A 144,179-nucleotide genomic window follows, 5' to 3' on the forward strand; every position below is an offset into this window, starting at 1 on the left:
TATAGCTGTCAACATATTGTATAGGTTCACTTCCAAGGTAAATAGGGGACTCAAAAGAATTTGTCATGATTTTGGTTTTGCTGAGATTAAGCTCCAACCCAACGTCTCTACTTGCTAGTTGTAATGATTGTAGCATTAGATTGAGCTCTTTGCTGTTTTCTGAGAAGAACACTATATCGTCAGCAAATCTCAGATGGCTGAGGTATTTACCATTTATATTTAGTCCTAACTTTTGCCAATTCAGTTTCCGAAACACCATTTCGAGTACCGCTATAAAAATTCTAGGAGAGCACGGGTCGCCTTGTCTCGCGCCTCTTTTTATAGGAATGGGTGGCCCAGTTCGCTCCAGTTTTACTCTGCTAGTACAGTCTTTGTATAGATGCTTCAAAACATTGATGTATCTTCTCTCTACACCCTGTGATTGTAGAGCTTCCCATATCGACGAGTGACAGACGGTATCAAAAGCTTTTTTATAGTCTATAAAGACCATGTAGAGTGGTTTTCGGAATTCCTTTTACTTCTCTACTATCATCTCGACTGAGTGAATATGGTCCACAGTAGAAAAACCTTTTCTAAATCCGGCTTGTTCGATTGGTTGTTATTTTTCCAACGAAATCCTTTTCTCTAATATTGATGCAAAAACTTTGTAAAGAGAGGGAAGGAGACTTATTGGCCTGTAGTTGCTCATATTTTTAGGATCGCCTTTCTTGTATAGTAGAATAATGTTCGATTGCGACCATTGTTTAGGTGTATAACATAGTGTATTTAGTACAAACTCTTATGACCGTTTTCACTAACAATGCCTTAATAAGTAGCACCTAAATTTGACGGCCGACTCGCGCAGTGGGCAGCGACCCTGCTTTCTGAGTCCAAGGCCGTGGGTTCGATTCCCACAGCTGGAAAATGTTTGTGTGATGAGCATAAGTGTTTTTCAGTGTCTGGGTGTTTATATGTATTGTCTAAGTTTTTATGTATATAATTCATAAATATATTCATCAGTCATAACACAAGCTACGCTTACTTTGGGGCGAGATGGCGACGTGTGTATTGTCGTAGAAAAAACCTAATCTCTAATTCCTAGGCATACATCCGTCGTTTACTGATAGTTATCGCCTAAGAGTTGGTGAAATGTTTTTTTTTCTATACACATCGCCTAAATATTTATTTAGGCGATGTGTATAGAAAAAAAAACACATTCGATTTAAATGATGCCTAGGTTTAATGAAAACGGTTTTTTTCTATAACTCTCTAGTATATTAATATTAAATTTAACGTTCTTTTAAGGTTGCATCTGGCAACCCTTGATGCACCGGTTACCATAATGCAATGCACATAATAATGGCTGGAAACGCTACGCGATCAATCTGCCAGGAAATATACAGAGGGAGATTTAAGGCGAGCCAGTAAAAACTAAAACTGTACGTGCCGTTTAACAGAAACAAAAGGTTAATTAAAAATCATTGTGATTTGAAACTCGACAAAACGAGAACGATAAAGAAAAAAAACACATAAATGTATGGGGATGAGATAGATTATAATTATAACTACACATTGTTGTAATAATAACACATTAGTTTCCTATTTTTGTAGTAGGTAGTAGAGCGATTTGTGACAGAGCTCGCCCGGGTAAGTACTACTGCCATGCTTAAAAAAAAAAATTAAATCTGTTTATTATAAATAAAAAATACATGGTTGTTTAGATCTCAATTACATTACGCTAATCTTCATTATGGAAGATTTTTGCGCTTGAGAGAGTTGCACAAATATATATTGATTATTATATATTAATTAATGTATAATGTAAAAAACAAAAGAAATATTTCTATAGTGATAATTAATGGAATTTGTAGGAATGGTCTGGATGAACTTCCGCCTAGTAGTTTTTGCACGTACCCTGAATGTAATAACGTTTCAATTTGTTTTTGATTTGCTTCAGGTTTTTATTTTCAATTTCTTCTAGCAAAGGTCTAGGTAATTTTTCTAAAACACTAGGCAGGAGGTACTCCCATACCCTCTTTCCATAAACGTTATTAAATGTGGGTGTTCTAAACATAGGTAGGTAGGTTAAATGACGTAAGTGCATAGGTCTAGCATTCTTGTCTAATTTGCAAATGTTGTTATGATACTGGGTTATTATTGCTAAATCCACTTTGTCATAAACTGACATCACATTACAATATTTAAAAAGCCCTTCGTAATTATTCTGCCGCTAAGCAGCAAAGCTGTGTGCTGGTTAGCAGGGCGTGGTTGCCGGTGTTATTTTTTTTTTTTACCTTCCATGCCCTGTGAAGTTTTGCTCTGTTTACTGGCGATGGTTTTTCACTTACTTTTCCTTTTCATCAAGTGGGCTATCTGCTTGGTCTATCAATTATTGTTATAAAAAAAAGGTTAATATAAAAACGGAATAATATGTAATATTCAGTATTAAAGTCGTAATTTCCATACTATCCTTGTACTATATTCTGTGCTTTTTTATTCCACTACAAGTTAGCCCTTGACTGCAAAGTCTGGTGGTGAGTGATGATACAGTCGAAGATGGTAGCGGGCTAACCTGCTCAGCGACGGCTAAAGCCGCAAACCAGGCCGGACCAGACCAAGATTAAGCAATTATTGACTTCCAAATGGCTCCTGCCGGGAATCGAACCCCGGACCTCCTACTTAAATGCTTAGCGTAAATTGGTACAGAAGTTAATGTGACTTGAGGTAACAAACATTCACATAGGTTAGTAGTTTGATTGGTCACTGCTGTAACGTTTTGTAATATAATGCATTGCGCATTACGTTTCTAGGAGGTTTATAGTATTATTTATTTTTGTTTAAAAAGTAGTTAAGTTGTACATCTAAAAATATTTTTGTTTAGCACCTACCGTTTACGAAAAAGCTGTGATTTAAAATTATAAACAGACCTTTCCAATTTAATTGTCAAGAGTTGTACAACATTTAAAGAAAAAAACATAGTTACAAACCGATTATGTAGATATGATAAAGGAGAAGAAAAGAAAATATGCGATTCCCGATATTCCGGCATACGTGGCCTTTTCAATTCACGGAGAGAGAAAAAAGGGCAAACGGTTTCAACGTTATCTTAAATGTTAATCCACCATTTTACCTTTATAAGGATTCTTGTGCTTTGATATTACGTCTCATAAATGCGATGAGATACGAGCTTCCTTTGGGATCTCTCTTATGCGGTTACACCGACGTAACTCATAGAAGAAAACAGGTTTAAAGACATTTATTCTCAAAAGAAACAGATAACTTAATGAGAAATTAAAATTAACATAAAGAAGTGGTAATATATTATATAGTTAGTGTGATACAAAAACAAAACAAACACAAAAATACAAAAGGTGGCGCGTTTATAAAAAATTTAAACAATGCTTTTTTAGCTTGTTTTCTCGCAAGAAATCTCTTTGGGTAGACTATTGTATATGCTTTATCAAAGTTTCCTCTTTATGTATTATTGCGATTTTTCAGTCCAACCTCATTGGTTCCTATTAATTAATATTTTAAGCAGGGCTCATAATCTTAACTTTTAATTTATATTGTTTAGTGCAAAGTGTTTGTTGTTGCTGTGTCCATTAACTTGAGGCGTATGATAATAATTACTTAAAACACACATAACTTAGAAAGGATAGAGGTGCGTGCTAGATTCAGACTCGGCCCCCCGAAAGGGGAGTCGAGCTCTTACCCAGTCACCCAGTTATCACCGCTTCCGCTAAAAATTACCGCTCAAAATTATTTACATTCACTGATATTTACAATCAAAAATTAATAAAAAAAACTAAATTAAAAATACAAATACTTACCATAACCACACCCACGTGTTGAATGTATTAGAAATAAATATGACGCGTAACGAAAACTGTGACTCAGAAATGAAGATGGCGCGTAATAGAAAAAGGTGGCGCGTAACGGAAAAATGTGACGCGTAACGGAAAAATGTGACGGTAATTTTTTTTCCAACGCCGATGAAGAAGTGTCACTTATACACGATAATAATAGTTTTTTTTTTAATTTCAAGTGTTTTTTTAAATGAGCATTGTTAAGAATTAAAAAAAATGGAAATCAATAAATGATAGTACTTAGTAGATCAATACTTAATTGGTGTATGTGTTATTTTCTTTGTACTAATTTTAAGTATTAAGTATACTGTCTGGGCCTTTATAAATAAAATAAATAAATAAAATAAATAAATAAATAGAAAAATAATGATAAATTAGTTTATCGACCAGTGCGCCGTGCATTCATTGTTGACATTACTATTCCAATTGATGATAATTTGGTGGAAGCTAAAAAGGAAAACGTCTCAAAATACTTAGACCTTGCTCACGAGATTACTGCCATGTGGAGTGTTGAGTCAACAGTCATTGTTCCGATAGTTGTTTCAGTCAATGGTCTTCTCGCGCAAAGCCAAATCTTAAGAAGCTTTCGCTTGGTTGTTGGATCAACGGTCGTATACAGAAGGCAGTAGTCCTTAAAACGGCACGTATTGTAAGGAAGCTCCTCACTCTGGAGCGCCGGTTGCTTGGTACTCAAAAGCCCCGCAAGTGGAAAGAGGGATTTAAAAAAAAAAAAAAAGTATTTTTTATTTTTTTTTATATTTCGCAGTTGAAAATTAAAAAAATAATGTATGAAAATAATTAATAGGAGGTATATAATAATAATCATTTATTTGCAAGAATGTTTGTACAATATCAAGATGTTCGTAAACAATACACTTACAACTTATGTTGTAACTTTATAAACGTGTGCTCAAGAACGTAAAACACAGACACAGTTACGAATATTTAACGTCTTCGCTATAAGATCTAGATAAGTAGATTTTATAGAATCCTATCCGGCCGTAGGAGGAATTATTTATCAACCTCCAACTGAATACAGCTCGTGATACTTCAAGTTTAGAGTAAGTAAAAGTTTCGCGCAAAGCATAAAACTTTGATGCTTTTACGAAGCATCCTGATATAAGTGTAGTTTAAAGATGGATCTCCAAAACCTACTTTACATTAGGGGGAGGGGGTAAGTAGTTTTCTTAAATAGTTTTAAGGATTAGTGATAGGACATTGGTCTAAGTTAATATTGTTACCAACAAAATATGGAATTTTATTCTGAATTAATAATTATTATTATTTATGAGGTTTCGTACTAAAATGTTAAAATGCACAGTTCGACTGTTTTCTCTTGCCACAAAGTCATATTTCAATAACTCTCACTGACATGATACTGGCCAGCTCACGAGGCTGAACAAGACATTTGAGTTTCATCACAAGTGGTGAAAATTCTATCTCTTATTAAACTGACGTGGAAACGTACAAGCTGAGATAGAAATAGAACATTACTGCAGCGGCCAGCAGTAGATGGATTGGTGGACGAACGTTGAAATGTTGGCCAAGGCGAAGCCAACGCACCCATATATAAGTTTATCAACGCCTGTGGCCAAGGCTTGTATAGCACTTTTCTCAAACATCTGTCTGTACTTACATAAAGAGTTGTCTGGAAGAGATCGCTTAGGAATTCAAAATTCATTTATTTCAAGTAGGTCTAGTAGAATCACTTTTGAAACCTCAAGTCTGTCTGTTTATAGTGACGCTACAAACGGTACGGAAGGCAGATTCTACCGAGAAGAAGCCGGCAAGAAACTCAGCAGTTGCTCATTTGCAACATCGAGCCTAAAGCGATAAGCATTTTATATTTTTTTGACTTTTGTTATCTCTGGTTTTCTCTTTTGATTTGTGCAATAAAAGTTGATCTATCTATCTATCTACCTCTCCACTTCAACTCAACTCAACTCAACTCATGATCAAACACAAAACTCATCAAAATCTCATTTGCTTTTTAAATAACAACAGTTCATTTGCTTTTTAAATAAACATATTTTTATTTGCTATCCACTTCTACATAAAAAAAAAAATATCTTCGATAAGTTACCTAGTTGTTGAAGTACAAGATCGTTTAATTTTTTTATCACACAGCAGATACGAGTTAACTATGTAATTCATTTGTTCCCTAAATAACTACAGATCTATTTTTAACTTCATTCATCAAACATAATGGCTATTCGCACTGCCAAGGTACATCGCTAATGGCACGCAATTTTTCTATTTCAGTACGATTACACAATATTATCAGTGTGATTATCCATAAACTTCCAACAAAAAAGCATATAATACTATAACACTCGCTCTCCCTGTCCCCCCATTATCAAGAGACAATATTATACTTAATAAGGAGATTCATGTTATCAAAAGCACGAGGCTTTAACAAAGATCGTACGACCCTGATACTTTAAAAATTGAAATAAAATAGAAAATAACATACCGACCCAATTTACGCAACTATGACATTTTCAACATAATATTGCATATATTCGCGCGGCCACGCTACGTCGCTGACGGAATGCAATTTACTTATTTCCGTAGCGATGCCATAAATCGTAGATAGCCTTGTGGTTTGTGGTCTTTGGTCTCACTTTTGTGCGAACCGAGTCTAATCCCCGGCACGCACGTCTTCCTTTTCAGAGTTATTTGACTGCCGACTGGAGCAGTGGGCACCTTGCTTTATGAATCCTAGGCCGTGGGATCGATTCCCACAACTGGGAATATGTGATGAACATGACTGTTTTTTAGTGTCTGGGTGTTTATCTGTATATAATAAGTATCTATGTGTATTATATTCAACAGCTATCTTAGTACCCATACCCATACCCCCGAAGTAAAAACAATGAGAAAATCTGCCTTCCCAAGAGTTCTCCATAGAGTTATCCCCCAATCAGCACTGGGCCAGCGTGGTTGATTACGGCCTACATCCTTCTCATTCGGAAACTCTGCTCTGTAATTGGCTGAAAATGGGTTTCAGATAATAATAATTATTTATCTCACCAACTGTTTAACCCACTATATCTAAAAAAAATATGTGCGATAAGACTGTCCAAACTCAAAAGTTTCGACATTATCAAGCCGCGACATACTTTAAAAAATAGATCATACGATTGCAATTCAACCATCCACCCGCCACGTTATATTAAAGTGGCGGGTGGATGGTTGAACGTTTCTCATAAAATTTTAGCCACCCACCCGCCATTGAGCATAGAGGGTATGCATAGGGTATGCAGGTGTTATAAAATGAAGAAAACCTCCAGTACGAGTTATTAAAAAACTTAAGGATAGGCATTGGAAGCGTTATAAATAGCCTACCCATAATTATTTATAACTCGTATTGGAGATTTTCTTTCCACCCGCTGTTATATTATCTTAAAACTGCATACATATCATTTAACTATTTCATAATATAGAATAAAACGTATAGATTGTATAGTAAGTACTTGGGCACGAGGAATGGGAACTCACTGTGATAAAGTTTTAACTAGTAAAGGAATTGGCGTAACTAGAACCTGGTCTTAGAAACAATTCGTTCATTCCTATATATTTGTAGGTACTAACATTATTTATTAAGTAAACAGGTAATCATTAAATATGGTTTAAAGGTACCTGGTACCTATAAAACATTGAACCTAATTAAGGCGCCAGCAACCAAATCTTATGTTTTAAGAAATTTTGTTTATTGATCGATCTTTTTTATAATAAACTTTATTTAGGCCATAAAATATTTATTATATCATTTTCAATTCTTGTTTATGGCCATCTGTGCCAACTGGGCACAAGGTACTTCGCCAATGTCTTGTAGATGAAGAAGGCACGAAGGAGATTGATCGGTGAAACTAATGAAAAGTTAATTTTGAATATGTTGAACCAACCAAGAAATAGTTGTGATTAGCTAGTTAGTTCTTTAACCTAAGGCAGCACAGACAACACATGCATATATATCTAACACGGATATTTTTTATACATTATTCTTTAATTTTATTACTTACTATATATTTACATAAAAATCTACAATAAGGACTGAAAACAAACATTAAAAACCATCACACTCAAAGGACGGGGGACTTTGGGAGGAAGAACGTCATAGAGGGTAAGTTTGGGGCAGTTAAAAATAATGTGAGTTATAGTGCCCTCATCCAAGCCACACTCAGAGATAGAGTTGTCCATACCATTTTCAATGTATTGCCTACATTCGCACGGCTGTGCTTCGATGCTAACGTCATGCAATTTTCCCTTTTCCGATAAACGCCACTAATATTATCAACCTGTTAAACGATTTATTTCCAATACAGAGACAAATCTTTGTCGCACTTTCTCTTTGCAAGACTCATCCACAGTCCACTATATCTAGATGAAATCATATTTCTATAATATCACTATAATACTAATTATTCATAACTCAAACTCAAACTTTTCAAATCATAAAAATGGAAAAATTTAACTAAGATGAACAGTATCATCAATAGTTTTTTAACGCACGCGAAATGAAGAATTTTATAGGCAAAATTTTGCTACGTTGCGTTACATAATTGCAATTTTCTTATAGATCTCCATTTTTTGTTAAATAGGTTATTGCCATATACTTTGGGATAGGTAAGCTTTATTTTGGCGTAGGAATGGTTTGAACCTTTTCAGTACAGTATTTATACAACGGTAATAAACAGTTCATTGCAGTTATATGAGTAAAAATAAAATAGAAAAATAAAAAATAGGAAGCCATCCATTACACCTTATTGACGCATGCAATTGTCATATTTCCGCATCGATAGACAATTTCATCACCAAAACTATTTCCATCAAACAATTACACTTAGTCCTTGTTTCACGGAACATTCGATGTATTCCCCGCTCACCCGTTTTCGCAACTACCTTAATCCTTTTAAAATCTTGTAACGCATTTCGTTACATCGTGTAATTCCACTTCCATGATTTTTTTCTAACGCTAAAAAAGTATAACTTCACTAGGAAAATACAAAATAGAAAGCCGTTCATGACACCCGACGCAATTAGTTTCATGCCAATTTAAAGAATTCCATACCAGTTTCCCTATTGCATATGTTCGCGCGGTGACATGCAATTTTCCCATTTCCGCAGCAATGCTAAATATCATCAAAATTCTAAATTAAAAATTCATTTATCTCAAGTACTTTATAAGCACTTTTGAAACTTCAACTATGTATGCTTGTAGTGACTCTAACACCGGTTCGGAAAGCAGATTCAACCGACAAGAGCCGGCAAAAAACTTCGTAGTTACTCTTGTCCAACATCAACATTTACAATCACTTTTCTATCTTGCGGGAGATGAGAGCGAGGCTGGCTGCTTCCAATCTACCTTGTCATTAAGGAATTCATCAAATGTATAGAACTACCGCTGTATTAGATGTGTTATTACACATTTTTTAAATGTATGTATTGGTAGGTCAAGAATTGCCTTAGGAATCATGTTGTAAAAGCGTATACTCAACCCCACTAAGGAGTTCTGCACCTTTCGTAGACGATATGCAGATGTCACTAATTTATGTCCGTTTCTGGTAAGTCGATTGTTAACATAAGCTTTTTGTTTATAGTAATATTTTGTCTCACAAAGACTATATTATTATAAATATATTGCGAAGCTATTGTAATTGTACCTATTTGTTTAAATTTTTCACGAAGCGATTCGCGTGATCTAACTTTATATATTCATCGTACAGCTCTTTTCTGTAGTATAAATATACTTTCAATATCTGCAGCTTTTCCCCACAACAAAATCTCATAGGACATAATACTGTGAAAGTATGCGAAATAAACAAGCCTAGCTGTTTCAACATCGGTAAGCTGTCTAATTTTCCTAATTGCATATGCAGCTGAGCTGAGTTTACTCGCTATGCTTTCTATATATTGACGGCCGATTGGCGCAGTTTGCAGCGACCCTGCTTTCTGAGTCCAAGGCCGTGGGTTCGATTCCCACTACTGGAAAATGTTTGTGTGATGAGCATGAATGTGTGTCAGTTTCTGGGTGTTTATATGTATATTGCTATTATTTATGTATATTATTCATAAAAATATTCATCAGTCATCTTAGTACCCATAACACAAGCTATGCTTACTTTGGGGCTAGATGGCGATGTGTGTATTGTCGCAGTATATTTATTTATTTATTTATTTATTTATTTATATGGGTACCCCACTGTAGCTTACAATCTAAGGTAACTCCTAGAAAAACAGTCGAGTTTTCTATTTTAAGTGTTTCTCATCACCGGGAGTATCCTATTTACTTCTAACACATCCACAGCTCACCCACTGACACTGTCACATCACTCACCTGGTTTAGGTGCCCGCTGCCTCCACAATATCTAGATACAATCTTATTTGATAGAACTATTTAGTTCCATATAGTTAGTTTAGTTATCATATTGTTTTTGCACATATTGTTAGTACAGCAGGTGATAAATAAATAAATACTTCACACGTCTTTGGGGCCATTATGTTTACCTCACGATGTTTTACTTCACCGTTTAAGCAAGTGATGATTTAGCAGCCGAATACTATTAGCTATTTTGTAATAGCGCTCTTGCTCTAGAAGCGGTGGGGCGAGTTCGAATCCCAGCTCTAAGTTATGTGATGTGTTGTTTTGAGCAATTATAATATAACTTGCTCCGTGAGGAAACCTGCATACCTGAGAGTTCACCATAATGTTCTCAAAGGTGTGTGAAGTCCTAAGGTTGCCTGGCAGAGATCGCTTCTTAGCGATAAGGCCGCCTTTTGTATTCTACTCCAATCCTAGTATTTCTGTCTATTCGTCCTTTATATTCTTAACTGTGTAGTGGTGTAAAAAAAAAGAGTTTAAATAAAAATGTCCACCAGTCCGCACTGGGCCAGCGTCAGCCTTAACCCCTTCTCAGTGTAGGAGGAGACCCATGTCCTGTGGTAAGCGGGTAATGGGTTGATATGATGATGATGATGATAGAGCTCTTACTTGGAAGTACTACCTTACTTATTTTTGCCGCTAAGCAGCATTTCTGTGTGTCGGTCTGAAGGGCGTGGTAGCCGGTGTTATTACAGGTCCATGAGGCTTCTTCTTCTTCTTCTTTTGTTCCTGGGCCTTTTCCGCGCTTGGTTGGTCTGGGACCGTCCGTTGTACGTATGGCCACTGATGCGGCTCCCCACTGGATCACTCCAGCCAGCCGAGCTCGCTCCAGAAACTTAGCAGGCCGCCCGGGTCGCCGAGTGCTTCATGGAGTGTTGCTGAGGAGCCAAGGTGTGCTGCGCGTTGTTCTGCTACTCCATTGCATTGGAGCATTACGTGTATCGGTGTTTCTTCCGTCTCCATGCATGCTCTGCAGAGAGGGCTGTCAGTTATACCTAAAATGGAGAGGTGTTTGTTTAGTGGGCAGGGCCCTGTTATCATACCTACAACTGTCCTTAGTTTAGACCGATTTAGTTGCAGTAATTTTGTTGTTAATCGTGGGTTGAGATCTGGTACGGCCTCCTTCGTGTGTTTGCATTCTTTTGTTTTGGACCATAGCACCGAGTGTGATGATTGCGTCTGTATTCACTGAAGGGCTTCCATGAGGCTTAACACAAAGCCTCAGGTTCACAGGGCACGAACACAAGGCGGAACTTGTAGGATATGTTCCTTGCATGCCCTATGAAGTAATACTCTGATTATGTGATGGTTTACCACTTACCATCAGGTAAGCCATCAGCTTGGACCGTCAATTAATACTATATAAATAAATAAATAAATATACTACGACAATACACACATCGGTACCCAGCCCCAAAGTAACCGTAGCTTGTGTTATGGGTACTAAGATGACTGATCAATATTGTTATGAATTATATACATAAATACTTAGAATATATATATATAAACATCCAGACAATGAAAAACATTCATGCTCATCACACAAACATTTTCCAGTTGTGGGAATCGAACCCACGGCCTTGGACTCAGAAAACAGGGTCACTGCAAACTGCGCCAATCGGCCGTCAAATAATATTAAAAAAATAGCTCTGAAAACTTGGGGATCCCTCGACAGGGAGACTGAAGTATTAACAAGTACGCCATCAGTTCCATATCTCTATCGTACATCCAAATTCGTATCCATATTGCATATATTCGCGCGGCCGTGCTACGTCACTGACGGCATGCAATTTTCCTATTTCCGCAGCGATACACATCGTGTGAAATAAATTTTTGACACGAAACTCGCTCGTCACAAATTTAAATCGAATCGCTGGTGGACTTGCGACTCGTACAATCTGAATTAATGACCGAAACTTCGATTAAGGGCCCGTGGTGCCACCCATTTCACTACTATCGCTAATATATATTTATTTATTTTTTAATCCCTCAATCAACAACAGCCGTCTCAGTACATGACTCCAGGTTAGTATTGTTCAGCTAGGCAAACAATTTAACGTTTTTTAATTGAAACTTCTAATGCGACTTTCAACGAGGTTGCGTTAAACTTTTAACTAACATTGATGGAATATTATATTATCTGACAGATATGAAAATCTGTCATATAATATAATATTCCATGTGTAATTCATAGCAGCTCGTTCGATCACCGAAGTTAAGCACCGTCGGGCGTGGTCAGTACGTGGATAGGTGACCGACTGGGAACACCGCGTGATGTTGGCTTTTAGCTTTGTTTTGAATAGAATCAAAAATAAATAAGAAAGTCAATTTAATGGCTTTTTCACCTTGTTATAAATAAAATTATTAACGAAATAGAGAATCAACTTGATGCGTAGGTATTTATTGGAGAATATTTTGATTCTTGGTAAAAGATTTAGATAAGATTTAAATTTAATTTTAATTTTTATTATTTTTTAATAAAATAAAAAAAATATATTTGTCATAAAAAAGTTACACTTCTTACGTGTGTACACTAATACACAAGAATTTTCTCTCGCTTTAATCGTATACTAATATATTAAGCTGAAGAGATAACGTATAATAAGTAAAAAACATTTAATATGTAACCCTGTAGATAGTCTAGCTGTCCTTAATAAATAAATAAATATCTATTATTACATATAAACATTATTTTTTTAAATTATTATGTTACAGTAAAACCTATAACTAAACTGATTACTGTAAAGGTCATGTTCGCGTGGAATGGTGCAGAGAATGCTGGCTACAGCTCTGCGCTGAACAGCCAGGCTGATCCTTTGCGCAAATAATGAGCGAGCCCTTCTGTCACCGGATGAGGCAAGTTCCCGTAAGATTTTTTTGCTCTGAGACACAATTAGATAGTGGATAGAAGCAGGCGTTACTATGCGGAATTCCATGATAAATTATGAAAATTAAGCTTAATTTGCTATAAAAGAATACTCCATTAAATAGTTAAAATGTGGTCTGATTTTTTTTTAATATCAATTTTAAGAACCTACCTCCTTATTAATTTGTTGTACCTAAGCGGTATAGTAACAATATGTAAGCGATAAGGCCGCCTTTGCGCATATATTTATTAACTTGTGTTTTATAAAATTTGTGTTTTTTTCTGTGTGTGCAATAAAGACTTTCTATCTATCTTCTATGTCAGTAATGCTTTATTAGAATAGCAAAGACGATATCTAACAATTGATGTCGTTGCTGAATATGAATCATTAACTTATTATGAGGACTTCCGTCATACGGCAGCGTGGCCGAGCGGTCTAAGGCGCTGGTTTTAGGCACCAGTCCGAAAGGGCGTGGGTTCGAATCCCACCGCTGTCAAAAACTTTTTGCTTTTATTTGTCTTTTTATTTATGTTCCCGATATGCTAAGGCAATTGGGTGCAGCCTGGTGGGTTTTAGTTCCACGGAAGTCCTGTGGCAGCGTTTATTAAAAATTAATGGGCTAAAAACGATGATCATTTTTGTAAATAATGTGTTGTAAAGAAGGTAGACGCAGGTAGGTACAATCAGAAATTTAATTACGTAAATAATTATGTATTTACCATACCGTATTTAACTTTTTTTTTATTTGATTTCAATGTGTATTTCCTTTAATGTTTGCGAAATAAACTTGTGCGTTTTAAATAAGAAAAAAAAATATATATTTCCCGCACAGCCCTTCACCTTTGATACGTCTTTAATTTTCTATTTCGCCCTATTATAAACTTTTTGTAGCGATGGTAGCTCAGTGGTTAGGACTTCTGCTTCACTTTCGAGTGGCCGAGTTCGAATCTCCTCTAAATTTTCCAAGTTATTTGCGTTTAACGCAATTATCACTTGCTTCAACGGTGGAAGAAAACATCGTTCGGAAACCTGCTTGCCTAAGAGTTCTCCGTAGTTTTCTCAAAGGCGTGTGGAGTCCACCAATCCACACTGGGTCAGCGTGGTGGCGGCCTAAAACCTTCTAATTTTGAGAGAAGACCCATGCCATGTATTGGGCCGGTTATGGGTTGACGATGATGATGACATATCTAGTATTATTAATGGAAGTTCCCATCTATATCGCATACCATAAACAACGTAAAAGTGAGGCAAAAATGACAAAGGCTAGCCAGTATTTGAAGAGCTATAGGACTCGTTTAAAAAATTTAATTTAGAGCCGTAAAAATGAACGTAAAATCTGCGTTAAATGGCTTCAAAACTCTTTGTCCTCTGACAGCGACAGGTGCTAAGATATTGCTTCACGAGCAACGCTTCGGTTCGGGGAGAAGTAGGGGAGATGCGAATCGATCTAAGAGCCCCGTTTCATCTTTACTTGTAAAACCAACATTGACTTTTTCCCCCTCAATTTTTTATTTACAGTACCTGTGCCCGCGCTTACCTTGAGATTGCCGCACCCGAATAAAAGAAAATTGCAGGAAAACCACGTAGTATACGCTATACGTACACAATACATTATTTAATTGGTTCAATATTGTGGTGATCTTCTAATGACCCCAAAAGCTCCCCCTACTACTACTTTCCTGGTAGCGTACCGTATATGTCTATGTCTGTTTAGGTTGTCCGTCTGTGATTCGGTCTGAAGATCGCGATGCAATAAAGCTGCTAAATTGTATACGTTTTTTTGTTATGCTTTTCTTTCTTTTATACACTTTTGGTGGTGGGCAATAATCATTAATTCAGTTTTATTTACATAACTTCCAAGCGTCATCTCAAAATTAAAAAAAATAGATATATATATTCACACACTATTAGTAAGTACCTTCCTGCCCAACAGAATATTTATATTTTACCATTTACCTGTGTTACAAACGTACAAAAAAAAACGACTTCAATAGTAAATTTTGTAAGAACTAAACAGTAAACATTAGTAAACAGTAAACAGTAGACATTTTTCTATAAATCAAGCTTGAATACTATGTGCTACTTTCAGTCGCGACAAAATTTGCAACTGCTACTAACTTTGGAGTTCTAAGGTGCTGGAATGGCGACGCATAAGTTATCGCAGCGTTGGTCGGCTCCCAACGAGGTGGAAGGACGACATCAAACGAGTCGCTGGGAGCCGCTGGCACAAGCGTCCAAATTAATGGGCTAAAAACGATGATCATTTTTGTAAATAATGTGTTGTAGGTAAAGAAGGTAGACGCAGGTAGGTACAATAAGAAATTCACGTTTCTGATACGTACCGCTAGGTTTTGGAACGCCCTCTCGGCAACTGTGTTTCCTGCCACGTATAATTTGAGTATCTTCAAGGCGAAGAGTGAATAGGCTTTTTCTAGGCAAGCGTGCTCCAACCTAGACCGCATCATTGCTTTATAAAGGGCATGATTGTCTTCAAGCGCTGGCCTATCGTTAATAAAAAACTATCAAAAAAAGAAAATGAAAGCAGTTTATCCTTATGTACGAGAGTATATGATTTAATTATTTTGTAATACATTTAAAAATGATAGATACGTGTACAAGGTTTCTGTAGCTTCTTAATTCTGTGTAACCGGTAGCCTCGAGGCCCGTACCCAGACTTATGAGCACAACCATCACTGATGTCGATAGCATAAACATTTGGAGCACCAGTCGATGTACAACAGTACAGTGGCCAGAGCTGATGAGTTTAGATAGGCTATCTAACTTAGTTGATAGCATTCTAGGAACATATATACCATACCCCGGATTTGAATACATCAAGTCGGGTCAACGCACCGAATTTGCATGCGCTAACAACTTGTCTGCCTGAGCATACAAACTAAGTGACCACCACCAAAATAAATTAATTTAGATATATGAAGGGAATTTGTCCATTTTCGATGAATAGTGGTGTAAAGTTATAATGTGTATACAAAGGTGAGATTAACACCTTTTTTTTTAACAGCAGTGGTATTCGGCTACACGAGGGCCGAGTTCGAACCCCGGCACGCACCTAAATTTTTGTGAGTTATGTGCGTTTTAGCCACACACTTGATTTAACGGTGAAGGAAAAATCGCAAGGAAACCTGCATACCTGTGATATCTCTATAATATTCTCAAAGGCGCTTGAAATCCACCACTCCGCACTTGGCCAGAATGGTGGACTACGGTCTAAGTTATCACTGTTCAAATACTTTGATATTTAAATCTGTACTATATTATAAAGAGGACAGATTTTTTTTTTTGCTTGTTCATTTGTACCCAAGTGGCTACGAAATTCAAGACCGATTTTAACTATTTCTTAACCAAAATACAGCTAAACTATCGCGGAGTAACATCGGCTATAATATACTTTTTAAAAACTTGGAGATCCTTAAGAAAATTGCAATAATGTAACCCAAAATAGCAAAATTATGTCTAAATATTTCATTATTTGGCGTGCGCTGAGAAAACTATTGATGATACATAAAAGTTATGTTTTACATGACTAAAGTACACATTATTATCTACAAAAGTCCGCGAGGGAATAACAGAAAAAGTTAAATAACACAATATTTGGGATATCCAGAACACAATGAGGTATATGTTTTCCTCAATTTACCATTCCCCCGGCATTACTGCCCGATGTTACGTTAGATACGAAACCGGGAAATATGAACAAAATGGGAATTGTTTCCACTTATTAAATTCTTTGGTTACGGTAATATTCTAAGCAAAGATTATTTTTGTAGTTCACCCTACTAATATTGTAAACAAGCTATCGCTTTAGACCCCGGTTTCGGTTTTTTCGGTTATTCAAAAATCCCGGGGTAAAAGTTTTCAGTTTCCCTGTTGCAACGTCTCTATGTTAATAATTTCACCCATATCAGTTAAGCTATAAAGTCGTGCAAAGGTTATATTTTTAAATCCCCAGGAACGTTACCTATATTCTTTTCCAGGATAAAACTTATCCAAATCCATCTCTAGGATGCAAGCCATATATTTTGTGGCAAAAATCATCATCGTAATAGTAGTAGAGTCGAATATACGTAACAAACAAACAAACAGACATTTTTTCGTATTTATTTAGTATGCGTTATTATACAGCAAGCTTAGAGCAAATAATAAAAGTCCTATTATAGTTTATAGGACTACATAAGCGATAGGAAAGCTTATATTTAAATTATTACTCTTAAGTTGTTAATAAAAATAATAAATAAATCGCCGTCTGGCCCCAAAGTAAGCGTAGCTTGTGTTATAGGTACTGATATGACTGATGAATATGTTATGAAACACCCAGACACTGAAAAACATTCATGTTCATCAAAGTAACATTTTTCAGTTGTGAGAATCACACCCACGGCCTTGGACTCAGAAATCCGGGTCGCTGCCTAGCGCGCCAATCGGCGGTCAAATATAATAGTAATATATTTAATGTGAGATTATGATAGAAAAAAACATCAGGCCAAGTTTGTTGTAAGTTTATTTTTAGAACAGGGTGCCTTTGAAACCTTCGTTAATCCTGCATTTGTCAACGATCTGTTGGCTTGGTGATGACGATGATGAATTCAAATCTTTATTCACTAGTAAAGCAAATGTGTACCATTAATAATGGTCACTGTCTCATTATTCACAATCAAAACACAATGTAAAGGAGCATTATATATCGTTGTCATAGTATATTTATCACTGTTTACTTATTATAGATATATATTTATATTTATATTATATAAATATTTATTATATTATTTTTATGTATTTTGTATATATAGTATATTCAAATTTTATTGTATTAGTATGTAGAATTTTGTTGTTATTTAGATATATTAAATATACTTAGTAGTTATTATGAAGTGTATTGTACCTTTATTTGACCTATACCACAATTAAATCATCTTACTCACATCCCGGGGTAGCTGGAAGAGATCTCTTATAGAGATAACCTTTTTCTTTTATACACTTCATGTACCTATCTTATGTTCACAATCACAATTTATGGTACATAAATAATAAATAAATAAATAAATATTCTAGAGGTTTAATACGTTTAACAACAGTTCACGAGTCCTGGGTTCGGATCCCGGGTCTGAGAAATAATTATAAGGTATTGGGTCTGACAAATAATTAAAAGGTATTGTGTATTCTCCTCCTCTTACTATAACGGAAGATAGGCAGCAGCGTTCTCTGTGCCACTACTACCATCTACTGCGATCAGCAACCTGTCTGCCCAGCGAGGTGGGCAAACTCTCCCTTGGGTAGAAGATATAAAACTAATTTTCAGTACCAGCTTTGAGTTAGTAAATTATTGGTATAAACCCACGTGACAAACACACGAAGGAGGCCTTACCAGACCTCAACCCACGATTAACAACAAAATTACTGCAACTAAATCGGTTTAAACTAAGGACAGTTGTAGGTATGATAACAGGGCACTGCCCACTAAACAAACACCTCTCCATTTTAGGTATAACTGACAGTCCTCTCTGCAGAGCATGAATGGAGACGGAAGAAACACCGATACACGTAATGCTCCAATACAATGGAGTAGTAGAACAACAACACTCCAGGAAGCACTCGGCGACCTGGGCGGCCTGTTAAGCTTCTGGAGTGAGCTCGGCTGGCTGGAGTGGTCCAGCAAGGAGCCGCATCAGTGGCCATACGTACAACTGTCTGTTCCAGACCAACTAAGTGCGGAAAACGCCCAGGAACAGAAGAAGAAGAAACTCACGTGACTCGGAGAGCACAATAAGCCGTCGGTCTTGCTTATAATGTCTTATTTCTGGTAATAGCCCTGCAACCACATTGGAGATGCTTATCCACCCATCCCAGTGCGTTGGGTCTGTGCTCTTTAACCGTCTCTCCTATGAGAGACGAAGCCTTTGCCCAGCAGTGGGACGTTAATAGGCTGCGGACGATGAAGAGTGACGACACAAATACATTTTTCCGCTCGTTACAACGTGATACGTTACCTGCGTTCATACGTTGGCAGCGTCTCGCTAGCAGTTATCTACGTGCCTGGGACTGGTAAAGTTAATAATAGTGTATTTTTAAACTAGTTGTTCGCAACCTTTTCACATAAGGAATTTTATATGCAACATTTTGCTACTTTAGGTTACATTATTGCACTTTTCTTAAAGCAATTTTCTAAAAAAACTCAGCCTTTGTTTCTCTTACAAAAAAAAGTGTCAAAATCCTTGTTGTTCCAGAGCCTATTGGGTACAAACAAACAACCAAACATATTTTTTTGTTTTTTACAATATAACTAGATGTGGACCGCGTTTTTCATCTGCGATTATTACGGCTTTTTTACAAATCCTCTGGGAATCATCATATTATTCCTGGAATTAAAAGTAGCCCATGTTACGCTCTGTCCTTTCAACTTACTCTGTACCTAAAATCAAGGTTATTGGTTGTCTAGTTAGGGCGTAAAGCAAGGACAAACACACTTTTGCATTCCTTCTCCAAGATGCAATCCCTATGTCTGCACTTTACATTAATAATTGTAAACTATATTATGATTAGTTAAGCGTTTGAGCAAAACTTAGGTTAACATACAAAACAAATTTTACTATGGGCTATATATTTTTATTTAAATAGGCCAAAATATGACATATTTTACAGTGTTGACTGCAGCAGTCGTGTCGAATATAGGCAGCAAAAAACAAACAAACAGATAGACACGCTATCACATTATTATATTAGTAAAGATTGTAGTCGTTATAATCCAGAATTTATAATCCTTAGCTTTAGGATTTAGGTATATCGAATGAACTAGCATTTAAAAATAATACTGTTTTATACAAGAGTAGTTATGCCAAGTATTAATATTTTTTTTTTAACGTAAAATGGACCTAATTTCACTCGTTTAAGAATCTTAAATCTTTTACTTCTGACTTTTGCTTTACAAATTGCACCGTACTGGAAGATTACTACTATTGCATAAAGCAGTATTATTAAGTACAGATTTGTCTTTTCTTATCGCAAATCATAGTATATAGGTTATTCAGTTAGTTGAAAAACTAGTTAATTCTCGATCAAACTCCAAAAAATGTGAGCGTTTTACATACTCGTACTTTTGTGTTTCTAAGGGGCTTTATTTTTCAAGTGTTCTGAAAAAACCATCATTGTTTCAACTTTACTGAAAACTTCTTTAAAAAGCTTTGTTTCAAAATTTGTAAAATATTAAAAGTTATCAAGTTTTTAAAAAAAACGAATTGCTATATTTTTTTCATCTTAATTTTTTAATAACAATTCCATTTTTTTATGGTCTAATTACACTTTCAGTTTATTTTTCTAGATGGCATCCCAAAACCAATACGCAATCGTTCATATTTTTAGGAGCTTGATCAAGAATTATTACGTTTTCAAACATGTTGTCTAGCCTCACCTTAAGCTAATTGTTTTTTTAGAAAGGTACTTGTAGAAAATAAAACAAACAGATTAGTATAAATCAGATCGCTTTAATTTTAGTTTTATACAAATCGAATGCTACTTAGTCAATTTAACGAATAAACGTATTACTCGTTCAGTTTTAATATTCTTTACAAATTTACCTTTGTATTTTTATAATGACGACTATTATAAAAAACCTCCATAGGGGCTTTCTTTTTAAAAACTTACATTACACTCGGTAGTTATCTTACCTGCAGTCATATTTTAATTAATTTTAATTAATTATTTCTTTGACTATGGATAAGCCACAGGAACACAATGCGGAGTGAAGGCATACAAAAATAAATTATATCGTGAATGGTGATCATGCTTATCGATAAATAATTCCAAAACAGAATGCCATCGTGTTGTTATCCATCGTTTTTAAACTTATATGAGTCTATCAACATTAAGAACTTGGCTCACGCATACCGTGTGTTGTGGTTATTACATAGTTAGTTTAGTAGAGATATTTAAGTACATTGGAAACTCAAACAAAATTAAATCTTTACTTTGACTAAAATTGGTTTGTCTTCGATTTTTATTGGTTTAAGGTGACAAAAAAAACTTTATAACTTGTATGTGTAGTAAAAAAGCGAATACATAATTAAAAACACTTCTATTTCCGACATTAACGTGAATTTTTATTAATGTGTAAATTATGGGAAATATCTCAAAATAATACCCCGAACTAATACTAATAACTGTGATAATAACACCAATAATGAATATAATATAAACTCAAAATAGAGTACATCATATTTTAATAACCGTCATGTTTAATCATGAATATAAATAATAAAAACTGTTTTTTAAAGTTCATTATCTTAAAAATATGTTCGATGGATAATAACAATATGACATAATATAATTATTATTTTAATAGCGGTATATAATAATATAGCAGTGTATAAAAGAGAAATGTAAAATACAATTTAATGTATAGTTCAAATTATTTTATTTATTCTTATAAGTATAATAAGCAAGATATCATGTTTTTTTTTTAAATGAGCATTGACTTAAATTACAGTAACTTTGAAATCAAGGACTTTTTTACGACATTGATGGAATAAATTGACCTATAATACTTCTCGGATCTAAAAACTTTACTCTCCTTCTCAAAATTTATTGGCGGATATATATAATACATTCTTTACGTCTTGTATAGCTTTAAATTTCCAAATAAGCTTCATACAGTTGTGCAGGGAGAGAACGCTGTGAGGTTTTTTATTGTGTGATTTTTATTTCGAAATTGGTTCGCCAACTGAACTTGGCATAGATACGGAAACCAAATGGCCGATATCGGACAGTTTGTCCAATATCTTATCTCATTCCCATCGTAATTGCTTGTATGGATTTGTTACTGGTGCGGACGATATCTGTTTTAGAAAATCATTTGGCTCTGTATTAATATTTGTTCAAATAGACAAGTTATATACGCAAACGAAATTACATATAGGAACAGAAACAAAGAGACCTGTATAAGGTAGTGTTTTCTTATGACATAGTTTTCGTAAATAACTTGCACTAGTACGATTTATGACGTCAGATATAACCCCACTTTCTAACGAGGATCGTCATGTTTAGTTTCTAAATTGGAGTCGAAAAAGTATTAAGTGACATAAGTTATCACTCTTTTTTTCAATATAATTGATTAATGATATTTAAATTAAACCATTGATGTCTAAAATACCCTCCCGTGCTTTATAAAAACCTGGCATGTTGATGAACAGAACAGATAATCTTACTCAGTTCCACAGCATTCTAATAGTGAAAAGGCGTCGGTTAAAGGACAATGCAAACCAAGATAAGATCATAGATAAATTATCTTAAACTTCGTGGGATATTTATTTTATATCTCCAAGTATCACTCTGAGCTGATCTTACAATATCGAGAATACTAATCAGTCAATCAAGTGCAAGGTACCTTGGCACTTGATTGACTGATTTTTTTACGGACCAATCTTTGTTTATTGAAACATGTCTAATATTCGACGTTACAAATTTATCGCGACCCAAGTGATCAGATTTCACTGTCATAGGATACTTATTCGAGTACAGCTTTTCGCCCATGCAGAATGTTATGGATGTCATAGCAAGTGTGAAAACAATAACAAAGACCCTTGAATTTAAAGTTATTGTTTTAAAAGTAATTGATGTCTGTGGTAAAGTAAAAATAAGAAGCGAGAATAAAAGTTTGTCTTAAATTCAATACACACGAACGCCGCTTAAAAGTTTAAAAATAAGCTAATTTTGCTTTAATTATAATTTTTATAGTCAAATAAAAGAGCTGTTATGTAACGGCCTTAGTGCGATTTGATGTAAGGATACGCTTTGTAACACGGATGAATTGAACATAAAGGTTCGTAGGTATATAAGTCAAGATTAATTATTAGAATACGGGGTCCTGGGTTCGGTGCCCGATCCAAAAAAACATGTGAGTGCAAATAAATAAAGATGGATTTGGGAAATTCGCGTACTATTTGTTAATTTTTCCGTGCAGTTAACGTGTTTTGGTGTAAACTGTCGGTCCTGGATATTATCAGTAATCTGACTGTGGTAATAATTGTTCAAACCAAACCGCGTTGGATTGGGCAAGTAATGTAAAACCTCTATTTAAGTTTTGAACTCAGTCACCAAAGATGCTAATCAAACTTTCATCAAATTTTAATGGGACCTCTCTGAAACTTTTAAATAAATAACGAATAATTCACCCGATAAAAACTGATGCCCATAATAAAATACAACATTAAGATGGCAACGATTAATAAAACAAATTACTTAAGTTTGTGAAGGATTCGTTTGTTAAAAAGATAATTGTAAAGAAACAATAGATATAATTTTAAAGAAACATTCCAAATATAAAAATGTCTTTTCGAAAGTCATATCTTAAAACCAATCATTTTAGATTATCTCTCTTGAACAAAATCGTACAACGAACGATGCATCAGCGTGTACGTCACATCAAATCGCTTATAGAAGGCGAAGATTAGGGATAGTGTTCAAAACGTGTTAAAATCTTAGACTTAAATCATCGGAAGTACAGAATGTAAGTGATAAATGTACATGAAAGTCAAAAATACCTGTTTTATAATTAAAGCATTTAGTTTCTGTGTTGTGCAATACGCATGAATTCTTGTTTTGTTTGTGTCGTAAAGGTAAGGAGGTATGTAGTGATCATGTAATGATGATAAAAAAAATTAATATCTTTTATCTGTTAATATTTATATGCCTGGAGAGCTGGTAGTTACATCATAAGATATGAATTTGTCTTTGAAAATGTAATAAAGCGTTGAGTAAGCAAATATGAAATTCTCAGAAGTGAGATATTTGAAAAAAAAAAAAAAAAAAATAATACTTTATTAGTATCGTATCTGGCAGTGAGGCAGATTATATTAATTTAAGTAAATTCATATTTATTGCCAATTTCATGACAGATGATCAATTATTTGACTTTTTTAAATCCCCGTTTAGTTCAAATAATGCAAGAAAGACGAAATAGTACAAGTTGTTCAATATAACAGATAATTTAATCATAACTTTACTATTTTATTTTTCATTCTCCAGCTCCCTAGTTATTTGAAATATATATTATTTTTGTGAATAAAATTAAATCAGTGGTATTCATTTTGTTAGAAAAGTTTTAAAAATATCTTACAACCTACAAAATGTAAAATTGTATGTATTTCTAATTTTTATTAATTTAATGAACATAAGATTGAAAAAAATTAAGTAGCCAAATTAACTATATAATACAAAAGATTGGACGTTGCAGCTTTAAGCATATTGGATAATAGAGACAAATATTAAAAATATCAAAGATATTACATACATACATACAGTTGCTAAATATAGATTTTGAGTGCACGAATAATGTTAGAGATCTTGGAAAAGTTTCAACGTTTCAAATAGATATATTGCAGGATGAAGTAAAGCACGATTTCAACGCGATAGGTGTTTAGAGTATGTTCAATTCCAACGTATAATCGAGAATACAGGGTGGAAACGATACTTGCGAGTGATAATTTTAGTATTTATATAAAAAAGTACTAGCACGTGAACTAAGCTATCTAGTACACAAAATTACATAGTTAAATAATTAAAATATACAGTAATAACACATAAAATTTACTAATTGCTCACTCATATAAACCACCTACATTTTGTCGTTCCCATCCTGTCCACGTGGAAATCTTAGCTTATCAAAGGACATCTAAAACATCAGTATGCGTACAAAAACTTGAATGAAAAAAAAATAGGTAAATATGGCAGCTTTTTTTTCTTATTTTATCTATTCCTATCATCCACTGACACACCCACGTAATCATGTTTTGTTCATTTATAGATTTACTTTTCAAAACCTAGTCTACAGTACAGTTATTTTAATAGACCACTTTTAACACCTGTTACTGATATTGGGACTTCAATTAAAACGTGTACAATATTACAATTGTTTTTATAAAATATTAACAGATGTAGAAAACTTTGTTGAATGTAAAACTGGAGAGATTTGCACCCGATAGCACAGGATATAATCTTTTTATCGCGGCCAGAGTGCTTGAGATTTTTAAATTTCTTTGTGAAGATCATGTCAGTATTTAAACGTTAAAGATTTAGAAGTGTTTGTCCGTTCAAAATTATGACGTCAGTACTTATGAGGAATGTTAAAGTGGCCTCTTAAATAGGTTGACTGGAGCTATATGAAAATTAATACCGATTATAATAAATGATATGCCATTATGTTTGTTTGTTTGGCTTTTGATTTCGATTTCTGTTCCTGATTTTCAAGTGGCAATTAAACTATAGGAATCAGTATTTAAGCGCTACAGCGTAATGAGCTAATGTAAATTGCAAAGTTAAGTTAAGCACTGCAGATGAAATAGTGTTGTAATGCATCAGTTCTTTTGTACATTTATTTCTAACCCGGTCCCATGCAGGCGTTTTAGTTATTCCTTTATAAATTTATTTTAAACGTAGATCCATCTCTACGAGTTTTTATGTATAGTTTATGAAACATAGAATCGCAAACTACGGGTTTTTTAAAACCTTTTCACAACCTCTTTATTTATTCTTTAAAATAAACTAAGCTTTTAAAATTGGCTGAGTGAACCCGTACTTGCGGCCCAATGTTATTAGTTTAACATTAAAGTTAAGTTCACAAAGACACTATTTCGTTTTTTATAAGTTTTTACAATATTTTTTTTAACATTATCCTTTATAATTTATATCTCTATGAACAAACTTAATTTTATAAATCCTCAACTTTGGCACTAACTAATCTAACTTATTTTTCACCGCTTGCAAGAAGAATGGAAATAATTACAACAATAAATACATTTTTTTGTTTAGAATTAAACTCGTTAATAGTATTCCTCTCAATGAAACATACTCAACATATACGTACATACAAACCTGAAACTCGCGTTTTTATTTTTATCATATCATACAGACAAACATGAATATAGACAGGTTCGAAAATAGTCGGGCATGCTCCGACAAAAAATCCTTGATGTTAAACGGTGTTTATAATATTTGATTGAGATGAATACATACAATAATGATACTATAACTTATATCAATTTTTCATTCGATACAACTATAAAATTTAACAGTGCCCTTGGTATAAGATGTGCGTACTTTAAGTCGTAGTCCTTTTTGAGTTTTGTTCCTTAAAATGAACTTAATCTTCGTGTATTAAAGCTAAATTCATCCATCGTCTTCTACAGCCAGAATTTAGAGAATTTTAATTTTGTAAAAAAAAAAAACTTATTTTTTCAATGCAAAGTTGCAGTCAAGGGTGAACTACAAGTGATCTAATACTGAAAATGACTACGATGGCGAACATGCGAATCTTATACCAAGAAATACAGTTATTTAATACAAGTAATTATAATACAAAGAATTCTGCGATATTGCGATAATAAAGAGCACCATACAGTTTATTATAAAATAAATATTATGTATTAAAATATATTCTGTAGCATAATAAAAATGTAGTGAATCAAAACCGAATAAGCTTAAAATTTCGTGCCAAATATAATTTTGTTAAATCGTAAATAATACTCTTATTAAAATCTGTTTTATTTTAAATTAAACCAATATAAGTTAAATTTTCAAAACGATGTCCAAATCTTTAGCGCAATAAATTTGATAAAGATCATAGTATAATGTTCATTAATATGTATTATAATTGCTAAAATTAGTGAGCTTTCTTATTAGTACACGATCTGAGAGGGCGTAGACAATGTTTAAGGTGTGCTTGATTAAAGTTAAAAGTTTGTAACGTAGAAGCTCATGTTGCTCATGTTGCGCTCCACCCAATAATTGTAGGGAACTCTGCACTCGAAATTGTAGACGAGTATATATACCTAGGACACACGATCCAGTTAGGTAGGTCCAATTTCGAGAAAGAGGTAAACCGCCGAATCCAACTCGGATGGGCAGCGTTCGGGAAACTTCGTGACATCTTCTCGTCCAAAATCCCCCAGTGCCTGAAGACTAAAGTCTTCGAACAGTGCGTGTTGCCAGTGATGACTTACGGATCAGAGACATGGTCGCTAACTATGGGCCTCATAAGAAGGCTCAGAGTCACTCAGCGGGCGATGGAGAGAGCTATGTTAGGAGTATCTCTACGTGATCAAATCAGAAATGAGGAGATCCGTAGAAGAACTAGAGTTACCGACATAGCTCAGCGAGTTGCGAAGCTGAAGTGGCAATGGGCGGGGCACATAGCTCGGAGAACCGATGGACGTTGGGGTCTTAAGGTGCTGGAATGGCGACCCCGCACCGGTAAACGCAGCGTAGGTCGGCCCCAAACGAGGTGGACAGATGACATCAGGCGAGTAGCTGGGAGCCGTTGGAGGCAAGCGGCCCAGGACCGTGCATTGTGGAACTCCCTACAAAAGACCTATGTCCAGCAGTGGACGTCAATTGGTTGAGATGATGAACGTAGAAGAACTTTATTAGTTTTGAATTATATCTGCATATCAGGTTGAGGTTGGTTTGGTAATGATGAGAGTTTAAAAGATTTATTTCGATTAAAAATAGTTTAATATTGAATACTGAAAATATATTATTTTAATAAAGGTTTAAAAACTTGTATAATAAAAAAACTGGCAAGCTATTCTTCTGAGATAAAACAAGTTGAGAAGTAGTTATTACGTAGAGACGTAGGTAAATTACTTAATTTCAGAAATATACGCCATTTATAGAACTTTACAGCAACTAACTAGTATAACTAGAATAACACTACCTGAAATACCTGGTAATTGCACCAAAAATTTATGAGTTATTACATCCAGCTCCTAACTTCTTGATAGGTCTTGTAGACAGTCTTTATAAGGTCTACTTTTCCATGATAAAATAGCGACGTTGCAGCACTTTTAAGCTTATTTCAAGCACAACCTTAGAATTCTCCACACTCTCTCAGCATAGTAGTCTTATGATAAGAGACACGACATTCACTAGGCTATCACGACACCTATAAGAGCGAAATAGAGGAACGGACATAGATTAAGACGTGAATAAATGTTAACCTAAATTACACAGTTTATCTATGATACAATAATTATCTAACTCTACTATATGTGCTAAAGGATTCTTTTACCCAAACCTTCAATTGCAAAGCCACTTAATTTAATACTGCCAACAAAACTCCCGGTTTCTGAAAGACTCATCAAATCAATGGCCAAACAAGCAGTAAACGTTAACAATCACCATTAAATTCCATCGGACTGTGCAGACTCCCAATCTTTTCAATAATACTGTACGGCGTTTAAGCGTTTAACGCGCCTAAAATCAAACGCAGCCAATTAACCGATTTCGGATTATATAATTAAAACTATCGCCAGTGGTAATGATTTTTGGCAGGATTTTTTTTTTCAATTTCCTCAAAATACCTTGGTTATAAAATAAATTCAGATTAGTTGAATTAAATCTGGTATCAAATTTTGATGATTGGTGATTTATAAGCTAATTGAATTACTGACCATTGTTTGATCAACTGGTTTCGTAATTGGTCAATATTAAATTAATTTTGAGTGACTTCTAGGTTGTCTTTGGGTAATATCTACGTATTTAGAACGTTGCTTCTTAATTTCGATTTCTCGTTTCTAATAAAAAACTACGTCGCCGCCGTAATTATATACAAATACGTACTTTCGTATCAAATAATTGATAACAATAACGAATAATTGATTAGCGTGATTCAATCTGCGCTATAGTGAAAAGGAACTACTCGAACGAAAGAGCGACTATTTTCACCACATACATATATAATTTGTCCTAATATCCCAGAGAAATTAAGATCTCAGTTATTTCGCAAAAATCCTAAGGATATCACGAAGTTCCAAAGAAGATGTAAGTATATTCCATTGAGTGCCCGTACATAACCGAAAAGCATTGTGAAATTTCAAAATAAAAAAGTTTATTATATCATTAAAATGTTAGGCGAAGGATAAAGTGAAATAGATGTTTCAATCCAATCTAGCACAGAACGAAATTTTGTTAATCGTCTCCCATGTATGTTTAGTATTTGCGAAATCCGCAATAAACAGGAATTAAAAGATCGATTTGGTTAAGATGAATAAAGAGATCTAGAATATAATTCACACTTATTTCTACCACCAAGCGGCATTAGGTCTGATGGGTGGGATTGCAAGTGTAATTACACGCACACATGAGGCTCAACCCGAGGCTTAACTTATGAGAAACGGTTAAACTAACACATCGCAAAGATCTGGAATATTACTTCTCGGCTTTCGTTTGTCCGGCTACCTACAGTATGAGGTATGAGTACCCGCAAATTGAAAGGTTCAGGAAAAGGTTCTTGCTTGCGAACTACATCTTATTGATAAAGGTTGATAAGTGAAGATACCTACATCTTCACTTATCAACTTTTATAAACAGATTACCAGACCAGACCTAGGAGATAGGAGAATCTTTTTCCGCTATCGTGACACCCTTAAAAATTCGCGACATGACTTATCTTCGCCTCTCTGTGACATATCATACAAGAACATTTGGAAAATGGGGTAGTTACTACGACGATGGGAGATATCTGTATTTACGATACTGAAAAACTTTTGTTTCACTACTGTTTCCTAGAATCTATAATTTTGTTAATTTTTTAACAAAACAGGATACAGTAAAGACCATAATATTAGCTGTTTATATTTAATATTAAAATACCCACAGACTACTACAAAAAGAGCAAAAGAAAAGTTAAGGGCCTACATAATTTGTTAAAACAATAATACACTACATAAAGTAAATACGTATAAATATTTAAGTTTAAGCTTAAAAATATTTAAGATTTTTTAAGTTACTTTTATAATGAATACCGAAATATGCGTTACTGGGAGATATAATACTAAGTGATATTTTTAAAATGTACCCCACCCACTTTCCAAATGACGTTGTATGGAAATAGTAAGGTGAAATCAAATTAAATATCAGCATCGATTCACATTTCACTGCAACTTTTAGATTACAATTAAATCTTAAGCCTAAACCTTCCATAGCTTATCGTTTGCTTTGCTTTCGGCTTCAATAATATTATAGCGACATTAAACAACTTTTTTTGATCTAAAATGAAATTTGGTTTCCTTCTTTTATCTCTAAAAAATTACCTTTTTGACTGTATCAGTTTAAATCTATGTTTGCGATATTATGTGCTCTTTAATAAAGAGTAGGTACTTATATATTAATCAAAGGAGATCACAGAATAACCTTGGACCCAACCAAGCCATTCGGAGCTAAATAGTTGCAACCTTGTTTCTAATGAGCAGTTTTTTTTGCTCCTTTGGTTTTGACCGATACGTGCCTTAAAGTAGCCCAGGCCGTGCGCATCTCCATACAAAAGTAATCCGATGATCATTTTAATTATCAATTTTACATTATTACATTTAAAACTAGACACAGTTTCATCCCATTATTATTACCTCAATCCAAAAAAACACATTAAAATACGTTTATTTTGTATTGATTTGTATGATCATCGGTCATAAAATTCAGTTATTTCAATCTTAATGCAAAATTTATGGCAACTTGCACATTTATTTGTTTAGTTTTAGGTGTAGATAATAATAGATAAAGAGATGTCTAGCTTAGATAAAGTTTAGAACACTAGTAAAATTTAGATACCGATAAGTTTTTTTTATGGAGATGTGATTGGCTAACCTTAAGACATTCCAATACTTTGATTTTTTTTGATGATTTGACAACATCTATACTGTAAAATCATGGCTTAACGCAAGTAAGAGAATGCATAAGCTTCACACAGAATAGCTTGTTCCGTACCTACAAAAAGTTCGAATCGATACTAACATTAAAAGTGTTTTCACCTTCATAAAAATCTGATACTAAGTTTTCATTCAATCCTCACACGTCGCGTCGTCACAAACAGTAGTTATGAATGAACTTACATCATTCTGCTTATTTTCAACATTTTAGTTTATTTATTTCATCAATATTAATTAAATTATTTTTTATAAAATTTATTTTATACGCGTATCTACCCTCTATTCTACCGTTACTTTGGTTCCTTTTACTTATTTAAATCTGGCTCAATTCCAATATTGTGTTCAATAGCTTGTTCTGGACACACGAACGTGTCAACATCCAATTCCTGAAGGTATCAAATAAGGAGATGTTTAAAAATGTATGGACCCGGTCTTAGTACTCTACACTCGAAACCAACAAGAACAGCTTAGATAATGTAAAACCAATTCGCTTACTTTATAACAAAATTTAAACTTTAACACAAACTATTAAAACAGAGCCCTACAGGAGACTGTAGTTTTCTATCTGTATTATTTTCATTTGGTTCAATTACTCCAGCAATGAATATATTTAAATTACACTTAAATAATACGACATAAAAGGAGTAGATGAACAATTTTTATTTCTCTCGATATTTACAGATTTTTCGAAATTTCTTGAGGTAATGTAAAGGAAACGGTGATATTCCAGTTGGTAGAACTCCGACTTGACTTTCAGGGGGACCTGCATACCTGAGAGTTCACCATAATTTTCGCACTGGGCCAGCTTGGTGGAATACGGCCTTAACCCCTTGTCGTTGTGGGAGGAGACCCGTGCCCAGTAGTGGGCCGGTAATGGGTTGATACGATGATGATGAATGTAATATTTTCCTTATCATCATTGCCTAAAAGAAATTTTAATAAGCCATAGATAGACAAATTCGATGTTATCATTTCGAAACATCTCCTTTACCTTAAATGTGATCCAAAAGTCGTAATATTATGATAATAATAATATTAAATGTAATCCTTTATGTTTATGTACATTACTTAATATTCTACAGTAATGTCATCGATAGTGATCCCTCATTTACTTATAAAGGATTATTTTTCATTGCAGTTTAAATATCTTTTCAGCAATCAATACCTTACTGTGTTAAAATCTTACCGGAATCACCTTTAATTTGACAGTCTAAAGAAAAGCCAGCAAGACAAAATAAAGATGTCTACAAACTTTGACGTTCATAGCTTATGAGAGAAAGTTTTTCTTTCACTAACGATTTCAAAGTTTGCTTACATTGTTTATGCACTCTCACTAGCTTGGCTTTTCTAAAATTATTACATGTATCAAAATTACTTAAATATAGTAGATAATATATTTCTTGTGTATCAAAATACTTTAAATTATACGCGGTTTTTGAGTGTGAACCAAAGTAAACCCGATTCACGCTTGCCATGTGGTTCCCTTTAAATTATTTAACTAAACTTTAGTCATTACATTTAACCGTATCTATTAGAAATATAATTATATATTTAACAAATTATACGTCAACATTTATATGTATTACATCCTAATCAACATCACAATCGTTTTATAATATTAATGTTGGACTTAACTAATCTATATGTAACGTTTAATTTTTTTTTTACGTTTACCGTCTTTCGACTTAGTATAATAGAGACGTGTGCGTTTGAACCACGTACCGAAGTATATTATTAATAGTCTATACATACTTATCATTATGATTACAGCTATTATTAGTTCTCTCATGTATCAGACACGGGCTCGGTTTGTGATGGTCACTGCACAATTATATGCGGAGCCGACAGCAGCACCGCCACTGTCGCGATGATCGTGAATAAGGTGAACACGAACAAACAGAACCTGTGGACAAGGTATTTCATATATAATAACATAAAAGGGACCGAGTTCTATATCTGGCACACAGCTATAAATTATCGGAATTAAACATCACTTGCTTCAACTGTGATACAAACATCGTGAAGAAACCTCCATGCCTGAGAGTTCGCCATAATGTTCTAAAGGACGTGTGAAGACTACCAATCCGAACTTGGCCAGGGTTCAGGACTATGACCTATAAAACTCCTATTTCTGAGAGGGAGCCTATGAGGTAATGATTTGATGATGATGCTGTTGACGTAGAAGAATTAGAAAGTCAGAACTAAGCCAAGATAGATATTCGATAACAACAATTGTCTTAACAATTATTCATTGTAAAAGTCAACATCTGCTAAGGATGCTCCGGTGTCAGAGCGAAACATGCGTTTACATTTTACATTGCCGAAGATCCGTTTGGTGTGGAATATAAGGATTGAAAAAAATACAAATTACACTAACAGATTTTCTTGCTTTTTACAGAGTATATCAAAACAAGCTTTATTCTCATAAATTAACTGTAGGTATTCATAATTACGAAACACTTTTATAATCCCGAACTTTTTCCTTGTGAGTTATACTTTTAGAGAAATACCTAAGAAGAAAATATGCAGTGACAACCAAAACATTAGCTGTGTTATATACGTATTAATCGAGTATTAGTGATACTTTTTTACGGGTGATATCCTTGCAATATCCAATATTTAAAGAAGTACCCATTCCGTTTTCTAGGATTTATCTCATACGAAGGTTTAGTGGGGTGCTTTGACACTACCTGGGTAAAATCAGCTCAGCTGCCCACGAAGTCAGAAAAATTAACAGTAAAACGACATTGAAATTTGGTGCTTACTAGGCGGACTTTAAGAGAATAACTACAAAATATTCGGCATAGACATTATAAGAGCCATTCGATTCACTTAATAAAAGTAGACCTGAATCCTTTCGTAATAAGCGAAATCTGCATATGGCCAGCGAAAAAAAAGAATGGAAATCTTTATTGGGGTTCGCGATTCCGAAGATAATTTTGGATTAAAAAATTTGTTAAACCATATTAATTTAGACATTACAAGGTATAGCAGTCATGTTTTCTTACACCGACGAACAAAATATAATAATGAATAAGAACTAGAAAAAAGCAATTGAATTTTATGAAGGTTTCTTGGTGGATTTCGCTTTCCAAACCATTGGTAGAGTTAAAACTACAACCATAGACAAAAGTGCCTGTATAGTAGGCATACTTATACTTGAAATAAATAAGTTTTGATTATGAAATATTAGCTGCTATCGTTGATTATTTAAACCAGAACTATTAGTAATATCAGTATTTAATGTATGTTTAATGTAAACTGTTTATAATTTCATAATATTTTTTTAATTTAATACATACCTATCCACAACCATCGCTGCGAATTTCCAATCGCTAATTAGTTCGGCTTCTTCGTCAGCCTTCTTCATTCTCGCTGTGATGAATTGCAACTCCCTCAAGATCAACTGCAGCTCTCGCTGATGGCCCCCAAGACCACCGGCAACATCCTCCATCGTTGACGGACGGACGAACGATCGCCGAAAGTCCGTACGAAATATCGAACATCTGTCGCAAATAAATGATATATAAATAGAAATACACTATTGTTCACAAATTTGACACAAACAACACAAATTAGTTACTTAAATTAACACAAACGCAAGGCGATCTAATAACTACAGCTATTTCTTTCAGATAACCCTTTGGGAAAGTATTATATTTTGTATTTATTAAGTATATCTATATATGCACCACCTATCTATTTTCTAAATTTTTTTTAAGAATTTGCTATGAATTTGCTACGAATTTGCTATAAGGCTGCAGAATTGTATATGTTGTTTTGTTATATTTTCTTTTTTATGTACTGGTGTGCAATAAAAGTATATTCATTCATTCATATTTTAAGGTTCAAAAGATTGTAATGGGTAGTAAATGGTAACAACGTTTTTTATTTTTAAATGTAACTTGGTGCTATTGTTGCTATGTATGAAACTTCCTAAATTATCACCTTCTTTTGCATTTTAAGCTTTATGTCCTTATAACCGAAAAATCAAACTCAAGTAATCAGACATCTTATTTTATATCCTCATACGGCTGTTAAACGTTAATTTTAGTTTAACACAATCAATATAGGCATATCATAAAATGGACCTCACCTATAGACGAGAATATTTATATTCTGAAAATTCATTTAATTCGTAAATATTTAAAACCAATTACCCAGGTCCCAAATTTCCTGTAGATGCTGTATTATTAGGTGGAGGAGGCACGTGTCTAAAATCATCATCTATATCCAATACGTTGGCTAAAAGAGATTTGGACGAACGCTCTTTTAACTCCAATTCCCTCATTCTATTTGTCATCATTATTGTTTTTCTAGTTATCTTCTTCCCAGGCCTTGACATGCGTAGAATCCACGGCAACCATTGTAGGAACACTGTTTTTATCTGGATCAATAAAAAATAAACTATAATAACTTAAATATTTCAGATTATGCTCCATCAAACAATGATCTCAATTTAAAAAATATTATTCAACAAAAAACGAATTATAACACAGATTTTTTTTAACTAGATATAGCCATTTTTATAAATCTTAACATCGATGGAATTCCAATCATGTAAATCAAACTTTGACTTACCCACTGAGGCATCTCATGTATGTCTGCCGTCCTATGGTGGTAGTTTAATACCACGACCGTTAGCACCACAGACGAAGCCACCATAAACATGATGCAATTGAAGTAAGTGCCTGTTAGCCAGATTACAATATTCCATAACTACAATTGATTCGATATTTTTTTTAAACAATTTTTCTACTTTAAACATGACCTCAATTGCAATTATAACATATAATCTACCTACAAAATTATAGCCAAATTATGTGCTTAACTAAATTTCATAAAACAATACTTCGTTTAAGGAGAAAATTAAGTACTTCTTTCGGTTATTGATTTACTTAGGACTTTTAGTTTCTTTTTACAGATTAATTATATTTTTCTCTCAATTAGAATGTAATTAATGACAGCATTTAAAAATAATGTAAGAAAACATAACATGCATTCTAAGAAGATTAAGAAACTGATGATCACATAACATGAAAAGTAATAAAAACAATTTCATGCTGGAAATATACCATTTATGCAAATTTAAATAATGCAAAGCCTTTGAATATGAAAATAATTACCTAATCAATACCTAAATAGATAAATAGGAATACAAATAAACTATTAAATAAAATTAACAAAATATGAGTTAACAATGAAACTATGAATAATCAGTTTACAAATAATTCATAGTAATTAACGTATAATAGAATAGCAATATGAAAAATTATTTTAATAATAATAAGTTATTATAGTTGACAAATAAACGATAGTGATGAATATATGTGTAAAGATATTTTATGTAAATTACGAATAAGATACTTGGAGGCTGGATAAAACCTTCTAATAAATAACATAAAGCTTCAAGCATTTCAAAATTGAAGTCGTAAAATTAGAAAGAACTATACCTTAATTTAATACGTTTAAACTTGTTTGATTTTAAGGAAATTCATGCTAAGCAAAAGACATTAACTGTGATTAAAAATGTAAAATATTACAATAAAGATAAGAATGACTAGGTTATTTACTTAAAAGAAGTGTGATAGAAAATATAAATTGCAGATTGGTATTCTTTTCAATACATGACAAGAAAATCTAGATTGGAGGCCAGATTTGAAAGTACCTTGTTTCAGTTTAAAAGACATAGCTGTATTTTATCTAGAGCCGTGAAGTTGCAATACTCATTCGAATATTAACAACCCATAAAGCATAATTAGTCCAGAATCCTGAGTTTCTAAAATGCAAGTTAAAATTAAAAAAAGTTTAGGCACTATGCTGTTTAGATAGATTTCATTCAAGCATTCTATTTAGATCATTGTTAAAATGATTCTTTCGGCAATGAGCAGAGGAATATTTATCACGGTAATTTTGAACGTACGAAAATAAGACTTTTTTTTAATTCCTCACAACTCATTCCCACGTAAAATTTAGAAAATGATCTATTCATAATGTCAGATTATTTATACATATATTATTTTATATATTTTTTTTATTAAACTATTAGCAAACACGAATTTCTCACCTATTAGGGGGATCGCCTCAGAGGTTTTAGTGATGACGTGTCCCACCAATAGAGAGAAAACAGTTTGTGACAGGAGAATTGTAACACCTGCAAAGATTAATATACAGTTCTATGACAAACAAATTCTATTTACAACTGCTTCTATAGAACTTATTAAAGTTAGTAACAGACTTCGTATCGGTTTTTGATGTACATATTCCTGTTTGTGTGCTGAGTTGGTAAAAGGATCTCAAGTGAAATAATAAACAAAATAGAATGAAGTATTCATGCATAATATTGTTTTAGAATATATTTTAAATATTGTTTTATCAATTGTTTAAAGTTTAGATTTGGTAAAATATTAAATAAAGAAAATCCAATTATTTAAACTAATATTAAATATAGAATATTGCTTTCGTCATACCACCCTCCAAGTATCCAGAATATAGTCACAACAGTTTCTTAAATAATCTCTCTCAGATATAAGAACACCAAAACACAACACAAATACCACCACCATGGAATCGATTACGTTTATGGGTTCAACAAATAATTAGTATTGTTAAACAATAATAATTTATTAAAAGAACTTACCTTCGATGTCCGTTTACCAGAAAATAAAATATGAATCAACGCATGCAACTCGAATATTTCATAATATTAAAATAATACAGCTACAAAACACATATTTACTTACGTTACTTGATATTGAGGTAAGCTGATATTATCAACGTGAATATTAAATGCTACTTTATCTGATGTATCATATTTTATAAAATTCATTTGTGTTTCGGTTCACGCACTGTTTTAACCAATAAAAATCGAAATCGATTCCAAGATTTATTATTAATTGCTATAGGTACATGAAATGAATAAATGAGAAATTTTACTGCTACTATGATTATGAGTGGTGTTTAAAATTCGTTGTAACAGTAAAGTAAATGACTAGTAAACTAGTAGCTCTTTAGTTATTATTAGTCGATCAACATTAAACTTTTTTGTAACAAGAAAGTTAAGAATAATTTGCCTTGCCTAATTAAGATATAATACATTACATAAAAAAATCAGTACATAATTTACTCCTTGTAAAGTTTTAAATTAATGTTTAGTATTCATTTTTAAAGAGGATATAAATAATAAAGATAGCTTTTTGTGTAAAATAAAACAGACAGAGTGGAAACAATAAGAAAATAGTTTTGAATATGAAAATAAGTAAAATAGCTGGGACTTTGGGTTTGGACATTGGGGTTTTGGTCTGGACTGTGTACCTAACAGGGGGATAGCATCGGAGACCTGCGGCAGGGTCTCCGCGACCAGGTTGAGGAACACCGTCAGCGAAAGTAGAATAGTGACTCCTGTAACCAAAAACATTGTTAACCCTAAAGGAGACCATGCACGGTCGATAATGGCTACAGCCGTGCTAGCTAGCAGAAACAGACCCGTTAGACACAACAGAGTTGCATAGTACATCCGTAACGGCAATCCTGCTGTCTATCTCTGTACAATAAATGCTTCGTCATTGGATAGGACGACACTTTTTACACGCTATACAACAAAAATCTTCGCGACGCGTATCGCGTCAAATAAAATCAAATCGTATTCGCCTAAAACACACATTTACCATTTTATAAGAAACTTTTGTTCATAACAATATTTCAGGAGTTTTAAAAGATGTATGACTAAGCGTTTAATTATACGAAATCATTATCATCATCATCACATCAACCCATTACCGGTCAACTATAGAGTACGGGTCTCCTCCCACAGTGGGAAGGGGTTAAGGCCATATTCCGCCACGCTAGCCCGTGCGGTTTGGTGGACTCCACACACCTTTAAGAACATTATGTACATGATAGGCATGCAGGCACGACGTTTTCCTTCACCGTTGAAGCAAGTGATATTTTAATTACCTAAAACGCACATAACTTAGAAAAGTTACAGGTACGTGCAGGGATTCTAACTCGGCCCCCCGAAAGTGAAGTCGAAATTTTTTGGACCGTGAAATGGTGACAGAAACATTTTTATTCAAATAAACGCCTGGGATATATATGTTACAACATAGGTGTCATTTAATAAATTTGACAATGGCACTGTCACCGATGGATGTTGGGGTCCCAAGGTGCTAGATTAGCCCCCCATTACGGAAAGTGCAACACCGATATACCTATCTAATAGACATTAAAGGAGTCACAAAGAGTCGCTGGATACAAGCAACACAAGTTCGTTGAGTTACAAAATCCCTACAACAGACCATTGATCCCAATTCATTGATTTAAATGAGCACGATGATGATAATAAATCTGCGTTTATTGTCACGAGTTTCGATAACGCACAATCAGATGTATACTCAACACGAGCATTCCGAACCAAATATACTATGGTTCGATTTACACAAAGATAGTTAGTAAAGATAGTTTTTTGAATATTTGTTATATTCAAAAAACTATCAAAAACTTACCAAGAGTTAATTTTTCTCCGGAGTCAGGTGGCAGTGTGAACCCGAGGAGGGCCATTGAAGATATCAAAACACAAGGAACTATTAGGTTGAAAAAATAATATAGTGTTCTTCTTCTAATCATGATGGTAAACGTCACATCCACGTATGGTTCTGGACAGCAGGCGTATGTTATAGTGTTCTTTTTCCCTGGCATACCTGAGAAAATGTGTATGAAAAATGTATTTAAAATGTAATAAAAATGTACTACATTTTTTAGAACAACATCTAAGAAACAGCAGGTGTTTTTATCATTATACATGAATGCGTACATTTCACATGAAATGTACGCATCATAAGTGCCATCTATTACTACTTTAATAAAGATATTTTTGACTTTAACTTTTAACAATACAATTAATATTATTCGAAATATCAATCTATTTATCTAAAGTTAATTATCACTCGTGCAAATAATATGCAAACACTTTTTAAAAAAAAACTGAGAAATAACTTCTATTCATTGCTAATATTCAAGACACCGGCTGGGTCCCCTTTAACAACGAAAATAATTTAATTACATTTTTCACAGTATTCTACAATCTTTTTCTAAAGTGTAAGGTTATACTTAGTTGATTGGATACGATTTTTTTCACAGCAATTGAAATAATTTTAATAATTAATTTATAACAAAATATCTTACCTATTAGATACCACTCTCCATTTGTAATAAAATCTGAGAGATCGCCACCTGCTTCATCTTTTAGCACGAGATCCAACTGTACCGGTAAAGTTAGTTTAGTTTAAGAATTCAATAACTATTTTCTAGCTACAAGATGCGATAAGTGTGCATGACATAACTACACATGAGCATCAAAAAAAAATCTACAATGTGAGGATGTGTCTATGAAAAGAAAATGTAGAGAAAAGTGGAGAGAGATTACATAACAGCATCTAACAATAAGATCGGATTTAGAATGGAGCATGTATATTAAGGAATTATACATACAAAACATGGAATTAGTATTTTGTGAAAAAAACTAAAAATAACACCTAGATCTGAATTACTTTGTTGTGTCAAATACAAATAGTACCATGCACGTAAGGTAAAAGTGGAATCATTTCTAAATCAAACTTTTTGATGCAAATTGGATTTTAACAAAAAAAAAATAAGTACACATTCGGTTCACTAACAATACGAAAGTACACAGAAAGCTAAAGAAAATATTTATAAATAAAATATCAGACTTATTACTAATACAGTTATTCATAAGGCAGACAGTATATAAACTCATTTAAGAGCCAATAAATATATAATATCCAAAGGGTAAACAGGGTTTGAAAGTTTTTTGCACCATGCAAAATAGTACATACAAAACTTTTAGGATAGCGTTATCCTTTGGTTTCTCACATGGTTTCCTTAATGGTCAACTCTGCCCTATCTTATTTTCCCTAACTAATGGTTCTCTTATGAATTGATGCAAACTTAGCCCAGAAATAGTCACAAAGTTATTGAGCTGATTTGAAAGATAATATTAAAATGGTATTCTTCTAAAAGACATTTAAACTTTATAGAACAACATTCGTATAATCATTTCTCAAAACTGTTGAGTACCTTACAGCAATGAAAATATGGTACTTTGTTACGGCGCAGCCTACCGTAGTATATAATATAATATGCAAATAATGAAGAAAACTTCAAAAAGAATTTTAAAATTACAAAGCAAAATAATTTAGTTCTCATAGAACTAGGATAAAAAGAAATGAGCAAATTTATTGTCGTCCTGAATATAACTTGAGCCCTGGCCTTGCTTTTATTTTATTTTAATATAAGTAAAAGTCTAACTTCAACCTTTGTGAAATAACAGTTTACTTTATTAGATTTGGACAAATTGTTTGAACTAATTAAAATGGCAGTCGTCGAAAAAATTACGAAAACATTTATTAGATTAAAAGTTTACAAACTTTTTCGATAATGTTATTGTCAGGAAAATTAATTTCTTCGCCGTCTAAGTTTCTTAAATATATTTAAATCTCTATTATTATTATATCTGACGATTTTATCCATACTTCGAACTCTATCTTACTTTATTGGTTTTATAAACCCAAGGTCTTGTTAAGAAAAAAAAGTCCACGTATGCCCTGTACCTGATTGCCGTCGTATGTCCAGCTACCGAACTTCATGTCGCAATGTTGGTCATCGAAGGGAAACCAGGTGATGTCTATCTTGCATGTGCTCTTGAAAATGCCCGGGGGTACGTACAGGCAACTGCCGTTGTTTCTGACCACCACGTTGGTCTGGTACGTCCCGTCAAAACCCTCGTCAGCACTAGAAAATCGTTAAGTTTTAACCTAACATCCCACTACAGTAAACCTTTCTTTGGTGATCAAATTTAATACACAACAGCTTTGTTTGTGCTCACTCCATACAGTTAATTATATATTATATGATTCACGATTGCACAATCGCAATCGTAAGAAAATCTGACCACTGTACCAATACAACTTAAATAATATCCAACTCTGAGTAAACGAAACTACTGAGTCTCCACTCAAATAAATCCGCTGATCCAAATTGTTACACTAAAAAAGCTTTTAGTAGAAGAACGCATTTAATTTAACGTTCCGCTTGTTAGTCATTAAAAGTTTATATCCAATTCAGCATTTTGTAACTTGAGTAAATATATTACAGAGTATCATACAAATATAGACGATAAATTAAATTTCAACACTGGAAATTTAAATTTTAACATCAAAGCATACAAAAAAAATTGCAGCAGAGCAAGAATAAAATTGAGTTAAAACCAAAATATTAATTAATAGACAAAGCTTATTGTTAAAGAGTACAAAGAAAAATTTAAATTTATTTATTTACAAATTAAATTCTTTATTTATTTCAAGCTTAACGAAAGCGTGTATATTATTTTAGCTTTTCATTTAAATAAGTGCTAAGGTTTTATCTGGGACGGTTTTAATGCCGAGCTATCAATAGTAAAAGAACATCGATGTAAGGAAAAGTTCTTTTACCGTTGACATCATCCCATCGCTTATTCAGATAAAGCTAAATAAACTTTTTTTTTTCATTTGGGTAATGAAACAAGTTTATTTCATCATCATTAATAAAAGTTATATCTGATAAGCGAGACGATGATCGTGGTGCATCAAATCAACGCCAAGCTAGCCATGTAGGTACATTTATTTGATCATTTTCAAGTGTGGCAACCCGAGTAGGAACTGAGATTATCTCACGCATACGACTGTTACTTTTGTTAAGTACCATACGTAATATTTGCGTCCCACCTCCTACTGAATTGTCACTGTATCTGAAAAGAATTTCGTTATAATTATTATTTAAAAAAAAATATTATTCCGAAAACCAAAAATTTAGAGCAAGCTTTAAATTAACAACTTTAATTATGTTTACTAAAACAGTACTTATAAGACCATTACTACTTACCCTTTTATTTTAGGTATCTTAAATTTCAGTTCAAATAAATAAAATCGAATTAAACATTTATTTTGCAAAATAAAATCAGTCACTATAAAATTAAATAAACTTATTATTTAATTTTATCTTAACTAAGGATGTCATTACCCGTAGGTACTTAAGTTATCTTAAAATCTATTTTTAAAGCGGTTACGTTTTTGCGAACCAAACTTTAATTAAGGGTTGGTGCAGTATTTTTTAAAGAGCCTAACACACTCGCTACTTTAGCATCAGTGATTGGCGATTTAATTGCTTTTGGACGCTTTATTCGACGAATGAACTTCTTCCCTCTGAATACACTTAACAGTTTGTAAAACTATGGAACTTTTGGATCATCACACTGCTAAAACACAGAATTTTCATTCTGATGATTACTAAGTTGCAAGATTTATATACAATGCGTGTTCTGGATTGAAGGCAGGAAAGACAGAAAGTGACAGTTAGAGATAAAGAGAGGGGATACTATATTGGGTGGCAAGTTCCTTGTATCACACAGCTGCATCAAAATAAAAATTTAAATCCACGTCAATAATAGCTTAAATCCTCTATTAAAAAAACTCCAGTAATGAGGATTATGATGTACGATGAAACACAAAATCGCAGGTCGCTGTTGTTAGAAGCGTCAAGTCAGTGGCGTGGACTTCATACATGCACAAAAGCACTGCATACAATAAAATTTTTGTATAACTCATAAATGCGAAGGATTTTTCCAATTTAATGGCACCTTCCTTCATTATGCATACCCTGGTCAAAAACCCTGTGCACGTCACTGCGTCAAGTGTGCTACTGCTCTAAGAGCAATAATCTTAGCAATTTTCAGCGACCTAAAATATAAACTGGGTACACAAAAACTATTCAGAGTACGGTTAAACTATTATTTGTCTGAAACGTCGTCTGGGGAGCGTCTGAGTTCAGTTGAAGCCAAGATTATATTGTGGTGACTGCAACTGGGCAGTACTGGATGTAGTTCTATTATTTAAACTGGATATTTGAATGGGTGACTATGCTGCATAATTTATTTTTTTTGTTATAAAATTTTATTTGATTGATAACTCGGGCGCTTTTTCAAAATATGTGCAGATTTTACTGGAATTACGAGCTGATACCCGCGACTTCTTTCCCGTGGATTAAGGTTTTTTATTCCCGCGGGAACTCTCTTGTTTCCCGGGATAACACGTAGCCTATGTGCTATTCCAGACTACAATCTAGCTCTTATGCTTTTCAAACGAGAACTTTTTGAGAGATCGGTTTAGAAAGTACATATACATGGAAAAGGTTCCATAGCATAGATGACAAACAAATTTTAAAGCTGTCTGCCCGCGGCTAGCTCATAAACTATTTTCAATTTTCCCTCGGAAACTACTTAAGGAATCGGGATAAAAGGTAGCCTATGTTCTTTTCCATGTCAAAGGCAACATGCATGCCAAATCTCATCCAAATCCGTTTAGCCATTTTTGCGTGATTGAGTAACATACATCCACACTTTTAAATTTATAATATTATATATAAATTATTATATATAGTAGAATTTGTAAGCGTTAGCGACTCGTAAAGGTAATCGTCCATTTTTACCTAATTTTCTTTTATCCTTCGCCATCAGAGTAGGTCGTTTGATCGATGTTAGAAACATGCATGTTTCTTACAAGCATTATATAATGGCCTTTAATAACACCTATAATATAAATAAAACATAGAAGTTAGATAGATAGATGTCTTAATGGTATTATCACTCTGCTATCTTAACAATGTAGTGTTAACTAAGCTGCAAAAAACGTCGATAAATGTCTAGAAACTTTACTGAAACCCAAGTCGGAGCGTTCTACACAATCGATCATTCGGTAACTTGAATCCAACTTCCTCGCAGCGCCACTTGAAATTAAAAGATACTCGAGAGAAAAGTAATTACTTTCTTTGCATTCAGCTGGAGCCGGAACGAATTTCTTGTTAAATCTATTTCCTATTAAAAAGTAAACAAGATAGAATTTGAAACTGTTGTTTACTTAAACTTGATTGAACTCTGATTCAAAGCGTCGAGTGTAAGTTATCATAGAGGTATGGAATCGGAGGGTTTTAAAGTGAAAACTTCTTTCGGCGCACCGCACACAGATTTTACCGTAGGTAGTAAGTAAGCCTAAACCGTCACGCTTTGAGGTGAAAGGCTCGACCGCGTGAACTCAGGAACGCCGTGTATATCCCAGCTAAAAATATACAGTCAACTGCTCTGTGCTTTTGTGTCGCTGTGTTAGTATATTCAATTCATAACTTATAAATATCTTTGTTAATTTAATAGTTATTATTTAGAAAACTTTGATATTAGTTTCATTTTTGTGCCTTATGGAGTGGACACTTTAGGACAGTGGGTACCGGGGGCACGAGCTCTTTTTAAAGAATTTTCGATCCTACTAGTGATCCTAGAGCTGGCAGTTACCTTGTTCAAAGAATTAGTTTGGCCATTCGAAGGAGCAGTGCTGCCAGCATCTTGGGTACTATGACTCGCTGCCTTTTATAGTTATTTAGTTTTTTTCAGTATATAGGTTATTTTTATTTATATATTTGGTAATTAGTTATATAACTATATTCTATGTATATGTATAATATTATATTATATGTATATATGTTTATTTTATTATATATTTATTTTATTAATTCTTATATGTGTATGTTATATAGTATGTAGTATATATTTATTTTTAATTTTTTAATTTATTTTTTTCTTGCCTGTGTATGTTTCATTGTTTGCACTGTATCTCTTGTTTTCTATTATTACTTTCACCAAGGGTTGTCTGTAAGAGATTGCTTTTGCAATAAGGCCGCCTTTGCACACAAATGTATTTAACTATTTTATTATTTTTAATTTTTTAATTATTTTTAATTTTACTTTTTTTTTTTGTTTTCTTGTGTATTTCTTGTATTGTTTCTAAGTTTGTGCAATAAAGTATTCTAAATAAAAATAAATAAAATAAATAACTTATGGGTACTATAGTACCCATAAGTTATTTATTTTATATTAATAAAAATACAAAAATTTAATACAAAATACTAAGCAAACTCTGCTAAAATTTTTGTTTTAAGTGAGTTGAGTGTCCTAACTGTCAAACCTGTAAACTAAGCCAAATACATCTTATATATGAAAATCTCGTGGTTCTGGTCGCACTTGTCCGTACTAGCGCGAACGATCTTTTGGAGTTTTGTTATGTGTTTTTGATAGGTTATACCTAAAGGTAAAGATAGAACAGATCGGAAAGTATAATTCATATTGGTAGGTGATTTGTTTTGATTTTTTTGTATTTTTTTTTTAATTTGTTAGCATAAAATATTATCATTTTATTTGGCGCTGCTTTGTGGGCATAATGGGCATGGAGTCCGCTAGTTGATAAAAATATTTTTACATTTATAATAAACTAGCTCTCCCGGCGAACTTCGTACCGCGGATATTTTTATTCCAGCGTGGTGGACAACGGCCTAAACCCCTTCTTATTCTAAGGCTGAAGTGTAGTGGGCTGGTAACGGGTCGATTATGAGGATGCTGATACATAACTTAGGAAATAATTGCAATGCGTGCTTGCAATGTTACTTGTGATAAATAAGCCCACACAGTGTAATTGAACATAGATATTGAATCTGTTAACACAAAATGAAATTGAAGTAAATGTACATGAAACATTTGGCCGTGATCCAAAGTGGCTGTACAGTGGCATTTGATAAGGCAGGCTTTTAAATCACTTACAGGTTTCAGTAATAAAGGCTGTGTTTACTGTCGCTGTGGTGTTTTGCCGTCGTCGGGCTTAAATGCGCTTGTCACACCGAAGCGTAATATAAATATGACTACCACTCGTATCGAACTTGCACTGTTAAAAAATATACTTCCACTAAGCATCTTGCCAATCTTAAAAACCTTAAACTTTCAATATCGTGTAGCCATTGGTGTTCTACCATTGATTTTTTTCATAATGTATTGATTATTCTACTATAGTATTTGATATCCATATTGAGAGACTTGGGTGGGAAATATGTTATACGTTGTTTTATGGCGGCGGCCACCTCGGAACAATTTTCAACAAGCATAGAAAACTCTCGGAAAAACAAAATCAAAATCGTCTCATCCGTTCACACAACACACCCACGCACACAAATACGACAAACTTATAACATGCCATCGTTTTTGCGTCGGGGTTAATACCACGTACCGATCAAAAAAACTAGTAGAGAACCTGTAAAGAGCCCAATTATTTTTAGTAGTTCCATTTTTTTACATTTACTCAAAACAAACAAACCTATATTTATTTAAGTTTATTGGTGAAAGAACAGACCCTTTTATATGAACAAAAACTTGACAAACAAAAACATTTGGCAGTAAATTTTCTATTCAGACAACATGTTATTCGAGTCACTATTCGAAAATAAAATAGAGACGGTAATAAATTCAAAGTACTAGTATCTATGCCCGGAGGCGAGACTCTGAGAAAAATATTTATCCCCAAAAGGTGTATGACCTCATAAAGTATTTGGTCCCAGCACTGTCCGGTGTGATAGTATGACCACCTTAATACGGATTTGTTGGCGGCCTGCCAGCTTAGCATGGTATACGCAGCGGTCCCACGTTCATGCTGGATTTTGGACCTTATTTTTAAACTCATAAAAGTCAATCGGCTTAAAAAAAAATTTACTTCACTGACCGTACAACTCATGAATTCTACATCCGCCACTAGAGATTTCTGTTGTCACGAATTTGCACCGATTTTGGGTTCTCTCACATTGATAATGCATTTAGTTCTTTTATAAGCTTCTGTTTGGACGTTGGCTTTAGCTACCAATTTGTACATTCTTAAATGAAAGCTAAATCAGGCCGAGTTTATCACAACGTTGCAATTAAGTAAGTTTTTATTTCAACTGCGAAACTTAAATCGCTATCCTATTACAGAAGATCTGAGCCTGGGCTCATAAAAAGATTAATTTATTAGGCTCATCATGAATGGAAATTTTTTATAGATCGTGATGGTAATGATGCCATGCCGTGACTGGAGATCATAACACAATTGTGAACATCCCTCCTCTTCCCGCAAGGTCGTACGGAGCAATTAAGGGAATATACCATCGTACGGGAAGCAGCGTCCTCAACTGCCAACTACTGCGTTCACCAAACCATCTGCCTATGTGATTATGGGCAAACCAACTTGTTAGCAGATGCCATTAGTCTAGCAGACGACTGTTATGGATTATGACGGTAGTGAACTTTAATAATGTTTAATAATTATTTGCAGGTTAGTACTTCTTCTTTCTTCTTACCAACCAAATTTCAAAACCTTTATATCAAAATCCTGTCAATTTCCTATTCGATAAGGCCGTCAAATTGTACACTATGTGTTGTGTTGCTATTCAAATTCATTTTGGTTTGGTGTGCAAGCAAAGTGTATTCATTCATTCATCAAAGTTAAGGAATATTGCGTCGAAGTTCGGCAAAAAATTTAAGCTTCAACTCTAGAAGGTACACAAAGTTTCGAAGAATTTAATCGCGATACTGCATAACTGAGTTATTGCAAGAATAAACGTATTTACGTCAAACAAATTGTCCCATTGAGGTCCTTTTTCATTCTAGAACTAAATATCCACTTTTATCCACTTGGTTATCAACATAATGTTAAAACAAAATAGAATATAGCTGTCAGTTTAAGTGTTTCAAAACTCTTTGTATGGCCCTAAGAGTATAGAGGGAAACAAACTGGGAGTATGCAAGCTGCAACAATGTTGAATATATGTTGCATAATTCTTGTTCTTTTTCTTCTGCACGTCAAAGGAATAAGGTAAAGTGTCCTTAACCCGCTGGTGTTCTTAACGACCCAGAGAAGGTTATTTTTTTATACTAAAGTGTAAATTCGACACGTTGCGTAACATGAGTGAAATTGGATTTTGTACGTCTGTACGTCTGTTTGAGCCCCAAGTTTATTTACTTCTGACTTGGAGGAACCCAGTATCTCCAAAGTTACGAATATTATTCAAATCAGTCGCCTTAAGCAAATTCAACTAACTAAAAGGTTTAAGTTGAGAATTAAACTAATGTAAATAAAAATATAATTTGAGGAGGCTCGCATAGAAGCTCATTCTATAAATTTATGGTTATTGCTTCTTCTTAGACCAGGGCGCGTTTGAAACCCTCGTAGCTTTAGTTTTAAGTTGACGAATTTAGTTATCGCCATCAACTCACTCCTTTTATAATAGTGTTGTTCGATTTGCGTTGAAATTTAAAAAAAAAAACGTACACACTGTACTTATATACACCCTAAAAATCGCATTAAAATGAACATCAATAAGTTAAAATTATATCTGTGGGTCTACACTAAACTAGCGGTACAGATCTCAAACCCACACATAACATTATCTTTGTGTGCCCAAGTGTTTGAAATTCTGCCAAGTTAAATAACATTTGAAATATGAACGCTTAACCTATGATTTGTGAGCTATTACTGGCGTAATATATCAGGTAATAAAATATATTGTAAAAAGGATACTATAAACTTTATAGATCGAATATCGTTGTTAATCTTAAAAATATCAAGGGGGAGAAAGGGGTCGAGGCCGTAGTCCACCTTGCTGGCACAGTGCGGATTGGTGGACTCAACATCATGTTTTTCATCACCGTTGAAGCAAGTGATATTTTAATTAGTTAAAACGCACATAACTTGGAAAATTAGAGGTGCGTGCTCAGATGTGAACTCGGTCCACCGAAAATTAAGTCGAGCTCCTACCCCCTGGGTTATAACAACTTTAGGGGTAGCTTCCAAGAATAAAAAGTAGCATTTATCAATCACTGACCAATTCTCTGCTATCAAAACCGGTGTTGCTAATTCAAAGCTAATCTTCAGATGACCGAACTGGGACAAACAGATGATTAACCAATTTTTTTTTTCAATTAATGCCAACCCTTACTATAGCGACTCAAAGCCAATTGGATACAAGTTTTAATAAAAAGTATTAAAATGTGAGCTTTATGCGATGATAAATAAAGTGTTATTTGAATTGTGACACATAACATATAGCTCACTTTGCAATGCTTTAGTTTCGGTCGAGTCAATGTTGAGTCGATATTGTGTGAAGATCATTATGCTATCAATCAACTAATTATAATAAATATTAATTTAAATAAAAGGCAGTTATTTCAAAATCAAAGGCAGAGCATTTAATTTTTTTTTACGGTACTGTTCTTTTTTTTTGTAGCTGTACTTCACATTAACATTTCATATTTATATTATTGACCTATTATTTGTTGTATCGCACACCTACTTCAAAACTGTTTAAACCCTTAAACCTAGTCTTTTCTGTTCCCTGATTTGTTAATAATAATGTAAAACTTGTCTTACAATAAATTGTCCATAGTGTCATTCCCAATATCCTGATAAATATCATTTTAAAGTTGTATTTTTTTACTTTGTTAAAAAAGTATTGGTCCAAGTTTTTTTTTGTTTTTATTTTATTGTTCAATTTTAAATTAGCACAAACGTTTAATTATACCATCAGCCATCTTCTTAGAAATTTTGCGATGTGAGATTTTATACAGGGGTGCAGTATTGTTTTCTTTAAACCGCAAATTTACTTATATCTATTGTATCTGCAACAGGAACGTCTATTATCTTAGTGTTAATAGCGACACAAACTTCACTTGTTTCTATTCCGAGTGGCACTTTATAGGGAATTCGTATCCTCAAACCATCCTCCAGTAACCACGTTGCATTTTCTGGTTTCACCATACTAGGCAATTTCTTCAAGTCCTCGAGTACTAAAGCATTCGAATTAGCCATTTTAACCGTGGTTTCCATAAGACGATGGAATATTTTCACTGTTACATTCAAATTTAGTGTTTCATCCAATTCATATTTCAGTGTGTACGTATCATCATCATAGATTTCTGTTGAAACAACGTGTTTGTTTTTGGTGCAAACCTCTTGCAGTTTAATTTCTGTGTCCATGAGATTATTTTGGACACTTTCTATATCTGTTTCGGATTCGAGATGATTATCTTTATTGAAATTAGTTTTATGTGTTTTCATCCAAGGACAAATTCGCTTCTTGTGTTCCCAATGGCAGCAACTGACGAGCATTAATAATGCGAATAGGGAAAATATTCGATACATTCTGGTGCAGCGTTATTATTACCGATACGTCCACACGGCTATCTTGCGTCAATGCTGTAGAGATAACTGGCGAATAAACTCATTATTCAGTATGTTATTATGATAATGTGCACGTATATGTGTGTAGCTTCGAGATATCTACTTCCGTTCTGAACCATGATCAATATTGCGTTGGACTTGAAATGTTTAAACGTTTTAAAATATATACAACATTATTATATGTATTTATAAGTTCTAAAATATATTTAATTAGAATTTAAAAAATAACTAAATTTTTTTTTTTTTGTAAATAACTATTGATCTGTATCATCTTTATTATTATTATACCAATTTTATGCTCTACTGCAGGGAACAAGCCTTATCTTCGATGGGAGATGGAGCAGAAACTCTCCATGCTTTTTATGCTTTTGGTTGATGGGCTTACATATTAGTGACTAGCTTTTGCCCGCGTTTTTCACCCGTGTTATTACGGTTTTTCTACAAATCTCGTGGGAACCGTTTGTTTTCATGGGATAAAAAGTGGGATTAACATAGGCTATGTTAATCTTTCAAATTACAAATTACATGTTAAAAAAATTAAGTTGATTGGTCGCTTGGTTAGGACATGAAGGAAGGAAAAACAAACAAATACACTTTCGAATTTGTGTCTTAAACTATGAAAATGATACTTAATTAGCTACAATTTGCGAAAAGAGGAGAATCTGTACGGTGTGATTTATTATTTCTTCAATCTTTGTACACCAAACAGACAATAATCGGCAATGTACTATCTACACACGTTTCGGTCCGACACCGGAGCATCCGCAAGAAATGAATAATAATATGTTAAGAATGAATATTGTTAAGTCAACAAGAGAGAGATTTAGAGATCTACTCTTGAGGATGTTCGTGCTTCATAGTATATCATGGAATTCCGCAGGTTAACGCCTGCTTCCATCCAGTACGATGGCGTAATTTAATATTGTATCACGGCGTAAAAGAGCTAGCCTCTTAACTTACTCCTTAACAATAAGGTAGACAATCCAATGCGGTACGAATGCCTGAAAAGACGGCTCGAACTTGAAGGGAAGAATATTTTTAGCTTATAGAAAAATCCTATATATTAAGGATTACATTGATAAAAAAGCTTCGGTATCCATAGCTCTAACTTCATAGCTTAAAATAAATAAAAAGACCCCGGCTAAGATTTTTGTTAACCAGGGCGCGTTTGGAACCCTTTGGGCTTTAGTTTTAAGTTAACGACTGTAGTTAATACCATCACCTAACATCGGTAACATATTATATGTATGAACGCTTCTTAAGTGTCTGGTGATAGGTCTACATCGATAAAATATTTTTGAATTTAAACTTGAATTCGAAAACTTTTAAAACCTTTACCTTGAGTTTTTAGTTTACGAATATACTTATCACCGTCTACACATGTACGCATTTTTTTATGTAATGTACGTATCACAAATGCTATGTATGGGCCTATTAGAATAAAGCAATACTAGCTGACCCGTGCAACTTAAATAACTTAAATATATATATATATATATATATATTTATACAAGAATTGATCGTTTAAAGATATAAGATTTAACTTTGACGTTGACTACTACTAATAAAACTAACTTTAAAATTTTCGCTTGACAAAGAAATTAAAACCAGGACTACGTTATCTACTAGATAACCGACAAACCCTCCACCACAGCCGTAGAGAGTTCGTCACGGTTCATAAAGAAAAAATATTTTACTTTCATAACGCAAGCAAGCTATGAGAATCTGATTACATTTGTTACATACGTTCATTCCCCTAACCTGAACATTTCCATTCCCGTCACGTAGTTGTAATTCTACCCTGAAGGTATCGACCGGCCCGGGCCTTGTAAAGGTTAAGGGCCTACCTTTGAAGCACATTTTTTATTTATTCACTAGAAATTAAATAAACACTTTCAAATCTATTTAAACACTTTAAAATTTTTCATCAAAGTTATTTTAGATTAGATATGCATAATATTTATCTATTTGAACTTTATTTTTTTGTGTTCGTGTGTTTAATTTCATTACGTTTCCTCATAGATATTTTTCTTTTGTTTTTTTTTTAAATATTACAAAACATTTTTTTCGTTCATTTTATTTTTAAGGCTTTTCTATCGACGCACAATAAGTGAAACCCTGACCATTATACTAAATGTTAGACTGGTGGAGAATGCCTTAAGGCATTAAGTTTTGTTTTTGTACTTACTATTAGCTTTTAGTTGGGCAAAAAATAATTAAAAAAAAACAATCAATCTTGACTGCAATCTCGCATGGTCACAGTTATATTCAATTCAAACTCCTAATCGGTTTCTATGCGGCATCGTACTGGAACGCCATGGCGGCAGGTCCTAACAGATACCTACCGTGGTAACTAGTTACAGCCAAACGAAATATGGATAACTTCATTCGCTTTGTATACCAACAAGAAATAATGAGAGCAAATACTTAGTAAGAATATATCAAAGTATACAGTTTTAATATTCCAGATACTAAATAAAAACTTCTCAAAGTTATTTTAAAAATTGTATGATCTTTAGTTCCTTAGTATTTTGGGGAACACAAATTGAAAAAAAAACAACGTTCGAGCTTATAATTAAAACAAGGCCCATTAAGATACTGAATAATGGCATTTTGGTTAAGTTAAATCATGTAGATAATACCATTACATTTAATAGGTAATGGAAAATATAATGTATGATAGCAAGAGTCTATAAATACAACACAGGCATATTTAAATAAAGAAGTTTTGTGTTTTATGAGTTTAAAGCACTAAGAAGGCCCCTTAAAACGTGTGTGAACCGAAACTTTGCTTGATTTAAGTGAAAAAGTTCACGAGATTGGGTTATTGGGAGAATTTATAGCGAGCATGTGACTTCGACTGTTTAGAATCTTCAAATCGCATAAACAAGTCTAGTACATTTATCTACTTGTTAAGCAGTTTCTTTTGATACCCATATTTAGGTAGTAATTCGCTATATTATTGAGTTGGTGGCCATCTTGGATTTGAGATTTAGAAGAGTACGTAAAGTATTCTAATGGTCAAGCCCTTTCATTAAAGATCCATATTGTAATTGGAATTTAAAACATATGTAATCCGCAATTAAGTGGCAGCTGCCATCTTGGAACTAAACATCGGTCCAAGATGGCAGCTGCCAAACATACGAGTAGCTAAGAACACTCCCTACTAATTCACCCTTCAAACTACAAAATACAAAATATTATGAAAACTAAGCTTAATTTGCTATACTCCGCGAAAATCAGAAGAATCTGTAAAGTGTTATTCATAATTTCTTCAATCCTTATACTCCACACCAAATAGATCTTCAGAAATGTACCCTCTACGCACGTTTCGCTCCGAAACTGGAGCATTCTCAGGAGATGTTCACTTTACAATGAATAGTTGATAACAATATAATATATCATGGAATTCCGCAACGTAACGCCTGCTTCTATCCAATATTCACAACACAAAACACACACACACGTTTTTGTGTCCGGGGTTATACAGTGTTTACAAATAAAATATTTGACTTAACTGCAGTCCCACCAAGACGGTAGAGGCCTGTTTGGGGTTTCGAGGTTTTAAAGACAAACTCAAGTAGTAGTATTTCTTTATTCACATAAGCTCATAGATGAGTACCTACAAAAAAAGTGTGCATTTTAAATATATGACGATGATGGCGATAACTAAATTCGTAAGCTTGAAACCGAAGCTACCAAAGTTCTAAACGACCCTGGTCTATGAAGAAGCCCACAACAAACATAGCCGGCTGTTACACCATTACCCCATATCCTGTCATCAATGTAATTATTTTATACATATTTTATATATGTATACATATATATTAAAAAGAATATTTATATATATTTTTTTAATTCAAATTGCTGCACCAACCCTTTCCGTCGTCTTTCCTAACGTCAATAAGACCGCCTTAGCACGCTCCATTTTATTTTCTTAGTTTATTTTGTGTTCGTGTTTACTTTGTATATAATGTGTGTGTGTGTGTGCAATAAAGTTTTAAAACAAACAAACAGTATCAAACACAGCGCTCTCCACTGTGCCGGAGACTCCAGGGACATTGTCAAAAATCATATCTTAATTAAATTTATATTTAAATAGTTAATATTATTAATACGTAAATGTGTCTGTTTGTCTCTTTGTTTGTCCTTAATCAACTAAGCAACAAAATGACTTGATTTTTGGCATAGAGTTAGTTAAAAGGACGGAGAGCATCCCGGGCTTTCTATCCCAGGAAAACAAACAGTTCCCACAAGATTGTCGTAAACGCGGGAAATAACGCGGGCAACAGTTAGTAATCTTATATTTCAAAGAACTCAGACACTGGAAATTAAATTTAACTGAAATATAGGGATATTTGTGCGAAATTTCCAAAGTTTTCATAGCCATAACAATATCTCTTGCGTTTAATGATATTTTGTTACTTGGCGAATGTTCAAACGCATTAGCGAAAGTGGGGGGGAGGTCCCATACATATTCGCAAATTTAATGATTAAAGTTTTACTTTAGATGAAAACTCGCCGTGGGAAATTATATAAACTGTCTTTAATGAAACGAGTAGTGGAAATAGTGATAACTTAGTATGGAATGAAATCTCCTTTGAGAATTTACTTTGCGCCGACTAAACATCTTCTGCCCTCCCGACCCCCAAAGCCCCTCTGTCGCCTTACCGGTGCTGACAGAAATGTTACCTATTTCCATTAACGTAAACTTGCCGAGCCCAGGCTCCCTCTCTCATAAGTCAGAGTGATTTAGACCATAACAGCTACCTGGTGCTATAATCGTGGCTCTCTTTTTTCTATGCTTAATATTGGACGGTGCCCACAACTCACGAGATTACCGCCATGTGGAGTGTTGAGTCGACAGTCATTGTTCCGATAGAAGCATTCGCTTGGTTGTTGGATCAAGGGTCGTATACAGAAGGCAGTAATTCTTGTAACGGCACGTGTTTTGAGGAGGTTCCTCACTCTGGAGCCCCGACCGCCGGTTGCTTGAGTACTCAAAAGCCCCCCCAGCGGAGGAATGGTTTTTTTTATAATTTTTAATAGTGTTTTTTATTTTGCTTTTATAATTTCGCTGAAGAAAATTTAAAAAAAAGTATATGAATAAATGATCAATCGATCAGTGCGCCGTGCAATCATTGTTGACATTAATATTCCACATGATCATAATTTGGTGAAAGCTAAAACGGAAAAGTCTCGAAATACTTAGACCTTGCTCACGAGATTACTGCCATGTGGAGTGTTGAGTCAACAGTCATTGTTCCGATAATTGTTTCAGTCAACGGTCTTCTCGCGCAAAGCTCTTACCAATATCTTAAGAAGCTTTCGCTTGGTTGTTGGATCAAGGGTTGTATATAGAAGGCAGTCGTCCTTGAAACGACGCGGATTGTTTATTAGTTGGAAGCCATTTTTTTTATAATTTTATAATAGTGTTGATCGATTTGCGTTGAAATTAAAAAAAAAAAAAACGTACACACTGTACTTATATACACGCGTTAGGAGTTATACTTCTTTGGCGAAAAAATCTGTTCAAAAGATAAACTTACGCCTTATTCTACGTTTGTAGAAAAAACGACACTAACAATAGAAAAAATCATCTTCTCCTAACCTAAAGGTTGCCTGGCAGAGATCGCTACTAAGCGATAAGGCCGCCTTTGGTATTCTACTTCTGTCTTTGTATTTCTATTGTTTTTTTTTCCTAACTTCATAGTGGTGTACAAATAAAGAGTGTAATAATAATAATAATAATAAAAAAGGTGTTCTTTGAATTGTTAAAAACTTTTTTACAAAAACTGAAATGTTGACTATAGCTAACTTCATGGTGTCGGTTTCTTGTGACGGTGTGCGCCCGTATCGTAAAAATTTACTCTCACAATTTTTGCCTAACGCGCCAAAAGAAGTATAACTTCAAAAAATGTGTTTGAAAAAATGGTATTTATAATATATAATGGGCAAAGTAGGTGTTGTCCTATGTCCATCAACCTAAGGGGTAGTTGTTAAGCCTCGTGCGCCTTACCGGCTTAACACCGGCAACCGAGCAACCGAGCCCTTTATACCGGAACACAACTTGCAACAATGCTGCTTAGCGGCAGAAATAAGCATGCTGATACTTCCCCGGACGAGCTCCGTCACAAAAAAGCTTTGAAAAATATCTCCTAAGATGATGCAGTCTTAGATAGTAGTAAGATCACCTGTTAAACTCATACTCCTAACAGGTTTCTATGCGGTGTCGCATCTCAACGCCAAATCGCTTTTTCTTATATTACAAGTAACTTCCTAGATGAGACACATAGTTTATCACAAACTTTTAGAGGAGGAAGTTTAATCATTATATTTAATACAAAAAGATTGCGTGCATTCTTTAAATATTAGTGAAGCCAATTATGCATATAACGTTAAAAACACAAATCTCTAACAACTTTTCCATCACAGAATCAAGAACATACAGAAACTCGACTAATATTGAAACAAAAACCACTCCACTTTAGAATAGTTTCTCGAACAAACGGTTAGTCACTTAATATCATTTAGCAGATGACAGTAATTAATTTACCTCAAATATTCTTAGCATTCACCAAAAAATGTGAAAATGGGAAAAGTTTGTGAGGTAGCAACTTTCCGCGGGTGTTGTAAAGTGACACGTGCGCGGGGCGTTTTCACTGTTTTAAGACACACAATAATGGCTGACTGAGGATTCTGCATGTTCCTTATTCAATGTTTCCCATCTATCAATTCAATTTATATTAGAGATTTGTTAATCTTGATCACCATTATTTATTTTCTAAGCTTTAATCCACAGATGACAAAAAGAATAAACCATTACCCGTCCCTCCATGTTTCCAGTCGCTGAAAAAAGTAAGGTTAGATATGAAATTCCATTCCAAATCATGCAATTCATCTCACCTATTGTACATAAGAACGTCCGGTTTCCATAATTTGTTCGGTGTGATGCGTAGATCTTTGACGCCTCCATAGTCACTGTCATTCCACCTTAGGTTGTAATCATTCCATTCCTGTCGCACACAGAGAAACATATATGAGCGAAAGAGACAACATTATTTTATAACTCATCTCATAAGCGTATGGTAAGTTGTATAGCAGAATTGCTCATTGCCTCAGCAGACATCCAGCCTAACTGTTGAGAAAGAGCAATTGTTTTGCAACTGGCTTGTAACAGTGAAACATAGACTACGTAAGTCTATTAACGCTATATTAAGGCTTTATCACAAACTACAAGCTTTTTTTACAGTAGTTAGTGTTTTAACTTTTATTTGTTCATCGGTTGATTGCTATCAACAATTAGACTGGATGTCACAATATCCATTTATATTAATTTTAACTTAGCAATAATATAAAATAATAATAACTAGATAACTAATTAGGATGCACACTTGGGTGAGAAATAAAAGAACATTGAAGTTTCATTTCAATAAAAAAAGTATTAAACAGTAAAATATTTCCAAAAATAGTCTTCAGAAGTCATGAAATTCGGGTAGTAAACACTCAAGACTACTGATACAAACAAAACTGGTTTTTACTTAACTATGCCTTTCGAAATTCGGTTTTATTGTTATATATTTAGTTTGAAAGTTTCGTATACATCCGAATTAGCACTATTACAAAGGTTAGCGCACATTAGATTATGAGTAATATTTTATCTGTATAGTAACTATCAATAAATAATATTATAACACTGTGTGATATGAAAGTATTCGAAGCTTTTAAAATGTTCTGTGATTGTGTGCGCTTACCTTAAAATGTTTATTGAATCTTCACTGCAGATAATAAAAATGTTGGAGCATACAAACGGTATTCGGAAGACGCGGGAAACAGGATTCCTGCATTTTTGTACACAGAGTATAAAATACACTGTATCACTTTGAAATTCGAATAGAGTTTGCACGCTCGGTAAACGTGTTTCTCGAAGGAATTATGATGAAAGCCTGTTGGAATGAATTATGAACTTTTTATTTATATAAAAGTTTTGAAGTGAAATTCCTTTGAGAGGGAAATAAGTTTTGGTGGCGCTGATATATTTACATAGTGTGATTCAAAATACATGTAACGGCTGTGACGTCTAGATTTATGCACGCCTCAAAAATTACTACTACTACTTTTGACCGCTCTCGAAGATTTTTGTTATTAGGAATCAGGTGACTACTCATTTCGGAATAAACTAAAGCTGCCATATTGGTAAATGCTAGTAGTATAATAAAGCTTTAAACAACAGTTTATTTTCTATAACCTGTCACTCAAACACAAGTTATAAAAAAGGGACTATAGCGAAATGACGGCTTCTTTAAAATGTTCAGTTGTCGTGGTGAGAAAAAAGAAAAGAATTTAAAAAAAAATATTTGTTAACCGACTAACGTTCGTTTACTATATTCAATTTATCTGTAATATTATAAGTTAATATTTAAGTGTCTTAGCAAAGTTATTTGTTAAAAATGCAATGGATGTTTTTTGACAACAACAACGTTGCTAAGTAATAAATCTATAGATTGCGGATAGATTGAGTTTAGAAAATGGATATAAGACATGTACTACTTTTTTTATGATGTCACCAGCGAGTGAATATAAGTCCCTAAGCAGTTACACTGTCCGAATAACTAAACAACCGTGCACACATAAAAAACCCGTATGAAGGAAGGTAATGTAAATGGAAAATTGCTGATTGTAATTCTAACAATGTATACCGAAGCACAGTTTCAACAATAAGGGCTTTAATAGACAAAGATATATTTTGCCATAATCTGTCAGTTCAGATGGACTTTGTGTCTTTATAGAAATGTGGGTGTCAAAATCCAACAGCACCAGTAATTGTTCCTTAGCGGTCAGATCAGAGCAATGTAGCAAGAACAATTTTTAATCAACGATCCGATACCGATACGATGAAACGATATCAACGAGAATTTTAACTTAGCTCCTTCTTTTTTGTGTCTATCTAACAAAAGGAATGTACATTTAGTACGTATTTAATTGTGCAATCTTTAAGTGTTAAGTTTCAGAATTCGTTCCAACTGATCTATCTACGCGCACCATACGGGATAGAGAGGTAAGCAACCAAACCAAACCAAACCGGTCTGACACAACTGAAACAAAGCGGTGGAAACTTTGTTCGCTTGCCACTTATATTACAAAAGTTACTAACAACTTAGCAGCAATATCAGAGCGACATGCTTACGACTGTTTGAAGCAGACGATACGATACCTAAACGATTTCGTAATATCCAAAAGCTAAATAACATTGCGTCTGATTTTTGATATGGAAAAATGCAGTCGCCCGCTTAGCCACTACGAGCGCTGTACATTTGGCTAGATAAATGGTAAATTAAATATTCAATATTAAATATATTTAATTCTCGAAAATAAATGTAATAAAGTAAATTTAAAAACTAAATACATGCTTTGTACCTATGACATAATCTTATCATAATGTATTATTTGCGAAATTATAGATGTTACAAAAATTATAAAGAACAATGTTGTAGCCCATTTAAAGGCATGCAATAAAGTTTTGTACAGATTGTATATTTTATACGAAAGCATGGAATACCTATGATCTATGTCTAATTAGATAAATAAGATGGAAATATTGTGTAACGAGAATCGTAATCCTTTAAGTATCGTTTAGGTATCGTTATCGGCTGCACGAAATGGGTCTTTTTAAATGACGTTGATGCTTGCCTTGATAGCCCGTATGGTGCAAGCGAGATAGATGTAAGTCTACCCTGTTCCCTGCTTGTTTTCTTCTCCATACAATAGAGACAATGGTTGTTGCGAGCTCAACCACAGACATAATAGCTGACGACAAAATATGTATGAGTGACCCGCTACTATACAAATAATTAAAAAAAACTTTCATAACTACAGCATAGCAGAAATAGTGACTGTGTAATTTATTATGTCTTTGGCTATAGCAAGTTTAGCTGTGGTTTGTTTGTGTCATAAAAGCATAGGAAATAATACATTCAGTCCGGTAATTAAATCTAAAGCTTTCCTTTGGTCACTTCGTGATTAGAAGTTTTATCCTATTAAGTTTACCTTTATGACAAAACAAAATATAACGTAGCATAATATTATGAGCGCAATTAAATTATTCTTATAACTAGATGAAATATGGAAAATGTATCATTAAACTAAACAGATATTGGTATTTCTTAATACTAGTACTTTTATAACTATTCCAACCTCTTAAAAGGTAATAATTTGTTGTAGAGATATAAAAATTAACATTAAAAATACTAAACATTTAAAAAAAGAACTAAAATGTTAATTCGAAAACCGTCCAAATTTTTGGTGATTTTTGAATTATTATAGTTGAAATAAATAAAAATAATAAAAATAATTAGAATTACGTAATATAGATCAAGAAAATTCAGTACATAGTAGAAATTCTATAGGACCAACTACTCATGCCTTATGTCATGCAAAAGAAATGCTTACATTTACATAACATATTATCACAGATTATACAAAAGCGCACAGAAGATATGGAAAGGTTATTGACCGCTCTCGAAGATTTTTGTTATTAGGAATCAGGTGACTACTCATTTCGGAATAAACTAAAGCTGCCATATTGGTAAATGCTAGTAGTATAATAATGCTTATTTAAAATGCTCTTTAACGTACCTTTAACGCTTTTAAAGCAAATTAAAAATCAGTGAGAAAACTTAAAAGTACGTCTGGAGCTGCTTAATTATCTTTTTTTAATTAATGGATAATATGGAAAAGAAATAAACGAAAAAGAAAACTATGACATTCCATTTGGTTCAAATCAAACAGGTAAATATGAAATCGTATTTCAAACGATCGTTTTTAAAATAACCTATTTAACATTCACAAAAGTCTACTGATCAAAAACGTTCCAAATGTTGAGGTTGGGAAAAATTTTGACATTTGCACAACAATGGCTGCCAATATGGCATCAACCTTCAAATTGTCTTTCACAACCGATCAGCATGGCCATGCAAGTCGCAGAGCGTGATCAACCCTACAATTTAATTGTAGCGAAATAAAAAACATTAACAGCGGGCATTTTGGGATGTGCAGAGTAAATTTACAGTGAATTTCACATCGCATCCTTCATAACATAATATACAATGTGCAATAACATACTCTCAATATTCCTGACAACTTAAAAAACATAATTATAAAACACCGCAAATTGTTTGGCGTTGTCTCATTTTTTAAATGAACTTTTTTTTTACCTACACTTTAATAGACATTTTATAATTTTTATTAAATGCATTGCAGTTTACACGGCAGTTCCAAATTTAATGAAAAAATTCTCAATGTTTTTCATTAATCAAACAACATTAATAAATATTGGGGTTGCAGTATATAATACCAAGTGTGATGTAATAATGAGTTTTACACACTCAGGTGCCACTGAAATACTAGAAAACTTTTACTATAACAATCAATTTAAAACTTTGCAGACAATGACAACATTGCACCAAGGATTCATTCTAAACAAGATATTGCAAATAGTTTCACCAATATTCACAGACTTACCTGAAATAGAACAAGTGACACTAAAATAGTCGTACCATCAAATAATTAGAAACTAAAGTTTAAAGTAGTTACCCAAAAGAATCAAGATGCTAATCAACAAATGACAGTCTCATGATGGGATGCATACGGGGACTACCGCTAAACTACATACATGAGCTGGAAGTCAGCGCAATTATCAGGTATTTAGAAAAAAACACTAAACAATATCCATACAGATGTATAAATATATCAAAACTGCCGCATACGCCACAATGCAATGCAATTTTCAATACAGATAGAAGAGAAATCAAGGACAGAGTCAAAATAATAAAAAGGAATCCAGAAATAAGGAAATAAAAGTAAAAGAAGTTGAACATAAAGTTAGAAATTTTATCAAGTGTTAATTTAGGTTCATTTTTTAATCACACTTACCAATGACAGCCATATATTGGTTATAAGTAGTTGATTCTTCTCGTCCTATTTGGTTAGACGATGTCAACATAAACAGAGAGAAAGGGCGCAGTCAGTACAATGTTCTAAACAGCGGTGCCACTGGGGGGCCACGATACAAGGGGCGGGCGAGGCGCGAGAGACCTCATGCTACAAAGCCTCTCGCGTCTCACCCTACACACAATCTAATGTTAGGCGAAATGACGAGTACAACAATTTAACACCGACTCTCCATGCGACAATACTGCCGCGATGGCGGCGCCCTCTAGCCGCTCCCGCCTCCTGTAATCGCTGTTCCAAACCGTGCTTAGTGACTTATCAGTTAGCCGTTTATAGTTCAGAATCAGTGCGGCCCAAATTTACTGTGCGTTAGCGTGAGAAAGATAGATAGAGATTGATTGTGTTTGAATAGAAAAGTTTACCGTCAAGATGATTGCAAGGGCGGGTACAGCGAAGGCGCCGGGCCCGGCTCCTACCACTTACCAAGTTAAGCCAGACGTTCGTGGTCAGGATTTGATTTTTCTCGTCCTTATTTTGTAAAATGAACGCACGGTGACGCAAGAAAGGAACGAAAAAATCATTATGAACATTCAGAATTCCATTTCTACAACTTCTACGTAGAGCGTCTTATGCCGTTATACTTGGAACATACTCGACGTTTTAAGACAGGCAATGTCGAATGTGGATACAATATTTCACATTCGAGCATTCCTTTGCTATAATGCTAACTATGCTAAGTTGTAGTGGACGCAGAGGCTTACTACCACAGCTTAAAGAGGTGTCATTATAAAATTACGGTTTTATATGACATACCTTAAGGTGCCTAAAATAAGGATTATAATTCTAAAACAAGAGCGTCAATATTATTGAAATAATACTGTTTTAGTGATGGTAGTAAAACCTCTGTCAACTCCATACATTATGTTGGGTATATGACAACTATCGCTGAGCAAATATACGTTATGTATGAAGACATTGGCAATTTATTGTTAATATATGTGTTTTACGTGCTTTTGTCTAAAAACACTTGGCCGTATTTGGAAAAATAAATATTCTGTACTGTGCTTAACTGCGTCTGAACCTATGCGTTGCATTTGACCTTGTATCCTCAAGCATATATTTGCATGGGGTTCATTCTCTGGATATTCCGCGCGTATAGTACTATAAATAGTATTTTCCTGGCAACTTAATTATAATTTATTTGAAATTTTAAAAGAAGTTCACTATGAAATTATTGTTATTGTCGTAAAAAATATTTTACTTAATATTAAAATTCGTTCGTACATACGTAAAATGGAAGCATTCTATATCATAACAAAATTTCGCCATCCAATCTTAGATGAATTCTGCTACAGTTAATATTTTTATCTTAATTTTATTAGACCCACTGCCCATTCATTTCTTATAATACTATAGGTTACTTACCTAGTCCATGAGCACGCTGTTTGTGCTTGTTACATTAATTTTAGTATTTTCTCAATCATTTTCATCTCAACATTAGTAACATGTTAATTTTTTTTATACTAAATTGTGTGTATTTGCCACAGTATAATCTGTTCATTCACCTCTTTCGATTATTTGCTATGTTGGCTGTATTCGTAAACTTTAACAACTTATTATAACTTCACAATACTTAATACATTAACGTTAATGTATTAAGTTAATTTATTGTTGTTGTTGTATTGCGCTGTTATACTTTGTGCTTTTGTTTATTAATAAAGTTATTTTACTATCGCGAGTTTATAAAGCGATATACCAATAAAATTGCCGACGCCAAAAGTTATGTGACACGCATCATTGCAAACTCTTTTACGATCAAGTAGGCTTGAATAAATGGAAATATATAATTGCAGTAGAAAGTAAAAAAAAAAAAAACTTGCCACCTAGATTAAACGTTATGTACCTACCCAGCATGTCTTCGTTTTTGACTCACTTTTATCACATTTTAACTTAGTATCCAGTCCTTTCACTCGCTTATCCTCTTTCACATAATCGGTCTATCTCCGGTCAGTTGGACGGATACTCATGCTACCTTTCATTTTCACATTTACCTAAACCCTACATAAATCATAACTTGCAGTTAAAACCCACAATTGGCTGGCTTCATTTAACTCAATGTTTTGGAATGAAGTTTCTAAACGGGCTTACGGTAAGAGAGACACCTATTTTATCTATAATGTTCGCAAAGGCGGGTGAAGTCTACCAATAGGCAGTTGGTCAGCGCCGATTGGCACAGTGGGCAGCGACCTTACTTCCTGAGTAAAACGCTGTGGGTTCGAGTCCCATAACTGGAAGTGACCATAATTTTGTTTAGTGTCTGGGTGTTTATCTGTATATTATTGAAAAAAATATTCCATCTGTCATCTTAGTACCCATAAGCTTTAGGGCTAGATGGCGATGTGTGTAACGGCGTAGTATATTTATATATTATTAAAGTGTACTACTGCCAAAACCCTGTTTATTTTAGAGGAGTCCCGTGCCCTGTCCTGGGCTGAAACTAGGTTGATAATGTTTTGTGTGTGACATCAATATCCTTGAAATTGATTGGTTTTTTATTTTAGCCAAAAATCAAAATGATTGGCTGCTTAGTTAAGGCGTAAAGGACAACTTTTGCATTTTAAATAATAGTAATAATAACAAACTAACAGATGGGGACTATAGTAATTTTTAAAACGACCAGCTTTGCAGTTTAAACTTCTGCTAATGTTTAAAAAAGTACTACAGCCGGTGTGCGGTTTGAATTGATTCAATCCGGGCGCAATTCGTTACGCCACGCGCAACTGTCAGCACTATTATGTTCCATTCAAACGAAACCGCATAAAAGCTGTTGCGATTCTATGTACACTGTTATTATATCGGTGGAAAATAAAAATAAAATAAAATGTACCTATTGTTAATTCTTACTCTTCGAAAAAGTTTTGGATACAGCTATTCGTTACTTAATCTAGTAGTTTTTTTTTACTGTAAACCACTCTATGAACAATATTTTGACAAAAATAAGAATAATTACAAACTAATATCAATATGTAAAATACTAGCTGTTGCCCGCGACTTCGTCTGCGTTTGATTTTGTTTTTAAAGTATTCAGTATCGCTAAGCCTTAAATGATTATAGTAGTATGTGACTGTCAATTAATTATAGACAAATAATTTGCAATAAAATAAAATTGCGACTATAATTAAAGATCTAAGCTATCCTATCTCTTAAGTTGGACCAGACTGCTCACGGTGTGCCCATTTAATTCAAAATCGGTTAAGTAGTTTAGGAGTCCATCGCGGACAAACATCGTGACAGGAGATTTATATATATTAAGATAAGCTGTCTAACTGATCACTTATGGGCATGGTAGGTACCCAAAATGCTGACAGCTAGATTTGGCCTTTGGGCTAAATAAGCGCCAGCTCTTGGGTCACCTGACGACAAGACCAATTTTTGGGGCACGATGTTAATAAAATGAAGCCCACAGTCTCAAACGCAAATCCGCAGCCGCAAAATCGTAGTCATTATAAATATTTGCGCAGTATTGCATTTGTAATTTAAATATATAGCCTTAACCTTTTCTACTATTAAAGATATGTACATTGTACATACTAAGCAGTGAGATATTAATTTAACTGGTGATCATGTCGACGCGACTGTACTTTGGGTAGAAGATACTTTTCGGAAGTAGGTACATGAGATAAAAAGTTTATTTATAATATTATCATTGACATAGTTTATGACTAAAATCACCAAATTTATGTCATACCACAAATATTTTTATTTTAACGTTCGTTTTTCATGTAGGAAAGTGAATGTTTTTCTGTCAAGTAGTCAACGATATAATTCTATCAAAGTGACTGAAACGATTAATTAGTAAAAGAAAAAAAACATTTAAAAGCGTTCTTTATCCTAACACATTCACTTTTAATACAATTATTATTCTGATAGTTCTCTATTCGCCTTAATCAAAACTTAAGGTACGAGCTTTCCAAACATATGCAAGGTCTGTGAAGAAGCCTTTACATATTAGCTGGATGTTGTTAAACTCTTAACCATAAGCTTCCATATAGCCATTTAGTAGGTAGTTGCTAGGTAGTTGCACGATCAATGCAACTGGACTAAGTCCCGTCGTGACCAAGATCCATGCAACTGGGTCGAAATATCGACAAATCCAAAAATATTTTCGTGGTATGTACCCGTTGAACTATATTTAAGAAATGTTTTTATAAGCTCACTAATGTAATAAAAGAGATAGAGTAATAAGCTGAACATGGATCTTGTGAAATATAAAATTGTTCAAGAAGCTCTTAATACTACGCCCCGACTGAATAGTGCAGCAGACAATAAGGGAATGCCACGCATCGAGTTATTGCCCGAGTCAAAGGGACGTTCAAAGGACGGATTAGTGTTGTATCTATTCAGAGATTACTTTTATGTTAGTGCTAGCCAGCTTCACACGAATGGAAAATAGATTTCCAATAAATGCCGAGAAGGGTGGCATTTTCTTAGAATTTAATATGTAAGCTCGTTTACTTGTATATGCAGCAACATGTTTCTGAATAAATTTTCTTACGCTTTATTGCTTATTTAATTTTGTGTTGTCATATTTTTAGCCGATTTACGTAAGTTACGTGTAAGTTTCTTGTAGGGAGCTCAGAAATCCATGGTCCCAGGCCGCTTATTTCCAACGGCTCCCAGCGACTCGTTTGATGTGGTCTGTCCACTGTCGCTGGGGGCCGACAAACGCTGTGTTGGACCGTTCCAGCACTTTGGGACCCAACATGAATCGGTTCTCCGAGTTATGTGCCCCACCCATTTCTTCTACGGATCTCCCCATTTCTGATTTGATCATGTAGAGATACTCCTAACAGAGGTCTCTCCATTGCCCGTTGAGTGACTCCGAGCCTTCTTATGAGGCCCTTATTAAGCGACCACTGTTACTTCAGGCACTGAGGGATTTTACAAGAAAAGATTTCGCGAAGCTTCCCGAACGCTGCCCATCCGAGTTGGATCCGGCAGCTCACCTGTTTTTCGAAATAGGACCTACCTATCTTGATCGTGTTTATATACTGAGATTATTTTTATGTAAGCATTCCTAAGGTCAGCAGTCAGTTTTTAAACTTCTTGTCCATTGCTAAACGAAATATTTCTCTGATCGTCTTGATTCCGATCAACTTTCATGAAACTTGTAATTTGTAACTTTTTAGCGATTCTCTTTTTACTGCAGTCTTCTTCATCATAGGGCCTTCATTTTAGCAGCCCGTGCCTATCGTGTTGCAGTACCAGATCTTACACTGCTTGGTGGTTCTAACCAATTCGGTTCTCTTCTGTATTCTGACAAGGACTTCTGTACTAGGTAACTTAATCATCCAGCTTGTGCTGATTTTGATTTACAGGTCTAAAAGAATGCCAACCTTTTCACAATGTCATTGTTCAATGTATTTCAAGACCTGTGTGTTTAGATAAGAGACTTGCGTACAACATCAACATGACCACTAGATCAACCCGAATTTATAATCTAATCAAAATCGTCGGATGGAAGATTAATTTTAGTAGCCCCTTTCCCACTCTACATTATTGATGAGGATGGATCTACTAACTTAATTATTTCAGCTGAATATTTTGGATGAGATTCGGTAATTACTTTGAGCGCAAAGCTACTGATAGAATTGATCGTTCAATATATACGTCATCGAAAAATTATGTCATAAACTTAATGAAATAGAGATATTTAAATTTACATGAAAGCATATCTTAATTAGTTAAAGCCCAGTGGGTAGGACTTCGAATCCACTTTCGTGGGACCGAGTTCGAATCCCGGCACGCACTTTTTACTTTTCTAAGTTATGTGCGTTATAAAAATATCACTTGCTTCAATGGCGAAGGAAAATATCGTGAGGAAACCTGCATGCCTGAGAGTTCTCCATAAGGTTCTCAAAGGCGTGTGAAGTCCACCAAACCGCACTGGGCCAGCGTGGGGGACTACGGCCTTAACCCCTTTCCATTGTACGAGTACTCGTATCCTGTAGTGGGCCGGTAATGGGTTGATATGATGATCTTATAATTTATGTGATACTGTGACTGTAGTAATATAATTTATGTGATACTGTGACTGTAGTAGTAATTTTAACATCGGTAAAAAAAACTTATAATGCAAACAACTGGCCTTCAAAAGCAACTAATGCTCACAATAAATTCATTTAAACGTTAACCTTATGTTGTCTCGTATAAGGCGACTAAGGCGACTAAGAATATAACGAACAGCGTCAACTACCATATTTTACTACTACCACGATCTTCTACTTCGATCACAAACCCGTCTGTCCAGCGTGGTGATCATGGGCGCCCTCCCGTTGGGAGAGGCCTTTTGTCCCTTTGGTCCCTATGGTCCCTTTGGTCCCTACTGAAAATCAGCGTTGCAGTATTCCTTGGAATTTACTGCCATGGTGCTGCGGCACAGAGCTGAGTAGGTGACCCGTTGACCACAACGAAGCAACATACGGCTAAATTATTATATATTTTTTTCTTTTTTTTTTTGTTCCCTTGTTGTAGTATGTTGTAATTTATTTATTGTGGTTAATACATATTTATTATTATTATTATTATTTTCTGTCATTTATTGATTTTAATTTTTTTTTTTTTCAAATTCTTTACTCTGAGTGAGTACAAAAGATCCTGGAGGGTCGAAGTGCAGTGCAGAATCGGGCCTCATTACAAGTCCAGCAGTGGACTGTTATACAGGCTATTCATTGAACGTATAGGAAATTGTTTATAAAGTGTACAACCTACTGAGATAATGTTAAAATCAATAAAGTGACTTAGGTCTTTTTATGGGAATAAATATCTTTAAACCTAGAACCTATAAAGCTAAATAGTACAGTTTTCTGGTAGACTTCACGAGCCTTTGTGAACATTATGAAGAACTGTCAAACATGCAGGTTTCCTCACTATGCTTTCCTTAACCGTTAAAGCAAGTGATATTTCAATAGTTCAAATTAAAAACGCACGTAACTCCGAAGAATCAAAGACATCGAACTCGGAGCCTTAGTAGATGACGCTGCCTCTAAGCTATCACCGCCATAAACCTTAATACAAACTTATGAATTCAACTCAGCTGCCACAGTACTTTAGTTCGTTTTCAATTCTACAATTTTATCTCCATTCCAGTCGAGTTCCGGAACAAAAGATGTTTTTTCATAGGAACGCCTCGGGTCCTGTTTGTTCGAAACTTCTTTAATGTTTCAGTGTAAGTTTGTCAGGTCGCTTTAACTGCGCGGGTAATAGAGGTGCTAAGAATAGCTAACAAAAAAGGAAAGAGAGATACGTATCGAAATAAAGAATGTCTGTTTCCGGTCGTGACTTTTTTTTATTTACTTTAATTTAGCCTTTGACTTGACAATGTCATCTTGTGGTTTCTTAGATAATGAAGTCTAAGATGGTAGCGGGCTAACCTGTTAGAAAATATGGTAGTCATACCCTTAATCGGTTTCTACGCGACATTGCATCGGAACACTAAATCGCTTAGCGGCACGTCTTTGTTAGACTAGCCACGGCCAAACCAGACTAGAGAAAATTCAAAAAATATAAATTCACAAATGGCCCTGCCGGGGTTTTTTATCGCAAACGCGATAACGTTTAACAAATCAATAATTAATATGGTTATAGAAATAAAAATTTATGTACTTTTCTTATTCTCTTGCATTTTCTACTGTATGACATTCCTACTCGACTATTATTATTTTTGCGATCGTTGTGATCCACCTGTAATCAAATAACAAATAGTCACTAACTCATTTGTTTTATCTTTCCTTTGAGTTATATTTCAGTAAAAGTGAAAATGGAATAATAGTATATTTAAAATCAATAAATGCGAAAGTGTGTTTGTTTGTTTTCCTTCATGGCCTAACTAAAAAGCCCAACCAAGTAGAATTTCGGCATAGAGTTATTTAAAAGGGCGGAAAGTTTCATAGGCTGATTCTTATCCCGGGAACAAAAACGGTTCCCAAGGGATTTAAAAAAAAAACACCTTTAACGGCCTAACTAAGCAACCAATCAAGAAGGATTTTGACATGTAGTTATTTAAAAGGGCGGAAAGTTACATAGACCGACTTTTATCCCAGGCAAAAAATCTGTTTCCACCGGATTCGAAAAAAGAACGTAATAAGCGCAACAACAGCTAGCGGATGATTAAGTTTTTTTTTGAAACTACATGTTTAATTAATTGTAATTTAGTTTGAAAACTACATGTTTTTTAACGATTTAATGAAGGTTTTTCCGCGGCTTTAACTGAACGACAGCTCACTAAAAAGAAAGAGTCATATGTATCAACACTTATAATAGATGATAACAGTTCATTTATATCTTTCACTCGTGAACTCCCCGAGTCTATTGATCAATGTTTCAGTATAGTTTGTCGAGTCGCTTTAACTGCGGGGCTAAATGAATTTCGGATTCCATTTGCAGTCCAGTTGTTGATCCTGCTTTTGAGAGTTGCGCTTTTGTTGGCGGAAGGTTTTGTTAGTGCGCTGCTGGCATTTAATTTTGTGGGGCTTTGTTCACAACTCAGTTACAGGTGTTAACTTAAATCTTTCTGTTTAAGGTACGTTGTTATTAACATTTACAGTTGTAATATAACGATGACTACCATTCATTGGAGGCAAATAACAAACAAAAAAAGACAGTAAGAAAAATAAATGAATAGTTTGGTGTTTAAGATACATCCTATATAGAGTGTTAGAGGTGCGGTGCGGCGGCGATGTAACCAATACAATCTAACGTTTTTTGATCAGCTGCTTCCATATTTGTTATTGCAGAAATTAACGGCTATATTTTGTATCACTGCTGTAACCTTAACTTTTTTGAATATTGCTTATTGCGTGTATCGGATAGATTAAAGAGCTGTGGATATGAACACTAAAAAAATCATCCCCGCTATATTTTGCTGTGTATACTAACAATATAGCAGTTAGGTTCAATACAATTAATTTATAAACATAGAATTAGTATTCACTAGGATAATAAACGAAGACTTTATTCGATAACATGTTAGAAGACCTTCAGTTTATAGTATATTTAAAAGTTTAATCATATAATTTTATGAAGATACCTACATTAACGTGCTAAATTCGCACACATAACCGGATATCCTTTTTATAAACAAATGATCTACACTCCATTTTCTTACTTGTCTTATACTGTAAACAATCTTTCAATTACTTTTTTGTGTAAAGTATGTTTAAAAAAAAAGATTTTCTTTTTTCAGTGTGTTTTTATTAACAAGTAACGAAAAGATCGCCATACAATTTATACCTTACCACTAAACAGATCCTTAAGCAAAAAGTTAGGTATGGAGTTCGATTTCACTTTTATGGGGCCAAGTTCGACTCCCAGCAAGCATTTCTAACTTTTCTAAGTTATGTGCGTTTTAAGTAATTAAAATATCACTTGCTTTAACGATGAAAGAAAACATTGTGATGAAAGCAGCATGCCTGAGAGATCTACATTATGTTCTCAAAGGTGTGTGGTGTCCACCAATCCGCACTGGGCCAGCGTGGTGGACTACAGCCTTAAACCCTTCTCGTTGATAAGATGATGATGATGATGATGATTAAAAAGATCATAAAAAAGTATAAGCAAATATGTTTTACCACTTTCCAGGATTGTTATTAACACTAAGTAATGTGATTGATGTAGTACTAATGTAATGATTTGCCATATTTGGTGCTGGCAAGCTTTTATCTCGATTGCTTTCTGTTTCTACCTTTTCAGCGGCTGGACCGAATAGTAAACTGTTTCGTTTTTGAGTATTATTTACTCTGTGAGCTTTAAAAAATATTGTTTTTAAAGCTGTTTTAAAATGGAGTGTTATTAAATGGCATAAGGTTTAAAAGAAATGGTAAAAAATTCTTTAGCATTTTTAACTACTTCGGCAAAGTTTCTGATCTGTTTAAGAAACTGTTTCTGAACTGAAGGATAGATGCTAAAGTTGGTTTTTCTCCATGTTATACTATCTGTCCGCTTAGTGCATATCCGCTGTGTGCACGCTAATGCCTAAAACGCACATAACTCCAGATAAAGTTAGGTTATTGCCAGGTATTGAAGTAGATCCCCCCGAAAGAAAAGCCAAACTCTGAACTACTGAGCTATCGCTGCTTCTACTAGGCTATTTTACATTTGGCTTTTTTATTTGTAAGTAGATATTATAAATCACCATCATATCTCGACCAGCCCACTACAGGGTACGGGTCTCCTCCCACAATGAGAAGGGGTTAAGGCCTCAATCCACCACGCTGGCCAAGTGTAGATTGGTGGACTCCACATTATGTTCAACTCTCCAGCAACTCTCTGCAGGTTTCCTCACGATGATTTCCTTCACCGTCGAAACAAGAGATATTAATAATTATTTAATACTCACATAACTTATAAAAGTTAGAAGTGCGTGCTGGGATTCGAACTCAGCCCTTCCGAAAGTAAAGTGGGTAGGTTCACCCACTGCGCTATCACCACTTCATATAATAAATAACTCCATAGTAAATAAAATGTGTTGTTCAAGAGACCTTTACAGTCCTCTTAAACTTTGGATTTAATAATATTAACAATATTTGTGACTCAAATGATGACGAAACAAAAGATAAGATTATATTTTGTGTTTAAGGAAGCTTTGCTTCAGCAAAAATGCCATTCTTTTCATTACATTTAAAGTTATGAAGACGTTTATACCGTCTAAATAAAAGTTTAGCGTCTCTTGAAGTGTGTTATTTGTATTTTATTTGTTTGTTTGGATAATATAAAATATATTATCAAAACAAGTTACTAAATATATTATCAAAACAAGTTACTAAATAAATGTTTTCTGAAGATTCTTCATTTTAACCTAATAAATATAAATTATTTGTGCTACATTTTGCTTTACTTTAGCATGTTTTTGTACAGATCACGAGGCCTCTGGTTCAATTCCCAGGGCAGCCAACAATTACTAAGAATTGGTTTTTTAAACGCCCAACTATTATAAGTTTAACGCATGTTTCTGTCTGTTGTCTGTTTGCATTTTAGAACATTATGGAGACCTCTAAAGCATTCGGGTCACGATATTTTTCAACACTGTTAAAGCACGTGTCACAGTATATAGAATTAGTATTTATAAAGTGGGTAATAATTGTACTTTTGATAACTATATTATAATATATCCCGCATGTTTTATAAAATTATTACAACATCTTAAATTAAGCATCGCTTAAAGAATTATTACATATATATGTAATTGAGTATTATGTAAGTTTGTGATAGCATAAACATATATCATAAATGTCTATTCTAGTATGTATACAGTTATACCACTATTTTTGTACTTATTATGCTTATTTTATTTTAAGTTTATTTTATTTTTTGTAACATACTTTATGCACCACCCTAGCACTACTATTACGGTTTTCTTGTGTGTTACAATAATGTTTTTGTATTCTATTCTATTAAGTAGTTTTCAAGAAATAATTAAAATTATATTTGATTCCCAGCCAATATATTTTAGTTTTTTGTTATTAATACGAGTGATATTAAGTCGATACACTTCTGTCTTGTATAAGTAGACGATGTAGAGATACCTCAGAGATACCTCTTAGTCGATATCACACGCGATATATAATTGCTCAGATTAAAAAGTATACAACTCTGATGTGTTAGAGAGCGTGTCGGTGATAAAACTTGGCATTTATATTATTTTATACCACTTATTCAACGCCCATGAAACTAATAAGTTATTCAAAATTTTATCTTATTTATGAGACTTACATACATGAAGGATCATCCATTACCGGCCCATAAAGAGAATGGGTTAAGGCCGTAGTCCACCACGCTGGCCCAGTGCGGATTGATGGACTCCACACGCTTTGAGAACGTTATGGAGAACTCTCAGGCGTGCAGGTTTCCTCACGATGTTTTCCTTCACCGTTGAAACAAATGATATTTTAATGCCTTAAAACTCAGAAAAGTTAGAGGTGCGTGCTGGGAATTGAAGTTGGCCCCTTGAAAATTCCATTATCTCCTATAGTGAGAAGCGGTTAAGGCCATAGTCCACCTCACCGGCCCAGTCCGGATTGGTGGACATCACCACTTATGAAGAATATGTCAATTAGTTATAGCATCAGGCTTGAAACTTACAATCACGAAATCTGTGTTAACAAAAAGAGACAAACTCTAATAGCTCAACGTTGCCACGTATGACGCGAAAATAACTGGGCCAATTGGACGGAAATTTGGAATGCATAGCGAAATTGCAGTTCTCGATACAACGTTCATTATTCGTCGACACAATCACATATATAGGAATAATATATCTATATCCAGTATAGAGGAGTATCTACTACTAACTATTATAAATGCGAAAGCTTGTAAGGATGGATGGATGGATGTTTATTACACTTCCACGCTAACCTTTACTACCAAACCAATTTGACAGAATTTTGGAATGAAGATAGATTATACCCTGAATTAACAAATAGGCTGCTTTTTATCCCGGGAAAATGTACGGTTTCAATAGGATTCATGAGAAAACAAAAAACCGCGTACGCGTACTGGTGCTTCAATAATACCTTTTGTGGTTCTACATACCAAGTATTTTTTTCCACTACAAGTTGACCCTTAACTGCAATCTCATCTGGTGGTAAGAGATGAAGTTGTAGGTAAAGGGTATCGCAGTTAACGCATACCCCTAAGCGGTTTCAACGCGACATCGTACCGGACCGCTTAATAACTAAGCGGTACGTCTTTGTCGGTAGAGTGGTAACTAGCCACGGCCGTCAAACCAGACCAGACCGGATAAAATTCAGAAATTATGAATTGCCTCAGCAACCGTTTAGCGGTAGCCGTACAGGGCAATGATCTACAGGTAAAGGCTCTCAGAATAAAAGGTTTAAGCCGTATTCCACCACGCAGGTCAATTGCGGATTGCTAGTCTTCAAACGCCCTTGAAAACAATATGGAGAACTCTCAGGGCATGCAGGTTTCCTAGCGATCCTTCTCTTCACTGTTATATAAAGTTATATGTAGTTGCTTAAATTAACAACGCATATAGAACTTTGTCCTTCGAAATGGTAGCCGAAGCCTTTTCCCACAAACCTACGAGTATAACCGCTTCACGTGACCTTAATGAACAGTAACTGACCTGGCTCCACTAAATGCTGAAAAACAAATGGAGAAGAAGAACAATCGCGTCGCACAACGAATGATAGAAAAAAAGGCTATTGAAAAGGAGTCTTTCCATTCCCAGTTGTCCCGTGAAAATCGCTGAAAATCTCAAATCAAATTTGCCAAATTTTCTATTCGCCCTAGATATAATTTATTCTTCTTAAATGTTTATTTGTCTGTTTGCCTTGAAACGAGAAAAAGCGTGATACTTATGAGAAAAACCTGCGAATTCTCTGTCTTATTATTCGGCAAAGGAAAAATAGATTTTTTCGTTTACAAATAAAACAAGTCACGCAATTCAATTGGCTCCGCATTAAGCATGTATTTTATGAGTTTTTTATTTACGAGTTACTCAGACATAGGATTTTTTTATGATAATATTATATTTGTTTCTGGGTTATGTGGTAATGCTATGGTGAATTTCTATACCGAATGACTACATAATCAAAGCTTATATTCTGAGTCTGAATTAACTTATCTTTCACCAGAGACTCACACACTCGCCTCTGATATTCTGCGACACGTTGGTCCCACTTCCTCTTTAACATTATTTCCCACCGATTTTCTTTTGTCTCTATTTTTTTGCCCTCCATTGGATAACATTCTGTGCATTGGGTCCATTATACATTTCTATCCCTCATCAATCATCACATGATGTCCATCATTTTTTAACTTTCTAATGTTAAAAAATTACATTTTACCTATTCATAAATTTACGTATTTTGACGGCCTGGAGCAGAGGGCGACCCTGCTTTCTTAGTCCAAGGCTTTGGGTTCAATTCTCACAACAGGAAAATGGTTGTATGAACATGAATATTTTTCAGTGTCTTGGTGTTTGATTGTATATTATGAGTATTTATGTATATTATTCATAAAAATATTCATCAGTAATGTTTGTATTGTCGCAGTGTATTTATTTATTTATTAAAAAATAAAAAATTCAATTTCTCAAACATTGACATCTTCATTCTGTCTGAAGGTAGCTACAAAAGAACTATTAAAAAAGCTCTTCAAGCTAATTGAAATATTAGTATTATTTTCGAGAACTTAATCAATATTTATTAATATTATTTTCTCTGATTAGTCATTTAGTCTTCTAAGTTAAATGTGTGTTCTCTTTCGTTCCTTTCTTTTATATGAATCGATCAATTGTTTTTTTTTGTTTTGTATCTTTTTTAGTAGCAATAGAGATTTTTTTGTTTTTTTTTTGCATTAAGTTAATGCTAATAGCTATGACAGCTAATTTAAATTTTTGATTATGTACTTTAGGTACCTACAATTAATATTATCTGTCATAGTAAGTAACCTTACAATACTACAGTGTTGTGGATTAAATATTAACCCCATTGTATTCTTTTTGTTAAATTTAAGAGCTATTGTTATAATATGTTATTGTTTTCTGTCCGAAATAAATAAAAATAAAAAAATAAACAAAAATAAGATAAATATTTTCGAAGAACAATATAATAATAACAAGCTATTTCCGCGAAGTAATATAATCAATTACTACAAACAATAAATTACTTTTGGGTCTGCGTGATTTCATATTTGTTTCCGCCCAACAAAATAATGAAACGCTATTTTATATTGATGATATGCTTTAACGTGTAATTAATTGGAGTCGCTGCTAGTCTCAGGGGATCAGGGGTCTTACTACCACAGCTTAAAACAGTTATTTTTACACGCTTTATATTAGCTTCACTTGTATGTTTGTTCGTAACCGACTTCTTTGGGCGCGATTTTGAACCACTTTAAACGGTCAGATTTCTTTCAAACTTTGTAGACATATCGAGGACCGATGACAATACACTAATCTGAAAAGATTATTCCAATTTTCACTATAAAAAATAAGATTTTTTACTAATTACTACAGCGCCATCTAGACCCAAATGTAAAAAACCTATGGCGTTCGCGTACCTACGCGTGTGGGTCATCTCCAAGCGGCCAATAGGCCGGTCGGGGGTACGGGCCTCGAGGCAACGCCTCCTTACCCGGGTCATATTCGCAGGGCAGCTATGCTGCCCTGGTATTTGTTGTTTTAGCCCCTGTCTAGGGGCTAGGGCGCGTACCTCACAAATTCCACAGAAAACATTAAGCTACTAGATGATAGAGGGCGTTAGCTATTACTTTTTAATGGCCTGTTTTAAATAATAATTAGAACTTGCATTTCGAGAGACGGGCACACTGAATAAAAAAAAAATATTTTATCTCTTTAATGGTTGATGGGTTACCGATTAATTTTGCTCTAATAAAAATAATTGATCAAGAAAAACTAAAAAAAGTCGCTATTATAAATAAACTAAAAGAAAGAAATTAGTTTAGTTTTTTATACCCAGCGTGTTTTTTTAGTTTGTTTGAACTATTTAATTATTTTAAATAATTTTGACAATATTGTTTATGAATAAGCTTTAATCCTTATTTAAAGTTAAGGTATGTTTTTTTTATTTCACTACAAGTTGGTGACTGCAATCTCATCTAGTCGTAAGTTGTAATGCAGTATAAAGCGGTATCGGGCTAACCTATACCCTTAATACTGTTTAGGGGTTAGGTTGTCCCGATACCGCTTTATACTGCTTTGCGATTTAAAACTGTTTGTTAACAACATCGATGCGCTAGATCACTTGGCACACTTTTTTGGTAGGATGATAACTAGCCACAGCAGAAGCCTCCAACTATACCAGACCTAAGAAAATTCAGAAACGATATTTTTCCAAATTTATCTAACTTATTTCCTCCAAGTGTAGGTTCCAATACATGGAATGGTAATATTCAAAGTGTCTCATTATAATATGGACTTTTGGAAAGTAAATCGAAACTGCAATATTTCCTACTAGATGACACCACTATGGTTATAAATATGATAGAAACGCAAATAGTTTCGACATCGATGGCCTGAGAACGACGGATTAATTGGCAAAGCACTCGGACCGTGACAGATGCGGGTTTATTGAGGTATTGCCGATTACAAAATTTAAAACATGTTCGTTAATACTTCATTAAATTACATACATCTTTATTAAAAACCTATTTAATTTTATTGTAATAATACCTTTATATAAAAATAAAAGTACGTAAAGTCATCATCATCATATCAACCCATTCCCGGCCCACTGCAGGGTACGGGTCTCCTCCCACAATGAGAAGGGGCAAAGGTCGTAGTCCACCACGCTGGCCCAGTGCAGATTGACTCCACACACCTTTGAGAAAATTATGTAGGACTCTCAGGCATGCAGGTTTCACGATGTTTTCCTTCACCGTTGAAGCAAGTGATATTTTAATGACTTAAAACGCACATAACTTAGAAAAGTTGGAGGTGCGTGCTGCGATTCGAACTCCCCCCCCCCCCCTCCCCCCACCTTCCCCCAAATTCAAAACGAGCTCCTACACACTGGGCTATCACACCAATACAAGTAAACTTACTTTATTGCTATTATCAACCGTGTTTTTTATTTCACTACAAGTTAGCCCTTGAGTGCAAAACCACCTTTGTGGTTAGTGATAATGCAGTCTAAGATGGTAGTGAGCTAAGTTAGGGAGTATGGTAGTCATACCCCTAATCGGTTTCTACGCGACATCGCACCGGAACACTAAATCGCTTAGCACGTCTTTGTTGGACTAGCCACGACCAAAGTCTCCCACCAGACCAAAAGATAAGATAGATAGATAAAATTTTCTAGCTATTTAAATATTGATTATTTTAAAAATCATTAACCTCTCTTAAGTTGCATGTCTTTTACGCCATTGGTTGCCTTGAAGAGATCAAAGAAGCAACAAGGCCACTTTTTATGCCTTTTGGCATTCTTGTAATTTTAATGTCTGTACTCTTGTATGGTGTAAAATTAAAGTGTAGTGTATACAATGACTAAGCCAATAGCTATTTGGTCGAAATCAATTATATTGATTATGTTTAATAACTTTTAACGTGCTATGATTATCATTTATTTTTTGTGCTAATGGTGTGAAAATATTATTATTTCTAATTAAATAATTAATTCATTTATTTAAGAGGATTTTTAATATACTTTCAACGATTTAGCACCACAGTTGCAATACGGTTTCGTGTAAATTAAATGTTGTATCGCTGTGTTGGTCGGACGAACCTCGATCAGATTGAATCAGTTCAAACCACACCGTCGACCAACAGCTGTCGAAATTTTGAACTGTGCAAATATACACGGCTATTTTAAAAATACTGACCAGCTACAATTATTATTCTGCGAAATTTTTATGTACGTAATTTTTACTAATATAATAAATAAATAAATATTCTACGACAATACACATAACGCCATCTAGCCCCAAAGTAAGCATCGCTTGTGTTATACTAAGACAGCTGATGAATATTTTTTTGAATATAATACACATAAATAGTTATAATATAAATATCTGTAATAAAAACACAGTCACTGAAAGAACATTCACATTCATCGCAAAATAATTTTCCAGGTGTGAGAATCGAACTCACGGCCTTGGACTCAGAAAGCAGGGTGCTACCCACTGCGCCAACCAAACCGGCAATGAATGTTATGCGTTATTTATTCATTCATATGTGTGTGTCGACTTGTTACGAGTGCTAATAGAATATGTAGTCAAATATTCTTCAACAACACTGTTTTTTTATTACCAACGTCTTCAACTCCCAATACTCAGCATTGGTCACCTCTCAGAATTAGAATAGTTTAGACTGCGATCTTCAGTAAGTTATGAACGATCGGAGAAAGACAGATAGAATAATTGGTCTGCACGCAAAACTGTGAACTGAATTGACAGATCTAAAAGTAGTCCTGTCTTTTACACAACATTATCCTCTGCGGTAGATAACAGGAGTATTTTTAGATCTGTCCGCTTTGTTCAGAACGTTTACCGAAGCGTAGAATTAACGGCGAGTACCTTTGCTCACTTAAATTTTAATTTTATATACATAATCTAGCGGTGATAGTCTAGTAGGTATGGTTTCGGTTTTCCTTTCATTGAGACCGAGTTCGAGTCCCGGCATGCACCAGTGACTATCACTTAACAATTATTCATTGTAAAGTCAACATCTCCTGAGGATGCAATGGTTTCGGAGCGAATCCTGCGTATAACAATCTGTATAATAAAAGACGAGATATTGGGTAGGCATAATTGTCTCGCAATTTAGTCCTACGAGAAACCTTTAATTAATGCAAACTTTAAAAAAAATAAAAACTAACTTGGATCAAGTCCTTGGCAACGGCTTTTGAAATATAAATGTATACTTATTTTAATTTCATATTAGCACCATAAAAAAAAATATGGAAATAAAGAACAAAATTCATATTATGATATTAAAGCTTGCATTTTCGAGATTCCGAACAAAACTTTTGGGAGTCGGTATTAAATTAAAGGCGGCAAGCGTGAAGCGGCTGTAAGTGATTTAAACTGGCTTTGGTCCATCGCCAACTGCTCCGGTCCTTATACAATGTTTAGGCTATATTACGGCTTTATTACTCGGCCTTTCACGCTTCAAATGAAACTCAAAACGTTTATGGACTACATTTTTCATGTTGCCTCAACATCATTATTATCATTTCAACAATGAGACGACCAACTCTGGACATCGTTATTTTCACAATCCACGACCCTGTACAGCATCTCGTCCAGCGAATCCCTGCGACTCGCTTGGTGTTGTTTGAGCGTTGAGGATTTTCCAGCCCCAACATCCATCGGACCTCCATAGTTCAAAAGGTTTAACTATTTATTTATTTATTTATTTATTTATTCGTAATCAACAGCGTTACAATAAAAATATATTTATAAATACTTTTACTTAAATCTAAGGCCACAAAGATTACATAAACATAGCATTTTGAAATAGTCTCGGATTAAAAATAAAAATAATTGTGTTTTATATTTGTTCCTGTAAAAATGTCGCGTAGATGGACTTTGACCGACCGACAGGCGATCTAAACTAGGGTTGTAGAAAAATATCGATATCTTTTTTTGACTTCCATAGATTATACATCAAAAGAAGCCAATTTTCCATACGTACTAATTCAATTTACAAACTAAGTCCAAAATGAATTCAAAATCTCTATATTATTTACTAGGTGTTACTTATGACAACCCTATTGTAGATAAGAGACCGATAAGGACCGACATGTGCATAGCAACTACGCTGCGCGACGCGTACCTAACAAAAAAATGACAGGTGTTACTCCTGTCACTTTATTTAGCGTAGTTACTACTGATTTTACTTTTGCATGTTACGTTAGGGCTGAATCCGATTTCTTGCAGAAAAAAATACGGAAGTGGTTTACTCAAAAACTATTAGCGTTTCGGTTTCTCAGATAAGTGTAGAGGTACATTTTTTGCTGCCTCTGAAACTTATCTGTGAAGTATTATTTCGATTTTCATTAACACGTTGTATAAATCGAATTTGAAGAAAGTTCAAAAACATCAATTTTAACTGCAGCTGTTCATCTACTAGATGCCCGTTATTACTTCGTTTGCTCAGCTCCTAAGAATCGTAGCGTGATTTTAAATAACATAGCTAACACGAATCGCTGTATCTTTTCGTGCAGCGCCTCGTCTCCATGAATTTGTGTATGGCTAATTAAATATTTAAAAAAGTTAATAACATAAAAGTGTGAACACAAGACGTAAAGAAACAAAGAAAGCTACTAATCTAATAATAAACTAATAAAAATGTATTCGTCGCAGCATTTCAAAAAGCACATATTTGTGTGTGCTTGCGTGCTTGCATGCGTGTAAGTATGTCTGTAAGTATGGTTCTTTTTAAGATGTCCTTTTATCTGATTTAATTAGGTGGAGTTACATTCTCAGTTTAAATTAATTTTAACGTTAACATCTAAATGTCACTTACTTTAATGATGAAGGAAAAGATTTGTTTCCAGATTGTTTTTAAGGGTTTGTGAAGTGGACTACCGCCTAAACCCTTTTCATTTTGATCGGAGACCTGTTCTCTTTGGTGGGCCCGTAATGGCTTGATTATGATAATGATAGCTCCCTCTTTTGTCCGCGAAGTGAATTAAAGCTTCCTGATAAGCTCCATAATTAGAAACTATGGAGCTTATTAAGAAGGCTCCAGGTTGCTCTTCTAATAATTTTAAATGACATTGTGAGATGGTGATAACAAAAAAAACACCCGGTAAAGTTTGTTGTGGGCTTCTTAGACCAGGACGCGTTTGGAACCCTCGTAGCTTTAGTTTTAAGTTTACGAATGTGGTTATCGCCATCTGAATACCGTGTAATTCTTATGTACGCATCAAAAGTGCCACCTATGGGCCTACTTGAATAAAGATATTTTTGACTTTGACATTGACTATGTTTTGGTGGAATAAGTCATCACTGGCAACTCGCACTGTTCGAAGATTTTAGTTTTCAGGCACATGTTTTGGTGGAATAAGTCATCACTGGCAACTCGCACTGTTCGAAGATTTTAGTTTTCAGGCACTCGGGGATTTGGGACAACGTGTAACCGGACTACGAAATGTTGAAGGATGCAGAAGTATATTTCATAAGGAATCACCCTGTAAAAATATTAAGTGTATTTATTTTTCTTACAAAAACCCTATTGAAGATAAAAGACCGACACGCGCGTAGTACCTACGCTAGAAGACGCGTAGGTATCTAAAAAAGTGACAGGGGTCCCATGATTTTAATTTAGCCTGCTATGTTAGGGCTGTATCTGATTTCTGTAAGTAAAAACCATGGCAGTGGTTTACTCAAAAACTATTAGGTTTTCGGTTTCACAGATAAGTCTTAGAAACAGGACATAATGTACCTCTAAATCGTTTGAAGTATTATTTCGGTTTTCATTTAAACGTTCTATATCGACAATACACACATCGCCATCTCACGAAGCTTCCCGAACTCTACCCATCCGAGTTGAATTCAGCGACTTTCCCGGATCTATACAAATATTCGTCAAGTACCTAATATTGCTGTTAAAAGTCACAAAGACATCTTTCGTATGTTATATTTGAAATTCTATCCATTGTTTTCTTTTATATAAATCCAAGCAATAAAAATGTTCAAATAAAATAAAATGCTACAAAGAATTTCAAGAGCTATAAAAATTCCAGATCTCGTAGGTTACATACAGAGAACATTTCACTTTACAGAGAAAGGAGACGTGTCATCACCAAAAAAATAAAAATTGTCTATTTGATAACCTCTTCTTTTTGATGGCCGATTGAAATTAAAGCGACTCTCTTGCCATGCTAGCAACAATGGTACTCGTAGAGAGAGAATGATAAAAGAGCAGAGGTTTTATTCTTGTTGGTGTAGTATTCATTGAATATCAACACCCTTAGAATGATATTTCTATCATGGATCGAAAGCCCCTAGCAGAAACTATGTGGCTGCGATTCGTTATAAGTATTGTGGCCGAGATTAATTGAGAGTTCATTCAGGCACATTTTTTACACGAGAGAGAGAAGATAGATATAATGTGAGATGAGAATATGAATCTTATGTGCGTGATCTATCGAGATAGACGGAAATCATCCGGATATGACAATGATCTCAATTGGAGTTTACTGTCAAATTTTGAGTGTACTGCTTAAAAAATATATAATTTATAAAGAACAATTTAAAAAGTCGTTAAGCAACGCTACTTTAAACATGTTCTTCGTTACATCGTTCATTCAATATCGGTCTGTTAGGATCATACGCATTCAATAATCAAACCATAAGTAACGCCTAATGAAAGGAAAGGAGAGATTCCTAGCCTAAGTCCTAAATCCTTATTCCTAAGTCTGTTTCTACAAGTTTTAAATCCCCTATTATTTATAAGACCTTAATCTCTAGATATCAATCAATTACCCATCATGACCAATCTAAGGAGCTACTATTGTCGAATGGTTGCTTTGATCAATAATATACTAGATATGCTGTCAATTCAATTCAAATTCAATTCAAATTCATTTATTTCAAGTAGGCCTACTTTATAAGCACTTTTGAAACGTCAAGTATGCATGTTTGTGTGACTCTACCACCGGTTCGGAAAGCAGATTCTACCGAGAAGAGCCGGCAAGAAACTCAGTAGTTGCTCTTTTCCAACATCAACATTTACAATCATTTTGCTATCTTGCGGGAGATGAGAGCGAGGCTGGCTGCTTCCATTCTACCTTGTCATTGAGGAATTCATCAAATGTATAGTAACCTCGCTGTACTAGATGCGTTTTTACACATTTTTTAAATGTATGCATTGGTAGGTCAAGAATTTCCTTAGGAATCATGTTGTAAAAGCGTATACTCAACCCCACAAAGGAGTTCTGCACCTTTCGCAGACGATATGCAGATATCACTAATTTATGACCGTTTCTGGTAAGTCGATTGTTAATTTCAGCTTTTGATTTATAAAGATTAATATTTTGCCTCACAAAGACTATATTACTATAAATGTATTGCGAAGCTACTGTAAGAATACCTATTTGTTTAAATTTTTCACGAAGCGATTCGCGTGATCCAAGTTTATATATTGATCGTACGGCTCTTTTCTGTAGTATAAATATACTTTCAATATCTGCAGCTTTTCCCCACAGCAAGTCAGCCATCACAAAGTATACGTGGGAAATAAGAACTCACACACCTAGTCTCGAGAGAGCTATGTACATCTGATAAAGTAATAACATACATATTATAAGTTATTCAATTTTTTTAAACACACAATTATAATTTTGAACACTATAAGTACAAAGAAAGATTGGACACTTCTTCTTCATTCTTTCAGATCTAGTATCGCAGATTAGTTCACGCTATTAATAAATATTTTTTATCCACGTTTTCAAGACATCGTACATAGAACACAATATCCTACTAAATATAGGTACCAAATTCAAAAATGTTTTATCCATATAAACCTATGAACTAGTGAGAACTCGATTTCGATAACTATGACAAGTCATAATAGCGGTTAACGTATTTGGAAATTCTCCGCTCGAATTTCGCGCTATTGAATTTGGGCCCGCAACGGGAGAAATATTAGACGTCTGTCACTTTGAATGAAATAGGTTTTTCTGTTGCAAAAAGGGAAAATAACATGAGAACTAGTATTGAGGTCAGAACGGTACGCGTTACGGAAATAGTTACTTCTGTGCATTACCAATTTAAAAAATATTAGCCTCTATAGGTGCATTCTGATTATAAGGAGAAGCGTTTAACCCGAATGCGGATATGGATGGATGCATTTTTCTTCGATGTTCACGAATAATGCCCAACGCACAACAGGGAAAGTTTTAGCGTCTGGTGGAAGGATTCGGCCGTGGCAAGCTACCGTCAAGCGTACAGTTTAGGGTTCCGGTACGATGCCGCGTAGATAACATTTAGGGGTATGGTTCAAATATAACTGCCATAATAACAGGTTAGCTCGCTACCAACTTTGACTACATCACCAGGTGAGATTGCAATCAAGGAATAACTTATCTTTTTGACAAAGGCATATCTTTGTTTCAATGTACCAATATATCGACGAAGTTTTATAACAGTTTTATTAACAGGCAAAATCACTTGATATTTTTAAAAATGCAGTAAAGCTTATTATCTTGCGCAATAAGACGACTGATTTTTATTTTTATATCATCTATTCATTAATATAGCTTATCATAATATATATTAGTTTATTATTTTTATAAAATAATAAACTATTTATTATATTATATTATATAAACTATTTATTATATTATTTTATATTATGTTTTTATTTATGTATATTTTGTTTATGTATTCGTATGTAGTTAAGGCCGCCTTTTGTATTCTACTCCAGTTTTTGTGTTTCTGTTTCTTTATTTTCCTAACTGTGTAGTGGTGTACAAATAAAGAGTTTAAATAAATAAATATCTATTAATGACTATGGAAATAAATCCATAAATAATAAATATATCGGCTTATCGAATTATTCCATCTATTTTCCACAACAGAAAATGTTCATTCAATTTACTGGAAAACCTCTCAAAGTAAAAGCTGAAAAATACCCAATGTATTATATTACTCTGCTTCAAACGAATATACATTTTACGTATTTCCATTTAATTAGAAAGAAAGGAATATTTTTTAGTTTTGATTTCGTGAAATATTTGGATTTAATAAAATCTAGCTGTACGTGCACTTTCCATTAGTTTTTTTTTTTATTTTTTATCGGGAGTAGTTAGGTAACTCGTTTTGATTTCAGAAAAGAAGATATAAATAATAAATTCATAATTCATCATTACCAGTAGTTCAAACATTCGTTTTTAAAATATGTGTATGTTTGTTTGTCAGGTCAAACATCTGCTGGGACCAATTATTATTCATCATCATCGTCATAATGTCAACCAATCGATGTCCACTGCTGGAAATATGTCTTTTGTAGGGAGTTCCACAATTCAGGGTCCTGGGCCGCTTGCCTCCAGCGGCTCCCAGCGACTCGCCTGATGTCATCTGTCCACCTCGTTGCGGCCATCTGTCCACCTAACCGGTGCGGGGTACATTGCCACTTCAGCTTCGCGACTCGCTGAGCTATGTCGGTAACTCTAGTTCTTAACATTTCTGATTTGATCACGTAGAGATACTCCTAGCATAGCTCTCTCCATCGCCCGCTGAGTGACTCTGAGCCCTCTTATGAGCCCCATAGTTATTATACTTACAGAACTGAGACATGGTCGCTAACTATGGGCCTCAGAATTTTTACTAATTGTGTTATACTAAGGAGATTTTACATCGTTATTTACAGTCGAGGCTAAAGTCTCCCCTTAGAATAACGTGCTTTTTACATGTCATATTTCATAACGGATTTAAGTATTCTGATAACTTATAAGACCTACCAAGTGTAGAAATCCAACGATATAATATAACTTCCAAAGGCAAATAAATATACCATCTCCGTGCATAAAATTCAGAAACCGAACATATCGAGGCAGGATAAAAAATAAAACGAGATCCAACGCAATGCCACTGACGCGTGCGTTGAATGTGGAATTTTTGCGTTCACCTGGCCGGTCGTATTTTAAAACGCACCCCGCGGCAGCTCGCATACCTCAAATTCCCATTGATGTGGACGCAGCTTTCGGAAATAGAGACTTTTTGATAGCTTTGTATCGAGTTTTAGACGTATTCGTTCGAATGCAGCAGATTTTATTCGAAGTTACCGCGGCTAAGTAAGCTTAGGAGTGTTGCTACCAAAGATATAAAGTTTGTTTCTAGACACACGAGGTTCGAGAAAGTTCTCTACCTACGAAACAGACTAAGTCCTGCAAATAACAATTTCGCCATTTCTTGCAAGCATACTAATATAATGACACTGTCTAGGTTACATAGGTAATATCTAAAAAACTCAATTAACAGGGTAACTTATACCCGTTTTCACTAAACCTAGGGAACGCTTAAATCAGAAACCTAATGATTTGGGGTTATCCGTAGAGAAAAAAAAACGATTCACCAACTCTTAGATGATGACTATCGGAATTAGGCGCCATCTAAATTTATGACACCGATTTGGCGGTGCGTGATATTTAAGAAACTCGTAAACTCGTGACTTTATGATTCAAAATAATATATCCATACGTAAAATTAAAAATAAATTACTTGACTTGATACCACCCCGGCACCGCACCGCCGGCACATGGTATAGGATGCTTCTTATGAACCAAACTATCAACGAAGACATTAGGCAAATTAACTGGAAAATTAAAACATCGATAGCCGATTAGTTAGGGCTCCCTTGCGGTGGGGTCGAATTCGATCCCCGACATGCATTTCTGTGACCCGGCCCAGTAGTGGACCGGCTATGGTCAAATTTACTAGGTCAATATCGTAGGACGATCATATAAACTACCGTGTATAAAGGAGGAACTACGGAAGCTGGAAGCTTTAGTATGGATCTGCCTTTACTCTTAGCCTTACTCTTAACATTAATCTTAGCGCTCGAGACAAATGTATCCGCCAGCGCCGCGGAAATGCTCACAGAATTGCTGCGAGCTATCAACCGACCTCACTGTTTACGAGACCCACTCTAACTACACGCCTCGAACAATGATAAGATTAGGGATAAGAAAAATAAGTAATGCCCGGCAGATGTTAAGCAAAAAAAAGCAATTAGGTACAGCCAGTCCAATTGATATATAAACCGGCATACAAAAAGGTAGGTTTTCAATTGGGTTGTTCTAATTCAAAATTAAAATTTTAAGTTCAAAATTCATTTATTTCAAGTAGGCCCAGTTTATAAGCACTTTTGAAACATCAATTCAGTCTGTTTGTTGTGACTCTACCATTAGTAGAGTCACTACAAATGGTAGAGTCACTTACTAGTGATTCACTAGTCTGTTTCTAGTGACTCTACCTTACTTGTACTTGTTGTTGGTTGTATTTTTTTTAATGTTTGTTACCTCAGAACTCCGATATTTATAAACCGATTTGAACTTTTCATACAGCTAAAAAGTAAATAAATTAATTATTTTTAAAAACATTTTGAAGCCAATTAAAATGTAGAAAATTACTGTTGCTTTCCTTGCTACTATAAAAAAGGGATAACGAAGATATATACATGATATATACTTATATTTAATGCATCTTGGAACCGACTTTAAAATGTTTATATCATTCAAGCAACTACACGAACTCGCGTAGGAAAACGTGACACAGAAATTAGAAATTCCCCCTGCCAGGGTACAAACCCACGACCTTCCACTTAAAGACCACCTCGCTCATCCCTGGGCGATATTGGTCATCATATATGTTCATTTCTAAATTCAATCTATCCGTAATCTATAGATGTATTTCATAGGAACGTTGTTATTAAAAAAAAAATGCCAAACAACGTATCAACAGTTTACAGATAGATTAAATAAAGAAAACCGTCGCTTGTCGGTTAATTTCGGCGTTAAGCGCGCGGTAATGGGCGCGAGCTTTTGTGAGTGTCAAACAGTGACAATTCTTGCCTCGTGGTGTCGCGACCTAAAGTCGTGGACAAACGTGGAATGGGGTTAAGAGTAGGCTAGTTGTGCTTACAAATTACATGTCAAACCAACAGGCAAGAAACGTACCAGTAACTATAACGTCGTATAATCGGCTACCATTAATCTTAGCTTGCAGAATGGGGAGCTAAATAGGCCAGGCCAATCTAAATCGCACTATTCTAACACTTTGTAAGACATACTCTAACTACATCACTCTAAAAATGTCTGCAAAATATCGGCTTTAGAAAAAAATACTACTAATCAGTAAAAACTAGAAAAAACTAAAGCTGTCCCAGCTTACAACTTGTAGAGTTTAGAAAAATAATGCTTTGGCCATATACTCGTACATATGAATTTTGTACCTTATGTTTCATGAATCTATCCTAAAACGCGAGTGTTGTAATGTAAAGAAATAATACGCGTGTTTAACATCTTGGATTGTGAGCTTTAAAGAGATGTTATAAATTCCACGTTAAGATACGTGTGGATTTTTTTATCTAGCATAGAAGATATAAAGTGGAGAAAAGAGCAAGCAACAACTGAGTTTCTTGCCGGCTCTTCTCGGTAGAATCTGCTTTCCAAAACAGTGGTAGAGTCACTTCAAACACACATACTTGACGTTTTAAAAGTTCTTATAAAGTAGGCCTTCTTGAAATAAATTAATTTTGAATTTTGAAAAGTGTAGAAAAAAAAACTTATTTGCCTTCTTATACGCATCAAACCAAAAAATATTCATAAAATATTTAATTCATACGACACTCTCCTATTTTTCTTTTTTTATGTACAATGAATATATGCATGTAGATCCAAATCCGACCCTTTTCATAGACCGAATTTCTATGAGAGAACATTTTTGCAAAAAGCCAACGAAATGGCGCCATTTCGTATGAAATTCTCATTGTATTATTCGATTGAAAAAAGGGCTTTTTTGATTAACGACTAGCTTTTGCCCGCGACTTCGTCTGCCTTTGATTTTGTTTTTTGATATGGCGTTCAATTTAGTTATAGTTCTAAAAAAATTAAAGTATTCAGTATCGCTAAGCCTTAAATGAGGGGTTTGCTGCTGTCCGCTGAGGAGTTCTGTCCCCTATCTCCAACCACATTCAGATCTACACAAAGTTTGGTCAAAATTAAACACATATTATAACTTTATAGTACAATAATAATTATTTTAATCGGTTATAATTGGTCGGAGTTATGGTGTAAAATCGTCAAACACTTTCATCCCCTCTCCCAAAGGAACCGAGCTTAATGTCCGGGATAAAAATATCCTATATTACTTCTAACACTTCCAAGAATATGTGTACAAAGTTTCATGAGGATCGGTTAAATAGTTGTTGCGTGAAAGCGTAACAAACAAACTTACATTGACATTTATAATATTATTATTATGGTAGGGAAGTTGGGATAGGTATAGGGATAGGCCAGCGCTTGACGACAATCATGTCCTTTAAGAAAGCAATGATGAGGTCTAAGTTGGAGCACGCTTGTCTTGAAAAAGCCTATTTACTCTAGCCTTGAAGGGACTCAAATTATACGTGGCAGGTAAAAACATAGTTGCCGGAAGTGCGTTCCATCATAGCAGTACGTATCAGAAACGTGGATAAAAAACGTTTTGTGCATGTTGATGGAATATCAACCACATAAAGATGCCACCGCTCACGGTGTCTCGCTGTTCTGTGGTGGAACGGGGAAGGAGAAACAAGATTGTGAAGTTCCTGAGTTACACACCCGCCGAAGTATATCGGGTAAAAAACCGATAAACAGGCAACATTGCATGCTGATGAAATAGCGATACCTCCGAGACCGGTAATCATTGCTATGAATCGATCTCAATCCTTACATATTATAAAACAAAGTCCCCCACCGCGTCTACCTATCTGTCTGGGCGCGAAAAACTGAAAAACTATCGTTTCGAATTTACGATTGGTATGGAAATGCTAAAAGCCGCGGCGTATAATATTGTTTGGAAATAAAACTGGACCCGTAAGGTAGCGCTACAATTAGGTTCTTGGTTTTTTTAAGATATTCAAACCTGTAATAAACGATTTAGGGTCGGTGGGCTATTACGACAGTACACACATCACCGTCCAGTCCCAAAGTAAGCGTAGCTTGTGTTATGGGTACCAAGGACAGATGGATATTTAGCAATAACATACATAATTACTTATCATATAAACCCCCGACATTATACAGATAAACCCCCGACATTGAGAAACATTCATGTTCATCACCCTACCGACAAAGACGTACCGCTAAGCGATTTAGAAACCTATTAGGGGTATGACTACCATACTCCCGAACAGGTTAGTCCGCTACCATCTTCGACTGTATCATAACAGATTCATTACCACCAGGTGAGATTGCAGTCAAGGGCTAACTTGTATTGGAATAAAAAAAACAAATATTTTCCAATTGTGGGAATCAAACCAACGGCTTTAGATTCAGAAGTCACTATGCCAATCGGCCATCAACTCTATTGTCGTTGTCGATAGCAAACAGAATAAAAGATATTTTATAAAGTCTATTTCGTTTTATTTCTTATATACGTAATTAAGTTTATTATAACATAATATGTTTATACTACTCGTATTATGATTTAAAGAAATAAAATATTTGCATATTTCTTATTTAGTATGTATATTTATTTATTTTATATCTTTACTTTCTGCATCATCCATTCTTAGGCTTAGGTTGCCTTTGAAATATCACTTTAAATAATATAGCTGTCGTTGCACCCTACCACTGTTTTTCTTTGTATTGTTTCTTTGTGTTTTGTTGTACAAAGTTAATCTATCTATCTACGCAGGTAAATAAGACATGTGCGATCTTTTGGCATGCCAAAACATTGCTCCACTCCAGTATGTTCTCCAAGCACAACTGACTTTAACTACGTAACCAGACTCCCGGGTAACTCTCGACCATTAATCTTGCCGTCAGAGATAAATGCAGCCGCATCCGGTAACATTCGTGAGAGGTAACACACGTAAATCATGCACAAGCTAAAAATGCCATTTCTTGTCAGACTTCTAGACTTTTAGAGGAGCTAAAATAGATTTTTCACTTCTGATGCTCCTAACATTATTATTTATGCAAGGTGTAAGTGGTAATCTGACCGCCGCATATTTTTATGCTATCGTTCATATAACTGTTAAACCATAATGTGATGGTGGAAGGTACATACAATGTCTATTGTGAAAGTGAAATTTTATAGTGCCTTCCTTAAATGATTCCAATACGGGTTAATGACCTAAACCGGTTTGTAAACGTTTCCGGTGTTCGAGCCCTGGCCCGAAAGGACGGCTGATTCGACACGTCCGGAAAGAGATCAGGTGCAGGACCGACAGCTTAACATGCTCTCCGGGGCACGGGAGGGAATCAGCTCCAATATCCAAACTTCGGGCTGATACTACGAATCTCTTGATAGAAAACCCCAATACTATTTATTGGCACGATGACCTGGTCCGCAGTTGAAATGATAAACAAAAGATCAACGAGGCAGTCAAAACTGAGAATATTAAATGTTCGTTAAAGAAAATGGTGGTACAAAAAATCCATGAAATAAAATATCGAATACGCCATGTAAAAATTTCACGTCGCTTTTAATAGGGGCTTATAACTGGTGTTTATTTTTGGAGGATATTTTACATACGTATACCTCCCTTGAATAAGCCCCTTCAACGATTTTTCCTCTATGTTGGCTTCATTTTCTGTTACACTCTATTACACCCTTTATGTTTTCAATTTGAATGAATTCCCCTTCACTGAGTACATTCAAAAGGTATCCAACTTCTTAAATACAACCGTAAATATTACTTTTAAGTTTAACGATACTATTCCACTTCGGATTTTATTTCTAAATAGACATAAATTTGCGTCAGGTTTTGGATTTAATTTCATTCTAATTCAGCGATTTTTTATCAATTTAACGCAAATTAATTCATTTACAACATTATTTTCGCTGTGCAAGTTGAATGAAGCAACAATAGAAAACGTAAATTTAACGGGAGAGTGAAAAACTGTAAGTGATAATAAGAAACCATAGAACGTTTTTTAAGAAAATGTAATTGGAACTTACAAACAGAGTATACAACGTGTAAATAGCAGGCTTTACCGTCACATTATGTACTCTCTGAGACTTATCAGTGACACCGAAAACCTAATAGTTTTTGAGTAAACTACTGCCATAGTTATTGCTATAAGAAATCAGATACAGCCCTAACATCATATGCAAAATTTAAATCATATGACTTCCGTCATATTATTCGGTACCTAAGCGTCGCGTAGCTTAGGTACAAACTATGCGCGCGTCTAGTATCTTCAATAGGGTTGCCATAAGTAAACACTTAGAATGTTTTGAATTCGTTTCTATGGAATAATAAATACATTTCTTTAGATTTAATATATTTACGGGGTGATTCCTTTGTAATATGCATCCTTCAAGACTTTTTCGTAATTCGGTTACACGTTGTTTTATAATTATTCGTCATATTTTATCTTCTTGGTGATTCCAATTTATTGGTGTTTTAAAAAGTAATTCAGTAATTATGATATAAACCAACCATCAATTTTATTTTCGGTAGTTTTGTTTGTTGTGTTTAAACTAGCCATATTTATAAGGAGAGCACTGTCATCTTAAACACAGGTTTATTTAGGGACAGTTGATTTCTGTATATCCGCGTTATCCACGTTATTTATAAGAATAATATAAGTTATACCTATTAGGCAGATAGAATGTGATGTGATGGATCATTATGTACCTATGATGTTTTTGAACAATTAGAAATTTATTTATATATTTAAAATAAATAATATGCTTCAACGGTTTAGAAAAAAGTGCTTATTGGGTTCGGGTTAAATAAGGGGCTGAATAGAGACTGAAAATATAGATGAGTTAATACAGAAAATAGTTTGTAATTATTAGATGTATTAATAATGTAATGTGTAGTGTAATGTATTTATTAGATCGCGCTTAACTCAGGAAATATCAGTTCGATATCAAAAAAATCCTGTTGCATCAGATAGCCTAATGCTCGAGGTAGATTATATTATTTGAATTACTATTTGAATTCAGGCTACGACCCTAAAGAGCCAATAGAACGTAGTACCTAACATCGTAGGCTGGCGAGGGTACGCGGTGGCTGGGGGTATATTGTATAGAACAAGCGACGACAGTTTGTGTGGAAAACTTACTAAAAGTTGTACACAAAGTCGCCGAGGACCGCTAGTAACCAATAAAGTTCAACTCAATCATATAAACTTTACTAGATTTTAAAATAATTTATTTACGATACCCGTTAAATAAATAATAATAAATTTAGTTCACATTTTGTCTGAAAATAATTATGCCCTCCGCTAAATTACATAATATTACAATATTTCAATTAAGTATTATTTATTGCACATGCGATTTTAAACAAATTCATTTAATTAATTGAATGCCCAATTAACAATTGCTATTTACTATTATAAATATAAACTAATTTATAGACTTTTATCCCTGTAATATATTTAATTGTATTTTCACCTTCATTAATTAGTAGCAGTAGTGACCTAATTAATTAATTAAGATATTATGAAAATTAAGCTTAATTTGCTATACTCCGCGAAGAGCAGCTCCGGTTTCGGAGCGAAACGTGCGTAGAGGGTGCCGAGGGTCTGTTGTGGAGTATACGAATTGAAGAAATTGTAAATTACACCATACAGATTACTCCTGCTGTTCGCGGAGTATAGCAAATGAAGCTTAATTTTCATAATATATTATGGATTTCCGCTAAGTAACGCCTGCTTCTATCCAAGATGTGACAAAAAATATTTTACATTTCACTACAAGTTAACTCTTGACTGCAATCTCACCTGGTGGTAATTATGCAGTCTAAGATGGTAACGGATTGACCTGTTAGGATACCCCTATCCATCATCATCATCACATCACATCAACCCATTAGCCCACTAGAAAGTGTCTCCCACAGTGAGAAGGGGTTAAAGCCGTAGTCCACCACACTGGCCCAGCGCGGATTGGTGGACTCCAAACACCTTTGAGAACATTGTGTAGATCTCTCAAGCATGCAGGTTTCCTCAGGGTGTTTTCCTTCACCGTCGAAGCAAGTGATATTTTTAATTACTTAAAACGCACATAACTCACAAAAGTTAGAGGAGCGTGCTGGGATTTGAAGTTGACCCCCCGAAAGTGTAGTCCGGCCCACCGGTCCTAACCAGTTATATTAAAATCACACTCTAACGCATTTCTCCGTACCATCTTACCGGAATACTAAATCGTTTCGCGGCAAGACGTTTTCAGTAGGTTGGTAAAGAACCTACGACTAAAACCTTCAGGCCAGATAAGATCAGAGAAAATAAAAAAAAACATTTATGAAATGTTTCTCTTACTTAAATACTGAAGTAGATAGAAACCGGGCTCTAAGACTTATAAGATCACCACGCTCACAAATGCCAAAGATAGATCTTCACTCATTCCCGCAACTCAATATATCAAAACCGCAATTAATTCTTACCACGTACCTAATCCTCTTACATCACTATCGCTAATGAAATAAACGTCTTCATAAATAGTAATTATATTCCTACTTCCACATTATCAGTATCTTAAATAACTAATTCCATATTGGCGTTGGCAATATTAATTGTTTGGTATTTCGCTTTATATCTATTTCGCTTAGTCTATGCTCAGACCTTATGATGTTTTTTGTTTTTAATTTTTGATAAACCTAAAGTAACCTTTTAGTCAGCACAGAGTAAACATGTTGGTTTATTTCATAACTAAGGCAGTCTTATTGTTATAAAAATGTGGCTCCAAATTTAGCTATTTTTCTCATAATCTAATAAGGCACTTGTAAATCAAACTCACTAAAGTCCTATGCAACCGCTGACCTCTAGATAATCTGTTGTCACTTTGCTTTAGTCTCCAAATTGATTGACGCCATTTTAGCACTGTTAGTTGTGAAGCTGTAGGTATGAGTGTCCAAGGGACTAAAGTATCCCTCATCATGAATACAGGTATCTCATCATGAACTCTATAAACATACATACTAGTCCCAGAAACACTCGTATGTCTCGTTTGACGCATAAAATGGGTACAGAATTGGAGCTGCCATTTTTTAAAAGACAGTCAGTCCAGTGTTTATAATATAGGTTAGTGTATTCAACCAATGACAGACAGCCTTGCGGAACATGGCTAGCATAGGCGGAATACAAAAATATAGTCTCCTTATTTCATATACAAGGGATAAAATTTACTTGTCCCTACCAAAGCACTCAAGAAGTTTTGTGTATTTCTTTGTTTCTCGAGTAAAACTGAACGTATCAGGTCCCATCGTTAATTTTATTATATAATTTGCATAATTTATCAATTAACCTATGGTACATACAAATTCACATATATCTACTTTAAAGCTATAAATATATACTAAAAGATATAAAGTTGATTTGATATATTCATTTATATCTAGCACATCTAACACAGAATACCACTGATTTGGTGTACACTTCAGCGGATTTTCGATTAACCATTCATACTTTCACCAATCAATCATCAATTGTATAAAAATATATAAACAAGCACAAAATGAAATAACTGACCGTTTTAGAAACGGTGAGTCGACAAGTATATTCTTGTTTAGGAAATTTATTTAACCTTTTATCTACAATACTTAATATTTGGCCGTTTTAAGAATGTGTTTCCGAACTAAATTTACGTGGTTGATATAACTTTGACGTGGCGCTATATTAACGAATGATTATCATTAAAAAATATGTGAACTTACAAAAAAAAATTGATACCAGTGCCATACCAATAATAAACAGAACTTAAAAAGTCGTTGAAGTCCATACCGCGATATTACAAGGTTATATCTACTGCTTAATAATGTTTTATATGACCAACTGAAAATCATTTGGAACACATTCTTTTAGCTAATGGCCGTCAGTTACTCTGCTAGAAAACTAACCAGGGAGCAAGAAATGCCAATGCAACTGACATTTTAATTTGTTAATGCAGTCATAGATAGAACATCCATTCATCATCTAACTAAATTAAATAAGTTTCGAGTGTCAGTTCACAAATCAAATTAGTGATTTGGTTCAGAGTGACTATGAACCTGATCTCGGGCAGAACACTCTCGTTGGCCATTCAAGGTTGTTGTAGCATTAATCCATCATCTTACTATGATGGGAAGTAAGTTTTTTAGCTTACTGTGGGTGATATGACTGCAGATAAATTCATCAACCTGACCTAGAGAGAGTCACTGTAGTTAGCCACTCGATGTTGTAAGTTGTAACATTTATCCATCATCTTACTATTCAGGTTAGTTAAAGTGAGAAAATTAGCGACGCAACTCACCACGTCAATGATTTGTTGCAGGGTGAGGCCAAACTTGACCTCAAGCGGGTCACTCTCGTTGGCGACGGGCCGCTCGAGGGTGTTGTAGGAGTTGAGAAGAGCGTTCAGGAGACGCTTCTCGTGCGGTCCTTGCTCCGATACTGTGGACAAAAACGCTAAATGAGAACCTATATTTAAACTGTTCAGTTCTTCATTCAAGATAATAAATAATTACAATCTGTGCCAGTCGGACGTCTATAATTATTATGATCTGATTTTTAATTCGGATGTACCGTTAGCGAAAACGCCAAAGCCAAATAAACAGGCCCCTGGAATGTTCAACATCACCTACAGACTACAAAAATAAAATTGCAGTCAAACACGAGTTTATATATTATTTAAAAAATGCCGTCGACGTTAACCTAACCATGTAAGCGTAAATTCACAATGCGCTACATAACTCAACAATGAAAACAATGTAACTAAATTGAAATGAAAAAAGAATCCTGTATTTTAAAATGCTTTATCTGCCGCTGCGATCTTTGTGTTTCTAGTTTTCCTCCGCAATTCTTTTGTTCACGCGTTTGTACTTGCTAATTGGGCCAGCCTTCCACTCAGTTTTATTGGACGTGACCAAGGATATCAATGTGAAGGGTAGAGCAGCTGATGGAGCCTGTATAAGGAGTTACTACTTAGTACTAAAACAAAATACTTAGTACCCGCGAAGTGGCGTGCATAGAGGGTAGGCACAGGGTATGCACATGATATAAAATTTAATAAAATCTCCAGTATGAGTTATAAATAATAGAGGGTAGGATTTTTATAACTCTTACAATGCCTATCCTTAAGTTTTTATAACTTGTATTGGAGTTTTTTTTTCATTTTATATCATCTTCATACCCTCTATGCACGCCACTGTACCTGCATTGTATCCTGAATATGGAAAATTATTTGAGTCATCGTTAATCCAAATCGCTAATTAAATGGGCGATTGACCCTAGACGTGTGAATTTGGTCTTAACCTTTTCTGAGTGCATCGAAATGCATCTTAACTCATCGGTCATTATTACTTATAACAATCGTTTAGTACAGTCTAGTTGCAACCGTGCCTGTAACCAGAAAATTATCGCCAAAAGATATAATATCCTTTACTTTTCAATATTACACGATAAACAGCGGAGGCTATCAATTGGGTGTAATTTTTTTTTGGTGATTTATGACAGACTCCACATCACTGGCCAATCTGAGCCGTTTTTGATGTTTTTTTTCATCCTATTTCAATACCAAGTCTTTGGCAATTTATATTTTTTTATAATTAATAAATATATATACAATGATAATACACACATCGCCACGTAGTCAAAAAGTAAGCGTAGCTTGTATTATGGGTACTAAATTGACTGATATATAATATTTTTATGAATAATATACATAAGTACTTATAATATAGAGATAAACACCCAGACACTTTAAAACATTCATGTTCAACACACAAACATTTACCAGTTTATATTTTTACTTCTTGAAGACGACGTTATCACCAGAGTTATTTAGTTAGTATAGCCAAAGACACTTTTTTCTTACTTATGACACTTTGTCTTATCTCATCCTAATCCACAGTTTATATATCTTTGGACTTGACCAATGTAAGCCCCGTGTTTTCTCGGGGAAGAAGTGTTAGATCTCCCTTTGATGAATTTTTCAGTATTTAAATGCCGGAGGCCTTCCCACGTAACTGTTGAGTACTCTCAATAATATTTTGCTCTTTCTTTTTTTGGCCAAAGATATATATGTTACGTTATAGAAGTCGTTAAGACTTCTATAACGTAACATATATAAAAGAGCGAGGTGGATTTATAAATTAATCCGGATGGATAAATCCACATCCATGCGATCCGCAAGGGCAATTTGGGAATTTATAATTACTGAATTATCTCTGGTCTGGTCTGGTGCGAGACTTCGGCAGTGGCTAGTTACCACCGACAAAGACGGGCCGCTAAGCGATTTAGAGTTTCGATACAAAGGCACATAGAAACCGTTTAGGGGTATGAGCTTAACATAATTCACACACCCCTAACAGGTGAGCCGGTCACCATCGTAGCCTGTATCATGATTTTAACAGGAGTTGAGATTGAAGTCAAGGGCTATCTTGTGTGAAAAGAAAACTGGTTCAGATTTAATTTGGTAGGTTTCGTCAACTCATTTCGAAAACTGTCATTTCCCTTCACAGATGAACGTGCATCAATCTTAGACTAAATATTCAGTTCGGTTATACCCATGTTGTTAACTGAAACAGGCATATACTTGTACTCCCAAATAGGTAAAAAAAAACTAAGGATATTTATGTGGAAAAACAGGAACTCGCACCAAAACATCTTACAAGTGGTAGAATTTAATAATTTATAGGTCACGTACCTGCCTTAACGCGGGATTTACAAATGGCGGTGAACGCAACTACCCGCAACAAATTGCCCAAAGCCTCGTCGGATACTCGAGGCGACCCGAACCGTAGAGTTACGACTGGATAAACCCGTTAGCCACGCACCTGAACCTCTCGACTAAAATTTACGACCAATCCTATAGGAGAGACAAAAAGCGCAATTTTGTTTGAGCATTCCTACATATTCACTGGAGTCCGGCTCGAAGGACCAGCAATAAACACTCATTTTAGGAGCTCGGATAGCTCTTATGAACGTGATATACGAAGGTGGGAACGTGACAGGTATAAATCTCTTATAGCCGGCTTATTACGCGTGAAAGAGATAGATACAACTAATACACAGGCCTTTGGAACAGGTGATTCATATCGTAGGGAATTTAACGGTACAATGGAGCAATTTACATGTAAGAGCGAGTTTTCACTATTCGAGGTCGGGTGTTTAGATGGAAAACGGAGGCCGGGTGATCCATTATAAGAATTGGTTGGGTGTTGATCTAAATGCGCGTGTATTAAACTTAAATTTTCAAGTTAAAACTAAATTATTCTATACAGATGACCAAAAGTCTTTATGTTACAAGTTATTTTATCCAGAAGTTTAAAAAGGTGTATCGCACGTGGGATGACAAAATAGTCTGCTATTTATTAATACTACAAAAATATTGGCCAAAAACAAATTTATGTCGGCCGAGTGGCGCAGTGGGCAGCGACCCTGCTTTCTGAGTCCAAGGTAGTAGTTCGATTTCCACAACTGGAAAATGTTTGTGTGATGAACATGAATGTTTTTCAGTGTCTGGGTGTTTATCTGTATATTATAAGTATTTATGTGTATTATATTCTTAAAAAAATATTCATCAACTATCTCAGTACCCATAACACAAGCTACGCTTACTTTGGGGCTAGATGGCGATGTGTGTATTGACGTAGTATATTTATTTATTTATTTACTTATTAGTTATATATAAATACTCCACCAATCCGCACTGGGCCAGCTTGGTGGACTACTTCCTTAACGTCTTCTCAATGTGGGAGAAGACCCGTGCCATGTGCCGATAATGGGTTGATATGAAGATGATGATGAAATACTACATAGTAGAAGAATCTTGAGTAGTTCTAAAAAGTGCAAAATTCCTATCTCTTATAAATACCCCACAATAACCCATTTCTATTTTCTAGTATCGTGCTATGGTCACCGAAGTGCGGAGGGTAGTTTACGTCTACGAGTAACTCATCCGCGCACCTGATAATATTATGCTAAGACTGACTTGCACTATTACGCTGACTTGCACTTAGCTCTTCAGGGTTTTCTTGAAGAGATCGCTGCCGCGATGTATATAAATATAATTTTTTGTTTTTTCTTTTTCTTGTTTTCATATTTAATTTGTACAATAAACACTTTATCTATCCGTCTATCTAAAATCTAAGTAAAGTTAAGCATATGCGGAAGTTAAATAAGCTTCGTGAAGTTCTTTTCCTTCAAAGGCCTTAGGAACAACAATTGTTTGCACTTAACTGGTTAACGGCAAAAATAATTTAGTGCTAATTTTTTTGTTTCCGAGCAAAGTTTTGGGATTAAAACCAGGGTTTTCTTTATATCAAACATTACATTTTTAGTCAACAAAGTATGAATTGCTCAGTAGCGTTTTGGCGGTTGTTCTGTGCTCCTAATTAGTACGATGGTTACTATTAATTAAAGGGTATGTTTATTTGAGCGCGACATCGCCGTGTATTGTTTAAACGGTAGGTGCCGTGTCGACGGATGAATAATTAATTACACACAGTACTCGGTTAATGAGTACGTCACATTATTGTCTGTTGTTAAACAGTAAATAATGCGACGGCTGATAATAATGCGGAAGTAATAAATAAATAAATATATTACGACAAGACATACATCGCCATCTAGCCCCAAAAGTAAGCGTAGCTTGTGTTATATACACTAAGATATCTGTGAATATTTTTTTTATGTACACAATACACATAAATACTTATAATATACAGATAAAAATCCAGACACTAAAAAACATTCATGTTCATTACACAAGCATTTTCAAGTTGTGGGAATCGAACCCACGACCAGAAGGCAGGGTCGCTGCCCACTGTGCCACTCGGCCGTCTATAGGACAGTAATGAAATTGAAAGATTCCTGGGCACATATCGAGTTATTAATAAAATGGTAGATAATAAAAATACAATGTACGTGGAACTAGAATCGTGTTCGGCTGTGGGGCTTTTGATGCTAATGTCAACATGTTGTGGCTTCTGGACGTTTCAATTAAACCTTTGAAACAAACAGATTTCGTAATGGGGTCACTTGGTCGGTGTCACGTTCGAGCTGACTTCAGGAGGACACTGATTCTCTATGAACATAGGGGTTTGCTGCTGTACGCTATCTCCAACCACATTCATCAGATCTACACAAAGTTTGACCCAAATTAAACACATAATATAACCTCTATAGTACAAAAATAATTATTTAAAACGGTTATAATTTGTCGGAGTTATGGTGTAAAATCGTCAAACACTTTCATCCCCTCTCCCAAAGGAACCGAGCTTAATGTCGGGATAAAAAGAAGTAATATCCTATATTACTTCTAACACTTCCAAGAATATGTGTACAAAGTTTCATGAGGATCGGTTAAGTAGTGTTTGCGTGAAAGCATAACAAACAAACTTACATTGACATTTATAATAGTAGGGATTTTAAACGGATGCGAAGAAAAGACGTTGTTTTATTATAAAGCAATAAAAACAGTTATATTCCACGTGAACACTCTGCTGAGGTTATTAAGTTTATCATCATCACCATAATATCCATCCCGTACGTCCATTGCTGATCATACTAAAGTAATTGTAAAGACTTCCAAGTTCCACGGTTTTGTCCAGCGGTTCTGCGACTTGTGTCCGTCTGCCCAGTTGGGGGTTTACCAACGCTGCGTTCACCGGTGCAGGGTCGCTATTCCAACAACCCAAGATCCACAACATAGTCCCCTCATTCAGCCATTATTGTATGCAGTGTATTGTGTCCAAAAACAGTGAAACTCCCCGCGCACGTCTCACTTTACACCCGCGGAATATTGCTAGCTCACAAACTTTTCCATTTTCCCATTTTATGGTGAACGTTTACAGCATTGAAGGTAAAATATTTACTCTTATTTACTTACTTACTTGTTTACTTTAAACTGTTAAATATGTACTGTTTGTGTTTAGTTTTATTTGTTCTCTTTTACTGCGGTTGGAGATAGAGGACAGAACTCCTCAGCGGACAGCAGCAAACCCCTCATTTAAGGCGATACTGAATACGTGAAATTTTTTTTTGGTCTACAATTTAATGCCACATCAAAAAAACAAAATCATACGCGGGCAACAGCTAGTAGTATATAAATTGTATCTATTTAAAACCGTTTAACTAATCACAACTTAATTAGTTAAACGGTTTTAAATAGATACAATTTAACAGTCCAATCGAACCGATCATCATCAAATCGACCCAATAATGGCCCATTAGAGGGCACGGGTCTTTTTTTTTTGTGTTTAAAGACAAGCGCTTGACTGCAATCACACCTGATGGTAAGCGATGACGCAGCCTAAGGTGGAGCGCGCTTGCCTAGAATATGCCTATTCACTCTTGATTCTAAGGTATTGGATATTGTAGGCACTGGGGAAAATGGAAGCTGGAAGAGCATTCCAGATCCTAGCGGTGCAGATCAGAAACGAAGATGCGAAGCGCTTCTTACGCGTCCGCGGTATATCGACCACGTAAGGATGCAGATCCTTACGGTGCCTCGCGGTTCGATGGTAAAAAGGCGAGGGGGGAACTAGATCAAATAGTTCTTGAGCACACTCCCCTCCCACAATGAGAAGGGGTTAAGGCCGTAGTCCACTGCGCTGGCCCAGTGCGGATTGGTGGACTCCACACACCTTTGAGAACATAATAGAGAACTCTCAGGCATGCAGGTTGCCTCACGATGTTTTCCTTCACCGTCCAAGCAAGTGATATTGTTAATTACTTAAAACGCACGTAACTTTGAAAAGTTACAGTTCGGCCCCATGAAAGTGAAGTCGATATCCTACCCACTGCGCTAACTGATGTCGATAAAAAAATCTTGAGTTGGTAAAGGCTTATTTCTGCTATGAAGCAGCATTTTTTTGCCAGTGAAAAAAAATACGAGGTGAGGTATAATAAACTAACAAAACAGTAAAACAGCCTAGTTAAGTTAATTTTTAAACCATTCAAACAAAAACTTTACTATTATATTTAATGTAAAAATTGCTGTTAACCTATATCTTTGACCATCGCTGTGCAAACCACGCCACGTAGCACTCCATTACAGTAACCGCTTTACTTTACAAAAGGTTAATTAAAATGTCCATCGTTCTCAAACGACGCTCGCTTGTCGGAAATAAAAGCTGTTGCATCGTTATTTTTCACAAAGAAATTAAATTAAACTCGATACTTCCGACTACAAAGAGTTTTTACTGTATTTTAGTAAAAATTAAGAGAGGTATTTCCATAAAGTTGGTGGCTTTTGAGACATTTATTTATCCACTGTTTGAATAGCCTCTATACAAAAACTGCCGCGTTTGTCTATGGTGGTGGGCATGTTCGATCGCAAATCACGAGTATCTAGGTTCGATCCCCGGGTCTAGCGAAAGAGATATTATAACAAAAAATATATACTACCACAATACACACTTCGCAATCTAGCCCCAAAGTAAGCGTTGCTTGTGTTATGGGTACTAAGATGACTGATGAATATTTGTATTAATAATACACCCAGATACTTTCATGTTCATCACACAAACATTTAACAGTTGTGAGAACCCACGGCCTTGGACTCAGAAAGCAGGATCGCTGCTCACTGCGTCGGCGAATGAATAAGTATTTGTATAAAAATAATAATAATTAAAAAAACATTAATATTTACTAAAAATATGTGCCGTCTAATTACTGTTCACTTATGGGCATGGTACACAAAATGCTAGCGCTATTGCCCCTTTGAATTGCTAGTCTCAGCCGTTGGGCTGAATAAGCGCCAGCTCTGTCACCATACTTGACCTGAAGATCAAGTTATTTTGGTCAAATTATTATGCACCGAGTGCTAAAAACTGTTATTTTAAACTTTTATTTATAAATTCTTAGTACTAGCCACTGCCGTCCCATCAGAGTATGAGAGTGAGAAAATAAGGAGATCACGTTATTACAATAGAGAAAAATTATAACAATTGTTGTTGACATAACGATATAGGTATATATAAACAATATAACAGTTTTATAGTATTTTTAACGCTATTTCAAGTTACATCGTCATTTTAAAACGATTTTTGAATCTCGAACGAACGAAATATTGACGATCTGATTCTGATTCGTCCTTGTATTTAGATGGAAGAATGGCCATGTTTTTTAAATCCAGAAATCCATAAACTGTGTAGTAGGTAGGTAGGTGTGTACACCAAGCGGTGTTTCACGGTGTTTCATTACAGAAACCGCTTTACTTGACAAAGGTTTAATTAAAACGCCCATCCTACGTAAACGACGCTCGCTTGCCGGTAACAAAAGCGGTTGTATTGTTATTTTTTTTTTATAGAATAATTAAATTATAATCAATACTTTGTGGACTACAAAGAGAATTATCTACGCGAAGTACTCTACAAGCTCGATTTAATTTTAATAGTTCGATTTAAATTTAATAAAATTTCTCCTGTTCCGAGTAAATATACAGATAAAATATGAATTTAAAGAAGACCTGACCTGTTTTACTAGCACTTTTGAAACGACGTTACTGATTTGTAGTGACTTTACCACGAGCCCGGAAAGTAAATTGTACTATACTAGAACTCTAAAAGAAGAGAAAAACTCTGCGGGTTGCTCTATAAGAATGAACTTTTTTATTAAAATACAATTTTTTTATAATTATGACTTTGTCACAAGTTTGGAAAGTAAATCCTACTAGACTAGAACTCTAGACAAAGAGAAAATACTCTGCGGGTTGCTCTATATGAATTAACTTTTTTCTTTAATACACAATTTTTTTTTAATTTTGTCTTTGTCACAAGTTTCTGAAGTAAATTCTACTAGACTAGAACTCTAGACGAAGAGAAAAACTATGCGGATTGCATCGGAGCGGATCTATAACAATTAACTTCATTTTTAGTTTCCATTTTAGTTTGGAAAGTAAATACTACTAGACTAGAACTCTAGAAGAGAAAACCGCGGGTTGCTCTACAAGAATTAACTTATTTTTAGTTTTGTTTAGTGCTTGACTACAAATATGATATACAAAATACTTTTGTTCCACTAATAAATGACCAAGCGTAAACTTCAAACAACACTATGTCACATGGCAAAGCACTATACTTTATTATGTGTACACAGCATACTGTTGATTAACCGTCGGCTTTGGCAAGTTAATTGAATCTCCGTGTCACCACAGGTAATTATGGTAATCATTAGTGCACTCTCCGGAGGCGTTAACAATGTAAATCGTCCATTCTTATATTTCATCATCATCAACAATATATCTCACTAAACCCTAATGGGAAGGTTTACCAAAAATTTGGACGACCTCCCTGGCGCAGTGGACGCTGTGAATGTGAGTAGGAGGTCTTGGGTTCGATTCCCAGTAGGACAATTTGAATTGAATTTTCTCTGGTCCGGTTTAGTGGGAGGCTGAGGAGTTACCGACAAAGACGGCACGTCTAAGCGATTTAGTATTCCGGTTGCGATGTCGTGTTGAAACCGATTTCTAACATACTCCCTAAAATGTTAGCCCACTACCATCTTAGACTGCATCATCACTGACCACCAGGTGAGATTGCATTAGCCCTTGATTTGTAGTGGAATAAAAAGAAAAATCACCATACTGGACAGATGAGTTTGTGATCCCAGTAGATGGTAGTAGCATTGAGAAAACTGTCGCTCGTTACACTTCCCCAGTCGGTGGTGACAACTGTATTCTGATCTGCTACAGTGCTATGATTAAATCGATTAAATAATTTTTTCTACTTCCGAACAAGTACGTCTCTAAATGCAATCTCACCAAGAGGTAAATGATGCAATCTAGAAGCTACAGGTTAGTGATTTTGAAGTTTAAAAATATATATAGCTTATACCCCTAATCGGTTTTTACGCGGCATTGTACCCGAACATTAAATCACATGTTGGCTTGTCTTTCCTTCGGTAAAATGCTAACTAGTCAAGGCTGAACCCCCAACCAAATGAGACAAGAGATAATTCAAAAGACTACAAATTCCTAAATTGCCTCCGCATACAACTTCAACTTAGAAGACCACAACGTTCACTGTTACACAAGGGTGGTCAAATAAAAATTCTAAATTCATTTATTTCTAGTAAGCCTAATAAGCACTTTTGAAACGTCAAGTCTGTCTGTTTGTAGTGATTCTACCACCGGTTCGGAAGGCATATTCTACCGAGAAGAAGCCGCCAAGAGAATCAGCAGTTGCTCTTTTCCAACATCAACAATTTACATATAAACATTCATTTTTCTATCTTGTGAGAGATGAAAGCGGAGCCGGATGCTTCCAAGCAACCTTGTCATTAAGAACTTCACCAATCGTAGAGTAAGCTCGCTGTAATAAATGTGTTTGTCGACAAAAGCTGTCGTTACAGCGAGGTCGTTGCAGAGCCATTGTTAGTGAAATACCTGGTTAATTACTGCTGTTTGCTCGTGTCAATATTTGTTAGCTTCCGAGTGGTATGACACGGACAAAATCGTAAGCCAATAACGCTTTGTTTAGTCTTAAAACAGTTTAAACAACTGACTATTCTCTTTGCCAGAAGTGGCGTATTACTGTATTTTACGAATAAAGAATGTTATTCGTAAAATACAGGTTTGCCGGAGAGTCATGGAAAAGATCACCCAATTAAGAACACACAGAAACCGTGTATAGGACTTATATTGTTCCTCGAACCAACGGTTAGTGACTTCATTATTTTACCTCTAATGTTTCAAACGTTTATTATAAAATGGGAAAATGAGAAAGAGTTGTGAGCTGGCAACATTTCGCGGGTGTAAAGTGAGACGTGCGCGGGGCGTTTTCACTGTTTTTGGACACAATGCACATGCTGAACGAGTCTTCTGTATGTCCTTAATTCTGTGGAAAAGAGCATGCTAGGCATAAAAATAAAAGATAGAATTGAAAATATATACATTAGTTCTCCTAATGTATTTATTTTCATTTCTATCTTTTCGACAGAATATGGAAGAATATAATCGACGCGGCAGAACAAGCATGTATCCTTAAATGACGCTGAGCCAGACACATACGAGAGCTAAAGACTGGCGATGGACAGAAATGATACTTCACTAGTATCTACGCAAAGAGCGCCGACTGAGAGAACGGCCGCGGTGTCTCTGGAGCAAAAATATTATCAAGGCGGTTGGGACTACATGGACAAGTCTGGCGATAGATAAAAATTTCCAATTGACTTAAAATACCTAACATTACCGCTAACTATGGGCCTCATAAGATGGCTCAGAGTCACTCAGCGAGCGATGGAGAGAGCTATGCTCAGAGTATGTCTACGTGATCAAATCAGAAATGAGGAGATCCACAGAAGAACCAGAGTTACCGACATAGCTCAACGAGTCTCGAAATTGAAGAGGCAATGTGCGGGCCCCAAGGTGCTGGAATGGCAGCCCCGCATTGGTAAGCGCAGCGTTGGTCAACCCCCAACGAGGTGGACAGACGATATTAAGCGCGTCGCAGATAAACGCTGTACCCAAGCGGAATTCGGAACTCCCTACAAAAGACCTATGTCCAGCTGTGGACGTCTATCGATTGAGATGATGATGATGATGACCTAACATTGACATACAATGATTTTATAAATGACAAACTAAAATAAGAAAAAAAATTGACATAGGTACACATTGACTGAGATTATACTGAATAAATAATTCAATTATTACAATAAACAAACAACAGAAAACAGTTATTTATAAACACGAATATGAATGTTTTATAGTTGGAAATAAAGCTTTATTTATTTTTATATTTATTATTACTCTCTGGATCAACTGGGTTTTATTTTTTTTGTTTCAATTTCGATACCGATCGTCATATTTACCCACCCGTGTATCAAATATCTGCATATAGTCTTTTATCAGTACATAAAAGGCCTGCACATCAAAAATGAATTTTGTTTAGTCAAAGATAAAACTTAAGAAGTTCTCCTGTTTAAGAATTTTGACTGCAACTTCAACTTTTGAGATCTCCCTGGCATTGGAGAGTTTAAATAAGATTCCAGATAAAAACCTTAATAACTAACAATTTTTGACATCGCCCGGGAGTCGTACTCAGGCCTTGTAATATTTAAACATATGTAGCTTCACTAGCTATTCGGGTTTAAAATAATTATTTGAAATATAAACATGGTAAATAATACATATAAGTGAAGTATTTATTTTAAAAGTCAAAAGAAGCCTATGTAAATAGTGAACTTTAATTACTTTTATTAAAATTAATTAATTTATTACAGCGTAATTTCTCCTTTACTGCGTTTAATATAATAATATTTAATCACTGAGCGCAAAACCAATTCTGAGGGGGAAAATAAAATTGGTTTGGTTAAAATGTGTTGGTCAAAATTTAAATGGAGATCGGTTTGAAGTTACTTACATTATTACAGTCCAGTTCGTTTTATATCAAATAAAAATTGCAGGGAAGTTTTATACTGTTGATATATCTGTGCGTTCGAATGTGCCTTTTGCGTTAATGAATGTTCTACCTTATAAAATTTTAATAGGGTTTTGTGGGTCATAGTTTTATATTAGAAGCTAAGATTAAAGACAGTTTGTGCATTTAAGAAAGTGGTCTCGAGACTTAGTCTTCATCGAATTGAATATTGAAAGTTACGAGACACTTACTTATCAGAAGTTGATAAGTAACGTCTTCTGCGCTTTCTAATAAATAAGCTTTCATCCCCTATGTATTATGTTTTGGGGTGGGATCTTTATATATTATTGACACATGTATTCTACTATATCAATCTAATATTGATCTGGGCATAGACGTTTTACATTTATATACTATATTAATCTACTATAATAACCTCAATACTAATTTCATTTCTTGAAAAATGGTGGATTCTGGTACAAATTTTTCAGCTCTATTTAACCCACTTAATAGTTAAAAAATATAGAATTTTCTTTCTCTTATTATTGCCTTTTTTACACTTTTTATTAGGTTCACCTGTATGTTTGTTTGTATGTTTTTAACCGACTCCTTTGGACTCAATTTTTACCCTGTTTAAACGTGTTGATTTCGTTCAAACTTTGTAGATAAATCGAGGACCGATGACAATACAAACATGATGCATATTTTAATTGCCAACCATTATCCTTACCCTATTTTTCTAATTTTAACAGATTTGATGGTAGCTGGGTTACCGAATAATGTTGCTCTATAAAAAGAATAGTTAAAGACAAAACTATAAATACACGTTTTTGTAAATAAACTAAACGTGGAACTAGAAGGTAGAAATAAGAAATTAGTTTGGTTTTTTATACCAAGCGTGTGTTTTAGTTGTCCTAAACTATTATTGTCTTAACAAATAACATTTTTTAAATCCGTATGTTCCAAATTGTTATTTAAGCCAAGTTTTAAACAGCACGTTAAGCTGCCCGTTCTTGTTGTCATGCAGTTTTGATCTTTAAAACCCGCCAAGCAATAATTAGAGCAGCGTGGTGGGTATAAGCTCTATCCATATCTCGGAAGAGAGAGAACGTCTATGCCCATATTTGTGACGGGATTTCATGAATTTAGCTTAGATAGACTTCGGATTTGTTTCTCAATAAAATATAAAAGCAGCTTTGCTATACACATAATATAAATCAAATAAGCTCCCAGCTAGGTAGGTTGTACCTACAACAGAACACGAGGCCGCTTCCTCCCAACCCCTCCCCGGTTGCCATGGCAACCCGTTTCAATTCCGCCCCAATTCGAGGCGTCCGAGAAAAACGCGGCAAACGTGATCCCTCATTTTAATGCCTTTATTATCCTGCACCTTTGATTCCCGGGTAATTTTAACAGAAATATATAAGTGAAGGAATAACTGAGTATTATAAATAAATCATCATCACATCAACCCGTTACCAGCCGGTGTTATTTAACCCAAAAACTCCCTACACTAAACTAAAGGAGCAATTTAATTTCCTTGGAGTGCAGTCAGATTTACGTACTTGTCGTACGCTGACTTTGAGCATGCCGTTTCATAAAACTAACTATGGAATGCACTCCCAATGAGCATACGACAGTCAAGGTCACTAGACATATTCAAAAATGCTGTTAAAGCACATTATCTTGAGCAATAAAGACGACAGTGATTAACTTTTATTATATATTAGTTTATTATTTTTTAAAGTAGTAGTAGTAGTATTTTATGTGTGTAATCTTGTTAAGTATTAGTGTGTAATAGTTCGTTAGTAGTATGTATATAATAATAATACCCCACCAATCGGTTTCCCTTGGTTTTCCTAATCCTAAGGTTGGTGGAAGGATCGCTACTAAGCGATAAGGCCGCCCTTTGTATCCTACTTTTTAAGTTTATTTTTGTTGTGTACATTGTTTTTTTTTCTATTTGTGGTGTACAAATAAAGTGTATACATAAAATAAATAAATAAATTCAGAGCACGGGTCTCCTACCACAATGAGGAGGGGTCGTAGTCCATCACGCTGGCCCAGTGCGAATTGGTGGACTCTACACACCTTTGAGTAGATAATGTAGAACTCTCAGGCATGCATTACCTCAACATGTTTTTTTTCACCGTTGAAGCGAGTGATATTTTAGTTACTTAAAATGAACATAACTTTGAAAAGTAAGAGTTGCGTGCTGGAACTCGTTTGTTTATATTCACAGTTTGTTGTGACTCTACCGCCGCAATAATTTGACTTCCTTGACATAGGAATTATAATTCTGAAAACAATAGCTTTAACATTATTAAAATAATACTGATGTAAGCGATGATAGCATAGCTTAAAACAATTTAAGTTTAAAACAGTTTTCTTTTCAACTGCTCTTATTTCAGAATATTAATCCTTATATCAAAAATTATAATTTTTATAATTTATATACTACGACAACGCACACATCTCCATCTAGCCCCAAGTAAGCGTAGCTTGTGTTATGGCTACTGAGATGACTGATGAATATTTTTATGAATAATGTACATAAATACTAGAGGTTAGCGATAAGGCCGCCAAATTGTACGTTCTACCTTATTGTGCTGTTGTATTTGTATCTCTGTAATTTTTCTCTGTGGTGTACAATTGTATTCATTCATTCATTCATTCAAATACTTATAACATACATATAAACACCCAGACACTGAAAAACATTCATGCTCATCACACAAACATTTTCCAGTTGTGGGAATCGAACCCACAGCTTTGGACTCAGGAAGCAGGGTCGTTGCAAACTGCGCCAATCGGCCGTCAATCATGATATTACTCTCATGTTTATCAAAAACATTATACCTACTGCTTTATGCGACGATATCATACTTAAAAGCTGTGTTATTATGTAGAACAAACTGTTAAAGCTCTTGTTTCAAAATGTCAAACCTTATTTCAAAGACTTGAAGACTGAATCAGGACGAAGAAGTAGTAATAATTTCCTTTGAAAGTTTTCCCCCGGTCCGGCGTAATTGGCACGTTTAACCACAGCCTCTATGGTATAAATATAAAGCGAGTTAGGAACATGTAACTAGGTGACCTCTTGCGTCGCTTTTATCTACACATGCACTGCCCACAAACCGGATTAGCCTCCGCTGAAAAGGCACAACTGCTTTATTACGTTGAATAGTAATCTACATGCGCTGTGTTTTTCAAATATTATTGTAACGAGTTATCTAGTTCAAACTTTCGACCTGGCCTTATAATAGACGGCCGATTGGTACAGTGGGCATAGAAACTGCTTTATGAATATATGAGCTTTATATACTTCTCAAAGGCGTGTGAAGTCCACCAATCCGCACTGGGCCAGCGTGGTGGACTGCGGGCTGAACTCTTCTCATTGTAGGGGAGACCCGTGTAGGGGGCCGGTAATTATTGATGGTGATGATGACGATTATGTATTGGATTCTAAATGATAAAACAAATCTGTATGTCGTGGTGACGGTAGAAGAAGAAGAAGAAGAAACACTTTATTGCACGTATAACATACAGGAAAAGAAACAGTAAGGAGTATACAGTACACAATGTAGACATGCAAAGGCGGCCTTATTGGTGCAAGCAATCTCTTACAGGTAGTTCAAAATACTTTTTCAAAGAAACGCCTGCTTCTATCCAATATTCAAAACTTATTCTATGTTAGTATTGTTGGTAACGTTATGTTCTTAGTATTTTTTATCTACCTCATGGCCTGGGCCACCCACCTATTTGATTTGCCCTGGTGCTGGTGCTGATATTCCAGCTCCTCCAGAAAGGGGTTTCCAGCTTGACAGCCAATGACTGAGAAGGGACCTTCTCAATAGCATGCCCATTATGGACGCAGCATTTAAGATCAGCAGTGGACTGTTAAAGGCTATTGATGATGTAGGCACATACATATAGACAAATGAATAGAAGTATTAATTTAACGGTAACAAGTAGAGAGCAAATGAGGGAGGAACTAATTAATCGTGTAACAGGTTTGTGTGTCGTAAATTGAGCTAATTCTGGTATCACGATAATTAAACTAAAAGTCGTATCTATAGCATCGATATTCACACTGCTACCTCACTTTGTAACTAATTTCTTTAACCTTATATATTACTAGGAGAGATGCGCCGAATATTAGTTTGGTATTCGGATTTTGCTGTAGCATCTTTTCCAGTATTTGTATGCAGCCAAGTTATTCGGTTATGTTGCCCGATATATTCAGTTCAAGCATTTCTTTTATATTATTTCTGTTAAGTTTATATTATCAATTATTTAATACTTTTATAATGATAAGCACCTTTATTTTTAACGAAACTTTGTCGGTAGGATGGTAACGAGCCACGGCCGAAGCGTCCCACCAGATCAGACAAGAAAAAAAATCAGAAATTATAAAATGCGAACCTGGGACTTCCCTTTTAAAACCACAACGCTTACCACTGCGCCAGGGAGGTCGTTGGAACTTCACGAAGCGCTTTTGTTATGTCCTCTTTGCAAAGAACTACTAGTAATTCCTTAAAAAGTGGCTGGATGACTGTTTTTTACTGGTAGCTCTAGGGCATACAGTAAATCAGAGTCCGAAAAAAACCATATAAACTTAACCGAAATAAACACGTGTCCATTAAACATTCAACGGCTCCACGCGGCCGCGGCTACTAATAAATCTAAGTGCTCGCGAAACTTTTTAATATTTTAACGTGGGAATATAAAGTTGACGCTTTTTCCCGCCCGCTAACTAAGCTGTAGCCGCGCGGCCCTAACTAGGTGGTTTTTAATCAACTACGCGACCCTCGGGATCTGCAACCGCGAATACTAGCGTCAATAGTTCGGTGCTGGTTTTTGTGCCTACATGCCGATTATTTCTTAGTTTTAGCTGCTGGGCCCTAACTAATTTGTTTTTAATCAACTATGCGACCCTAGGGATCTGCAACTACAAATGCTTATTTATGTCGTATTTATTAGCGGCATTTCTGACAACAATGTTTTTTCTACCGTACTATTTTTTTCTTGCTTCCATGTGATAGCTTAAAGTGAATATTTTTGCATTTGTGTGCAACCGCATTATTCAATCACCACTTTTTTGTGTAACCATCACAAAAAAGTGCTGGTTAAATAATGCGGTGGTTAATTTTTTTTTTTTTTTAAAGATGATGTTACATTTATGTTTTTATATTTTTTATCTCGAAGTTCTCACGGTAATGGAAATTAACATCTAAATGAGCTATCCGCACAGCTGGTACGTATTTGTAAAAGGACAACAAAAGAAATGATAGTGAAATAAAAATAAATGTTTCCCACTCTGTAAGAGCAGAGGTAGAATTAACTAAATACTTAACCGCCGACGTTAAAGCTTCTCAGCTACTCCGAGCTCAGCCGCGGGGAATTAAGTTGAAGATAGTTTTAATTACATCCGTGTACAACAACACTTAGCGCCTCTTTAAGGCCTACCTCAGGTATTAAGGTAACTACTAAAAATAAAAATATAAGCTCAACTCACAACATGTTTGTGTGTTTTGACGAGCTCCTTGGCGCAACCTTCTACTTGAATTCACAGTGCTCCCGGGTATGATTACCAGCAGGGGCAATTTGGGAATTTATTATTCCTGAATTTTCTCAAGCCAAAACGTGTACGACACCACTTAGCGCCTCTTTAAGGCCTAGCTCAGGTATTAAGGCATCTTCTAAAAATAAAAATATTAGCTAAACTCACAACATGTTTGTGTGTTTTGACAAGCTACTTGGCGCAAACTTCTACTTGAATTCACAGTGCTCCCGGGTACGATTACCAGCAGGGGCAATTTGGGAATTTATTGTTCCTGAATTTTCTCAAGCCAAAACGTGTACGACACCACTTAGAGCCTCTTTAAGGCCTACCTCAGGTATTAAAGTAACTACTAAAAATAAAAATATAAGTTCAACTCACAACATGTTTGTGTGTTTTGACGAGCTCCTTGGCGCAACCTTCTACTTGAATTCACAGTGCTCCCGGGTACGATTACCAGCAGGGGCAATTTGGGAATTTATTTTTTCCTGAATTTTCTCAAGCGAAAACGTGTACGACACCACTTAGTGCCTCTTTAAGGCCTAGCTTAGGTATTAAGGTAACTTCTAAAATTAAAAATATTAGCTAAACTCACAACATGTTTGTGTGTTTTGACGAGCTCTTTTTCTTCAACCTTTTACTTGAATTCACAGTGCTCCCGGGTACGATTACCAGCAGGGGCAATTTGGGAATTTATTATTCCTGAATTTTGTCAAACCAAAACGTTTTCAACTATGAAAAACTATGTTGAGGTGAATAAACCTGATATTTTGACTAATTTTAGACCGAAAAGTTACTTTTTTTTTTATTTATTTATCAAATATAACAATGACATTAAAATGGTTAGTATAAAAGCACCGAAAAAACCACAGAGGTCAACTTGTTCTCTACCGATTTATTATGTCGAGGTTGCATTGTATTTTATGGTTCGTAAAGGATATTTTTATATCCCCTAGGAACGCAATTCTGTTAAAACCTCTTCAATCTAAAATGATTGATCGTTTTTTAATGAAAATTTAAAATACATGTACAAAAGTTAAAGCTAGTTCATTAAAGGGGATATATATAACATAGATGTATAACATTAGAAGTAAGAATAAACTTACAATGCAATATACTAGGTCACATAAAATTCATCATTATTTTAAAGGAAATTACATACATTTCTACAACAAACTACCCATTGACATCTTGGAGATGTCTCTAAAAAAGTTTGTATTTAACGTAAGCTTATAGAAAAGTCCTTTTACAGTATAAAATACTACTTAGTCGATAAAAAAAGCTAGGATGTGAATTATTGCTCTCACCAGGTTGCTTTTCTAATAACTTCAATATGGGATGCTGGTAACAAAAAATTTTAACAAAAGTTTTTCGCGGCCGCCACGCCAACAACCGGTATAGCCCGCCGCATTAGATGGTTCACATTATAAATTCAGAGTAACAGTAGCCAATCAAGCCGAGACACTGGATTGTAAGCGAAAATCCATCACCGATAGTAAAGACTTTTCGCATTGCATTCAAGGAACATGCCCTGGAAAATACCGCCCTGTGTCCATTAACTTCAGAGGTAGTTTTTAAGTGTCATATTACTAAGCGACAGCCGATTGGCGCAGTTTGCAGCGACACTGCTTTCTGAGCCCAAGGCCGTAGGTTCGATTCCCACTACTGGAAAATGTTTGTGTGATGAGCATTAATGATTTTCAGTGTCTGGGTATTTATACGTATATTATAAGTATTTATGTATATTATTCATTAAAATATTCATCAGTCATCTTAGTGTCCATAACACAAGCTACGTTTAATTTGGGGCTAGATGGCGATGTGTGTATTGTCGTTGTATAATTATTTATTTATTTATATGCTTGTGTACACAGGCATTTTTTTATTTGAATTTGACGCCCTTCAGACCGAACGCAACAATGCGGCTTAGCGGCAAAAACGAGACGAGCTCATCCACAAAATGTTCTACTACTACCATTAACATCTATAGTACAAAGTACAGTTTTTTTTTAATTTATACACTTTATTCGTACACCAAAAAAAAACATTGGACACAACAAGAGGAAACTTAAAAAGTAGAATAAAAAAGGCGGCCTTGTCGCTTAATAGCGATCTCTTCCTAGCAACAGTGGCGTGCACTTCATACAAGCACAAAAACGCTGCCTACCCAACTTTTCTTGTGTCTAGCATATCATAGAAAATGCAACTTTATCAATAATTAGCGTGTACTGTGCGAATTGTTTAATCGACTGTAATTCGAGTGAAAACATAAATTTAAGCTGTTATATTTTAAATAGACACCCACGAGACAAGAGAAACCGACAGAGATGGACGGTAATAGTTTTCCCATCAGGTTGCTAATTCGGCTTGGTAATCATTAAAAAAAAAAGTAAAAACTTGGGTGTGCTACGAAATCCGGCGATTTTAACATCAAAGTTTGAAAATTCTTGTTTCCAAATGCAAACAGTCTAAATGAACGGAAATGCTTTTTAAAGCGTTTTAAAATCCAAAAGTTTAACAAGCAAGTTTATCAGTGAAATCAGGTGTTTGCTTTGTTTTTTTGGCTGGCACGGAGTAAATTGCATTCGTTAGACTTTAACTGTAAAAGTTGGCTGCAAAATGTTGTATGAATATATAAAGCTGAACAGTTTGTTTGTTTACTTGAACGCGATGATCTCAGAGACTACTGATCTGGTCCGATAAAAAAAAAATTCAGTGTTGGATAGCCCATTTATCGATGAAGACTATATATATAGAATAATACTGGAAAATGTTTGCGTGATGAACATGAATGTTTTTCAGTGTCTGGGTGTTTATATGTATATTATAATCGTGTGTTTATATGGTCATTTTTAGGCTTAAGTTTTTCTATTTGATCATTTTACTGCCCTAAGGATTGTGTTCGGAGGAAAGTTATAAAACAGCACATGTAACAACGGTCATTTTAGGGCAACTTTGTACTTAGCAGTAAGTAATATCTTTTAAAAGAGGTTGTAAACATAGGTATTAAAGAAGAATTCCAAGTGGTAAACGAAAAATATTTAGTAATATCAGTATGCGTGGGAACGTATGTATGGATTTGTGTCGTGGCAAATTGGTATGTTATGAGTACCGAGAATGAATGAATAAGAAAAGTATGACCGATGCGGGTTGAGGAAACCCAGGTAAAGATGTAAAAAAACCATGTAACGACGAAGGGGGAACGGAACTAACCTTGATGTAGGACCTCTGTCTCTTTATCTGATATTTTCGTATGAAAATAAATACACTTACATTTTAACCGTCTCGTGGTTTCGATAATATTCAATAATATTCGTATCCTAACATCCGATACCACATAAATATTATTATTATGCATATGATTAATCAAAAGGTTCATCAGTCATCTTTGTACCTACCCATAAAACAAGCTACACTTACTTTGGGGCTAGATGGCGATGTATGTATTGTCCTACTATATTTATTTATTTATTAATAGAAGACCAGGCAATATCAGGGAAGATCAGAAGCAGATTCCTTTCAATACAAAGTCACAAACCTTTCGGTACCTCTCTACTTAATCACTCCACCGATCATGAACCTTTTAAGGGATCTTGTGTCCTCTTTTTATTTTTGATTCTTCTGCTAATTAGCTTTTAACTGTTAGCTCACGGTGCAGTCCAAGATAGTAGCGGGCTAACCTGAAAGTGGTATGTCAGTTATGCTACTTCAATGGGGCTTACATATAAATATTCTCACTCGCAACAAGTTCAAAGTTTGAATAAAACTTAAGCTTATACTAAAATCCTATTAAAATATTCAAAATAATTTGAAACAATAAAAAAGCTTGGTTGTGAATTGCTCTAACTGTGTAGTTGTGAATTGCACTAAGTTTGTCGTGGGCTCATCTTAGACGAGGGCGCGTTTGTAACCCTCGTAGCTTTAGGTTTAAGTTGGCGAAAGAATTTATCTCCATTATGTAAAGATATATGGGTTGGTGGGTTTGATCCTAGCCCGCGCCTCTAACTTTTCTTCGTTATGTGCATTTTAAGTAATTAAAATATCAATAGCTTCAACGGCGAAGGATAACATCATGAGGAAACTCGCATGCCTGAGAGTTCTACATAATGTTCTCAAAGGTGCGTGGAGTCCACCAATCCGCACTGGACCAGCGTGGTGGACCACGGCCTTAACCCCTTCCTATTGTAATCGGTTGATATGATTATCATGAATATTCTTAATTTAACGGTAATGATAACGTAACACCAACTCGTGACAGCCCTACCACTTAAATACTCAAACGCCTGAAAACCTCACCTATATAAATGGTAAACAGCACTTGGTAAGAGGAGGGCAATTACCTCTAATCTTGTGGGCGTTACATTGAAATTGAGTAAAAATCTAGTTCCGAATGAGATCACTATTACGGCCACAAGAAAACTCCTGCATTTTACATTTCGAGCTTTTTCTTCTTACTAAAATGTATGATTGTAGACATCTCTGGTCAGCGCTGTGACCCTATGAGTAGTCCCGAGTTCAATTCCCGCGAGGCAATTTGGGAATTCATATATTCTGGTCTGCTCTTATTAGCTTCGACCATGATGGACGTACCACAAAGCAGTTCAGCTTTCTGATCCGAAATTGCGAAGAAAATAAACATATAATAACTAGAAAAGTCAGCTTTAACTTCTCTCCGTACTAAATTGTACTCTCTTGATATGTATTTATATATCTGTAACTACTTTTTTTCTTTGGTGTACAATAAAAGTGTATTCATTCATTCATTCATAGATGGATTGACATCGCCAACTTCTTAACTCTGGCTGGTACTGAGAATTCTTTAGCAGAGAAAAACAATAGATACTATACATATTAGTTTAGTAGACTTATGTACTACAAAATTGGTACCATTGTCGTTGCATTTTGTATATTGTACTTGGGCTCACGCCCCGAGATAAACAGCAGATTGCACGTAGATACATAATTAAGATGTCCGTTTAAGACCACGTACACTAATACGCATTCAGTAGCGGCGGGCCAGTGGGAATTATTAATGATATATGCGACCATTACGTTTCGAGGCATTTACAGCTCTACACACCATAATTAGGAACCGGTATTAACCGCATTTGTTATGACAAGAACCGTTACACTGCCATTTTGCAGTAAATTTTTTTGTTATTTTTTTATTACACGACAAGTTAGCTCGTACCTGCAATCTCACTTGGTTGGAAGTGAACCCAGACTCGTATTCGGTTTCTACGTAACATCGTACCGAACGCTAAATCGCTAAGTGGCATGAATATGTCGGTTGGGGTTGTAAATAGCCACGACCGGAGCCTCCCACCAGGTGAAATTAGAGAAAGAATGAATTCTAAAATAATAAATTTACAAATCTCCCCAGGAATCAAACCCGGGACCTCCAACTTAAAACCACAGCGCTGCGCCATGGAGGTCGACAAAACATCAGCAATAACAACCCATTAGTGGCCTATTTCACGGCTCTGCTCCCAGAATGAGAAAGGTTTAGTCTATCGACCGCCACGCTAGCCAAGCGCGGATTGGAGGACTTCACACGCCTTTGACAACATTGTCGAAAACTTTCAGGCATGAAGGCGATGTTTTCCTTCACCATGTTATTTAATTGCTTGAAATGCACATAACTTGGAAAATTTAGAAGTTCTAGAGGCCGGGGATCGAACTTGGCCCCTCGAAAGTAAAGCAGCAGCTCTAACCACTAGGCCGTTTCGGAGTATCAAATTCGTCACAAATCGACATTTTGATTTTAATACAATCCATATTTTAATTTGTATTTTCTATATCGCACCAATTTTAAAGTAATGAAGCGCAGCGATTTTTCAGGAATTTATATTAAAATATAATACGCAGGTATAGTAGGTAGCATTAGAAGTATTCTGAATCCATTGATTAAACCAACCACATAAACTCTACTGTACTATATAAAGTATCGCGGTACGTTAGTTATTAAACGTCGGCAAATAAAAATAAAAAAATAACAACATAAACGATATAAAAATCTCTCGCAAGATACTTTTAAGGGACATTCATAATAACGTAAGGACACAGAATTAAGAACATACGGAAACCGTGTAAGGGACTAAAATTGAAGCATAAAGATCCACTCCAGTTTAAAGTAGTGTTTCTCGAACAGGCGGTTATTTAGTTCATTATATTTAGCAGTAGACAGTAATTATCATTTCGCGGGTATAAATATAAATAAATATAAATATACTACGACAATACACACATCGCCACCTAGCCCCAAAGTAAGCGTAGCTTGTGTTATGGGTACTAAGATAGCTGTTGAATATTTTTATGAATATAATACATAAATACTTATAATATACATATAAACACCCAGACACTGAAAAACATTCATTGCTCATCACACAAACATTTTCCAGTTGTGGGAATCGAACCCACGGCCTTGGACTCAGAAAGCAGGGTCGCTGCAAACTGCGCCAATCGGCCGTCCAAATAAAAAGTATAAAGTGAGATGGGGTGTTTTCACTCATTTGGATACAATGCATTGCATACAATAATGTCTGAATGAGGGTTCTGTATGTTCTTATATCTGTGCTTAAAAAATAACCAATCAGTTTTCTATGTAACGTTTGAAACTCTTGTAACTCATAAATGTTTTTAATATAATGAAAAAAACGTGTACCTAATACTGCTTCAAAAGAGTCTGTGATCGGCCAATTGTAATAAAAAGTGACATTACTGAATTTAATTATTTGTATTATATCTGACGGCTCAAGAGTCTCCGAGTTGTTTTTAGAAAGAGTGACGTCAGCGATACTGACGTCACTAACTTCAATATTTCCGTCCATCACGATTAAAACCACAACTTGTTGTTTTCTGTTTTTATTACGAATACTTTCAGACGTCCGAACGGTTCGACGTCTCGAGTAATAATCGTCTGCGAGATATCGGCCACCGGTACTTATACCAAAGCATGCTTGTACAATCATCTGTTGTAAAAACTTGTTGACACGACTAATTGTGTTTACAAAATTATGTTGTGAGTTTTAACACATGATTGTCAGTAAAAGCTTAGTTTGTGTTTGGAACAGTTTAAAAGAAGTTAATTAATAAATCTTAAGTATTTTGACGCCGGTAAATGAGGTGTAGAACACCTTCGCGCCGACATATCTTAAACGCCACTTGAAAGTTGTTAATTGTTAGAAACCATCACGTTAGAAAAAAACTTCATAATCAGCTCTGTACGACGTAGTCTGGATATTATCGTCAATCTCTGGCCGCCAAACTTGTTTACACCTTTTATTAGTTAAATTAACTTTTCCGATGTACTGAGTAGAGTACACAGAACTTACACATAGATACAAAACGAGAAGCGAAAGAGAGCGATAAATCCCGGAACCAAACCCGGGAATCCTACACTAATAAACCACCCAGAGGGTTCCAATTGTGCAATCCTCGAAGCAGTGGCCAAAGCGCGACACAAAAAAATATCGTAGAGTACGTGATTGTACAGAGAGATACGTAAAAAGAAGTATTGGCTTTTAAAGCGTTATACGAACAAATCGGATCTCAGAGGCGATGGTTTCACTTCATAAATCCACATCCGCACCCCACCCCAGCCAGCTGTGTCGGGATATTTTATCTCACGCGAAAATTATTTTAAAATACCTCCGTCCTCTGTGAATTTATTAAAAACACGAGAGTATATTTTCACATGGGCATTTTGTAGTTTTGGAGCCAGTACCCAATTCGTTTAAAATGTTTTACCTCGATTTGAACTCTTTAGCTACACACATTAACATAAAATGGCTGCTTCCATCCCAAACGACATAAATATTTTTTCTTATGTTTTTGAATTACTTTAGACTGTGAAGAATCTTAGATTACTTATCTTTGGTTACAAAGGTGACTTAGAGTAATACAAAAAAACAACTTTTCCATCTGCGCGAAAATTAAGACCAAAAAAACCTTTTGTGTTCATCCAGGATAACATGAGATTGAGCAACAAATTTGTAGACACCATTACAAAAAAAAATAAGTTATAGAGAGAGATAGCTCAGTGGTAGGTGGAAACCTATATCCTATAAACAGACATACACAATGTCGTCCATGCAAGAAACCTGACCTGCAACGTGCCGTACTCTGTCCATCAAACCTTTTTTTTTAAGCTAGGCATAGATGTTAAGATAAAGCAAGAAGCTCTATTAGGAATTAAATTTTTGTTTATAACCTGTAGCCCTTTAAGAGGGTCAATAAAAATCAAAAAAACTATACTGCTATATATATTTTGATAGCAGTGAGGTAAAAAAAGGACCAGCATAAAACACTTAACAAAATGTTTGCCAGCTCTCAGTGTATTATTAAAACCACGAGGAAATATTTCCATATAACAATTTCGAATTTTATTTTCCGCGTAAATTATATAGCAGCATATTCGAGTTGGCACTTTACGTAAAAAGCGGTCAATAAAGTGTCTAAAATACGCGCGACACGATTTTCACGTTAAATTCGCGTGCACATTAAACAGCAGGTACAGGTCAAAGTACTTCAGCGGACAAATATGCATTAATATAACAAATGCTGCTATTCAAATTAATATCACAATATGACAGCTGAGATTATGATTTATTACTTTCATAATTTAACTTTCATATATATTTCATTGCAGTGGTAATCACAGTAAAGTGTACAGCCGGTTTTCAAAACGTAAACTTACAAAAAATCAGATCGCATTTCATTCATATTTCTGTATAGATATTCATAGTATTATTGCTGTTTATAATATATTGTTTATATGTGTATTATAAGTATTTATGCATATTATTCATAAAAATATTCATCAGTTATCTTAGTACCCATAACAAAAGTTACGCTTACTTTGGGGCTAGATAACGACGTGTGTATTGTTGTAGTATATTTATTTATTTATTATTATTATAAGGTTGACAAAAAGTATTATATAGTTTTTTTTATACTAAATGAATAACATTAGTAAACTACTTTCACCACTTTAAATACTGAAACTGGTATAACCGTCCTCAAGCCTTTTAAAACATAACTTGATGATAGTACTAATTCTGTTGTATATAAAATCTCAAACAAAATTATTGATAAGTCTAAAAATTATATTGGCCTTTTACGGGGGGAATATTGTGAAAAGAACAGCACTACTTTAAGAACTTTCATTTTATTTTAGGTCAGAAATTGTATGCAACAAAATTGGTACAATTGTCAGATTAAAGTCTGGTTTATTTAGTTTAGGATGGCCTCCAGTGCGATAGATCGACGTAATCGTATATCATAGAACAGTGAAAAGTGGACATGGCATTTGGGAAGACCAATGTCCAAAAGTGGTCGTCCACAGGTTGACATTAAGATAACGATCTGATCTATTTAACCAATGTTATAAAAACTTTTTAAAAATTTTATATTAAAATGTACGAGGTCGAAGCTGTACTAATCCAGTCGTATAAAAGTACCGTATCAAAACTTTCACCTCAATGGCGTTTGAATAATGCGTTATTTTAATGTAAAAAGGCGGAATTCACTTGGAATAAACGATAACGATCCCAACCTTTCATACTGCACTTTACCGGGAGAATATAACGGTGATTTTGTGCTGCATATTAGTGTAGGCAGTTGGTTTACCGGAAGACGGCTTACCTTCTCAGAGTTTTCACGTAAGGTTGGAAATGCTGACATTTTTTTGCAAGATCCGTTCGTAAAACATCACTTCGATTGTTAAGCTTAGCATTTCTTGCACAGATTTTGTTTACTTGTAGAAAATAATAACAAAAATAATAAATTAATAAAGCAATCACAAACTCCTAAATAATAGGTTACAAGGTGCATAGAGAAGTATGCAGCCAACACTCGTACTAGGTAAGCCTGTACCACGATTGCCTTAGCATTCCTAAAATATATGTGTATGTGTATGTGCATTACTTAGGTTTGAATGAATATGTGAACGAGTGAATCTTACGCGGTGCCAGGATGGTTATGGTTTATTTTCAGTAATAACATCCTAAAAACCAAATTATTATTAAAAAAACAAGGAACACTTAGGTTTATCTCTCTATAAACGTGCATATGTAAACGTGCTATTTTTTTATCACCCCACACTTAGCCCTTCATTTTCGGCACGCAGCCCGAGGCGTGTGTTTTATGTTTATAGTCCGGAGAAGGCGTCACTTTTGACAGATTTTTATACATTATGTAAAAGAGTTTCTCAGTGTACGGGTGCCTTTTATGTCTTTTGTATAGAAAAAACCGAATGTTTTTATGTTCGGAACAGAAAAACGCTTTGAAGCTTTAAAAGTACCTGAAGAAAGTTTTTACGTAGAAAAACAAAGAGCTTCGACATTAATACTGGCACAACGTTATTGAAGTAAAAATTCTTTAGGCGCGATTACGGAGCAACTCAGATTTTTTTCTGACGGAAGTAACGCTTACGTCAGACGCCGTGTCGCTTCCGCTGTTTAAAAATAATAATTTGTATTGGTCGTAAGTATATGTCATATACTCCACGCTTCTTGACTTATACGCCAGCTAGTAGCAAATACCATAATCAATTAGGATTATTTATTTCCAATATTTTCAAACGGTTCAATTGTAAATAGCAAAGTGAATAAAAATCCAACAGTTTAAAAAAATATAATTTAAATTGCACAGTTTTTATTAATTAGGATAGAGCCTAAAAGTTAAAATTCGACTAAATTTTATACAATCAGTGCATAGTAACAGAATAAATAGTAGTCGAGCTTTTAGTTTTTCTATGTTCCGTAGTTGCGGCTTAAAACTTATGCCTTAATCGACAAAAGGCGGCAATTAGTAGAACGTATCCCTTGCATGCTCTGCGTAGTGTTGCACTGTTTATACTATACTATACTACGACAATACACACATCGCCATCTAGCCCCAAAGTAAGCGTAGCTTGTGTTAAGGGTACTAAGATAGCTGTTGAATATTTTTATGAATATAATACATATAAATACTTATAATTTACAGATAGACACCCAGACACTGAAAAACAATCATGTTCATCACACAAACATTTTCCAGTTGTGGGAACCCACGGCCTACGACTCAGAAAGCAGGGTAGCTGCCCACTGCGCTAGTCGGCCGTCAATATCGTTATAAGCGATAGTTTTCCAGTAACCATCAGGTGGACGAATTATTACTATGACAGAATACTATTTCCAAATTAAGTGCTCTAAATTTTGTGCTCTTTTTAGTGTAGTGTTTAGATTCAAAAAAAAGAGATCTACAATTGCAATAATACAAGTCGTCTTCCGGCTCCTGGTGAGTTTTTTTAATAATATAACAAAATAAGAAAACCTAAATAATGTTTAGCTACTCTTCCTGTACCTAACTCATTGGTTACCATAAGCCCAAAACAAATACGCAACCCCAGAAATAAATTTATATAGCTACAAAAAGCGTACAAACGATACACAATATCATTTTCTTCGCAAAAACCGTAATCTCGTATAAAACGCCCATAACATTCTCGAACTAATATCCCGATGATACCAAAGTTCGTGCACAATACACTAAACAGCAATTTTGTAAACGCGTTACCATAAAGCTATTACAAACGACACTTCTAAATTGCTGATCGTAACGACACCTAAAACAATATATACAGTACAAAATAGTATTAGGCTAAGAGCTTCCCAACGATTTGTTTGAAGTATTGTATGGATTTATATGTTCTATTATAAAAGTGTTTTGGTTTCTATCTTCCTTTCTGAGAAATTTCATTCTTCAAACACCATAGGTGTGACATTTCTCAACTGAAATACTGTGCCAGCTTTTATCACGATTGGTTAAGTTAACCCGACGATTTTATCAGAATTAGAGGCAGGCAAAACTGAAAGCAAGTGTTTGTATTTCACTAAAAGTTTCGTAGCTATTACCAGGTTTACATATTTCAGTTTGTGTTAACGAAATAAATTCGATTAACCTCACAAAACAACAATACTAAAATGGGCAACACATGTAAATATTTTTATTGCGATTAAAATGAATAAATTTTGTAGTAAAATGGAAACCGCGCCTGTAACACTTTAATAGCTATTTATATTATTCGATAGTTTGAGCGAAAAATGTCACAGGAGTTTTAATTTAACACTTTTACGTAAGATTCCACTATTTACTCATTATTCACTATTTAATCATTAATGATCATCACCAACCCATTACCGGCCCACTACAGGGCAATGGTATCCTCCCACGATGTTTTCCTTCACCGTTGAAGCAAGTGATATCCTAATTGATTAAAACACACATAGCTTAGAAAAGTTACAGGTGCGTGCTGGGATTCAAACTCGGACCCCCGAAAGTGAAGTCAAAGTCCTACCCACTAGGCTATCACCGCTTCAACCAATAAATATCCTAAGCTGTTTCATTATTATATAACAAAATAAAAATATTAATCATATATCTGTGTCGAATTTTATGACCGAGATTTAAAACTTCATCATAAAATTTACAACAGAAATATAACTTTATTTTGTCAAGCCTTAATGAATATAAAATGCTAAGAAAAGCTAAGTATACCTAGCTAAGGCGAGAATTAAGAACAATTAATAGAGCACTATTCCTTCGTCTTCTTTTTCCTCCTGGATCTTTTCCCATCTACTTGGGGTCGGTCTTCCTCGTCCGCTTTCGTGTCGCGTTTATTCTCCCTTCAGTTTTTTGAGGTCTTTTTCGACAGTTCTCAACTAGATGGCGGTTGTTTTTTACGCGTACGCTTCCTTATTGGAACCTAAGTCTATGGCAAGCTGTATCATTTGGACTTCTAGGCGATTTGTTCTGACCGTGCCACCGCGCGTAAACGTTTCTCTACGACCTTTCCAACAATCGGGACAACTTTAAAACACCGTCTAATTTACTCATTTCAGATTTGTTCCGATAGTGTGACGACCTTTGTCATCATTATCACTGCACTACTACTTTTTGTCATTCTTAAACGTTTCTAGTTTACTTTCTTCTTTGCTGATGGCATTCATATGGATATGGCTGGCCAGGATAACCGTTACATTAGCTCTCAGCTAACATACAGTAACCAACGCAATTTCTATAAATAACGTTATCTCGTATAGCGAAACCGTAAAATTGACGATCCAATATTCCTCGACTCAGTGTTTACTTTCCACTCGTGTCCCAATACTTATTAAGAGAAAAACTCTTTGATAGTGAAGGCGGAACAAAATTGTTTCGACACCACGGTGACGAAAAATGGACGAGATGAGAAAATTTGTATGAAAAAATCGAAACAGCTTTGACGTGGACCTACGAGTACATAGCTGACCTTTGACAGATCAATACGTTATTATCAGATTATTCATGGCATTGAAGCCGCACAAAATGCATATTCTTCTATTTTTTACACCTGCATAGGTGTAGAATATTCAAAACTAAGACGTACTGCTCAGTGATTTAGTCGCGTAGAAACCGTTCAATTTAGAATGCATTTGCTGTCATCACCAGGTGAGATTGCAGTCAAGAGCTAACTGGTTTTGACGTTCCTTATAAGAACTACTTTCGCCAAAGGTGGTCTGGGAGAGATCGCTTTAGCGTTAGACCGCCTTTGCACACCTAAACTAGTTTTTATAAATTTTTATTTGTAAATGTGTTTCTCTTTGTATTTTGTTTTTGTGTGTGCAATAAAGAATTAATTTAATAATAATAATAATAATAATGACGTATCTAAAATTTGAAAGAATACTAGGAAACAGATATAGTATTCAGAGCTAGGTTTTCACTAAAATTGATCTTCTAAAGACAACCCATACGTTTATAATAATTATTTTGCCGCAACTACAAATCAGTTATCGAATTTTTCCTTTTATCGCGAAGCCTTCATTATGATTAAAGAAACAAAACTATCGGTCTTAAAAACAACATCACTGGAAAGAAAAAAATATATTACTAATTTCTTAATTAACTTTTAATTTTTAATATCAACCGTGGCTTTCCTGATTCTAGCTCAACGGTTTAATTCCCTGCCTAAGGTCAATATGTGGCAACAAAAACAGTCGTATCTTTTGATTGCTTTTACTTTGAAATTTGTACCTTTGTATTCTTATTAATTTCAACTTCCTATCCTTTTCCTATCCTTTTCCCGAGTACGAAGCAGGCGCCAATCAAAACTGATATGAACTAATATTTACAATTATCCGGCAGGTTAAGTTAAAGGCAATGTTAGTAGGGAAATAAAACATCCGATTCAGATAACAGTTCGCAATCTCTTTACAAACGAAGATAAATGGTAACTGAAATGAATGAATGGTATACAGATGAAAGAATAACAGCGTTGATGACAGAGATTGGTTCGATTATGGCCATTGTATTGTTGAATCGAACTGTTTCTATCAGTGGGGCTTAATCAATCACCCTCCGTACTTTGGTAGCAATCTTTAAGGTTAAGACAATCTTATAGTACAAACTGATTTTTAATAATGTCTATCCTTACATGGTGGAGACGGAGTGCCCGATTTCTGACGTGGCTCTTATCCAAGGTCAAACCCAAACTGTCCAAACGCCACCCTCACTCGATGTCCGATAATTAAAAGATTCGCTCTTAGTATTAAAGTCTAGCCCCCCCCCTCGAACTTATGGCTCAAAAGCTCAGAATCATTCGGCGGATAATAAGAAAATAAGAAGAGATTTTTTCTCGGAGTATCGATACGCTATAATAATAAATTAAGTAATCCATAGACGAACCAGAGCGAGCTGTGGATCTTAAATGGTAATGAGTGGGGTGCTTGCTGGACTGTTGGACGTTGGGCTCCAAAATGCTGGAGTGGTGACCTCGCATTTTAAAGCGCAGTGTCGGTAGACCAACGCACAGCGGTGGGCAGTTGAATAAGGCGATTAGCACGCACTTGACACATGCAGTACAACACCGTAGAGGCGTGCATAGAGGGTATGCACAAGGTATGCAGATGATTTATAATGAAGTAAATCTCCAGTACGAGTTATAATTACTTAAGGGTAGGCTTTTTATAACTCTTACAATGCCTATCCTTAAGTTTTTATAACTCGTACTGGAGATTTTCTTAATTTTATATCATCTGCATACCCTGTGCATACCCTCTATGCACGCCACTGCGTAGAGGGTGTAAGAGGCCGGACGTCTGTCCGTTGAAATAATGCTGATGATAATATTATTCATAAAATTATTTTTACCCGTGGAATAAACTAGGCTCTTTTGATGGTACTAGATCTGTACTGAAAATTCTTGTGAATAAAATAATTCTAATAATAATTAAATTAATTAATTATTCTTAGCACTAGTTTCACCACCTTCTGACAAGTGTCAGGTAGCATTAATGAAAGTTTTGTCTTAATATCTTACTTTATTTCAATTCAAGTAATAAAGCTTATATACGTGGCAATACGGCAATCCTATATTTATCAGAAGGTGACGGTAATGAAACAGGTCCTTAATATTAAAATCAATCGAATAAATTATGTGGATTTTGAATTGAATCGCGACACAAGAAGTCTGATCTGGATAACCATTTACAATCAGCGCAAACGAATATAAATGACGCTTCAAGATATAGATTAAATAATATCAGCGTAAGTACATGACAGAGATTGGTTCGCTTATGGCGATTGTGTTACGCTTGAATCGATCTATTTTACGCTCAGTGGAATTTAATCAATCACCGCCCGTATTTCGGCAGCGATCTTATGTTTCCGACTAAGAAAATATATTATTTTAATTTTCTCAACATAGTTTTCTTTCAAAATATTTTCAATTTTGGGTGTAAAAATTGTGGTGTTATATAAGTTTATTTATTTGTTACCTGTAGCCAGTGGTGAGGTTAGGTTAGGTGGTTACAAATTAAATCAATGCGTTTATCGATCCTCCGATAAGTAAGTAAGTGTCACGCTGTAGTACAAGACAATATACGCGAAAAGAATAACGCTGTAATACGTTTACAAGGAACTAAACTAAGGATTACTAAAATTGTACAAAAACACGATATTACTTATAGTTCCAGATATACTTATATATTACAAGGGGTGCTTTAAATCATCTAGTCAACGAGTACTTTTCAAAGTTTAATACCTATTAAAAAATCAACGACCATATTAAAATATAAAACTAAAGCTTATCCCATCGATACCACAGAATTGTGAATGTCGTGTTTCTCTTATCTACTCAACGCCACTGCGTTAAAGTGCTAACATGTATTACCAGTAAGATTTATAACACTATTATAATGTATAATACCAATACATTATATGAGATAAATCTCCGAATATCTGCCCGTCAATTCCATACAATTTATACACGTCGTTCAGTCGGATTCCGATCGATTGCACAAAGGGCCGTAATGAAAGACGTCGCAAGATTCTCGAATAGAGAACAAACAAATGCCTTCAAATTATCTCTACCTATTGTAGTCCTAACGTGTTGCTAGTAGCTATAGACCTGATAAGAAATCTTAGAGTCACTCACTCACTTACCTGTCTTTAAAAGGCCTGGATTCCCTCTAAAAACGAGACGGTTTTGGCCGAAGTCCACCACGCTGGCCAAGTGCGGATTGGTAGGCTTCACAAATCTTTGAAAACATTATGGAGAACTCTTTGGCATGCAGATTTACTTACAATGTTTTCCTTCAGCATTAAAACAAGTAATATTTTTAATTTCTTTAATATAAAGAGTAATTCATAGAGCAAATCTTCATGAAGACGAGTTACAGACAAAGCTCAACGGAGCTCAAATTATGGGGCGAATAGCTTATTGGATATATGGTTACCAAGACATTATACCTATCAGCCTATACACACCTATTATCGCTATCAGATTATTAGGGCCATAATTAGTTCACACTAAAGTGCCTGGACGCAAGCGGCATATGACCGTGGTATTTTAAACTCACTTGCTTCAACGGTGAAGGAAAACATTGTGAGGAAACCTGCATGCCTGTAATTTCTCCATAATGTTCTCAAAGGTGTGTGGATTCTACCAATTCGCAATGGGCCAACTCTGGGTTATCATTGTTGGAGACCCGTGCCCTGTTGTGGGCCGGTAATGGGTCGATATGATGATGATGATGTTGATGATTTTAAACTCCATTAGAATAATTTCCAGAGGTGACATGACGATAATAAATTTATTCATTGTCACATGCGATCATATGATATAGCGAAAAGAACGAAGTTGAGGAGGAGATTGGATCTCTTGGCTATGTGTGTCTTTTGTCGGTAACTTTAGTAAGCTCTTTATGCGCTTTCGCTAAACCTAGGAATCGCCTTAATCGGATGCATAGTGATTTAGGTGTTTCCTCGAGAAAAGAAACGTTTCACGAAATATTATGTAATGGCTAACCACGTTAGACGCCGTCTTAAGTTACGACACCGATTCGGCGGATCGTAAGGTTTAGAGGTATCGTAAACTGACACTTGTCATATGAAATATAATTCGGTTTTTTTAATAACCTTAAAACCATACAAAAAATTGAAAATATGATAATACAAACACAAAATACCACACCTTCTGGCAAGAACCATAGACAAGTTAGTTTATATGAGTTGTTCAGTTATGAAAGTTAAATGTTGCCTAGGAATCTTCTTTAATTAGGCGTTATTTATTTTGGCATTGCCTTGTCCATCGTTAGTGAAAACGGGCATTAGTCACATGACTTTTCAAGTGTTTATATTAGTTAAACCTAAAGTTTCTAAATTAGTATGAAAAATATTAAAACATTTGAAATTCAAAGTTTATTCATTACATTATACAAAGCATAAGGTTATTTCAAGAGAAATAGATGAATAAAAAAAGCACCAATCTACACATTTTCCAGCACATTTTAATGACACTTTCCTATTAACTTTTTATATTCAAGTTCCATGTCAAAGCAAATTACAAAACGTAATTATAATTTAGCCATCGAGCATAGCATTTTTATTTTCGTGCGAAAACACGAGACTGTGCGCTCATAACAGCGTTGTATTTTTTTTTTAATAATTTAAAAACATATCCAATTTTCCAGTAGGCCGGGCATAGCTTACCAAAATAGCACATTTTCACCGTGGGGTTGATGGGGCCTGTCAAACGTTCAATATGAAAGCCGGGTTTGGCCTTTGTAATTATAATCGTGATACAAAATTTCACCAACTAAATAAATATGAAGAAAGAGCTATTTGACATAAAAGGCATTTGAATACTAATTGATAAGTAACATTAATAATAGGTTTTTGTTCTGTTCCAAAAACGTAAAGAAGTAAAGTTATAAAACGTCAAGAAGTTTCTAGAAACAGTCAGCGCCAGAACTTTTATTCATCTATATAAAGTACTTTTGATGAGTACACAACTAGACAATCCCTCAATTTGTATATTTGTATTCTGGCTAGTTTATGTCACAGCTTGATGGATCTTACAGCTTATACTCTCATGTATCTCTTTATAATCGTTTTTTCCATTCTAACTGACAATTGAGTTTTTATTCGCAAGTTGTACGAAATAAGTAGGAAACGTTTATTTTTAAATCTCCTTGGAAGAGGTGCCCGGCCTTTTCTACAAGATTCCTATAAGACTTGCTTCTACTTGGACCAGGACGCGTTTGGAACTCTCGTAGCTTTAGTTTTAAGTTTACGAATATGGTTATCGCCATCATCTCACTACCGTGTAATTCTCATGTAATGTACGCATCAAAAGTGCCAACTATATATACTTGAATAAAGATATTTTTGACTTAGATTTTGACTTTGAACGTAGTCTCTTCTAAGTAAAAGGATGCCCATACAACACCAACAGGTTGCAAGCGCACAAAATAAAAAAATTAAAGTGCTAAATTTTATTTGCAATTTATACAGCAGTTGAACCTATCTACAGATTACCTACGTAACAAACAGACTGTAAGACTGGCTTTTAGCTCTCGACTTTGATCGCTTTTATTAGGGTGATTTTTACAAATTCTCCGGGAATCGTTAGTTTTCCCTTGATAAAAAGGAGCCTATGTGCCTTTCCCAACAATAATCTTTATATAATAATAATAAAAACTCTTTACTGCTTTCATCATTGCTCGAAATAGGGTATTATAAATAAAAAAAACAGATATACATTCAAAAGATATCTAGCAATGGCGCAGATGGCAGCAAACTCAGCCTAATGCAAACAATGCCAAACGCTGATTTGCTCCGCCTGTTTGGTTGTAGTGGTGATATATAAATAAATAATAATAAATAAATGTACTACGACAATAAATAAAAATGGTTCATATGACAATTCTCATTTAATCGTTCTTGCGTGATTGAGAAACAAACATCCATACAACCATTTGCATTTATAATAGTAGTGAGATTAGAAAGAAAACGTTGCAATTTAAATAAAATATTATCATGTAGAACAAAAGCCTTACAATACTTTGACAAAATATTATCCCGTTATCCATTCGGAGCCTGTCCACGTACTGCCGCGGCGGGTGACAAAAGCTTTTGATTGACTTGTGGTTCGACACCAAAAAATAAAAGGGCCCGTTTTGTTGGGCAAAAGGCGTGAAACATCATCTAGGCTACGAGGAAACCTTTTGTGCGGAGCCCGTCCCAAATTATGGCTTTATTTCCATCGCGCTTCAAAAGAAGTGACAAAAAGGAAAGTACGAATTCGTTTTTCTAACCGTAAATTATATCGACTTGATATTTGTAATGGTTACTACACGTAGATTAATATAAGCTAGCTGTTGCCCACGACTTCATCCATAATAGAATAAGTGTGCTATTTTTTGGGATAAATAATATGCCATGACCTATGCTCATTAAGATTACTGCAGTGAGCCGGAAAAGTTAACAACCATAATCACTTCCTAATATTTTGCAAATATATAGCTTGCATCGTGGAATGAATACTTCTTAAAAATAAAAAATAAAAAAAAATTAAAATCGTTTATTTCGTTTCTTACATTGGAAATGATACATGTTGTGAAGACCTCCTAGTAAGCAACAAAATACCTGTGTCAGGAGGCCTTACTCTTCCATAGCAAAAAGAAGATAAAATTAAAATAAAACGATTGAGTAGTGTGTCTTGGTGTGTATGGTGTGTTTATGTTTGTGTGTGTGCGCGCGTGAGTGTGTGTTTGTGTGTGAGTGTGTGTGTACCTGTTATTAAGTGCGTCTATATCCATTACATTTTAAATAGAAATAAACTGAAGAACTTCTTATACTTCTTCTACTTCTAAAAGCACAGAGATAACTTTTCACAGAGATTTATTTATAGTCTTTGTTACCTAAGTACGTTTACAGATCTATAGTAACATAAAAATCATTAACTAAACCTTCTTCTTTGCATAGAGATAGCTAGATAGCTTGCAACCTCTAGAAGGATACAGGAAACTTTTTACCCCGGGAAAACCAATTGCTAGTGGTCTTCATACTAGGTAGCATGTATCGTGGAGACCATGAATGACTTCTTATTTTGTCAAACAAACGACTAGGCGACTTCCTTTTATGATCTTAACTTTAATATATTAAAGGTACCAAGATACGAGTAGGGTATAAATAAATACATATTAATATGTATTTATTCATTATACCGACACATTTCGCTCGCTCTCGTTTTTTAATAATATGATTGCTCAGCACCAACAAATTGATATATTTAATATAAGTTTAGCTAAGTTCCTAAATTCTATTCAGACAAATGAATTAATATTTTTGTTATGTACATCTGTAACTGACTTAGTATACGTTTTGGCTAGCTATAAGTATACTAAGCATATTCATAAATAAATAAATAAAAAAATGTAATGTTAAAGACAAGGTTGCCTGGAAGCAAACCGCTCCGCTTTCATATCACACAAGGTAGAACAATGATTGTTAAATTGTAAAATTATGTTGGAAAAGACCAACTGCTGAGTTTCTTGCCAGTTTCTTCTCGGTAGAATCTGCCTTCCGAGCACTAGGAAACACTACAAACAGACATACTCGACGTTTCAAAAGTGCTAATATTAGGCCTACTTGAAATAAATGATTTTTGAATTTTTTAGAATTTTGAATATAAATCAAAAAATATTAGTATGTTGTAAAGGTTAAATAAAGTATTTATAACCTATTTTCCATAAGTATTTCCTGTGTCCTTGTAAGTTATATTTTTAAACAGTTTGTGGTAGTATGATTTGCCTGATTAATTAAAAGGTGTCTACAAGACTTTTTTTTAAAAACTGATTAAAAAACTGCAAAAAACGCAGACAACGTTGCCTGGAACAGCAAGAGTACAAAGTTAGCGGTTTTTGGTTACAAAATATAATTTCACAGCCCGATATTGAAAGGAGATTTGCCCGATAGTAATTAATAAGTTCTTTTAACGCTAACAAAATAATTCATCATAAATAAATCATTCTGAATACGACAAACGCGAGAAATAGGAAAAAAATGCAACGTTTAAAAGTAATGGAGTGACACACTGTGTACTCAGCTATACAACTTGGCTCATTAATGATAGTGTAACTACCAGTACTGGTCTCGAGGAGTGCCGTAATGGAAACATTTATTATACCTAATATCTTTCTCGCCTCTTCTGTTATTTTTAGAAATATTGTCTCACTTTTATTTTTAGGGTTCCGTACTCAAGGAGCGCCAAAGTAATTTTAAGTGCCTGCTATATATCTGCTACAGGGTTCTACACAGCCATAATAAACTGTTGAAATTTGATAGTATATAATATGACTTCAAATTGCGCAGTCCCCCTTTTCGCGCAACACCCGTGTTAGTCCAGCTCCGCTTTACCCGCGCGCCGCTCTCAATGATAACACAAAGATTGACTAACTATAAACTAATAATACACATGCTAATACTCGTACTAAGTGAGACTAGGATGTTTAAAATAATAAATAATAGAGCTTAAAAAAAACTAAACCTTTTAATAAATAGAAAATCAGTTATAATTTTTACTAGGTGTTCCCCGCGTTCATTATGGTTTAATAAAAGCCGAAATAAAATTCCTTCGTCTTTTCGACCTCTCAACTGACTCTATTCCAAAATTCAGCTCGATTGGTCGCTAAGGTTTGGCAGGAAGGAAGGACACACAAACAAACCCACTTTCGCATTTGGAACCGGCTGGTATACCACTGCATTGTTTTAATCTGAAAGTTCGTTCTTTGATTATATTATTGCGAAATATTAATCCAGCAAATCTGTGTAATCGCACCCGATTGGCAGCGAAAAAGTCATTGCCAAATTTGATTGAAGCTACGATCTTAACTGCTAAATCAAAAGGAGAATTTTGTTTGATACCGCGAATCCCTATGATTCCTGAACTGATATGCCATTTGAGTCCAAACGATTACAATATCCGGTGACCACGATTGTTTGTTATATATATGTTTTTCACATCGCCAACTTTATGATTTGGATTAAGTTTTAAAATAGCTAGCAATTAATAAAATATTTTTTTATTTCATTATATGAATTTGATATTCCAACATTTTTTTTTTATTATTTCACTTTATACGTAGCGAAGCAAGTGCCGGGCCGTTTGTACTATATATTTATACAAATATAGCATGGATTACACACAAACGTACCCTAATATAATGCCCTAAACAAAAGGGATTTTAATGATATATTTTTGAAACGGTCAAATAATTTAATGACTACTTTTCCTACAAAGATACGGAATCGATCGTACGTGCCTTTGACTCGTACTTGACCTTTTTATTTTCATTCCGTACACTCAGTTATAGCCAGCCAATTAGAAACCACTTTTACTTTGCGTTGTACTTACTTGGAAATCAATGGGAATTGTATCAAACAATTTTCTTTTATCTGTGGACTAATTACATTTTTTTCATGCAAAAAAATCACACTTTTGTCAAATCAGAGACTTTTCATTACAGTTTCTTGTAACTTCAGAAATACGACAGCAGGTGACTACTTTGCTACTAGATAGTTAATGGGCCAATAAAATAGCTAACTACAGACGCAGCGTAGAAGGATTACAGTAAAGGGTTAAACTAGTATATCGTAGAACTATCGTAGCGAATCGTAGAACTTGCTTAGCGTAGCTAACATCGCGTATCGTAGAGCTATTAAAGCGTAGCGTAGAACTATCGTATTGCCGAAGCGCACGTGAAAGTAGGACCAGCTAGGTGGGAACATTAGTGCAACGTCTCGTGGCTCAGGTGTCACCATGACAAGCGAGAGGGTTTCTGGTGTTGACAACAATTCTACGCTAGAATATTTCCATTAAACTTTATCCAGCTGGTGAAGACAAATTTGTTGGTCCTAGGGTAAAAGATTACCTTATATATCCGAAAAACTAATGATATACCTAAATACCTTCCATCATTCCCTACACTTCATTCGCCAAATTTACGATTATTGGCATGAAAATGATTTTTTTACAAACTATTTAGATAATATTACAACCTAACGTAATCTTTTAAATCATTTAAAAATAATCTAAAAAGGCATTTTTTTTTTAGATTATTTTAACGCGCCACCTTTTACTTTATTTTACTACAAAAAGCTGTCATTAGTCAAAGCTGCTAGTTTTGTATCACACTAACAAGATAATATGTTACCACTTTTTTATGTTAATTTTAATTTCGCATTAAAAGAAACTGTGTTTTTGAGACTAAATGTCTTTCAACCTATCGTATAAGCGTTACGTAGTGAAATATGATAACTGGGTTTTTACATAAAAGGAAATTTCATTCAAATTCGCCCTGAATGAAATCCTACATAAGTTAAAACGTGTCCCCCTTATTCAAACGTCACATAAAATCCACTTAGCGAAGCTATGTATCAACATAAAACAATTTGGAAATTTTATAAGAACTTCAACGTCTCCAGCCTCTCCGCCGTTTAAGAGAACAAATTTCGCAATTAAGTCTAAAAAGCGACTGATAAATTGCTCGCAAAGTAGGGAGAGGACACACACATTTACGCATAACTTTGTTCAACTTCTCAACGTATAAGGCATGTATAAGGACGAAGTATCCTTACAATTCCCCTTGTCATTTTGGAATTTTCAAGGAATTCAGAAGTTATAATTTTTTAATCTTTCGGGGGTTTGTATGTTGCATATTGCAAAACTTTAGTAAATATTTAAGCAAGTAATTTTCAATTTAAAAATCTAAATATTAAAGTAAGTTTACTCTTATTTAAGTTAAATAATCTTCAAAGTTCCAATTCGTCTATTTCACCGGCTAAAAACAATCGGGAGTTAATCACTTAACAACTCACTTCATCCAATTCTCGAAGTAGAAAAACAAATACAATTAAGAAAGTTTTACAATCAGATTTTGGCAAAACAATTAAATTTGCATTTTATCCATCCATTAGCGTATAAATCTGTCGGCGCCCTCAAAAAGCTGGCCAAGATATCTTCTGAATATTGACAAGGATTCCATAATAAATTTAATTCCGTAATCTCGCAACTCTGGCGGCTCGGATTTGCCTAATTGTTTTGTTGATCTCGGCAGATTTCACTCAGCCTCCAACTATATTGTGCTGAGTGAAGTGAACCCACTTAAAAGATTATGCCTTCGTAAAATTTGGACCAGAGATTAAATGTGGTATAAAGAAATGGATTTATATTTGTACAAGATGTTTTCTGCGGCTTCACCCGCGTAAATTACAGGATGCTGAGTACTGCAACTTACTTACGAACGTAACTTAATAAATCAGGTACCAAGCTTAAAGATTTTTTAACCGTACTGGTTAAAAAATCTTTAAGCTTGGTACCAAATATGCCAACCTATGATATTAAGTACAGATAGTATTTATTTATTCATTTATTCAATTACAATTCCATTATAATGTCCTATAGATAACATAACTATTATATTTACAAAAGTCAATGTATACATTTGAAATGGAACCATTTGAGGGCGCTGTAACCAGTTTGATATTTTGATATAGTTCAACACAAATGAATAATATATCTGTCCTTACTCTTGGAGCTTTAATCACCTCCTATTTGTCCTTTAAACACTATTTATGCTATTTCTTGTATGAATTATAAGTTACCACCCTACCCTACCACCTTAATGTGCTTTCCGTGTGTTCCCGAAACTTATTCCCTGTTCCGGACTCCGGCATTGATACACGTTATGATTTATCCAAATTACGTGAATTAACGGCATTGGGGCCTTACTACTCTCGCTTAAAACAATATTATCTTAAAATGTCAGTTTAATGGCGTACCTTGACTTTCTAAAAATAAGGATTAAAATACTATTCGTCTGTGAGAACAAAACAATATTATAGTAATAAAGCTTTAAGTGTGGTATGAGGATAAGGCCCTTGACATTAAATGACATATTTTGCCGCCATTGCGTTCATAATTGAAGTTGGTAGCACTGGTTTCAAAATGGCGCGATGTAGGATTTCGCTTGTAAAATCCCTTGTTATGTTTAACGACGTAATTTGGTAACAATGCCGTATGAGGCTGATGCAAATGTACAGCATTATAAATATTTTGTCACAATGACGGCGAGCCGCGTGTTAAATGTACTATTTCATTTATCTTCGTTCATATTGTGCCTGGAACGAGCAGGTATGTGTCGTTTGTGTTCATAATGTGGCATGATGTGCTCACATATAGAGGGGGCGGAGGAGTAATTGTGCAAAGCACTCCCTATCGCCATAGCTTATATTGTTAAACAATCATTTGGAATAGTAACACAAGCAAATATGTATATGTAAATGAAATATGTATTTTATGGGTATATGTATATATGCACCACCTAACTTTTTTCTGTAAATGTTTTTTATCTTCGCCATTAGTTGCCTGGAAGAAATCGCTATGTAGCGATAAGGCCGCCAAATTGAATACGTTGTTTTGTTATACTTTTCTTTTTGTTCTATGTACTTTTTTGTGGTGTGCAATAAAATTATATTCATTCATTCATTCATTCAAGCAATTATTCAAGCAATATTAAGAGGCTGAACACCGACGCCACAGGTTGATGAACTAGCTACAAAAAGTGCTAATACGTTCCATACACCTTTCTCTCTACCTATACGTAAGCAGTACTCTAACTATGCACAAGTTTTTTGACGTGACAACGTCTTATAATTCGATGGAGCCGGCTGCACGCACGAAAAAACATGACGTATGCGGCGTTACCTCGCTCTGAGGCGTTCCATTCAAGGCTTGAAGTGCAAGCGAGAGCGTGGAACGAGCGACAAAGAGACACAGTCGGCCTCCGCGTTCGACATCTGTCTCTCTCCTACTTGAGTGAACGATGCTTCCGCGTGAACAGGTTCTATACAATAATACATTTACATGTTTTCAGCAAGGATGAAGTGCAGTGAAAAGTGAATGTGGTGTCAATTGTTTATAGCAACGATATTATCTATCAAACAAATAAAATTAAAATTTTCTTTTGAAAAATGTAACCATTCCATCAGTATTTTCTTACGACGTTGTCACGTTCAACTATCGTCAGTAAGCCGACTTTACAGACAACCAATTTCTTTTTTCTTTAATCTAATTTATTTACTATTAACGACTTCTTTACATGAGGAATAAACTACCCTTCAGATTGATGGAAACAGGATGAACTTTGTAAGACATGTATCCGTTCACGACCTGAAAAGTATTTCTTCGTTTATAGGCAATAGTTTTCCCCTTGATATCAGAACCTGGTAGATAACCCATTTACCAGGTAATCCACTCAATAGGTTTAAGCCTCATCATCATCATCATAATATCAACCCATTAGCCGCCCACTACAGGGCACGGGTCTTCTCCCATAAGGGGTTAGGACCGTAATCCACCACGATGGCCCAGTTCTGTTTGGGGAACTCCACAAGCCGCGCCTTTGAGAACATTATGAAGAGTTCTCAGGTATGCATGTTTCCTAACTTAGAAAAGTTAGAGGTGCTGGGATTCGAACTCGGCCCGCCGAAAGTGAAGTCGAGCCACCCACTGGGCTATCACGGTTGAAATTCAAATTTGATTTAAGTCTCATGTGCCTCTAATTACACCGGCAACCACGCTTTTCAGAACGCAACAATGCTGCTTGGCGGCACAAGTAATAATGGGGTAGCAATGTAACCGAGCATTGGAGTACGTTCGTACAATGTATGTATTAAAAATTAGGTCCTCACTCATAAACCTTCTTTAGACTGACCTAAAAGGCTTAATTACTGTAAGCCTTGTCAATAATCCCGTTATAAAAGCGTCTCGAAATACGAACCATAGAGAAGTAGATTAAGAGGCAAAATTGAATAGTACGATGTTCGAGCTTCGCTTCGAGCTGTACAAAGAGGCAATAGTTTAAAATCGATGGAATGGCACAATGCACGCTATCTAGTGTCTACTCAAAGCTGAACAAGCCTATGTTTTCAAAATGCACTTCGATTTTCGACGGATGCAAGGTAATAAAAGAAAATTCAGATTATCTCCGCTAGGTACTATTGAATGGAATCAATACTGATCATTATAAATGCGAAAAGTCTTTTTATTGTTTGGTTTTTAAATGCATGGCTGGATTGCTAAGCCGAACTGTCGGTTATACCTAAAATGGAAAGGTGTTAAAACTTTCCATTTTAAGTCTAACCTACAGTCCTCTGTTCAGATGTATGGAGATGGATGAAACACGAAACACATAATGCTCCTAATGGAGTGGTAGAGCGCCTTGGCTCTTCGGCAACACTCCAAGAAGCACTCGGCGACCTGGGCGGCCTGCTAAGCTCGGCTGGCTGGAGTGATCCAGCGGGGAGCCGCATCAGCGTCCACAAGTACAACGGACGGTTCAGGCCTACCAAGTAAGGAGACAGGCCCAGGGAAAGAAGAAGAAGAAATCGATCTTCAAGAAATTTGGCACAGTCAAGTGCAAGTCTGTTTTCTGGACACAAACATAGAATAATTTTAAACCGAGAAAACGCTTGGAAACCAGAATAAGTTGATGCAAGAAACTAAGCAGCCTGTTTTTGTTAAATTCTCTTGCGCAATGATCAGCGCCATGGTCTTACTAGGTTTTTTCTGGATAGAGCAATTTTGCCAATTTATATTCAGAATGTTATCTTGTCTAGTGGCCGAGGCAAGTAACTACCCTTCCGCACGCATAGTAGATTTTTTTTATCTTCTGCCTACTGACTGCATCATTACCTAACCGTAAAGATGAGATTGCAGGCTAAATAATTGTGGTGGAAAAAAGTAGAGTAACAGATGGCAATAAAGCTATTTTATAAATATATTTTTATATAGCTATTGTCTACGGCTTCTTCGGGCCTTTTTTATTTTGAATTGGAATAAATCCCGCGGGAAGCGTTTAT

General features: G+C 34.9%; 2 protein-coding genes and 1 non-coding gene across 3 annotated transcripts; 1 reads left to right on the plus strand and 2 right to left on the minus strand.

The window, feature by feature from the left end:
* Window positions 1-13,513: 13,513 nt before the first annotated feature.
* Trnal-uag lies at window positions 13,514-13,593 on the plus strand. The gene has a single exon. It is a non-coding gene; the product is annotated as a tRNA-Leu (tRNA).
* A 19,000-nt stretch (window positions 13,594-32,593) lies between these two features.
* On the minus strand, window positions 32,594-107,562 carry LOC120629463 (neuronal acetylcholine receptor subunit alpha-7). Its single transcript, XM_039898407.1, has 13 exons — window positions 107,541-107,562; window positions 105,410-105,436; window positions 98,326-98,465; window positions 63,370-63,414; window positions 57,844-57,953; window positions 41,434-41,614; window positions 39,989-40,064; window positions 39,310-39,504; window positions 38,120-38,206; window positions 35,387-35,496; window positions 35,014-35,192; window positions 34,108-34,311; window positions 32,594-32,708 (listed from the first exon to the last, which is right to left on the minus strand). The coding sequence occupies exons 1-13, from the start codon at window positions 107,560-107,562 to the stop codon at window positions 32,624-32,626; spliced, it is 1,461 nt and encodes a 486-aa protein (XP_039754341.1). The 3' UTR covers window positions 32,594-32,623.
* On the minus strand, window positions 49,977-50,980 carry LOC120629472. Its single transcript, XM_039898415.1, has one exon. It carries the CDS (start codon window positions 50,896-50,898, stop codon window positions 50,344-50,346), a length of 555 nt encoding a protein of 184 aa, XP_039754349.1. The 5' UTR covers window positions 50,899-50,980; the 3' UTR covers window positions 49,977-50,343.
* Window positions 107,563-144,179: the final 36,617 nt, after the last annotated feature.

This window comes from Pararge aegeria, chromosome 2, assembly GCF_905163445.1.
Source record: "Pararge aegeria chromosome 2, ilParAegt1.1, whole genome shotgun sequence".
Classification (NCBI taxonomy): Eukaryota; Metazoa; Arthropoda; class Insecta; order Lepidoptera; family Nymphalidae; genus Pararge; species Pararge aegeria.

Excerpts from the sequence above, each read along its gene's own strand:
- LOC120629472 (XM_039898415.1), bottom strand. The coding sequence starts at position 50,898 with ATGTATCGAATATTTTCCCTATTCGCATTATTAATGCTCGTCAGTTGC.
- LOC120629463 (XM_039898407.1), bottom strand. The coding sequence starts at position 107,562 with ATGCAATCTCACCTGGTGGTCA. Across the intron at positions 57,954-63,369 it reads CGAACGTCTGGCTTAACTTG|GAATGGAATGATTACAACCT; the intron begins GTAAGTGGTAGG and ends TGTGTGCGACAG. Across the intron at positions 38,207-39,309 it reads CGGAGAAAAATTAACTCTTG|GAGTCACTATTCTACTTTCG; the intron begins GTAAGTTTTTGA and ends TTTTGGTTACAG.